General features: G+C 47.5%; 1 protein-coding gene across 1 annotated transcript; it reads right to left on the bottom strand.

Moving 5' to 3' along the window:
* Positions 1 to 41,845: 41,845 nt before the first annotated feature.
* On the bottom strand, positions 41,846 to 127,423 carry RANBP9 (RAN binding protein 9). Its single transcript, XM_075314737.1, has 14 exons — positions 127,157 to 127,423; positions 71,942 to 72,053; positions 60,450 to 60,502; positions 59,456 to 59,623; positions 59,038 to 59,060; positions 56,286 to 56,461; positions 54,054 to 54,166; positions 53,115 to 53,223; positions 52,813 to 52,904; positions 50,767 to 50,914; positions 48,515 to 48,636; positions 47,789 to 47,940; positions 45,998 to 46,109; positions 41,846 to 43,105 (listed from the first exon to the last, which is right to left on the bottom strand). The coding sequence occupies exons 1-14, from the start codon at positions 127,302 to 127,304 to the stop codon at positions 42,975 to 42,977; spliced, it is 1,659 nt and encodes a 552-aa protein (XP_075170852.1). The 5' UTR covers positions 127,305 to 127,423; the 3' UTR covers positions 41,846 to 42,974.
* Positions 127,424 to 134,106: the final 6,683 nt, after the last annotated feature.

Genomic DNA, 134,106 nt, shown 5'->3' with positions numbered 1-134,106 from the left:
CATCCATGAGTGGTTGTAACAGTACTACATTCATATTAGCATTTTCTCTTCCAAGACTTTTCTGGTGAAAAGTTTTTATTCAATGGGGGTCATAATAGCCCCCGAGAATGACCTGAATGCTTTCCATAATTCCATGCATTTTTTGGGTGTTCAGCTTTGTCCATTGAGAATACGCCAGGGCTTATCTTTTTTTGGCATCAAAGAGGATCACAGCCGCCAAACTTCCACCACTAGCTGCTTGTAATATAAGGGGATTTGTGAATAAACCATTAGTGTGCAAATAGCAGAGTTGTGTGGTTGGAAACACAGAATTAAAGATCCTGTACGAAATTGAGCCCAGTAGACTTCCATTGCAACTAATGTGGTTGTGCGCATGATAACAAAGGCCACTTTTACATGGCTCCATTTAGCATTAGTTTTTGAAAGTCCAAATAAGAAGTGGGTCCAAATCTTTATATTATGTTTTAGGCAATGTGCACACGTAGAGTATTTGGTGAGGTTTTTTTTTTTTGTTTTTTTTTTTTTTTAAAGCTCCATATATGTAAGCTACAACCAGGAGTGGAACAATCAAAGGAAAAGTATAGAAACACAGCACCACTTCTTGCAATTTGTACCAACTTTGGGTTTTGGCTCACAAATGCTGAAGTAAAAAAAAACTTGCCAAATACTCAGTGTTCCTGTGGCTTTAAGGTTCTAGTATTGGCTTCCATATTAACTACACTATTTGCATGGGAAAATTTATATAGCAGATAATCTAGATTAGAGATGAGCAAATTTAGATGCAGGCTCCTAGTCCAATGGCTAAGTCAGTCAACTGGCTTTAGGCCCTGTGCGCACACTGCGTTTTTACCCGCAGTTTTGCTGCAGAAATTTCTTGAGAAATGTTTAGAATCTTTCTGCAGACATTTCCCAGCAAAACCTATGGGGAAAAAAAATAGATGTGCGCACACTGCGTTTTTTTCTCAAGAAAATTCTTTCTGCAGAATTTCTTGAGAGAATTTCTTGAGAAAATGTGCATGTCACTACTTTTCCGTAGGTACCTGCGGTATCTCACTCCATTCACTGTAATGTAATCGCGAAATACTGCGGGTATACCGCAGGTAGCAAATGATGTGCGGTATACCCTCGGTATAGCTGCGATTTACCTGCGGTAATGTTCATCACTGCCCTGCGTTTTGCAGGGAAGTAATGTCATTATGACAGGAAGAGGAAGCGGAGCAGAGAGTAAACGCACACATCACAGACACAGAATACACACACATCACACTCACATACAAATCAAACGGACATATAAAAAAAAACCGTGGGCTCCGCTGAATTTTTACCGTCCAGCCGAGGTAAACACACAGCGGCGGCCCGGTATTCTCAGGCTGAGGAGGGCAAGGGCCAGGGTTAAAGCGCCCCCCCCCCCCCTCCCGCAGCTGAGAATATCAGCCCGCAGCTGCCCCGGGACTGTCGCATCCATCATGCGGCAGTCCCGGAGTGTCCCCGGCTCTTCCTGTTGCTGTGATGTGGTGGCAATCAGGGTAATAATGAGTTAGTGGCGGTGATGCTCTGCCATTAAGTCCAGGCTTTAATCATGGCAGCGTCTATGAGACGGCTTTCATGATTAACCTGTAAGTAAGGTGAATAAACACACACACCGGAAAATCCTTTTATTTTAAATAAAAGACAAAAAAAACCCTCTTTCACCCCTTTATTAACACCCCCCCCAACACACAGCTCCGGCGTAATCCACAGAGGTCCTACGACGCTTGCATCAAGCCGCGACTGACACTGTACTGAATGCAGCCTCGTAGCAAGCCTGCAGAGGTAACTACAGGTCATTTCCCACGGTCGGTAATGTGAACACTACCGCTCATGAGAAATGCTCACAGGGACTCTATTGATTGATCTGTCCTATCTAGCTATCTATCCATCAATTATCTATTTATCTATCTATCCCTCTATCTACAGTATTTATCCTATATATCTATCCATTATCTATCTATTGCTCTATCTATATCAGAAGGAAATTACCTTTTTTTTTTTTTTTTTTTTCTTTTTCAACATGCTTCATTTATAAAAAAAAAAAAAAACCTGCGTTTTTCCCACAGTTTTGGTGTGGTTTTTTTACCACAGATGCGGTAATCTTCAACTCCCAGAAGTTTCTCAAGAAATTTTCTTGAGAAAAATCACTTTTCTAGTCCGCACATAGCCTTAATTCTATCTTTCTAATGTGAACAGGTGCAAACTAAATATGAAACCTAGTAACAAAAAGGAGACAGTTGCACTCTGCAGTGCTAGGTTATGTGGTACAGTGATTATGGGAATATAGACATGCATTACTGCTATGGAAAAAAACATGTAAAAATTGAGATATTTAGCACACAAAATTGGCCAGATTTTGTGAGCCCAACGGCAAGGCGATCTCATTTTTGTTGGGTTCCTATCATGCCTCTGTTTTGGGTTAAAAAAAAAAAAAAACACAAACCCTACAATTTTATGGGTAGACAAAAACCTGCAAATGGAGAATTAAAATTGCCTGAGGCTGAAGACCAGGAGCGCTAAATCAGAAGGCATGACCCTGTAATCTAAGAAAAAGACTGATGGCACATCCTATCTTTCTAATGTGAACAGGTACAAACTGAATGATTTTTTTTTTTTTACCCAGAGGCATTTGTTTGATAGGAACCCAACTAAAATGAGGTTGCCTTGCTGCTGGCTGTTGGCCTCACATAAAATCTGGCCAATTTTGTGTCTCAACTTTTACATACTTTTTTCATACTAATGCATGTCTATATTTCCATATTTCTTTGTCGCTCCTTATTGGGAGACCCAGACAATTGACAATTGGGTGTATAGCTATGCCTCCGGAGGCCACACAAAGTATTACACTAAAAGTGTAAAGCCCCTCCCCTTCAGCCTATACACCCCCCGTGCTGCTACGGGCTCACCAGTTTTTATGCTTTGTGCGAAGGAGGTCAGACATGCACGCATAGCTCCACAGCTTAGTCAGCAGCAGCTGCTGACTATGTCGGATGGAAGAAAAGAGGGCCCATAACAGGGCCCCCAGCATGCTCCCTTCTCACCCCACTCTTGTCGGCGGTGTTGTTAAGGTTGAGGTATCCATTGCGGGTACGGAGGCTGGAGCCCACATGCTGTTTTCCTCCCCCATCCCCCTTAGGGCTCTGGGTGAAGTGGGATCCTATCGGTCTCCAGGCACAGGAGACCGTGCTCCATCCACAGCTCCTGAGGACCCTGCTGGATAGGAGCCGAGTATCGTTCAGGGACATGGCCCTGCTACTTTGAGGTACTCTGTGTCCCCGTGGGGACCGCGCACAGCAACACTCCAGCATTGCTGGGTGTGCTAGTGCACCGGGGACCGCAGCGCTGACTGCGTTTGTGCCATTACACACTTCAGCGTCGCTGAGTGTGTTCGTGTAGGGGGACTGCCGCGCTGACCGCCGCTGCCAGGGTTATCACTGCGGCGCGGCTGGGACTGTTAGTGCGCCGGGGACTTCCGCGCCGACCGCGCTTATACGGCGGCCGCGCTTATAACTCGAGTCCCCGGCTTTTGCGACCTAGTCTCATTCTTTTCCCGCCCCCAGGCCTGCCAGTCAGGGGAAGGGCGGGACGCTGTACAGCACGGCAGCACTGAGGGCTGGAGCATGCTTTGCATACTCCACCCCCCTCACTCTGCACAGTGGGGCACCAGTTCCCGCACTTTTCTGGGTCACGCCCACGGCTCCCTCCTCTCCTCAGGACGCCGGCAGCCATTCCTCTCAGCTCTGCTAACGCTGGAGAGGACAGACAAGCTCAGGGCCACCCAGGCAGGAATTCTGGTGCCCACACAACCGCTTTGCGCAGGCGGTAATCAGCACCTGTGGTGCTGGCCCCACTAGTGCAGAAGTGTACTTATAGATTATATGATTATAGACTATACTTTACACTGTTGATTTTTGGCTATATACCCTCCTGTATTGCTCAGAGGAGACAACAGCATGTCGTCCACAAATAGCAAGGGTGCCAAAACACAGACTTACTATGCTGCCTCTGCAGCATGTACGGCTATACTGCCGGCAGGTTCCACTGACCCTCATTGTGTGCAATGCCCGGCCCCTGTGGCACTTTCTCAGCCGGAGCCTCTGCTAAGGGTGGCCCAGGGAGAACCACCAGTTAACACTGTCCAGGTGACAGGGACGGAGTTCGCAGTTTTTACTGAAAGACTTTCTGAGACTATGGCTAAGATATTAGAAGCCTTGCAGTCCAGGCCGGCATCTCAAGCCATGGGCACTGTGCAATCATTGCACCCTGGTCCCCCTCAGTTGGAACAGCAATGTCCTCCCGGGGTGTCTCATGGATCCCAGGGTGAGGTCTCTGACGCGGACCGCAGCCCCAGACCGACTAAGCGAGCTCGCTATGAAATCCCCTCGACATCATAACAATGTTCAGGGTCTCAGCGAGAGGACTCTCTGTATGATAAAGCGGAGGTAGCTGATCAGGATTCTGATCCTGAAGCCGCTCTCAACCTTGATACTCCTGATGGGGACGCCATAGGGAATGATCTTATTGCGTCCATCAATGAAATGTTGGATATTTCTCCCTCAGCTCCTCCAGTGGAGGAGTCAGCTTCTCAGCAGGAGAAATTCCGTTTCAGGTTTCCCAAGCGTACAAAGAGTATGTTTCTGGACCACTCTGACTTCAGAGAGGCAGTCCAGAAACACCGATCTTGTCCAGATAAGCGTTTTTCCAAGCGCCTTAAGGATACACGTTACCTTTCCCCCCGTGGTCAAGGGCTGGACTCAGTGTCCCAAGGTGGATCCTCCAATCTCCAGACTGGCGGCTAGATCCATAGTTGCAGTGGAAGATGGAGCTTCACTCAAGGATGCCACTGACAGACAGATGGAGCTCTGGTTGAAATCCATCTATGAAGCTATCGGCGCGTCTTTTGCTCCAGCATTCGCAGCCGTATGGGCACTCCAAGCTATCTCAGCTGGTCAGGCGCAAATTGACGCACTCACACGTACGTCTGCGCCGCAGGTGGCGTCCATAACCTCTCAAACGTCGGCATTTGCGTCCTACGCTATTAATGCTGTCCTGGACTCTGCGAGCCGTACGGCGGTTGCTGCCGCCAATTCGGTGGCAATACGCAGGGCCTTGTGGCTGCGGGAATGGAAGGCAGATTCGGCTTCCAAAAAAGTGCTTAACTGGATTGCCATTTTCTGGCGACCGTTTGTTTGGTGAGAGATTGGATGAAATCATCAAACAATCCAAGGGAAAGGAAACATCCTTACCCCAGGCCAAACCAAAAACACCCCAACAGAGGAGGGGACAGTCGAGGTTTCGGTCCTTTCGGGGTGCGGGCAGGTCCCAATTCTCCTCGTCCAAAAGGCCTCAGAAGGATCAGAGGAACTCCGACGCATGGCGGTCTAAATCACGCCCTAAAAAGAACGCCGGAGGTGCCGCTACCAAGGCGGCTTCCTCAGGACTTACGGCCTCCTCACACCGCATCCTCGGTCGGTGGCAGGCTCTCCCGCTTTTGCGACACCGGGCTGCCACAAGTAAAAGACCGTTGGGTGAGAGACATTTTGTCTCACGGTTACAGGATAGAGTTCAGCTCTCGTCCTCCGACTCGATTCTTCAGAACATCTCCGCCTCCCGAGCGAGCCGAGGCTCTTCTGCAGGCGGTGGGCAGTCTGAAGGCAGAAGGAGTGGTGGTCCCGGTTCCTCTTCAGCAACAGGGTCACGGTTTCTACTCCAACCTGTTTGTGGTTCCAAAGAAGGACGGGTCCTTCCGTCCTGTTTTGGACCTAAAACTGCTCAACAAACACGTAAGGACCAGGCGGTTCCGGATGGAATCCCTCCGCTCCGTCATCGCCTCAATGTCCCAAGGAGATTTCCTAGCATCGATCGATATCAAGGATGCTTATCTCCACGTACCGATTGCTCCAGAGCATCAGCGCTTCTTGCGCTTCGCCATAGGAGACGAACATCTTCAGTTCGCGGCACTGCCGTTCGGCCTGGCGACAGCCCCAAGGGTTTTCACCAAGGTCATGGCTACAGTAGTTGCGGTCCTCCACTCTCAGGGTCACTCAGTGATACCGTACTTAGACGATCTGCTGGTCAAGGCACCCTCTCAAGAGGCATGCCAACACAGCCTCAACGTTACTCTGGAGATTCTCCAGAGTTTTGGGTGGATCATCAATTTTCCAAAGTCAAATCTGACACCGGTCCAATCGCTGACATATCTTGGCATGGAGTTTCATACTCTTCCAGCGATAGTGAAGCTTCCGCTGGACAAACAGCGTTCACTACAGACAGGGGTGCAATCTCTCCTTCAAGGTCGGTCACACCCCTTGAGGCGCCTCATGCACTTCCTGGGGAAGATGGTGGCAGCAATGGAAGCAGTCCCTTTCGCGCAGTTTCACCTGCGTCCTCTTCAATGGGACATCCTACGCAAGTGGGACAGGATGCCGACGTCCCTAGACAGGAACGTCTCCCTCTCTCAGGCAACCAAAGCTTCCCTTCGGTGGTGGCTTCTTCCCACCTCATTATCGAAGGGGAAATCCTTCCTACCCCCATCTGGGGCGGTGGTCACGAAGGACGCGAGTCTGTCAGGGTGGGGAGCAGTTTTTCTCCACCACAGGGCTCAGGGTACGTGGACTCAGCAAGAGTCCTCAATTCAGATCAATGTTCTGGAGATCAGGGCAGTGTATCTTGCCCTAAAAGCGTTCCAGCAGTGGCTGGAAGGCAAGCAGATCCGAATTCAGTCGGACAACTCCACAGCGGTGGCTTACATCAACCACCAAGGTGGGACACGCAGTCGGCAAGCCTTCCCGGAAGTCCGGCGGATTCTGCTGTGGGTGGAAGCCACAGCATCCACCATATCCGCAGTTCACATCCCGGGCGTAGAATACTGGGAAGCAGACTTTCTCAGTCGCCAGAGCATGGACGCAGGGGAATGGTCCCTTTACCCGGATCTGTGGCATCTCACGGTCGGCCAACCGTGGGCACTGCCAGACCGACCAGATTTGCTGTCTCAAGGGCCGTTTTTCCATCTGAATTCTGCGGCCCTCAACATGACTGTGTGGCCATTGAGTCCTGGATCCTAGCGTCTTCAGGATTATCTCAAGAGGTCATTGCCACTATGAGACAGGCTAGGAAACCAACGTCCGCCAAGATCTACCACAAGACGTGGAAAATATTCGTGTCGTGGTGCTCTGCTCAGGGGTTTTCTCCCTGGCCATTTGCCTTGCCCACTTTTCTGTCCTTTCTTCAATCCGGATTGGGAAAGGGTTTGTCGCTAGGCTCCCTTAAGGGACAAGTCTCTGCGCTCTCTGTGTTTTTTCAGAAGCGCCTGGCCAGACTCCCACAGGTACGCACGTTCCTGCAAGGGGTTTGTCACATCGTCCCTCCTTACAAGCGTCCGTTAGAACCCTGGGATCTGAACAGGGTGCTGATGGTTCTTCAGAATCCACCGTTCGAGCCAATGAGGGATATTTCGCTCGCACGCCTTTCGCAGAAAGTGGTTTTTCTAGTAGCAGTCACCTCACTTCGGAGAGTGTCTGAGTTGGCAGCATTATCATGCAAAGCTCCTTTCCTGGTGTTTCACCAGGACAAGGTGGTTCTGCGTCCGGTTCCGGAATTCCTCCCTAAGGTGGTATCACTTTTTCATCTCAATCAGGACATCTCCTTACCCTCGTTTTGTCCTCATCCAGTTCACCAATGTGAAAAGGATTTGCACTTGTTAGATCTGGTGAGAGCACTCAGACTCTACATTTCTCGTACGGCGCCCCTGCGCCGCTCGGATGCACTCTTTGTCCTTGTCATTGGCCAGCGAAAAGGGACACAAGCTTCCAAATCCACCCTGGCTCGGTGGATCAAGGAACCAATTCTCGAAGCTTACCGTTCCTCGGGGCTTCCGGTTCCCTCAGGACTGAAGGCCCATTCTACCAGGGCCGTGGGAGCGTCCTGGGCCTTGCGACACCAGGCTACGGCTCAGCAGGTGTGTCAGGCAGCTACCTGGTCGAGCCTGCACACTTTCACGAAACACTATCAGGTGCATACCTATGCTTCGGCAGATGCCAGCCTAGGTAGGCAAGTCCTTCAGGCGGCGGTTGCCCACCTGTAGGACGGAGCCGTTACGGCTCTATTATGAGGTATTATTTACCCACCCAGGGACTGCTTTTGGACGTCCCAATTGTCTGGGTCTCCCAATAAGGAACGACAAAGAAGAAGGGAATTTTGTTTACTTACCGTAAATTCCTTTTCTTCTAGCTCCAATTGGGAGACCCAGCACCCGCCCCTTTTTTTGTATACACATGTTGTTCATGTTAAATGGTTTCAGTTCTCCGATATTCCTTCGGATTGAATTTACTTTAAACCAGTTTATAATTTTTTCCTCCTTCTGGCTTTTGTACCAAAACTGATGAGCCCGTAGCAGCACGGGGGGTGTATAGGCTGAAGGGGAGGGGCTTTACACTTTTAGTGTAATACTTTGTGTGGCCTCCGGAGGCATAGCTATACACCCAATTGTCAATTGTCTGGGTCTCCCAATTGGAGCTAGAAGAAAAGGAATTTACGGTAAGTAAACAAAATTCCCTTCTTTATTGTTTAACATATCTTAGCACTGCAGTGTGCAACTGTCTACTTTTTGTTACTGTGGCTTTAAAACTAGAGTCCTGTGAACGATCTCCTACCTGCTGTCATCTGCAGCTCCATTTTTTCATAGCCATCCTGCATACACAAACAATGTTGCGCCAGGCCCGCTATTTAAAAGAGGAGCCAGGAATGCGGACATATAGGAGGGGGTTCTCGTCCAGCACCCACAGATTACTCATTGCCCAGATCTGGATCTGTCAATTTTTCTTTGCCTTAGATAATATATGTACCCAACAAATGATTAGCTGCCAGAGAAAAGTAGGAATACAAGATATCCTTTTATTGAGAATAATATTAAGCCAAACAAGGCACAGTGCTTAAAAAAAGGGCAGATAAGACATTGCTGACCTGGAACGTGTGGGTTCATAGATATAGTATAATGGCTATATCAGTACAAAATATACATGGTGTGATTATATAACAATTTCTAATTTTGTTCAGTTATTTCAGAGATTTATACCCTAGGAAGGAGATGCCACACGTTGTAGACAATAAATCAATCAAAATGTAAGGTACAATTGTAAAACCGAAGAATGGAAGGAGAATGGCCAAGGCTTTTTAGGTTCCTTTTTTCTGATTGGTTCTCATGTATTTAAGTACCTATTCTGACCACTTATTCCATGCCTCGAATGAAGCCTCTTCCAAAGTAAAATGTGCGTCTGGTATGTTGATCTTAGTTTTCACATAGCTATACTTTATGACATTTTTTTAATGGCATAATGTTCTGATATTTATTATGACGGTGTCTTTTTTTTTTTTTTTCTTTTTCTTTTTCCGATAGCTGCTGAGTTATCCTCTGCTTATGGGCTATACCTTTTTTTTTTTTTTTTTTTTTATATATATATATATGTTCATTATTAACCTTCCATACCTACTTAGAGTTTTACTATTTTGCATTACATTTCACTTGCTATATTGTATGCCTTAGGCTGGCCACAGTAAGGGTAAGAACGCATTTTGCGTTTCCACCTGCGTTTTCAGCTGCCTTTTTAGGTCCATTTTGAGAAGCACCTTTTTCATGCCAAAATGCATGCATTTTGATTTTCCAGCAATGTCAATGGAAAATGGTGATTTTCAGACCGCACTTTGCGTTTCTAAATGCTGCGTTTAATTTGCATATTATGTGGCAAAAACCATGTGTTCAAAGAAGGAGCATGTCAATTGTTTTTGCCATTTTCGGTGCGTTTTGCTAACATTGGAGTCAATGAGAAATGGCAAAAACCCAAGAATCCTTCAAATTCCTGCGTTTTACCTGCTTTTTATGTGCAGAAAACATGCGGTTTAGACATTAAAATAATGATTTCATATGTCCCTTTACACACCCACACACAAAGTCCGACAATTAAATTTATGAAAATTACTAATATTTTTGCAATAAATGGTATATTACCGCTATATTTTATTAAATATTTCTTTCTTTGTCGCTCCATTGGGAGACCCAGACAATTGGGTGTATAGCTTCTGCCTCCGGAGGCCACACAAAGTACTACACTTTAAAAAGTGTAACCCCTCCCCTCTGCCTATACACCCTCCCGTGCATCACGGGCTCCTCAGTTTTATGCTTTGTGTGGAAGGAGGCATACATCCACTCATGCATCCCATTTTAGTCAGCAGCAGCAGCTGCTGATTTTATCGGTTGGAAGAAAAGAGGGCCCCCACAGGGCCCCCGGCATGCTACCTTCTCACCCCACTAAGTCGGCGGTGCTGTTAAGGTTGAGGTACCCATTGCGGGTACAGAGGCTGGAGCCACATGCCGTTTTCCTTCACCATCCCTTAGAGGCTCTGGGAGAAGTGGGATCCTAACCGGTCATCCATTCACTGGGACCGGGCTCCTCCCTCCGCAGCCCCTGTGGGAATCTGCCGGACAGGAGTCTATGTATCCTCAGGGACAGGGCCCTGCATCTAAAGGTACTCTGTGTCCCCATGGGGACGGTGCATGGAGCGCTTGTTTCACAGACGCTGCAGCAGCTGCTGGTTTGTGAAGACCGGGACTTCCGCGCCGACCGCGCCTGTTTGTCGGCCGTGGTATTAAATTTAGTCCCCGGCTTCATTGCGGCCTAGTACCATAACTCCCGCCCCCGGGCCTGCCAGTCAGGGGTAAGGGCGGGACGGTCGACCTGACGTCGGCAGTGAGGGCTGGAGCATACTTTAGGTTTCCTCCCCCCCTCCCTCACTGATCACTGTGGGGCCCCAGATTCCCGCACTTTACTAGTCGCCGCCCACGGCTCCCTCCTCCCCTGGGAGCTCCGGCAGCCATTTTTACACACATTCTGCCGGTGGAGGATTTCAGGAACGAGCTCTGCAGCTCTGGGAGACCTAAGGCAGGGAATCTGGTGGACACACACCGCTTTGGGCGGTCGGTAAGCCACACCGGTCACCCGGTGCTGGTCCCCCTAGGGTGCCGGAGTGTGTATATATATATATATATATATATATATATATATATATATATATATATATATATATATATATATATATATATATATAATATTTTCTCTGTTCGGCCGGGTTGTTTTGCTTTTGGCTATATACCCTCAGTGATCACTCTCCTAGGAGACAACAGCATGTCGTCCACAAGGAGCAAGGGCGCTAAGGCAAAGGGTTTTTCTTTGTCGCTCCATTGGGAGACCCAGACAATTGGGTGTATAGCTTCTGCCTCCGGAGGCCACACAAAGTATTACACTTTAAAAAGTGTAACCCCTCCCCTCTGCCTATACACCCTCCCGTGCATCACGGGCCCATCAGTTTTATGCTTTGTGTTGAAGGAGGCACACATTCACGCAAACTCCACATTTTAGTCAGCAGCAGCTGCTGATTGTATCGGATGGAAGAAAAGAGGGCCCCCACGGGGCCCCCGGCATGCTCCCTTCTCACCCCACTAAGTCGGCGGTGCTGTCAAGGTTGAGGTACCCATTGCGGGTACAAAGGCTGGAGCCACATGCCGTTTTCCTTCCCCATCCCTTAGAGGCTCTGGGAGAAGTGGGATCCTAACCGGTCACCTTTCACTAGGACCGGGCTCCCTCCGCAGCCCCTGGGGGAATCTGACGGACAGGAGACTGGGTATCATCAGGGACAGGCCCTGCATCTAAAAGGTACTCTGTGTCCCCTTGGGGACGGCGCATGGAGCGCCTGTGTTACAGACGCTGCAGCGGCTGCTGTTTTTCTGTGACGACCGGGACTACCGCGCCGACCGCGCCTGTTCGTCGGCCGCGTTATTAAATTTAGTCCCCGGCTTCTGCGGCCTAGTACCATAACTCCCGCCCCCGGGCCTGCCAGTCAGGGGTAAGGGCGGGACGGTCGACTGGACGTCGGCAGTGAGGGCGGGAGCATACTTAGGTGTTCTCCTCCCCCCTCACTGAGCACTGTGGGGCACCAGATTCCCGCACTTTATTAGTCACCGCCCACGGCTCCCTCCTCCCCTGAGAACTCTGGCAGCCATTGTTACAATCACTTCTGCCGGTGGAGGATTTCAGAACGAGCTCCACAGCTCTGGGAGGCCCAGGCGGGGAATCTGGTGGACACGCAACCGCTTTGGGCGGTCGGTAAGCCACACCGGTTACCAGGTGCTGGCCCCCCTAGGGTGCCGAAGTGTGTATATATATATATATATATATATATATATATATATATATATATATATATATAATATTGTATACTGTATACATTTTCTCTGTTCGGCCGCATTATTTTGCTTTTGGCTATATACCCTCACTGATCACTCTCAGAGGAGACAACAGCATGTCGTCCGCAAAGAGCAAGGGTGCCAAGGCACAGGCTTATTTTGCAACCTGTACCTCTTGTGCGGCTATGTTACCTGCAGGTTCCACCTACCCTCACTGTGTGCAATGCTCGGCCCCTGTGGCACTCACTCAGCCGGAGCCTCGGGCACTGGTGGGACCCTCGGCTCAGGTAGAACCGCCGGCTTCCACTGTCCAGGTGGCAGGGACAGAGTTTGCAGTTTTGGCTGAGAAACTCTGAGTCGCTTTCACAGTCCATGGCTCAGTCTATGGACAAATGGTCTGCTAAGATACTAGAAGCCTTGCAGTCCAGATCGGTAACACAGGCCCAGGGCACTGTGAGTTCATCGCCTCCAGGCCCCTCTCGGTCGGCGCAGCAAAGTGCTCCTGGGGTGACACCTAGGTCCCACGGTGAGGACTCCGACACGGACCGCAGTCCCAGACCGGCTAAGCGGGCTCGCTGGGAACCTTCCCCGACTTCATCACGCTGTTTGGGGTCTCAGCATGAGGACTCTCTGGAGGATGAAGCGGAGGTCGCAGCTCAGGGCTCTGATCCTGACGTTGCTCTCAATCTAGATACACCTGAAGGGGACGCCATAGTAAATGACCTTATAGCGTCCATCAACCAGGTGCTAGATCTTTCTCCCCCAACTCCACCTATAGAGGAGTCGACTTCGCAGCAGGAGAAGCACCAGTTTAGGTTTCCCAAACGTACACGGAGTGCGTTTTTCGATCACTCTAACTTCAGAGATGCTGTCCAGAAGCACAGAGCATTTCCGGACAAGCGCTTTACTAAGCGCCTTAATGACACACGTTACCCCTTCCCCCCTGACGTAGTTAAGGGTTGGGCTCAGTGTCCCAAGGTGGATCCTCCAGTCTCTAGACTGGCGGCTAGATCCGTAGTATCAGTGGCAGATGGTTCATCGCTCAAGGATGCCACTGACAGGCAAATAGAGCTCCTGATGAAATCCATCTATGAAGCCATAGGAGCGTCTTTTGCTCCGGCCTTTGCAGCCGTGTGGGCACTCCAAGCTATCTCAGCTTGTCTGTCTGAGATTAATGCGGTCACACGTACCTCTGCTCCGCAAGTTGTGTCTTTGACTTCTCAGGCGTCGGCCTTTTCGTCCTACGCCATGAACGCCGTCCTGGACTCTGCGAGCCGTACAGCGGTAGCATCCGCCAATTCGGTGGCAGTCCGCAGGGCCATGTGGCTACGCGAATGGAAGGCAGACTCTGCTTCCAAGAAGTTCTTAACCGGTTTGCCATTTTCTGGCGACCGTTTGTTTGGCGAGCAATTGGACGAAATTATTAAACAATCCAAGGGAAAGGACTCGTCCTTACCCCAGTCCAAACCAAACAGACCTCAGCAACGAAAAATACAACCGAGGTTTCGGTCCTTTCGGCCCTCAGCCAGGTCCCATTCCTCCACGTCCAACAGGTCAGAGAAGGGCCAGAGGAACTCTTCTGCATGGCGGTCTAAGTCACGTCCTACAAAGACCGCCGGAGGAACCGCCTCCAAGGCGGCCTCCTCATGACTTTCGGCCTCCCCAAACCGCATCCTCGGTCGGTGGCAGGCTCTCCCGCTTTTGCGACGCCTGGTGGCCACATGTCCAAGACCGATGGGTGAGAGACATTCTGTCTCACGGTTACAGGATAGAGCTCAGTTCTCGTCCTCCGACTCGTTTCTTCAGAACATCTCCGCCCCCCGAGCGAGCCGATGCACTTTTTCAGGCGGTGAACACTCTGAAGGCAGAAGGAGTTGTGATCCCTGTTCCCCTTCAAGAACGTGGTCGCGGTTTTTACTCCAACTTGTTCGTGGTGCTAAAAAAGGACGGATCATTCCGTCCCGTTCTGGACCTCAAACTGCTCAACAGACACGTGAGAACCAGACTGTTCCGGATGGAATCTCTCCGCTCTGTCATCGCCTCGATGTCCCAAGGAGACTTCCTAGCATCAATCGACATCAGGGATGCTTATCTCCATGTGCCGATTGCACCAGAGCATCAACGCTTCCTGCGTTTCGCCATCGGGGTCGAACACCTTCAGTTCGTGGCACTGCCTTTCGGCCTGGCGACAGCCCCACGGGTCTTCACCAAGGTCATGGCAGCAGTGGTGGCGGTCCTACACTCTCAGGGCCACTCGGTGATCCCTTACTTAGACGATCTTCTAGTCAAGGCACCCTCCCGGGTGGCATGTCAACACAGCCTGACCATTGCTCTGGAGACTCTCCAGAGGTTCGGGTGGATCATCAATTTCCCAAAGTCAAAATTGACACCGACCCAATCACTGACTTACCTCGGGATGGAGTTTCATACTCTCTCAGCGATAGTGAAGCTTCCGCTGGACAAACAGCGTTCACTGCAGACAGGGGTGCAATCTCTCCTTCGGGCCCAGTCACACCCCTTGAGGCGCCTCATGCACTTCCTAGGGAAGATGGTGGCAGCAATGGAGGCAGTTCCCTTTGCGCAGTTTCATCTGCGTCCACTTCAATGGGACATTCTCCGCAAATGGGACAGGAGGTCGACGTCCCTAGACAGGAACGTCTCTTTCACTGGCAGCCAAAACCTCTCTTCAGTGGTGGCTTCTTCCCACTTCTTTGTCGAAGGGAAAATCCTTCCTGCCCCCATCCTGGGCTGTGGTCACGACGGACGCGAGTCTGTCAGGGTGGGGAGCGGTCTTCCTCCACCACAGGGCTCAGGGAACCTGGACTCCGACAGAGTCCTCCCTTCAGATCAATGTTCTGGAGATAAGGGCAGTGTATCTAGCCCTAAAGGCGTTCCAGCGGTGGCTGGAGGGCAGGCAGATCCGAATACAGTCGGACAACGCCACGGCGGTCGCGTACATCAACCACCAGGGCGGCACACGCAGTTGTCAAGCCTTCCAAGAAGTTCGGCGGATTCTGCTGTGGGCGGAAGCCACAGCCTCCACCATCTCCGCAGTTCACATCCCGGGCGTAGAAAACTGGGAAGCAGACTTTCTCAGTCGCCAGGGCATGGACGCAGGGGAATGGTCTCTTCACCCGGACGTGTTTCAAGAGATCTGTTGCCGCTGGGGAACGCCGGACGTCGACCTCATGGCGTCTCGGCACAACAACAAAGTCCCGGCACGGTCTCAAGATCACAGAGCTCTGGCGGCGGACGCATTAGTTCAGGATTGGTCGCAGTTTCGACTGCCTTATGTATTTCCTCCTCTGGCACTGCTGCCCAGAGTGTTACGCAAGATCAGGTCCGACTGCCGCCGCGCCATCCTCGTCGCTCCAGACTGGCCGAGGAGGTCGTGGTACCCGGATCTGTGGCACCTCACGGTGGGTCAACCGTGGGCACTCCCAGACCGTCCAGACTTGCTGTCTCAAGGGCCATTTTTCCATCTGAATTCTGCGGCCCTCAACCTGACTGTGTGGCCATTGAGTCCTAGCGTCCTCAGGGTTATCTCAAGATGTCATTGCCACCGTGAGACAGGCCAGGAAACCAACGTCCGCCAAGATCTATCACAGGGCTTGGAGGATCTTCTTATCCTGGTGCGCTGATCAGGGTTTTACCCCCTGGCCATTTGCCTTACCCACTTTTCTTTCTTTCCTTCAATCCGGAATGGACAAGGGTTTGTCTCTCGGCTCTCTCAAGGGACAAGTATCGGCGCTTTCCGTGTTTTTTCAAAAGTGTCTAGCCAGGCTTCCGCAGGTCCGCACGTTCCTGCAGGGAGTTTGCCACATAGTCCCACCTTACAAGCGTCCGCTGGAACCCTGGGATCTTAACAGGGTGCTAACGGCTCTTCAGAAACCACCTTTCGAGCCGATGCGAGATGTCTCTCTATCACACCTTTCGCAGAAGGTGGCCTTCCTAGTGGCAGTCACATCACTTCGGAGAGTGTCTGAGCTAGCAGCGCTGTCATGCAAAGCCCCCTTCCTGGTGTTTCACCAGGATAAGGTGGTTCTGCGTCCGGTCCCGGAATTTCTCCCTAAGGTGGTATCCCCTTTTCATCTCAATCAGGATATCTCCTTACCTTCTTTTTGCCCTCATCCAGTTCACCAATGTGAAAAGGATTTGCACTTGTTAGATCTGGTGAGAGCACTCCGGCTCTACATTTCTCGCACGGCGCCCCTGCGCCGTTCGGATGCGCTCTTTGTCCTTGTCACTGGCCAGCGTAAGGGGTCGCAGGCTTCCAAGTCAACCTTGGCTCGGTGGATCAAGGAACCGATTCTTGAAGCCTACCGTTCTTCTGGGCTTCCGATTCCTTCAGGGCTGAAAGCCCATTCTACCAGAGCCGTAGGTGCATCCTGGGCATTGCGGCACCAGGCTACGGCTCAGCAGGTGTCAGGCGGCTACCTGGTCGAGTCTGCACACTTTCACGAAACACTATCAGGTGCATGCCTATGCTTCGGCAGATGCCAGCCTAGGTAGGCGAGTCCTTCAGGCGGCGGTTGCCCACCTGTAAGAGGGGGCCGTTTTCGGCTCTTTTTATCGAGGTATTCTTTTACCCACCCAGGGACTGCTTTTGGACGTCCCAATTGTCTGGGTCTCCCAATGGAGCGACAAAGAAGGGAATTTTGTTTACTTACCGTAAATTCCTTTTCTTCTAGCTCCTATTGGGAGACCCAGCACCCGCCCCTGTTCCCTTCGGGCTGTTGTTCTTTTGTGTACACATGTTGTTCATGTTGAATTGTTCTTTTGGTTCATGGTTTCAGTTCTCCGAACATCCTTCGGATTGAATTTACCTTAGACCAATTTATAAGTTTCCTCCTTCCTGCTTTGGCACCAAAACTGATGGGCCCGTGATGCACGGGAGGGTGTATAGGCAGAGGAGAGGGGTTACACTTTTTAAAGTGTAATACTTTGTGTGGCCTCCGGAGGCAGAAGCTATACACCCAATTGTCTGGGTCTCCCAATAGGAGCTAGAAGAAAAGGAATTTACGGTAAGTAAACAAAATTCCCTTCTTTTGCAACCTGTACCTCTTGTGGGGCTATGTTACCTGCGGGTTCCACCTACCCTCACTGTGAGCAATGCTCGACCCCTGTTGCACTTGCTCAGCCGGAGCCTCGGTCACTAGTGGGCCCCTCGGCTCAGGCAGACCCTCCTGCTTCCCTTGTCCAGGAGGCAGGGACAGAGTTTACAGTTTTTGCTGAGAAACTCTCTGAGTCGCTTTCACAATCCATGGCTCAGTCTATGGACAAATGGTCTGCCAAACTACTAGAAGCCTTGCAGTCCAGACCGGTCCTTACACAGGCCCCGGGCACTGTTGAATCATCGCCTCCAGGCCCCTCTCGGTCTGCGCCGCAGCGTGCTCCCGGGGTGGCCCCTAGGTCTCACGTGGAGGACTCCGGCACGGACCACAGTCCCAGACCGGCTAAGCGGGCTCGCTGGGAATCTTCCCCAACTTCCTCACTCTGCTTGGGGTCTCAGCTTGAGGACTCTCTGGAGGATGAGGCGGACGTCGCAGCTCAGGGCTCTGACCCTGACGTTGCTCTCAATCTTGATACACCTGAAGGGGACGCCATAGTAAATGACCTTATAGCGTCCATCAACCAGGTGCTAGATCTTTCTCCCCCAACTCCACCTATAGAGGAGTCGGCTTCGCAGCAGGAGAAACACCAGTTTAGGTTTCCCAAACGTACACGGAGTGCGTTTTTCGATCACTCTAACTTCAGAGATGCTGTCCAGAAGCACAGAGCGTTTCCGGACAAGCGCTTTACTAAGCGCCTTAATGACACACGTTACCCCTTCCCCTCTGACGTAGTTAAGGGTTGGGCTCAATGTCCCAAGGTGGATCCTCCAGTCTCTAGACTGGCGGCTAGATCTGTAGTATCAGTTGCAGATGGCTCATCGCTCAAGGATGCCACTGACAGGCAGATAGAGCTCCTGGTGAAATCCATCTATGAAGCCACAGGCGCGTCTTTTGCCCCGGCCTTTGCAGCCGTGTGGGCACTCCAAGCTATCTCAGCTTGTCTGTCTGAGATTAATGCGGTCACACGTACCTCTGCTCCGCAAGTTGCGTCTTTGACTTCTCAGGCGTCGGCTTTTTCGTCCTACGCCATGAACGCCGTCCTGGACTCTGCTAGCCGTACAGCGGTAGCATCCGCTAATTCGGTGGCAGTCCGCAGGGCCATGTGGCTACGCGAATGGAAGGCAGACTCTGCTTCCAAGAAGTTCTTAACCGGTTTGCCGTTTTCTGGCGACCGGTTTTTTGGCGAACGATTGGATGAAATTATTAAGGAATCCAAGGGAAAGGACTCGTCCTTACCCCAGTCCAAACCGAAGAGACCTCAGCAACGGAAAATACAACCGAGGTTTCGGTCCTTTCGGCCCTCAGCCAAGTCCCAATCCTCCTCGTCCAACAGGCCAGAGAAGGGCCAGAGGAACTCTTATGCGTGGCGGTCTAAGTCACGCCCCCAAAAAAACCGCCGGAGGCACTGCCTCCAAGGCGGCATCCTCATGACTTTCGGCCTCCCCGACCTGCATCCTCGGTCGGTGGCAGGCTCTCCCGCTTTTGCGACGCCTGGTGGCCACATGTCCAAGACCGATGGGTGAGAGACATTCTGTCTCACGGTTACAGGATAGAGTTCAGCTCTCGTCCTCCGACTCGTTTCTTCAGAACATCTCCGCCCCCATCTCGGGCCGGAGCACTTTTTCAGGCTGTGGGCGTTCTGAAGTCAGAAGGAGTGGTGATTCCCGTTCCCCCTCAGGAACATGGTCACGGCTTCTACTCCAACTTGTTCGTGGTGCCAAAGAATGACGGATCATTCCGTCCCGTTCTGGACCTCGAACTGCTCAACAGGCATGTGAGCACCAGAAGGTTTCGGATGGAATCTCTCCACTCGGTCATCGCTTCGATGTCACAAGGAGACTTCCTAGCATCGATCGACATCAAGGATGCTTATCTCCATGTGCCGATCACACCCGAGCATCAACGCTTCCTGCGTTTCGCCATCGGGGACGAACACCTTCAGTTCGTGGCATTGCCTTTCGGCCTGGCGACAGCCCCAAGGGTGTTCACCAAGGTCATAGCATCTGTTGTGGCGGTCCTGCATTCTCAGGGCCACTCGGTGATTCCCTACTTAGATGATCTTCTGGTCAGGGCACCCTCTCAGATGGCGTGTCAAAACAGCCTTTCCGTCGCTCTGGCGACTCTCCAGCAGTTCGGGTGGATCATCAACTTCCCAAAATCCAATCCTGACGTACCTTGGGATGGAGTTTCATACTCAGTCAGCAGTAGTCATGCTACCGCTGGACAAACAGCTTTCGCTGCAGGTAGGGGTGCAATCTCTTCTTCGGGGTCAGTCACACCCCTTGAGGCGCCTCATGCACTTCCTGGGGAAGATGGTGGCAGCGTTGGAGGCAGTGCCCTTCGCGCAATTCCATCTGCGGCCACTCCAGTGGGACATTCTCCGCAAATGGGACAGGAGGTCGACTTCCCTCGACAGGAACGTCTCTCTTCTTTGTCGCTCCATTGGGAGACCCAGACAATTGGGTGTATAGCTTCTGCCTCCGGAGGCCACACAAAGTATTACACTTAAAAGTGTAAAGCCCCTCCCCTTCTGCCTATACACCCCCCCGTGTATCACGGGCTCCTCAGTTTTTATGCTTTGTGCGAAGGAGGCACACATGCACGCATAGCTCCACAATTTAGTCAGTAGCAGCTGCTGACTATTTCGGATGGAAGAAAAGTGGGCCCATATAGGGCCCCCAGCATGCTCCCTCCTCACCCCACTCTGGTCGGCGGTGCGGTTAAGGTTGAGGTACCCATTGCGGGTACATAGGCAGGAGCCAACATGCTGTTTTCCTTCCCCATCCCCTAGGGGCTCTGGGTGAAGTGGGATCCTAATCGGTCTCCAGACACTGGGACCGTGCTCCCTCCGCAGCCCCTGGGGAATCTGCTGGACAGGAGCTGGGTATCGTCAGGGACAAGGCCCTGCTACTGTGAGGTACTCTGTGTCCCCTTGGGGACAGCGCATGGAGCGCTTGTGTCATACACGCTGCAGCACTGCTGGGTGTGTTAGTGCGCCGGGACTACCGCGCTGACCGCACTTGTTTGCCGGCCGCGCTTATAACTTTAGTCCCCGGCTTTTGCGGCCTAGTACCGCATATTCCCGCCCCCGGGCCTGTCAGTCAGGGGAAGGGAGGGACGCTGCACTGGACGTCAGCGCTGAGGGCTGGAGCATACTTTGTATCCTCCTCCCCCCTCACTGAGCACAGTGGGACACCAGATTCCCGCACTTTCTTGGGCACACCCACGGCCCCCTCCTCCTCACAGAACGCTGGCAGCCATTCCTGTCAGCACTTCTGAAGCTAGAGAGGAGAGACAAACGGCTCTGGGAGATCCAGGCAGGGAATCTGGTGGTCACACAACCGCTTTGGGCGGTCGGTAAGCCGCACCTGTTTCTAGGTGCTGGCCCCCCTGGGTGCCGAAGTGTATATATATAGGTTTATATGCTATACATTTACTCTGTACGGTCGCACTGGTTTTTGGCTATATACCCTCCCAGATTGTACTCAGAGGAGACAACAGCATGTCGTCTGCAAATAGCAAGGGTGCCAAAGCACAGGCTTACTTTGCAACCTGTACCTCATGTGCGGCTATGCTACCTGCAGGTTCCACCTACCCTCATTGTGTGCAATGCTCGGCACCTATGGTACTTACTCAGCCGGAGCCTCAGCCACTAGTGGGACCCTCGGCCCAGGTAGAAACACCGGCTGCCACTGTCCAGGTGACAGGGACGGAGTTTGCAGTATTCGCTGACAAACTTTCTGAGACTATGGATAAATGGTCTGCTAAGATACTAGAAGCTTTGCAGTCCAGACCTGTAACACAGGCCCCGGGCACTGTTGAATCATTGACCCCAGGCCCCCCTCGGTTGGCGCAGCAAAGTGCTCCTGGGGTGACTCATAGGTCTCAAGGTGAGGTCTCTGACATGAGTATGTTCCTGGATCACTCCGATTTCAGAGAGGCAGTCCAGAAACACCGAGCCTGTCCAGATAAGCGCTTTTCTAAGCGCCTTAAGGACACACGTTATCCCTTTCCCCCTGACGTTGTCAAGGGTTGGGCTCAGTGTCCCAAGGTGGATCCTCCAGTCTCCAGACTGGCGGCTAGATCCATAGTTGCAGTGGAAGATGGGGCTTCACTCAAAGATGCCACTGACAGACAGATGGAGCTCTGGTTGAAATCCATCTATGAGGCTATCGGCGCGTCCTTTGCTCCGGCATTCGCAGCCGTATGGGCGCTCCAAGCTATCTCAGCTTGTCACTCGCAGATTAATGCAGTCACACGTGCCTCTGCTCCGCAGGTGGTGTCATTAACCTCTCAGGCGTCGGCGTTTGCGTCCTACGCCATTAATGCTGTCCTGGACTCTACGAGCCGTACGGCGGTAGCATCCGCCAATTCGGTGGCAGTCCGCAGGGCCATGTGGCTACGTGAATGGAAGGCAGACTCTGCTTCCAAAAAGTTCTTAACCGGGTTGCCATTTTCTGGCGACCGCCTGTTTGGTGAGCGATTGGATGAAATCATTAAACAATCCAAGGGAAAGGACTCATCCTTACCCCAGTCCAAACCAAAAAGACCTCAACAACGGAAGGTACAATCGAGGTTTCGCGGGCAGGTCTCAATTCTCCTCGTCCAACAGGCCACAGAAGGGTCAGACGAACTCCGATTCATGGCGGTCTAAGTCACGTCCTAAAAAGACCGCCGGAGGAACCGCTCCCAAAGCGGCCTCCTCATGACTTTCGGCCTCTTCACGCCGCATCCTCGGTCGGTGGCAGGCTCTCCCGCTTTTGCGACGCCTGGTGGCCACAGGTACAAGACCGTTGGGTGAGAGACATTCTGTCTCACGGTTACAGGATAGAGCTCAGCTCTCGTCCTCCGACTCGTTTCTTCAGAACATCTCCGCCCCCCGAGCGAGCCGATGCTCTTCTTCAGGCGGTGTGCACTCTGAAGGCAGAAGGAGTGGTGATCCCTGTTCCTCTTCAGCAACAGGGTCACGGTTTTTACTCCAACTTGTTTGTGGTGCCAAAAAAGGACGGATCTTTCCGTCCTGTTCTGGACCTAAAACTGCTCAACAAACACGTGAAAACCAGGCGGTTCCGGATGGAATCGCTCCGCTCCGTCATCGCCTCAATGTCCCAAGGAGATTTTCTAGCATCAATCGACATCAAAGATGCTTATCTCCACGTACCGATTGCACCAGAGCATCAGCGCTTCCTGCGTTTCGCCATAGGGGACGAACACCTTCAGTTCGTGGCACTGCCTTTCGGCCTGGTGACAGCACCACGGGTCTTCACCAAGGTCATGGCAGCAGTTGTAGCAGTCCTACACTCTCAGGGACACTCGGTGATCCCTTACTTAGACGATCTGCTTGTCAAGGCACCCTCCCGAGTGGCATGCCAACACAGCCTGGACATTGCTCTGGAGACTCTTCAGAGATTCGGGTGGATCATCAATTTCACAAAGTCAAATCTGACACCGGCCCAATCACTGACATATCTTGGCATGGAGTTTCATACTCTTCCAGCGATAGTGAAGCTTCCGCTGGACAAACAGCGTTCACTACAGACAGGGGTGCAATCTCTCCTTCAAGGCCAGTCACACCCCTTGAGGCGCCTCATGCACTTCCTAGGGAAGATGGTGGCAGCAATGGAGGCAGTTCCTTTTGCGCAGTTTCATCTGCGTCCACTTCAATGGGACATTCTCCGCAAGTGGGACAGGAAGTCGACGTCCCTCGACAGGAACGTCTCCCTTTCTCAGGCAGCCAAAGCCTCTCTTCGGTGGTGGCTTCTTCCCACTTCATTGTCGAAGGGGAAATCCTTCCTACCACCATCCTGGGCGGTGGTCACGACGGACGCGAGCCTGTCAGGGTGGGGAGCGGTCTTTCTCCACCACAGGGCCCAGGGTACCTGGACTCAGCCAGAGTCCTCCCTGCAGATCAATGTTCTGGAGATAAGGGCAGTGTATCTTGCCCTAAAAGCGTTCCAGCCGTGGCTGGAAGGCAAACAGATCCGAATTCAGTCGGACAACTCCACAGCGGTGGCATACATCAACCACCAAGGCGGCACACGCAGTCGGCAAGCCTTCCAGGAAGTCCGGCGGATTCTGCTGTGGGCGGAAGCCACAGCATCCGCCATATCCGCAGTTCACATCCCGGGCGTAGAAAACTGGGAAGCAGACTTTCTCAGTCGCCAGGGCATGGACGCAGGGGAATGGTCCCTTCACCCGGACGTATTTCAAGAGATCTGTTGCCGCTGGGGGATGCCGGACGTCGACCTAATGGCGTCCCGGCACAACAACAAGGTCCCGGCATTCATGGCACGGTCTCAAGATCACAGAGCTCTGGCGGCAGACGCATTAGTTCAGGATTGGTCGCAGTTTCAACTGCCTTATGTGTTTCCTCCTCTGGCACTGTTGCCCAGAGTGTTACGCAAGATCAGGTCAGACTGCCACCGCGCCATCCTCGTCGCTCCAGACTGGCCGAGGAGGTCGTGGTACCCGGATCTGTGGCATCTCACGGTGGGTCAACCGTGGGCACTACCAGACCGACCAGACTTGCTGTCTCAAGGGCCGTTTTTCCATCTGAATTCTGCGGCCCTCAACCTGACTGTGTGGCCATTGAGTCCTGGATCCTAGCATCTTCAGGGTTATCTCAAGAGGTCATTGCCACTATGAGACAGGCCAGGAAACCAACGTCCGCCAAGATCTACCACAGGACGTGGAGAATATTCTTATCCTGGTGCGCTGATCGGGGTTTTACTCCCTGGCCATTTGCCTTGCCCACTTTTCTTTCCTTCCTTCAATCCGGATTGGAAAAGGGTTTGTCGCTCGGTTCTCTTAAGGGACAAGTCTCAGCGCTCTCTGTGTTTTTCCAGAAGCGCCTAGCCAGACTTCCAAAGGTGCGCACCTTCCTGCAGGGGGTTTGTCACATAGTTCCTCCTTACAAGCGTCCGTTAGAACCCTGGGATCTGAACAGGGTGCTGATGGCTCTTCAGAAACCACCTTTTGAGCCAATGAAGGATATTTCTCTTTCACGCCTTTCGCAGAAAGTGGTCTTCCTAGTAGCAGTCACATCACTTCGGAGAGTGTCTGAGCTAGCAGCGCTGTCATGCAAGGCTCCTTTCCTGGTGTTTCACCAGGACAAGGTGGTTCTGCGTCCGGTTCCGGAATTTCTCCCTAAGGTGGTATCCCCCTTTCATCTCAATCAGGATATCTCCTTACCTTCTCTTTGTCCACATCCAGTTCACCAATGTGAAAAGGATTTGCACTTGTTGGATCTGGTGAGAGCACTCAGACTCTACATTTCTCGTACGGCGCCCCTGCGCCGCTCGGATGCACTCTTTGTCCTTGTCGCTGGCCAGCGTAAAGGGTCACAGGCTTCCAAATCAACCCTGGCTCGGTGGATCAAGGAACCAATTCTCGAAGCCTACCGTTCCTCTGGGCTTCCGGTTCCCTCAGGGCTGAAGGCCCATTCTACCGTGGGTGCGTCCTGGGCTTTGCGGCACCAGGCTACGGCTCAGCAGGTGTGTCAGGCGGCTACCTGGTCGAGTCTGCACACTTTCACGAAACACTATCAGGTGCATACCTATGCTTCGGCAGATGCCAGCCTAGGTGGGCGAGTCCTTCAGGCGGCGGTTGCCCACCTGTAGGAAGGGGCCGTTTTACGGCTCTATTACGAGGTATTATTTTACCCACCCAGGGACTGCTTTTGGACGTCCCAATTGTCTGGGTCTCCCAATGGAGCGACAAAGAAGAAGGGAATTTTGTTTACTTACCGTAAATTCCTTTTCTTCTAGCTCCAATTGGGAGACCCAGCACCCGCCCCTGTTCACTTCGGGCTGTTGTTCTTTGTGTACACATGTTGTTCATGTTGAATGGTTTTCAGTTTTCCGAACTTCCTTCAGATTGAATTACTTTAGACCAAATTATAAGTTTCCTCCTTCCTGCTTTTGCACCAAAACTGAGGAGCCCGTGATACACGGGGGGGGGTGTATAGGCAGAAGGGGAGGGGCTTTACACTTTTAAGTGTAATACTTTGTGTGGCCTCCGGAGGCAGAAGCTATACACCCAATTGTCTGGGTCTCCCAATTGGAGCTAGAAGAAAAGGAATTTACGGTAAGTAAACAAAATTCCCTTCTTTCCCTTGCAACCAAGACGTCACTTCAGTGGTGGCTCCTTCCCAACTCTCTGTCGCAGGGAAAATCCTTCCTACCCCCCACCTGGGCTGTGGTCACCACGGACGCGAGCCTGTCAGGGTGGGGGGCGGTTTTTCTTCACCACAGGGCTCAGGGAACCTGGACTCCGATAGAGTCATCCCTTCAGATCAATATTCTGGAGATAAGGGCAGTGTATCTAGCCCTATTGGCCTTTCATCGGTGGCTGGAGGGCAGGCAGATACGGATCCAGTCGGACAACGCCACTGCCGTCGCATACATCAACCACCAAGGCGGCACTCGCAGTCGTCAAGCCTTCCAGGAAGTCCAACGGATTCTGCAGTGGGTGGAAGCCACAGCTTCCACCATCTCCGCAGTTCACTTCCCAGGCGTAGAAAACTGGGAAGCAGATTTTCTCAGTCGACAGGGCATGGACGCGGGGGAATGGTCTCTTCACCCAGACGTGTTTCGAGAGATCTGTCGCCACTGGGGAACGCCGGACGTCGATCTCATGGCGTCACGGCACAACAACAAAGTCCCGGCATTCATGGCCCGGTCTCAAGATCAGAGCTCTGGCGGCGGACGCATTAGTTCAGGATTGGTCGCAGTTTCGACTGCCCTATGTATTTCCTCCTCTGGCGATGCTGCCCAGAGTGCTGCGCAAAATCAGGTCCGACTGTCGTCGCGCCATTCTCGTCGCCCCAGATTGGCCGAGGCGGTCGTGGTACCCGGATCTGTGGCATCTCACGGTGGGTCAACCGTGGGCGCTCCCAGACCGCCCAGACTTGCTGTCACAAGGGCCGTTTTTCCATCTGAATTCTGCGGCCCTCAACCTGACTGTGTGGCTATTGAGTCCTGGCTCCTAGCGTCCTCAGGGTTATCTCAAGATGTCATTGCCACTATGAGACAGGCCAGGAAACCAACGTCCGCCAAGATCTATCACAGGTCTTGGAGGATCTTCTTATCCTGGTGCTCTGATAATGGTTTTACTCCCTGGCCCTTTGCCTTACCCACTTTTCTTTCATTCCTTCAATCCGGAATGGACAAGGGTTTGTCTCTAGGCTCTCTCAAGGGTCAAGTATCGGCGCTATCCGTATTTTTTCAAAAGCGTCTAGCCAGGCTTCCGCAGGTCCGCACGTTCCTGCAGGGAGTTTGCCACATAGTCCCACCTTACAAGCGTCCGCTGGAACCCTGGGACCTTAACAGGGTGCTAATGGCTCTTCAGAAACCACCTTTCGAGCCGCTGCGGGGTGTCTCTTTATCACGTCTTTCGCAGAAGGTGGCATTTCTAGTGGCAGTTACATCGCTCCGTAGAGTGTCGGAGCTGGCAGCGCTGTCATGCAAAGCCCCCTTCCTGGTTTTTCACCGGGATAAGGTGGTTCTGCGTCCGGTCCCGGAATTTCTCCCTAAGGTGGTATCCCCTTTTCATCTCAATCAGGATATCTCCTTACCTTCATTTTGCCCTCATCCAATTCACCAATGTGAAAAGGATTTGCACTCATTAGATCTGGTGAGAGCACTCCGGCTCTACGTGTCTCGCACGGTGCCCTTGCGCCGTTCAGATGCCCTCTTTGTCCTTGTCGCTGGCCAGCGTAAGGGTTCGCAGGCTTCCAAGTCAACCTTGGCTCGGTGGATCAAGGAACCGATTCTTGAAGCCTACCGTTCTTCTGGGCTTCCGCTTCCTTTGGGGCTGAAAGCCCATTCTACCAGAGCCGTGGGTGCGTCCTGGGCATTGCGGCACCGGGCTACGGCTCAGCAGGTGTGTCAGGCAGCTACCTGGTCTAGTCTGCACACTTTCACGAAACACTATCAGGTGCACACCTATGCTTCGGCAGACGCCAGTCTAGGTAGGCTAGTCCTTCAGGCGGCGGTTGCCCACCTGTAAGAGGGGGTCGTTTTCGGCTCTTTTTTATCGAGGTATTCTTTTACCCGCCCAGGGACTGCTTTTGGACGTCCCAATTGTCTGGGTCTCCCAATGGAGCGACAAAAAAGAAGGGAATTTTGTTTACTTACCGTAAATTCCTTTTCTTCTAGCTCCTATTGGGAGACCCAGCACCCGCCCCTGTTCCCTTCGGGCTGTTTGTTCTTTTGTGTACACATGTTGTTCATGTTCAATTGTTCTTTTGGTTCATGGTTTCAGTTCTCCGAACATCCTTCGGATTGAATTTACCTTAGACCAATTTATAAGTTTCCTCCTTCCTGCTTTTGCACCAAAACTGAGGAGCCCGTGATGCACGGGAGGGTGTATAGGCAGAGGGGAGGGGTTACACTTTTTAAAGTGTAGTACTTTGTGTGGCCTCCGGAGGCAGAAGCTATACACCCAATTGTCTGGGTCTCCCAATAGGAGCTAGAAGAAAAGGAATTTACGGTAAGTAAACAAAATTCCCTTCTTAAATTATTACTAAAATTCTGTGTTCCTTTTTTTCACTTTTTTTTTATTCTGTTTGACTGTTTAATCTTTATTTAGCAGTGTCTTGATGTTCAAAACGTATCTGTCAAAACGCAGGTGAAAAAGCATGTAAAAAGCGCTGAAAACGCAGTAAATACGTATGTTTTCAGCGCTAAAGTTCAGAAAAAGGCAACTTTGGTCAAATCAATTAAGCCAAAAACGTGCGTTTAGTACTGCAAGTAGGTGAACGCAAAGTGCGTTCTTACCCTAAAAGGCCTTTCCTAAAATGAGCAGTTTTATCACATAGCACAATGCCACCGATGTCGCAAGCTCCGAGGCAGCATACAATTAGTATGCTGACTGCAGGAATGTCCACCCGAGCTCTTGCCTATGAATTGAATGGTCAGTTCTCTGCCATAAGCTGTTTCAGAGAATTTGACAGTACATCCAACTGGCCTCACAACCACAAACCATGTGTAACGACACTATCTGATTACCTCAATATCCAGCATCTTCACCTCCAAGTTGATCTGAGACCAGCCACCAGGACAGCTGCTGCAATAATCGGTTTACATAACCAAGGAATTTCTGTACAAACTGTCAGAAACCGTCTCAGGGAAGCTCATCTTCATACTGGTCTTCCTCATCGGGGGTCTCTCCCTGACTGCAGTTCATCATAACTGACGTGAGTGGGCAAATGCTGACATTTGATGGTGTCTGGCACGTTATAGAAGTATTCTCTTCATGGATGAATGACGGTTTTCACTGTATAGTGCAGATGGCTATGTGTGTGGTGTAGTGTGGGTGAGGGGCTTGCTGATGTCAACGTTGTGAATCAAGTGGCCTATGGTGGAGGTGGGGTTATGGACAATGAATATAGATGCTTTTTATTAATGTCATTTTGAATGCACAGAGATACCGTGATGAGATCTTGAGGCCCAATGTTCTGCCAGTCATCCACAACCATCCCCTCATGATGCAGCATGATAATGCACAGTCCTGTTTTAAGACTCTGAACACAATTCCTGGAAGCTGAAACCATTCCAATTCTTGCATGGCCAGCATACTCCCCGGACAGGTCACCCATTGAGCATGTTTGGGATGGTCTGGATCTACGTTTATGACGTGTTCAAGTTCCTGCCAAAATCAGGAACTTCACACAGTCATTAAAGAGGAGTGGACCAACATTGCACTGGCCACAATCAACAACCTAATCAACCCTATGCGAAGGAGATGTGTGCAATGTGTGAGGCAAATGGTGGTCACACCAGATACTGACTGGTTTTCTGACACCCCTCTGGACCCTCCCAATACTGTAAAACTGCACATTGTAGAGTGGCCTTTTATTGTGGCCAGCCTAAGGTACCCCTGTGCAAAAATCATGCTGTCTGATCAGCATATCTTCATATGCCTCACGTGTGAGGTGGATGGATTATCTCGGTAAAGAACTGCTCACTAACAGATTTAGACAAAGTTATGAACAATATGTGCGAGAAAAAGTGTTAGAACCTTTAGTTTAGCTGATTAAAAATAGCAAAAAAAGTGTTTATTTTTATTCAGTGTCTTTTGTATTGTTAGAGCCATATTTTATGAATGTGCAGATATTCCATGTCAGCTATGTCTCAATTTTTTTTAAGCATTGCCTTATTTTTTTTTTTTTTATGTCAATAAAGGATATTTCTTTATCGTTCCTATGGGAGACCCAGACATTGGGTGTATAGCTTCTGCCTCCGGAGGACACACAAAGTACTACACTCAAAAGTGTAGCTCCTCCCTCTGAGCTTATACACCCCCTGGAGAACCAGATCTAGCCAGTTTATCGCTTTGTGTTCAGGAGGCATACATCCACACATGCATTCTCATCTGATTTTTCATTTTTGGAAAGAGTTTGAAGAAAAGCGGGTCCAAGCCTGGACCCCCGGCATGTCCCTTCTCACCCCACTTGGAGCCTTACATGCCGTGCTCCTTCACCATCCCTTTGGGCTCTGGCTTGAAGTGGGAGCCAGCACAGTTCTCCATGCTTGGCAGTAGACCGGTCTCCATCCGCAGCCCTTCAGGATCCTGCTGGACCGGAGCACTCGCCCCCAGGGACTTGGAACCCTGCGTCTCAGCAAGCGAAGTACCTGAGACGTTTAAATATGGGGGTCCCTTGTACTTTATTGTTGTGGGAGAGTGTGCTGAGTGATTTTTGTGACATTTCCGGCGGGTTCTCTGGCTGTCGCCTGAGAACCGCGCCGATGATGCCTGCACGTCGGCCGCACCGCTCAAATTTGGGCCCCGGCTTCGCCGGAGGCCTACTTTCGGCTTCACTGCCCTCGCATGTCATTCATGCAGAGGAACAGTGCGGCTCCACCCAGCGGCCGTTCTGCACAGGGCAGGGACACTCCTCACTGAGTATCTGTCTCCTCCCCTGTAGGTCTCTATGGCCCTCCAGATCCCGCTCTCAGAGTGAGTCCCGCCCCCTCTCTTCGCTCCGGCGCCATTTTCTCAGCGTTCTTCCCTGTGATCAGCGCTGGCTGCAGCATCTCTGCTGGGGTGTTTGGGGGTCCGGGCTTTGGGATCTGGAGGGCACACAAACCGCTCCAGCGGTCAGGTAAGCCACAACCTTCGGTTGTGGACCTTCTGTATATACTCTCTGGGGGTCATTCTGGCAGAGCCCCCACTTCAGCAGCATGTCTCACATGAGGAGCAAGGCCCCAAAGCTTTATGCTGTATGCGCTGCATGTAAGCTCCTGCTGCCTGAACCGAGCACGTATCCACATTGTGACGCCTGCTCTAACCTGACGATGCCTCAGCCTGGAATTGCCCCCCCAGTGGTCTCTCGGCTGCTCCGGTCCCTGTGGCTGAACCCCCGGCTTGGGTAGAATCCTTTTCTAGGTCTATCTCCCAGTCTTTTGCCGATTCCATGGGACAGCTGTCCAGGACTTTGCACACAGGGTGCCTCTGCTTCTAGGGCTCTCTCAGCGGAGCTCAGAGGATTCATCATCTGGTCCCAGACCCCGTCCTCCTAAAAGGAGACGCAGGGCTCCCTCTCCTTCCTCGTCCCGCGGCTCTGTTTCAGACGCTGACTCGCGGGACGAGGAGGATGCCTTTACAGGGGGCTTGGAGGCTAACTCCATGTGCCCCATTGATCTGTCCGTAAGTGACTCAGATGTTAGTGATTTGATTGCGTCCATTAATTCTGTACTGGATCTCAATCCGCCAGTATCAGAGGAGCAACCCTCTCTGGCAGAAAAGCACCAGTTTACCTTGCCTAAGAGGACAAAGAGTGTGTTTTTTAACCACTCCAGTTTTCAGGCCGCTGTGTCCAAGCCTAGGGCCTGTCCTGACAAACGCTTCCCAAAGCGTGGTTCTGATGATCGGTTTCCATTTCCACCTGAGGTGGTCAAGGAGTGGGCTCATTCACCAAAGGTAGATCCTCCGGTGTCTAGGCTATCAGCCCGGACCGTTGTGTCAGTGGCTGATGGCACCTCTCTTAGGGATTCCACTGACCGCCAGGTCGACCTTCTGGCCAAATCTGTATATGAGGCGGCAGGGGCCTCGTTCTCCCCAACTTTTGCAGCAGTCTGGGCTCTCAAAGCCATCTCTGCTTCTCTAGAGGAGATGCATTCCCTCGCCAGGGAATCTCTGCCTGAAATGGTTTCCTTAACTTCCCAAGCTTTAGCTTTTTCATCCTATGCCATGTCTGCCATGCTGGAAGCTTCTCACCGCACTGCGGTGGCTTCGGCTAATTTCCTCGCTATCCGCAGGATCCTGTGGCTTCGAGAGTGGAAGGCAGATGCTTCCTCGAAGAAGTTCCTTGCTGGACTCCCTTTTGCTGGGTCCAGCTGGATGAAATTATTAAGGAAGCTACTGGCGGGAAGAGTACTTCCATGCCACAAACCAAACCCAGGAAACCTGTCCAGGGTAGGAATCAGTCGAGGTTTCGTACCTTTCGTTCCTCCAACTGGTCGTCCTCTAAACCCTCGGCCTCGTCCACTAACTCAGCCAAGGACCAAAAATCCAGCTGGCGCACAAAAGCGCGTCCACAGAAGACCGCAGGAGCTGCTGCCACTAAGGCAGCCTCCTCTTGACTATCTGTCCGCGCCAGCAACGTCCTTAGTCGGTGGCAGGCTCTCCCACTTTGCCTACGTGTGGTTTCAACACGTCTCCGATCAGTGGGTGCGGGATATCATCTCCCACGGCTACAGGATAGAATTCTCTTCCAGCCCGCCAAACAGATTTTTTCTGTCAACTCCCCCCTGCTCCAAGGCCGCCGCCTTCTCACAGGCCGTGGCATCCTTGCAAGCCAACGGAGTAATTGTACCGGTTCCCGCCCGGGAACGGTTCAGAGGTTTCTACTCAAATCTCTTCCTAGTCCCCAAAAAGGACGGTTCCTTCCGGCTCATCCTGGATCTCAAGCTTCTCAACAAGCATGTTCAGGTGCGGCATTTTCGCATGGAGTCTCTGCGGTCAGTCATTGCCTCAATGACCCAAGGGGATTTCCTGGCATCCATCGACATCAGAGATGCCTATCTACATGTGCCAATTGCAGTTTCACACCAGCGTTGGCTACGTTTTGCAATCGGAGAGGAACATTTCCAATTCGTGGCTCTCCCCTTCGGGTTAGCCACGGCCCCTCGGGTATTCACCAAGGTCATGGCAGCAGTGGTTGCGGTTCTGCACCTCCAGGGGTTGGCAGTGATTCCTTACCTGGACGACCTTCTAGTCAAGGCTTCATCCATCGCAGACTGTCAGCGGAGTGTCTCGCTCACTCTTGCCACTCTAGCCCAATTCGGGTGGCTTGTCAATCTGCCCAAATCCACTCTGACTCCGACCCAGAGGCTCACGTACCTAGGGATGCAGTTCGAAACTCTGCCGGCACTTGTGAAGCTGCCCTTAGTCAAACAGCAGTCCCTCCAACTGGCGGTGCGCTCTCTGCTGAGGCCCCACCGTTTTTCCATCAGGCACCTGATGCAGGTGCTGGGTCAGATGGTGGCGTCAATGGAGGCTGTTCCCTTTGCCCAGTTCCATCTGCGTCCTCTGCAGCTGGACATTCTCCGCTGTTGGGACAAGCGGCCTTCCTCCTTGCACAGGCTAGTGGCTCTGTCGCCACAGACCAGGAGCTCTCTTCAGTGGTGGCTTCGGCCCCTCTCTCTGTCTCAGGGGCGCTCCTTCCTGGCCCCGTCCTGGGTGATCCTCACCACGGATGCCAGTCTATCCGGCTGGGGAGCGATATGTCTCCACCACCGACTCCGTCCGAGTCAGCCCTTTCAATCAATGTGCTGGAAACCAGAGCCGTGCTTCTAGCTCTCCTAGCCTTTCACCACCTGTTGGCGGGCAAGCACATCCGAGTCCAGTCAGACAACGCGACAGCGGTTGCCTACATCAATCACCAAGGCGGGACACGCAGCCGCCTGCCAATGTTGGAGGTTCAACGCATCCTTCAATAGACGGAAGACTCGAAGTCCACCATATCCGCAGTCCACATCCCAGGCGTGGAAAACTGGGAAGCAGATTATCTCAGCCGTCAAACCGTGGACAGCGGCGAGTGGTCCCTGCATCCGGCAGTGTTTTAGTCAATCTGCCGCAAGTGGGGCACTCCGGAAGTGGACCTAATGGCATCCCGTCACAACAACAAGGTTCCGGTTTACATGGCTCGCTCCCACGATCCTCAGGCCTTTGCAGCAGACTCTGGTTCAAAACTGGTCCCAGTTTCGTCTGTCCTACGTGTTTCCCCCTCTAGCTCTCTTGCCCAGAGTCCTGCGCAAGATCAGAATGGAGGGCCGTCGAGTCATCCTCATTGCCCCGGACTGGCCCAGGCGAGCTTGGTATCCAGACCTGCTCCATCTGTCCGTAGAGGTGCCGTGGCATCTTCCGGACCGTCCAGACCTTCTCTCACAAGGTCCGTTTTTCCGCCAGAATTCTGCGGCTCTCAGATTGACGGCGTGGCTCTTGAGTCCTGGATCTTGACGACTTCTGGCATTCCTCCTGAAGTCATCTCCACTATGACTCGGGCCCGTAAGTCTTCCTCTGCCAAGATCTATCACAGGACTTGGAAGATTTTCCTGTCCTGGTGTCGCTCTTCCGGGCATTCTCCTTGGCCTTTTTCCTTGCCGACCCTTCTGCCTTTTCTACAGTCCGGTCTGCAACTTGGACTGTCCCTCAACTCTCTCAAGGGACAAGTCTCAGCTTTGTCAGTTCTGTTCCAGCGGCGTATCGCCCGGCTGGCTCAGGTCCGCACCTTCATGCAAGGTGCGTCTCACATCATCCCGCCTTACCAGCGGCCCTTGGATCCCTGGGACCTCAATTTGGTTCTCACGGTTTTGCAGAAACCCCCCTTTGAGCCTCTTAGGGAGGTTTCTTTGTTTAGTCTTTCACAGAAAGTGGTCTTTCTAGTGGCCATAACTTCCCTCAGGAGAGTCTCGGATTTAGCTGCGCTCTCTTCGGAGTCACCTTTTTTTGGTTTTTCATCAAGATAAGGTGGTTCTCCGTCCGACTCCGGACTTTCTCCCTAAGGTGGTTTCTCCTTTCCACCTTAACCAGGACATTACCTTACCTTCCTTTTGTCCGGCTCCTGTTCATCGCTTTGAAAAAGCGTTGCATACTCTGGATCTGGTGCGGGCGCTCCGGATCTATGTGTCTCGCACCGCTGCTCTTAGGCGGTGCACCTCTCTTTTTGTGCTAACCACAGGTCGGCGTAAGGGCCTCTCTGCTTCTAAGCCGACCTTAGCCCGTTGGATTAGGTCAACCATTTCGGATGCCTACCAGTGTTCCCAAGTGCCTCTCCCGCCGGGGATCAAGGCACACTCGACCAGAGCTGTCGGTGCCTCTTGGGCTTTCAGGCACAAGGCTACGGCTCAGCAAGTCTGTCAGGCTGCCACTTGGACTAGCCTGCATACCTTTTCAAAGCACTACCAAGTGCATGCTCATGCTTCGGCAGATGCGAGCTTGGGCAGACTCATCCTTCAGGCGGCTGTCGCCCACTTGTGAAGTTAGGCTCCGCCTACTTCTCAGTTTTTCTGTTTATTCCCACCCATGGACTGCTTTGAGACGTCCCAATGTCTGGGTCTCCCATAGGAACGATAAAGAAAAAGAGAATTTTGTTTACTTAACGTAAATTCTTTTTCTTATAGTTCCGTATTGGGAGACCCAGCACCCTCCCTGTTGCCTGTTGGCAGTTTCTTGTTCCGCGTGTTATCACCGGCTGTTGTCGTAGACAGAAGCTCCGGTTGTTCCGGTTCTTGCTCTGTTTTTACTTGTGGGTGGCTATTCTCCTTCAGCTTTTGCACTAAACTGGCTAGATTTGGTTCTCCAGGGGGTGTATAAGCTCAGAGGGAGGAGCTACACTTTTGAGTGTAGTACTTTGTGTGTCATCCGGAGGCAGAAGCTATACACCCAATGTCTGGGTCTCCCAATACGGAACTATAAGAAAAAGAATTTACGGTAAGTAAACAAAATTCTCTTTATTTTACTATTTTTGTCTGGCATCTTTTTTCTTTTCTTTATGGGGGATATTTAGTTTATGCCACTAGACACACTACCTGCCTGGTTACTGTAGGATTATTAGATATGTGGCAGAAAATAAAGAATTAAGCTTTGCCAGTTTACGGCTTCCAGCTTATTACCTCTATTTCACTCTTGTCTCCCGCTATTTGGTATAAATGATAGGTCTTCCCGTGTAGTAATGTCACTTCTAGGGTTACTGTTGGTAGGTGTACTGATACCTGAGTATCCTGGTTCTGGAAGGTCAAGCTAGTGCTTTATGGATCAGATCTCTGAGCATGTGCCATTCGCTTCCTTCATTATATATTAAAGATGTCACCTCCATCTCCCCCCCCCCCACCCCCTCCCTCCTTACTCCTTGTGTAAAAGTATCCAGAATGTAGTTAGTAGTAATAACCACCTAGCATAACGTCCCTGATGAGAGAAGCAACACTGGGGATAGTTGTAACCTGTTTGTGTGCATTTTTAGTATTTCTGCAGTGTAAAGGCACTAAAAAAATAATTTTTTCTTGTTCTTTACCTGCAAATATTCAGCATCTAATGCAAGGATATGGAGAAAATCTGCATCTAAAACTGTGCATGTGCAAGAAAAATTTGACATGTTGCAGATTTCAACATGTTGCTGAATGGTCGGGAAATTTCTATAAATCCCATTCACTTTGCTGGTCAGAGATGCTGCATTTTTTTTTGTGCATTGACAATGCATGGAGTCAAAAACTCATAATGGGAACTTAAAGGGAAACACGAGCAGTTCTGGGGGCACATTGCTAATCCCTACCTATAATAGCATACATAAAGAAATGTTTGGAAAAAGTATTTTTAAAGCTCCTCTGATATGCTAATGAGTACAGGGACTAGTCACAAGGGTTCCCCCTCTTAGCATGTTAGTACGCCCACAGGGGCTTACTAACATGTTATTCAATGCCAATTGCCTAGCGTCATTGGCATAGCCACATGTACCTGTGTCTGTTGACTCAAAAGAAACTTGTTTAATTAGTCAGCGTACGGGTAAATTGAGCTATATTTACAATTTGCCTAATACTCTTTAGTTTAGGGACTTGCCTTAGGCAAATTGTAAATATACCTGTGTCCGTTGTCACTGCTTTAGACGCTGGGCAGTGCTCATGATCAGCAGTACCGACACTTCCGATCATGCGCACTAGACTGCTCTAAAGCCCGGGACGTGTACACTTTGCTTCATAGTGCACATGACCGGAAGTGCCAGGAGTTTGCATCGGATGTCGGGCAGGGCGCATTATCAGATGACAACAGACACAGGTACCTGCGTCACCACTGATGACGCTAGGCAATGGGCATGGAATAGCATGTTTGCACACCCCTGGAGGGCATGCGAACATGGCAAAATGAGCGCAGGAACTAACGCCTTTTTTCCAAAGCTCTCTCACTATGCTACTATAGCCTGGGACAGTTAGGCAGGGATTAGAAATATACACCCAGAACTGCTCGTGGTTGTCGGTGCACATTGCACCTGACAGGTTCCCTTTAACCTAATAAACTGTTCCATAGCGGGTTTTTTTTTACTGTGTTGCAAAACTGCAGCAATTCATGGTTTGTCACAAATGCTGCTCATATGGCAATAGAGTACATATGGGCCGTGATTTGTGTCCACCTCTGAAATGACCGATTTGTGGCATCTATGTACCAGGTCAGGTAAAACAATGAGTTGGAGCCTTGTTAATGTTGGCTGGATTTCACAGGCGGCTGTTGTGATGATTCACTTGCTTTTGTAGAAACAGCTGCTGGCGCAGGGCAGGCAGGTTTCGTGACAGGAGTCAATAACAAGTTGTCAGCTATTGAGATCCTGCAAAGTAACCCAGCCATGTGAGTCACAGTGACTGTTTGTTATATGTAAGATATAGTGAGCGTAGGCGGTGAATGCAAACATGAGCGCTTTACTATCAACACTACACATCTTATGTTGTGGCTGGAGTGTGCTCTATAATAACCAAGGTGCCATGATCTAATATTACCTTTTGCAACATAAAATGATTAGTAGCATTCCCATAGATTACAACTAAAACAAACATTAGATATTATGGGATAAGTAAAACTTGAGAACCTGTCAGGTCCCCTGTTCCCTCCAACACAGCAGCATTCATACCTGTACTGCAAAATTCCCTCCCTGACCAGCCCCATATTGTGCTATTCACGAATATGAATGTAAAAAAAAAAAATAATACATATAACCCTCACTTCACCTAGTCTAAGCCCTCATGAGAATAGGGAAAGGGGCATTAGTTCCCCTGACTATTCGGCCTTCTTTCCATGTCATCATGCTCCTTTGGGCATGATAACGTGATTTCCACGATCCGGCGTCACCACCAACTCCTGGATAACTCGCGCATGAGCACGGCTCATCTTGGCAGCATCAGTGTGCCTCAGAAGCCAGGCATACGTGTCCCAGTTTCAGAGAGGGGCGCTGCGTATGACTTAGAGTTCAGATGACCTGTTCGTGAGCTGTCTTCTGAGCGTCCAGTCATGCGCAGTGCACCTAATTTAACCTGGAAGCATCCACCCTGCTCCTGCGGCACACTGGTGCAGGCAAATGGAGCTGCGCGCATGCACGAGATTTCCAGGAGCTGGCAGTGAGAGCGGCTTCTTCAAATCAAGTTATCGTACCCACAGGGGCGTGATAAGCGGGCCAACTAGTCTGAGGAAACAAGTGCCCCTTCAACTAATCAAGGCCCTAATTAGCATAGAGGAAGCGACTGTTATAAACATTTTTCTAAACATTAATATTTGTGAAAGGTATTATACAGGTATCAATGCTGCTGGGTTGGAGGGCATGGGGGACCTGACAGGTTCATTTTAAGAAAGCATATTTAACCCTTTGTATTTGCAGATATATCTTAAACAGGTCATTTTAGTCAATCACATCACTGTATCCTCAGAAACCCATTACACCTCACTCGTTTGGCTGCCATGCAAGGATCAATGCACAGCTGGAAAGATGAAACAATTTCCTGTGCTACAATCTGGTTTCAGTAATCATTTTTTTCAGGCCTTTCAGAAAAGTACATATGTAATGGTGAATGCTATACCCTGCAAACCAGAGAGCGGTGTTTGGCTCCCTCCTTGCATATAGATACAGATGGGATGACTGCCGTTTACACCATTCTCTTAATTACTGTGTTAAATACACACAACAGTGGCAAATAATCATCCAGATGTGTAGCTGGCACAAACTTTTTTTGGTGGCAAAGAATATGATCCAATGGTTTTATGTATATTACAGCACAACTCCAGCAGGTTTCTTTTTCAACATTGGAGTGGTGCTTTAAACTCAAGTCCCCTGGCCCCAGGTCTTATCCTCACCCTCCAGGATTTTCACCTTTTTGCAGAGTCGCTCCAGTTCCGCGGCGCCATCTTTTGACTAACTTCAGTCAGAAGTTACATCACAAGCTCTCCCTGCAAATCTATGAGAGTCAGACCAAGGCGCTCAGAGTTGTATTGAATTGCAACCTCCAGTATGCTCCATGAAATACTGGAGCTTCCAGCTGGAGACCAGCGTCTTCCTCTGTTTTCAGTGTCGCTCCGGTCGGACGGTGAGTATAGGACAAAGGGCAAGGAATTTATTTTTATTTCACTGCTGGAGTGGTGCTTTAAAGCCAACGCTGGAGTCATGATTTAATAAAAGTGACTTGTAAAGTGGCAATAAACGATTTATTAAACAAAATCTGTACAGCGAGAATGTTCAGTTTTCCTAAATGTAATATTAAAGAGGTTGTTCGGTACTTTGGTATTGAAGGCTTATCCTCAGGATTACTCATCAATACCAGATTGGTGCCGGTCAGCTATTCCCGTTGGCAATTGGATGTGCTCAGTTCCACAGTGGAACAGCTCCCTCAGCTATAAAGTGGCCACAGCTGGGTACTGCACATCCATCCTCTACTAGAATCAATATGGATGGATCTGTAGGACCGAGCTGCAGTCACTTTGCAATTTGAACACAATCCTGGCCCCGGAAAAAGCACCCATCCACCCTTTATGTTCAGCTAGTTCACCTCGTCTTCAGCAATTTTCATTTAGATGACAAACTGCGCCCCCATAACTCATAAGCCAGGTATTTTCATTTTAGGCATGGGGGGGTGGATAAAGGATTCGGAATCCGAAATCTTTGATATAATGACATTTTAAGAAAAATGTTAAAGAAATTCTCCCTACACAAATTTATTTAAATGAAAACATACTGAGGCTGATTTATGCTGTCTAAAATGTAGATACCTTTAGTAAAACAGCTTTTAAGGGTTATTCCCCTGTTATAATATTGCTTATTTTCATGCTGTCTAAATATACCAAGTTTGCAAATGACTTGCTTTTTCTATCTGATGTGGATCTCCTACTATGAGAGGTTTTGTCATGTTTACGGCTCGTTGCCAAGAAGACCATCCCCAAGTGCCGGCCTGAGACCGGTGTCACACTTGCAAGTGACTCGCACAAGTCTCGCATTGCATCACGCGGTGCGGCCGCACACACTCCTCACAGGAGCAGGTCGGCTGCATGTATTTCTATGCAGCAGAGATGCTCCTGTCCGGAGAGTGTGCGGTTGCACCAGGTGGTGCAATGAGAGACTCGCAAGTGTGACACCGGTCTAAGAAACATAATAGATATAATCCAGGTTGAGGAGTTAACTCCTGAGATCCCAGGCACCTTTCTATAGCCCATTAATTTCTATGCAGCAGTTACACAACTTCACAATCTGCGCCTGAACCAGTCCTGCAAAATTACTAGTCTCTGGCCCCAACCTATCACTGCTTTCAGAGCCGTTCCAATATCAGGTTTTTTTTATAGACTTTGTTTTTTTTTTCGATTTGCAAATAGTGAAAAGAGTGTAGCTTTAAGAACAAGCACAGGATGATGCAAAACCAGAACTGTCACTCAAAAGGAGGGTCGCCCTTGGACCTTCCCTACTCAAAGCTACAATCTGTTGTTGGACAGCTGTGGGCTCCTGAAGACATATGTCGAGAATAACCCTTTATATGTGCCAGTATCAGTGGTTCTTGCAGTTTGATAAATTTGGTGCATCTTTAGACTTATGTTTACACAAACTATGGATCTTCGGGTTGTCTTCTACGTTACACCAAGTTGTAAAGTAATTTTAGAGTGCAAGACCAATATGTAGTCCACACCCATCTTTACCCACTTTCCAATAGGCCACTTCCTCTTTGCTAAACGGTCTGGAATTTATCTAAAATACATAATAAATGCGAAGCAATGCATGAAATATCCTGAGAATGTCAAAACTTCAAACAACGAAAAGAGGTCAGAAGAGGTTGTTCTGATAAAAAGAGAGGGTCAACGGCCAAGGAAATTAAATATACAACAGTGGTTCCTAAATTAACATGTCTAGATACACAATTCATTGTTTCTATAAACAGTATGTGATGTCTAAAGGCCCGTCACACACAGAGATAAATCTTTGGCAGATCTGTGGTTGCAGTGAAATGATTGACATATTGTTCCATTTGTACACAGCCACAATCCTGGCACTGATTGTCCACAATTTCACTGCAACCACAGATCTGCCGCAGATTTATCTCTGTGTGTGACAGGGCCTTAAGGGAAACAGAAAAGCAAGATTGCCAAAACGTGAACATTGACTTTTAGTAAGACATTGTTCGGTCATATGAACCCAGATTTCTGTTGCAACGTGCTGGTAGATGGGTCAGAATTGGAACAACGAACTTGAATTTATGAACCCTCCTTGTCAGATATCAATGGTTTAGGTTGGGTATGTGGAGTAATGGTGCGGGGAATATTTTATTGGCACACGATACCGGAGGCTTGGACAGTAGGTCTTACTTAAGCATTGATTAAGTTCATCCCTTCTTGACAAGCTGCTATCATCAGCCATAGTTTCAGTAGAACAACGCATCCTGCCACAAGGGTCGTATAGATCATGACAGCAAGTTTGCTTACTTCTCAGTCCTCAGATTTTAAGCCAACAGAGAATATCTCTGCGATGTTCTGAGCACTTCCTTACCTCCATCTAAGGGCCGTTTCACATAGCCGTCTGTTCGCCAGATTGGCGGATCCGGCGCACTCCAGTACAGTGTAATACAGTATAAAGGCAGCGCGGAAACTTCTAGGTCACATGCTCCGGTCACATGATAGCATGTGACCGGAGCTTGTCACGCTGCCATTGTACTGTATACACTGTACTGGAGTGGCCAGATCCGCCAATCCAGCGAAAAGACGGCTGTGTGAAACTAGCTTAAGACTCTACAAATAATAAGCCTTTCTTCATGGACCATTATTCCTGCACAATATTGAATCTATGCCATTACAAATACGGATGTTCTGAAAAGTAGGTTCGGAGCTATTCTAGATAGACCTCTCCAATAAAGTGACCATTCAGTGTATTTTGTAACCTAATCGATGACCACTACATTTATTAACTTACCAACAAATAATCGCATTTGATGTCAAGTCAATGAAACACACCCGATTTGTTTCCGAATTAAATTTTTATTGGCAGATTAATTTAAGTACAGTAACATTTTTATTCAATATTTTAGCACTTAAAAATTAAAGTGTACAAAGGTGAAATTAAGATACCTAGAAGAAGACTAAATATTTGGTTCTTTTCTATAAATAAATGATTAAAGACACACCAATCCCTATCTAATATAGTGTGAAGAAGCTGTCCTGTTGTTACAGAAGGAGTAAAGAATTCTTCACGTCACACGCTGTGCTGACATGTTACAATAAAGAGATTATCACACAACAGGAAAAACAATGACACAGCCCATAGCAAGTACAAATGTCGAAGCTGGCCATATCAACGTGTCCTGGGACTAAAGTTGAGGTGCAGATTAAAAAAAAAAAAAAAAAAAAAAAGACAAATGAAAAAAAAATAAACACTTTTTTGGGGCATTTCAAGTTTTATGACACGGATAGAAACTCTGCAGTCTACACTGTATGTCATTACCTTTAACGGCGCCCTCTATGGGAAAACAAAAGCAGATTGATGTCTACACATGAGACGTGCCATACACATCCTGTACACTGGCAGTCTTAGATAAGTATTACACATGTCCTGTGATTTCATTCACAGTGCGTGCAGTTTCAAGATACACAGCTTGGCCAGCGAGGATCCGGAAGCCATAAACTGTGCGAATAAGAAGAAAGGAAAAGGGAAAAAAAAACGGCACAGCCTGCAATCACAAGGATCCTTGCAGCACAGCATATAAGTGTCTATAATGCATCCCAAAATAATACTAAAAAAAATAAACAAAAACACAGGACTGCTTAAAGCAGGTTGCTTGTGTGTAAGCCTCGCCCTGTGATTCGCTATTCTCCACTGTACCTCACGTATTGTAAGAGGATTAACATAGATTAATATAGTCAAATCAAATTATTGCTGGTATGGCAAACCAGAATTACATAGCAACATCCTCTTAAAACTGAAAGAAATAATAAAATAAAATTAAAAAAAAAAGGCTGTTTAAAGTCAAAATGATAGGGACGTGCTTGTTACAAACGTAATAAATGAGTTCCAAGTAACTAGAGCTGGTCTATGTGTCTTACAGTATTTCCATACTGCACGTAGTCTGTTGACTTCTTCTACTGCATAGCTAATGTAAGTAATCACTCAACCTGGCAAAAGCACAGGATCCGATGCCGGAGTGGGCCATCATCTCTAGACACTGCGCAGCTTGCTCTAAAGCCAGGGACAGGGGCGGCTGCTTTGGCAGGTTGTGAATATCTACAGAATTAAAGAGAATATGGTTAGGAACTCACCAGACCAATGATAAGAAGATCCAACTCTAACCGGCAAGATATGGACACCAATTATTTTGGGATTGGAGATTACTTAAAACACTTATTCCAAAAAGTGAATGGAAAAACACTGGAAGTCTAACAGCATGTGTACAAGTAGAGAACCTCATTGTTAATACTCTGGAAAATACTCTTCAGTGCAAAGTCCAAAATAACGAATTGTTCAGTAGTGGACATAAGCGCTGTACAGCTACGGTCATATTATAGCACACACAAGCCTTCCTATCATGCATCTAACTCACATATGGCATGCCCAATGGAAGGGTCCATGCTCAGGGACAACAGGATAACTACTAGATACCCTTACTTTAAAAGGGAACCTGTCCGATGATTCCTTCTGCCGAAACCCACAGGCAGGATGGATCACAGCCTGGCTGTACGATTGCAGCCAGGTATGTCTTTCTTTTAATTTCAGAGAAAACAGTTTAATGATCTCCTTTACACTCCAGGTGATTGAATGGTCTCATGTACACACAAGAGAAAGACCTGTCAATCAGCTAAATCGGAGCTGGTAGAATCTTGGTGGGGGTTCGTGCCAAACTAGTGTCATCTATAACTATGGTCGTCATCTAAATGACAAAGCATTTCAGATAAAAACATACCTGTCTGAAATCTAGGTTTGTGCAGGATGAAGCAACTAACAGGTTCACTTTAAATATACGGCTGCAACTGCCACAAATGTTGGCAGCTGGGTGTAGTCTACAACAACCCTGATTATATATCTTTTCTCTTTAAGTTTGTTCAGAGTAAGAAGGGCTGTGTCAGAAAGAAGGTGCATGATGGGGTCTAGTTCAGTTGCTTAAATCAGGCTCAGACAAAAGCGGGCTTTACACACAGCGACATCGCTAGCGATGTCGCTGGTGAAAGCACCCGCCCCCGTCTGTTATGCGTCACGGGCAAATCGGTGCCCGTGGTGCACAACATCGTTAGGACCCGTCACACATACATACCTGCCTAGTGACGTCGCTGTGGCCGGCGAACCACCTCCTTTCTAAGGGAATGGTTCGTTTGGCGTCACAGCGGCGTCACTAAGCGGCCGCCCAATAGAAGCGGAGGGGTGGAGATGAGCGGGCCGAACATCCCGCCCACCTCCTCCTTTCCTCATTGCGGGCGGCCGCAGGTACGGTGATGTTCCTCGTTCCTGCGGTGTCACACATAGCGATGTGTGCTGCTGCAGGAACGACGAACAACCTGCGTCCTGCAACAGCAACGATATTTGGGATTAGAATGACGTGTCAACGATTAGGTGAGTAATTTTGATTATCAGTTGTTCGTGCGTTTCACATGCAACAATGTCGCTAACGAGGCCGGATGTGCGTCACGAATTCCGTGACCCCAACAACATCTCGTTAGCGATGTCGTTGCGTGTAAAGCCCGCTTAACACTTGCTAGGACTTTGTGTGAGAGATGGCAACTTTGCCTACTGTTCACACACACACACACACACACACGATACTTTGTAACAGAAGGGTATCAGAGGGCAACATAGCCTGTACGCAGTCCTACAAAGGCTGGGGGGCCTATACGCAGTCCTACAAAGGCTGGGGGGCCTGTACGCAGTCCCACAAAGGCTGGGGCGCCTGTACGCAGTCCTACAAAGGCTGGGCGGCCTGTACGCAGTCCTACAAAGGCTGGGGGGCCTGTACGCAGTCCTACAAAGGCTGGGGGGCCTGTACGCAGTCCCACAAAGGCTGGGGGGCCTGAACGCAGTCCCACAAAGGCTGGGGGGCCTGAACGCAGTCCCACAAAGGCTGGGGGGCCTGAACGCAGTCCCACAAAGGCTGGGGGGCCTGAACGCAGTCCCACAAAGGCTGGGGGGCCTGAACGCAGTCCCACAAAGGCTGGGGGGCCTGAACGCAGTCCCACAAAGGCTGGGGGCGCCTGTACGCAGTCCCACAAAGGCTGGGGGCGCCTGTACGCAGTCCCACAAAGGCTGGGGCGCCTGTACGCAGTCCCACAAAGCCTGGGGCGCCTGTACGCAGTCCCACAAAGCCTGGGGCGCCTGTACGCAGTCCCACAAAGGCTGGGGCGCCTGTACGCAGTCCCACAAAGGCTGGGGCGCCTGTACGCAGTCCCACAAAGGCTGGGGCGCCTGTACGCAGTCCTACAAAGACTGGGGCGCCTGTACGCAGTCCTACAAAAGGCTAGGGCGCCTGTACGCAGTCCTACAAAAGGCTAGGGCGCCTGTACGCAGTCCTACAAAGGCTAGGGCGCCTGTACGCAGTCCTACAAAGGCTAGGATGCCTGTACGCAGTCCTACAAAGGCTAGGGAGCCTGTACACAGTCCTACAAAAGGCTGGGGGCCTGTAATGTAGTCCTACAAAGACTGGGGGCCTGTAATGTAGTGTGGTGTAATGTAGTCCTACAAAGACTGGGGGTCTGTAGGTAGTACTACAAAGACTTGGAGCCTGTACACGTCAGCAGACATCCCCCTCACGGCTCAGATCTCACATACACTAACAATGCTGCATTGGATTTGGCAGAATTCCCAGACTGTTTCTATGGTAACCATAGCGGGACATGACAAACTACTGTATAAAATATCAGTCTTTGTGTTTAGAATGGGTGCAGTGTGTGCTGGGTGATGGCAAGAGCTAATGTGAGAGCAGGCAAGAGATGGGACTGAAGATAGGACAGCACGTAACAACTTTTCTTTTAAAACTAATAAGGGAAAAAGTTCCCCATTAGTTTCCCCTCCTCTCCCTTGCTGGACCTGATGGCATTTTCAGCCATATGAGTAATGTGACTGTGCATTACTGTTGTACGAGCAAAATGTAATGTACGGTGTCTGTAATGTTGTGTCGGGCGCACCACTTACCTAGTATTGCACTATTAAGGGATGAGCACACGTGTTCCCTCTGTATAGGATCAAGCTGGTAGCCAACTGGGCTGTTCCAGGGGTCGGAGTATGCAAGTAAACTAAATGCGTCCTGGTTAAAGAAAGCACAAATTCAATATCTAAAATAAAGCTGAATTCATTGTAGATTACTTCAGAATAATACAATATAACATCTATCTCTCCTCTAGGAGGCTGCAGGGTATACAATACAACGTAAATCAAAACAGGGGACAGGCTTGTAGAGATCCATACTCCCACCACATGCCATAAGCAGTTTATGCCGGTATATAGTCTCTATACAATATTAGTGGAGATCATATTCTCCGAGCTGACATATGAGCGGAGTACAGATTCACGCTGTAACGCCTGCTGAATAATACATCATGGACGAGGTCATGGTGACCCAATATCTGTCTAGAGTTCTCCAGTGTACCTATCCACAAGACGGTGCACAACACCGCAAATAAATAGAATATGGTTATTAATTTGTATAGATTTATGATTATAAAAAAAGCAAAATGTACGATCACAAATAACGTATGATGTGACGGTAATTTGTAAAAAATTCTATAAATAAATAGAACAGGGATCAATGTGGAGATCACCTATTGCTTTGCTGAGGGAACTCACATTGGGGTCTCTGCACATTGTACACAAGGGTATGGATCTCATCCTTATTCCTTTTTTACAAGGATACTGCGTCATTTATTTATTCTATGGATCAGCATCTACTTGACATTGCAATTTGCACTTTATATTATTATTTTCTTGCCAATATTGCATTATACCATGTGGATTGTTTATATGCAGGCTGCACTTTATATGCCACTATGTGAACTTGTAACAACCCCTGTTCTATTTATTAATACATTTTCTTTCACAAAGTTACATAGCAACACATAATATGAGGGTATTTGTGAGGTTTTCCCTTTTTATCTGTAATTTAATAATCTTCTGTACAAAGGAATTACAAATATTTTATATATTTGATGTGTTGTGTACCCTCTTCTTGTGTGTAGTTTTTTCATTATTATTTTAGATATAGTATATTACTTGATATATACTCTTGAATATTAGTGACTAGGTTCACAGGTTCAAAAGGAAGCAAGCCTTAAAAAAGGTCATATTTACCACTGGACTCCACTCCCCATTTCGACAGTCTCTGCAAGAAAGGAAATGATGATGTCCTGACCACCAGGCACCTGCGGCTAATCAATGGTCTCAGTCGACAGATCATGGGTGGTCATGAAGTCATCACTTCCCAACCAGCCATGCTGGAGAGGGTTCTGGTGATAAGGTCAGCCTTTTTTCTTTCTCCATGTGGAGTTTCCTTTATGAAATTTATAGGGACTGTCAGCACAAAATGACAGATCAAAACAAGTACAGGTGCTCGGTGCACACTTAGTGTGGGCAGACAGTTCATTGCACCGTCCCTTTAACTTGTTTTGCATCTTCCCTGTCTTCTTTAAATTGATTGATAGCTCCGGCTTTACAAGAAACTAAGTGGGGAGAGCTAGATGGAAATAGAGTAGATGAGAGAGTGCACTGTAGTGTTTGGGCACACTGAGGGTGCATCGACCACCAATGCTTGGTTTGAACAGTCACTTTGTGCCGACAGCCCTAATAATATACTAAAGAACCTCTTAAACTGTGTATCAGCTGAAAAAGAGCCCGGTATGTCTCTTGGAATGGAGAGGAACAGAAAAGTAAGGATTTGAGTCATGAATGGAAGGACATAGAGAAGCCATCTTGGTTTAGGCAGTGATTTACCTTCAGCATATTTTTGTTAGTGGCATTTTTTCCACGTTCTCTCCTTAGTTGCTCGCTCATGGCTTGTAGTTCTCTCCCGAAACATATCATCCTCTCAACAGCAGCCTGGCTTCCTCCACACAGTTGACGTCTCACCTGAGTTGAATCAACCTCTGCCAAAAAAGAAAAGATGGCACGTTATATTGCACCATTACCTTGGTGATCCTTCAAAGTGGCTGTGTGCAGTTGTCTGGGGCATTGACATCCCAAGGCTGCTGCAGCCACTGACTAGTCTCAGAGGTCACGTGCTGGATATAGTAGCATCTCTGCAGAAGGCGGTCATTGACATGATTCCACTTTTATTTCAGTTCTAAAAAACTAACATCAGAATTCCCAAAGCAGGTGTGAACACCGCCTAACGCAGGTTATAGGAATATAACACAGCATAACTCCTAGTGAGAGCTGACAACCACGCGTGAATTTGGTTGTGTAAAAGCCCATTTTCTAACATGGTGGTGCATTCATTGCAGACTTAGTGTGGAAGCCATGACCATGCCTTGTTTAAAGTTGCTGCTAACATCCCTCGATTCTTCCATCCAAGGAGAACTTGCTCACTTGATGCTGCACTCCGTGGTCATGTAATTTCCATACAAGAAAGCTCAAATCGTTAAAAGGCTGAAGTCTCTAATAAAATGGCCATCTGGTGTATAAATGATCTGCAATAAGGCAATAAACATAAGCACCAACCCATTTCAGTGTCACATTCTTCCAGTTCATTGTCATGCTTGGTACTGCCATTAAGAAATCCATTAGATGAAGCAGCAGCAAAACCGTTTGAATAGTGATCAGTCTCCATTTCTACATCATTGCTGGAAAAAAAAAAAAAAAAAAAAAGGTCTTCGCATCTTTTTTTATTTTTATATATACCATAAAATGAGCAGATCGATTCTTAGGACACTGGTCCAGCACCCGGGTCAGTGTTACGTAGCCGCTGGATGGAGCCCTGCAAACTGTCTCCAACCTGAAGGCATCTGTGGCTCTGCGATTGATTAGCTGGTCTTTGCGGTATGATGGACACATGAGGTCATGCTAGGCAGTTTAATCAAAAAAGGAGCTACAGATGGCGTCAGGTAGGAGGCAGTTCACAGGGATCCTGTCCAAAGGCCACAGAATATGGACCTGACTGCTGGTTCCAGCGCTCATTTCATTATACCATATATTATATGCAATTAGATATGAAATGTGATTAACACAAAGATCTGAAAAGAGATGATAGTTTGCATCGGAGTTTGCATCTGTGATTGATCTGTTCAATGAACGCTAAAGTAAATCTTACTTATTAGAATTTTGATCATCCTTTTCATGACTGGGGTGGGGTTATTTAAAAAAAAAAAAAAAAAAGAAGACTTTAATCACACTGTGGTCTATGGTCTGATTTAACACTTTGGGTTGAGCAGATTAATAAAAATCTAAATTGCGGCATGAAAACAGACACATTGATTCAGAGAATATAAAAATGCGGCATATGGCCTGCTTAGTATGGCATAACATTCAAAAACGACTGCTGGAACACCATTGTAAATGTGAACAGGGTGCTAGCCAAAAAAATACACAATCTATATGAAGTGAAAGCTGCAAACCAAATTCAGAGAAATATGGACAAGCATAACTGCTTTATAATGCATAAGGAATGAAGAATACAATTAGCCATATGAAAAATAGAAAAAAATTGAAAAATGTGACATTGCATAACTGCTGAGGATTATTTGAAAAAAAGAGAGATATTTAGCTAATGTATTGATCAATTAATTACTGCCCCATAACAACTTCACGGTAATCTCTTATTCATGGGGTCTCCATACACGTTAGGTGCCCATGCACGTTAGGTGCCATGCACACAAGCAGGTTTTAACCGCATATAGAGGCAACATTTGGTTAGGGACCCCATAAATAAGAGATTACCGTAAAGTGGTATGGGGCAGTAATGAATTGATCAATACATTAGCTAAATATTTTTTTTTTTTTTTTTTCAAATAATCCTCAGCAGTTATGCAATGTCACATTTTCAATTTTTTCATATGGCTAATTGTATTATGCCATATTAAGCAATCTATATGACGTGAACGCTGCACACCAAATTCAGAGAAATATGGAAAAGCATAACTGCTTTATAATACATAAGGAATGAAGAATACAATTAGCCATATGAAAAATTGAAAAAAATGAAAATGTGACATTGCATAACTGCTGAGGATTATTTGAAGAAAAAAAAAAAAAAAATGATATTTAGCTAATGTATTGATCAATTCATTACTGCCCCATAACCACTTTACGGTAATCTCTTATTTATGGGGTCCCTAACCAAATGTTGCCTCTATATGCGGTTAAAACCAGCTTGTGTGCATGGGCACCTAAGGTGCATGGGGACCCCATAAATAAGAGATTACCGTGAAGTTGGTTATGGGGCAGTAATTAATTGATCAATACATTAGCTACATATCTTTTTTTTTAAATAATCCTCAGCAGTTATGCAATGTCACATTTTCAATTTTTTTCAATTTTTCATATGGCTAGTTGTATTTTTCATTCCTTATGTATTATAAAGCAGTTATGCTTGTCCATATTTCTCTGAATTTGGTGTGCAGCTTTCACTTCATATAGATTGCTTAATATGGCAGGCAGTCACCAATATCACTATGAGCAGCGATAACAGAATTCACCAAAGTGAAAATCTCAAAGACATATCTGGGAGGTTGTAATAGACAGGTGTATTACACCAATATCGGTATTCTGACCGAGGGCTGTCATCTCCGTGTGCAAACTCAGACAGAGCCGCTTCACCGTCATCACTATGTTTTCCATGTGAGCGTCTCCTTGCCGCATTGAGGGACGAGTCACAAGGCATGCTGCTCTGGAGGCCGTGCACAAATTCAAGCTGACAGATTTCGGGCACGGCTTAATATCAGATAGACTGCTTACTCTCAGCATGAGCCGCGTACCTGGTGTAGTTGTTAATTTGCTGTGACATAGTCATGTTTATACTGTTCAGTTCTGTTACATTTAGGCTGGAAGGCTGGTGTTTACTACGATTGTGGGACTGGTGAGTTTTGTTGGATATTACACCATTGCTGCAATTGCTATCCGAACCTGGGGAGAGAAAGGGAAAGTTATCAGTACAATATAGAGAGTCAGTAGAATAAAATAGAGACATAAAACATACATTAGAGTGCATAGACAGCCTTACAGGCTTGTGACTCCAGCCTGCACTCTTCCAATGTGCAAAGTAAAGAAATCATCATTGTTTTCAGGAATTCAATAGTTGCACAAACCAATATAACATCGGAGCACTATCCCGGGTGCTGGAAATGGTCGCGCAGAGGGGTACGTCATTACCACACAATAAAAGAATTACATGTAGCTGTCATTATGCCCCAGATTCTTGATAGTCGGTAGCCGAATGATGGCAGACGACCAGTCAGCTGACCGCGATCCCTCCCGACTGATCCATACACAGTTCCCCTTACAAACTGGACATGCCAGATCCTTCTCTCCAGTGACATCATGATCCCCTCCATACACATTGGACCGTCAGTCGAGCCTGCCAACATCGGTCTAGGTGTATGAGAGATTTAGACCCATGACTGTAATCACAATAAAACAGCAAGGGCCTTGTTTCCCGGGGCGGCAAGTCCCCAAACAATTCACAATTACTACCCAGTCTAACCATCCCTAACGATCGAATGATGTAGTTGATCACATTTTTGATAAAAACTATCAATTGAAATAGCACATTCCTATGGAGAAAATAAGCAGTTTCCAGTCACAAATAACTGCACAGGGTGTGGAGAATAACCAACTGTCCAGAAGAAAACCTTGAAATTATCAGAACATAGAAAATGGAGTATATGAGCACCGACTGACTTGAAATATATCAATCACTGGGACATTATATCTAAGGTTAGCTCCACATAAGTGAAGAAATCCTAAAAGGTGACCATACACCGTGATAAACATTACTAAAATACTAACACAAATAGAAAAGAAAAATTACAGAGGACCTGTCACCAGGTCAAAAGTGGACAGTTTTAGCTCTTAATAAATTCCCTTTGCTCCGTTGAGTAATTTTTTTTTTTTTATAAAGCAATCATGCGGATCTAGAGATTTGGGCCTTTTCATTTAGAGCGATTTTTTATGGTTGTTACCAAGGGGGCATGGCTCCCAGGATTCTCTGGGGACATATATTTAGGCTGCTCTGCATAATGACCCTGTGAGCCACCCCCTTGTTAACAACCATAATAAACAGCACTAAAAACCCACATTTCTGTAAAGAGACAACGAAACCTATACTCACCTCCGGTCCCAGCTCACGTTCCCAGGGCTCACGTGACATGGTTATGGCACACGAACCCAGCGACCAATCAGCACCAGCTTCCTTCTCCCTAAGAGCTGTGGCCGCCACTCACTTCCTATTAATTACTTAACCATACAAAGGCGGGAGGAAAGAAGCTGGCGCCGATTGGTTGCAGGGCTCATGTGGCATAATGTCATGTAAGCCCCGGGAACGTGAGTTCCGACATCGCTGGAACCAGAGGTTGTTGGAGAAAACACTGTGCAAAATGTTAACACGGCCTTATTGTTTTGTTTTAGTGAATGAGGATGTGTTATCATTCTTGGTGGTGGGACCACAGTTGCAGAGGGAGAACTTGGAAAAAAGACGCAAAGCTTACCCAACACTAGGACCATTTTATTCTGAGTATTGTTGGGTTATTGACAGTCAGAGATCTGACATGAAAATATATTATAGAGACAGGTCATCATTCCTTGTTGTCGAAAAACCACCATAGTGATTAAGATTATTATGAATATGTTGCCAACACATTTGGTGTTACTCAATGAATTCTAGATACCCACACAACCTAATAGGGATATTCAGGATAAGAAGAACATGGCTGCTTTTTTCCCCACAAATAGTGGCACCTGCAGTCTCAGCTCTTTGTGGGGTCGAAGCCGGTAGATAGACTGGCTCACATTGTGCAATGGCTTACCTGAATAACTGTCTTGTGACTTAGGACTGCGACCTCCCAGACATCTCACTTCACTGTCTGTCCCATTCACCATCTCTATGAATTGCCTAACTCTGAGAAGAAAAGGATTTAGTTACAGAGAAAAAAATATGTACAGTGGCAGAACTTTATACATCTGTATCAGTTGTTAAGTTTTAGATTTATGTCCATATTGTTGTAGTCATGAGAGTAAAACATGGCTGACTGCATACAATGTATATCAATACAAACTACATCGCTCTCCATGGATGTCAGATGCAGATCACAAAACACTGGACACTCACTTTAAGGTAAAGAAAAGATTAGGATTCCTTTCTAGCAGGTTGGGGTATAGCTGCTGTGTGGTCTCGATAGCCTCTCCCATTCTTCCTGCCAACACCAATTTCTGAATCCCTATTAAATAAAAAGACAATCAATCAGTATACAGATGATTTGATGGTACAACAGAAGTATAACATATGTAGCAGTATACACCATGACCTTTACTTTATTAGCACTACAATCAAAGCTCACATAAGTTTAAAGGGGTGGTCCAGTCTTCGGATGAGCGACAGAGTGACTTCAGACTTCTAAATCCTTACAGTATGCACACCACACGCTATCAGGATTCTCTGATGTCACCGGCGAGAGTGAGTGGTCACATGACCACAAATATGTGATCTGCATACTTCTGCCCATATTCCGACTAGACATGCTCAGCCTATGTCAATTTACTTGTATTAAGAGAGGTAGAGCACGTCTAGTTGGCATGTGACTGCATAAAATCGCATACTTGTGGTCATGTGACTGTCTGCGCTTTCCAAGAACAGTTGTGCAAGCACCATAAGGAATCAGAAATCTGCAATCACAGAGAGTGACTGCACCCTCTCATCACCAGACCAGACAAACCAAGACACCTATATGTCAAAATGTATAGATAAGTCCATCTAAAAGACTCAGTACCCCCCAGTAACTAGGCAAAAATTGCTCAAAATGTATGTGTAGTGATAAGAGTTTTACACAGAACCCAACCTACTAACTATCAGACTTCTGTCTATTGTATGAAGTCATTCATCCACATCACATAATATTATGGCTGATTGTGCAAGTAAAATGCTGACAGTCCAATCATATGTGCACAGAAGAATATGGTGCGCAGACCTGTTACACATTACAGTATAGTGTAAAAGATACTACCACTAAGAGAAAGCCTGGTCTTCCTACACAGACATGTACAGACTCACTCTGTCTATTTTTAATGGAGGCCAGTTCTTCCTGAACAGTCTGATCTGTGGACTTGGCGAAAGCCTCTGCAGTGGAACAGTAGCCATGATGTACAAGATAAGAAGACACCATCCTAAACAACAGGAAAATATAATCAGTTAGTGCATCGATACAGAGAAAACGCCAATGTGCAACTGTGATTCCTCAGTAGTTCAGCGTTTTGTTTTTCTTTTTGCAACCGAGACTTAAAAAAAAAATGTAATTACACAAAACAAAAAAATAAAACCCACAATTAACAGCAATAACAATGCTAGTAATAGTATAGGCCAATCAATGCAAGAACAAATTCTCAATGAATAAAGTAAATAGTGTAATAAAAAATGGAGGGTGCGGGTTTTAAACATTCCGATTGCTGCATGTAAGGCCCGGTTCACACCCCTTTTTCTATGTCAGCTTAGTGCATGCCCCACCATTGGGTAAGTGAGAGCAGCGAAGCCACTCGTATGTCAGAGAGAAGGTCGCAGAACAGAATTTCACTTCTTCGGTCTGTTAGCAGATAAATCACTGGAAGACGTAGGTGATGGCAAGGGAAAAATCAAACCAAAGGGATGGTGTATGTGTGTTCATTGGTTTCATCTGCAGAGATTGGACCAATGGGTCGTGAATGCGTTTCTGGGAATATCCCTTTAAACAGTGATCCATCTTAGCACAGAGAAGCATTAGGACAGAAACAAGCACACACCTGTCAATATTCATATGTGTATAATGTAAGCTATCAGGGACTCCATCTTTATTCTAGCTGATCTGACCGCTATGGGGCAATGACCCCTGATTCCAGTCCAGCCACTTACTGGGCTCCTGCTGTAGTTTGGCTAAATTACTGGGATCTGCTGCACATCTACTAGTCCTCTCCGTCATGACTGCCTGCTAAATGGTCCTAGACATTCATGAGCTTCAGCTACACATGCTACCGCTCCATTCATTAACAGCTTTATCCCTACACCGTGCACAGGCAAAAAGCTGAAAAATCAATCAACACTGGGGGAGCGGGCCGGGTCTGATGAGTATAAGGAATGATATGGATACTCCATTTCTGTGTGATTCTTTGGGTTCTCGGTACCGGAGTTCATTTGTCTTAGTATAATAGATCATTATAAAAATATAGCACATCGACTGCTTTAACCCCTTAACGACCGCAGGCAGTAAAATTACGTTCCAGCAGTCATAGTGTTAATGCCACCCGGTTGCTGCAGGCAGCCAGGGGGATCCGAGCACATATCAGCTGATTGTACAGCTGACAATTGTGCCTACAAGGCACGAGCAGATCCGAGATCTGCCTGTTCCTGATAACCCCTTAAATGGCGCGGTCAAGATGAGACAGCGTCATAATAGCGGTCGCGGATAAACTTTACTTACCATCAGACACCGGAAGTCATGTGATGACTGCTGTAGCTCACATGACTCACTTCCTGTTTTACATGGCCGAGAGCTGTGTGAGACAGGAGATGAGCATATCTGGCGTTCACAGCTGTGTAGCTGTGATCAGCACATATGGAAGAGCGATCAGACTGCTGATCCTTATAGTACCCTAGGGGTACTAGTGAAATAAAACATAAAAAAAAATTAAAAAAAAAAAAAAGTTTTGAAAAATTACAAAAAAAAAAAACAAAACAAAAAAGCTAAAGTTCAAATCACCTGCCTTTAGCCCCACTGAAAATTAAAGGGTAAAAAAACCCAAAAAAACACATTTGGCAACGCTGGGTCCAGAAATGCCCGCTCAAAATATAAAATCAATTAATCTGATCAAAAAAAACGGTGTAGCGGCAAAAAAATCCCAAACGCCAAAATTACGTTTCTTGATCTTGGCAAATTTTGCGCAAAATGCAATAACAGGAGATCAAAACGTAGCATCTACGCAAAAATGGTACCGTTAAAAATGTCAGCTGGAGACAAAAAAAAAAAAAAATGAACATCACTGAGCCATAGATTCCGAAAAATGAGAACGCTACAGGACGCGGAAAATGGCACTAAATGTGTGCCCTTTTTTTGGACAAACATATGATTTTTTTTTTTAACCCCTTAGATAAAAGTAACCCTATACATGTTTGGTGTCTACGAACTCGCACCGACCTGACTCATCACACCTACACATCAGTTTTACCACATAGTGAACACAATGAATAAAATATCTATATATACACCCAACACACCATTACTAAGGAGTCAAGAGGAGATTGTGAAAGTCTCCTTACCTCTGTATTATAGACTGCCAATCTCCAGCAACAGGAAACCTCTCAATCTGTGCTTGAATTTTAGTTCTCCACTCTCTAATATAGTCTTCTATGTCAAAGACAAAAGGACTCTGTCCGAAATTTGCATCCACCACTTCTCCTGGGGTCTGAAGTCCGACCGTTGGGTACAAATTAGGCTGAACACAAAAGACAAAATTCTTTTAGATCTGGGAAACATATTTCACTCTTCAAACTATAACTTTCGACATACTGAAGGAGACACCGGGAAACTAGGCCATTTGGCCACTGATAAGAAAGACATGTCTGGACAATGCCAAATTTAAAAGGCGAGGGGGTGATGTTAATATGGCACTGGCTACAATAGGGATAAGACATTCTGATTTTTCATCAAACTTTTCATGTTGAACTGGACACACCATGTAATTAAGAGGAATACATTTTCTTCACTTCACCTCTCCGTTCAGGAGATATTGGCAATCAAATATATAAACACCCCCATATTTTTCTTTTATAAAAGGCACACATGAAAGCCTATGATTTTCTCAGAAATCGAAAGAGAGCCTTATAGTCCGGTGCGCCTTATATATGAATAAGGGACATGCTTACTCACCTAAACCGGTCGCACCGGTGCTGGTTGACAAGATGGGCGGCGCTGTTCTCCGGGACTGGAGCCTCCTCTTTCGGACATTTTGCTCCTCTGTCTTCTGAAGCCTGTGTGCATGATGCGCCCACGTCATACACACTCGCCGACACTGAGGTCCTGCGCAGGCGCACTTTGATCTGCCCTGCTCAGGGAGATCAAAGTACGGTATTGTAGTGCGCCTGCGCAGGACCTCAGTGCCGACGAGTGTGAATGACGTGGGCGCGTCATGCACACAGGCTTCAGAAGACAGAGGAGCAAAATGGCCGAAAGAGGAGGCTCCAGTCCCGGAGAACAGCGCCGCCCATCTGGTTAACCAGCACCGGTGCGACCGGTTTATGTGAGTAAAGTGTTTTTTATGTTCTACAGCGCGGCCTGCGCTCTTATATACAGCAGGTTAGAATGCTGTACATAAGAGCAGCGTCGGACTGGCTACCAGAAAAATCTCCAGTAATACCAGTCCTGGCCGCGGTTACCTGCATTGCACGCCGGACTCCCACCTGAGCTCGGGCGTGCAGACTAGACTGTACCGCGAGCGCCAAGTGATTGATTCCCCGGCGATTGCGGTTCAGTTCATGACAGCTGCAGACAGGCCGGGGTGATCTCTGGTGCTCTCACCTGAACTCCAGATTGCAGCCCGGCCTATTCGCAGCTGTCATGAACTTAATGCGCTGCGGCTTATAATCCGGTGCGCCTTATATATCAACCTAGGCGCCTTAGCAGGCTCTCATTGCTAACGCGCCTTATAATCCAGTGTGCCTTATGGTCCAGAAAATACGGTAATTCTTGAACTTTATAGTTAAAGGATTAGTCCTATCTCCATAATCCTATCCCAATATGTAGGTGTAATAATATTATATGACTAGATGTAGTACCCGGGCGTTGCCCATGTTAGTAACTATCTCTCTTCGAGTCTCTGTCTGTCTCTGTCTGTATCAGTTTCTCTGTCTGTCTCTGTATCAGTCTCTCTCTCTCTGTGTGTCTCTCTCGTTCTCGGTGTGTCTGTCTCCTTCCAGGGCTGTCTCCTTCCAGGGCTGTCTCAGTCTGTGTCACTGTCTGTCCTTTTCTGTCTCTCTCTATCCGTCTCTACACCGACAGCATATTACCTCACACATCGGCTTCTTATACTTAGTTTATTTTGTTCCTATAGCAACCACTGACAGTTGCTATTAATAGCCCGTATCTCCCAGCTCCATTCAGATTAATGGAGGCAGGATTTTGGAGACTAACTGTAAAGCGCGGGGTTACATTTTCCCGTCCAAACATAGTCTATGACGTTCCCTGAGTCACATAAAGCATCTGTACAAAATTTCGTGATTGTAAATGCGACGGTGCGGATTCCTTTAGCGAACACACACACACAGCTTTATATATTAGATTATTAATTATTATTATATTATTAATAATAATAATAATAATAATAATAATAATAAATACCTCTAATTAGAAATGTAGCATAATTCTCCTGATATAGCCATGTCTCTTACCTCATGTGCAGGGAATTGCAGCTTAAGTATCCATAGTTATGTCCACTCATATATAGTGACAGTTAGCTGCTCGTGGTCATAACCATGGATATCTAAGCTGCAATGCCCTACACATGAGGTAAGAGACATTGCTAATTAGGAGAACTATACTACATTTCTAATTGAAGGTATTTGCTAATATTATTATACCTACTAAATATTGGAATAGGATCTTGGAGATGGGAATAACCCTTTAAGTCCCAGTGTTTGTTATTAAATGGCTTTCACTGGGGGCGTGTACTTCTGCTTCCTGTATGACGATGGTCAATCAAACAGGCAGCAACTTAGAGGTGCAGAAGAACCTGTGACAATGTCATCAGTGTAACATGACCACAGTCTACAGGTCCTGCACAGCCTAAATAAGCACTGTTTATTACACAGCACAGACGTGTGGAGCTATTCTAAATTCTGCATCACTAGATTTTTGCTTAAAAAGCAATAAAACTACTACACATAAATTACAACGATACTTTATAACAAAAGGGAAATCTATTTGTACTATCCTCCATCCTACACAAAAATCCCAAATATTTCTAATGATAAACAGAAGGAATAGTAAAAATACCCCGCTGGTGTGAGAACTTACCGGAAGATCTGTGAATGCAATTCCTGTTTAGGGGTAGAAAAAAGTAAAAATAAATTAAATTAGTGAGAAATAATTTTTATAGGACATACCAACAATGACTGTCACAGAAATCTTTTGCAAACCTGCAAAAAAATAATAAAATGAATCCTTCTTTGTGCCTCCTCCAAAATCTAAATACCACCACCCTCTAAGCAACCAATGGTCGGAGCAGTTCGTCAGGAGTGTAGAAATGTCTGCTGAATGCACACACATTATTATTATTCATAGAATAAGTGATTGGGTGGTGAAATAATGAGAGTATTCTCCCTCTAAGACTGCCATTAGCAATCACTGAATGGACTCCATTCACAAGCCTCCTCACTACTGCACTACATATAGAAACCCCCGCCCCACAGCACAGGAATATCTGCTCATTTACCTAGGCTGTGGCCATTTTTAGTATAGAAGCAAGTATTATCGATTAGATTAACACAGCAACCAATGACGTCGCCAGTTGTAAAAGTTGGCCCATAAGGTTGGCCGGTTCCAGAAGAGCAAAACGAATGTCCGTCATCTCCATGATAGCCATAAGAATGCTTATCCCAACCTTTATGCAAAAGGAAACAAAATAGGAAAATATTACTAAACAGGGTCAAATAATAATAATAATAATAATAATAATAATAATAATAATAATAATAATAAAACCAGTGGATGCTGATGATGATTATTGGTTATTTTGTTACATTTCTAGTTTTTAAAGACTTTAAAAAAGGCCATCCAATGTTTCCAAAAGAGGTATTCGGACTTACATAAAAAGTTATTATCATAATATTCTGTTATAAATGTGTGTATCCCACCCCTGATCTCCTGAAGGACTTGTGTCCGCTTTTCTTCCCAGGTCCTCGCCTAGCTGCAGGAGCTTCTGCTTGCTCATGAGCAGTGCTGCTCCATTCAGATCCACCATCTTACAGGGAAGAACCAACCATAGACAAGAAATGGCAGCTCACTGTGTTTATATAAGTCCAGTGTGCCCGGAACTATGTTCTGACCAGACATGAGAACATATACAAAAAAAATAAATAAATAAAAAAAAAGGGTGATATTTCAGCTCCTGGATAAGAAACTCCACTTTACCAAATATACATTCAATATATGCACAACAGACAAACAAAAGTGACGCGTTTCAATAAAGTGGGATTTATTTACTTTTTATTTAGGAACGGGGACATCACCTTTTCTAATTTTTTTTTTCTGGCATATAATCATTGAAGAACCAGGAAGAATGGTGGACACCGTGCTGTCACTTAATGAAGGTCCAAATTTTATAGTAGACGAGTTAAGCTGTGAATTCATCATTTTAACCTTTTAAGTCAGCTCTATCCATCGCAACATATACATATGTACTATACTGATTAAATGTGGCAATGTACCTGGGAGTCTGTTCAGATTGACGCCCTGTGTGGATAGCCCAATGCCCATATAGCTGGAAGAATAAAAAAAAATAAGGATGATTAATATTAGTACAAATATTCCAGGTCATTAAACAGTAATCAGGACAGATCTTTAAAACCCTCACAATGACAAATAAATAGTGTATTGCCTCAAAAGAGTTGTCCAATATGGGGGGAGGGGGGGGGATATAGGGCATAGGTCACCTAGAAATAAAAAAAATAAAAAATAAATATAATTTCCCATATCCCTTGGATACAGTACACTGCTGCAGGCCACTCCATAGATCTCTGCCATCTATGGGACTGATGCCTGCTCTCTTCGCGGGACTGTGATTGGCTGCAGTGGTCTCGAGGAGCTCATCAGCGTATGTTTCTCTGAATGTGGCGTGAATACTAATAGTAGACATGGCTTTCAGAGCCAACACAGACCTCCAGAGCGGCCTACACTACAACCATGGGAGCTCTGGAGGGCGAGCATTATTTATTTTAAGCCCATCATTGCTTGAAAACATTTTTTAACACAAAAAGGACATCAATATAACATTCTGGTAATCATGGGCTTTTGAGTTAGGGATGTTTACCATTAAAGGGGTTTGCAATATTAATTTTAAGAACTACCCACAGCCACTAATATTGATGAAATACCATCCATTTGATCCCCGCCATTATACTACATCCTGGGTCCTCCCAGCTTCAGCCGCGATATCCTGCATACACCATGTGACCGCTGCAAGCAATCACTCACCTCACCTGTCACGTCCCATGTACCTACTATGCGGTGGCCGAGCCTTTTAATTACAAAGCTGAGAATCTGAGAGAAGTTTTGGAACAGGACTAATGAACAATATACATCAAAAGGTATCACCTGTGAATTACAGTCAGACTATTAACATTTAGTGTTTACACATTTATTGATCTATTAATTGATACTTCTGTCACTGTAATTTGTAAAACTGAACATTTACACAGAATGAACACTGTCAGGCCCAGTGTATAGACTTATCTAGGGCGATGCAGCACGGTCACACTATCAGAGTGACGGTGCAGTTCTGCTGCTGCCTCCTAGTGATAGGCGTACAGTGCATCGCCTTCATCACCTGGAGCGCCTCCAGACTGAAGACTACGTGCTGAAGAATGCAGAATACAACCATACACCAATCATTTCTACTGGCTTCATTAACCAGATTCACAACACAGAACAATATTATACAGTATATCACAAAAGTGACTACACCCCTCACATTTTAGTAAATATTTTTTATACTTTTCGTGGGACAACACTGAAGATACAACGTAAAGTGGTCAGTGTCCAGGTTGTATAAGGGTGCAATCCCACGATCAATGTTAGCAGCGTTTTGGATGTAGCATGTTTCAGCTGCGTCCAAAACGCTGCATTGTATAGTGCAAGTGTCGCGGGCGGGGAGGACGCCGTCGATGCTGCGCTCTCGCTAACGCTCGAGTCCGGCGCTGCTGCGATGGCTGCTCGGTGGCTCGAGCGATGGACCGGATCCGGCGACTCGAGCGGCGCTCCTCGCCCGTGAGTGAAAGGGGGTGGTTGGTTTGGGGAATTTAGTCCGTGACGCCACCCACGGGTCGTGGTGAAGATAGGCACCACCGCTGCTGATGACGGGGATCCCGGGAGCGATGGTAAGGAGCAGCTGGGATGTTGTTTTCCCCCTCCGTGGGTAGGGGTCGGTGGTCCCGGGGCCCGATGATGTGACGGGGAGGCAGGGATGGTGAGGTGCGGGGTTGCAGGGACAGCGCGGCGCGGTGCCGGATGGCACGGGTGTACTCACTCAGCAAGAAAGGTACAAAGTCCTCGGTAAACCAAACGGCTGGATGGACGGGTCCCGCAGCCGGCTGCAGTGTCTCTCCCCGGACAGGTGATGGTGGCTGTCTTTCCCTGCACCTTGATGTTCTCCTTCTGACTACTATGGATTCCCAACGGTAGTCCGCTCCCCGGTGTATGGGTACCGGAGGAGCCCGTTTGCCCGCAGGCGCTGGCCCTTGGGTCTCTAGCCTTAGGCGGTAGCTGTATACCCTCACGGTGTGGGCGGTTGCCTTCAAATCGGGACTTTTGCTGTTGTGAAACCCCTGGGGTTCCAGTCACATTCGGATTTGACTATTGTCGGCGGCTCCAAGCCTGGTCGGGGTCCGATGGCCCTGCCTGTGTGTGCTGGCTTCACTTCGCTCCCCGGTCGGTACCGGCGGGCCGTCGCCCGACCTCGGTCCTACGGTTCCACGTTGCTCCACCACTCCTGCAGACGGCCACCACCATCTGCCAACCTTGCTGTCAGTGCCTGGGCCACAAACCCAGATGCCCAAGTGCTTACTCCTCAAACTCCAACACTCAACTGTCACTTTTCCCGCCTCCAGGCCTGTGAACTCCTCGGTGGGTGGGGCCAACCACTTGGCTCCGCCCCACCTGGTGTGGACATCAGACACTGGAGGGAGGCAACAAGGGTTTTTGTTTGGCTGGTGTCCCTGTCTAATGGGGATGGCGGGGGTGTTTGTATGTTAACTGTGACGACCTGGCTAGGCCAGGGCGCCACACAAGCATAGCGGATGGGATTTCTAGATATCCCATGCCTACTGAGTGTATGGTGCGCAATGAAAACTGACCTTTCTGAGTCGCAAGCATGTCAATTCTTTGCTGCAGAGTTGCAAGTGTGCTCTATAGGGAGAACATAGCGATAGAGCGCAGCGCCCCAAACCCAGATTGTGGGCACGTGTAGCTGTGGTCTCCTGCGGAGACTCGCAGCCCCGCAGGTCAGGACCTGCCGTGTCCAGGATGCAGTGGGTCCTGATTGTGGGCACATACCCCAACGGTGTAAATATAGTGTGCCCTCTAAATTACTCAACACAGCCATTAATGTCTAAACTGCTGGCAACAAAAGTGAGCGAGTACATCCCTAAGTGAAAATGGTCACATTGTGCCCAATTAACCATTTTCCCAACCCGCTGTCATGTGAATCATTTGTGTTACAAGTTCTCAGGTGTGAACGGGGAGCACATGTGTTAAATTTGGTGTTATCGCTCACACACTCTTTTACTGATCACTGCAAATTCAGTTTGGCACCCCATGGCAAAAAAATTCTGTATTGTTGCTCTGTATAAAGATGGCCAAGGGTAAAAGAAGACAGCGAGCATCCTGAAACTGAGCTGCAGCATGGTGGCCAAACCCATACTGCTGTTTAACAAGACAGATTCCACTTAGAACAGGCCTTACCATGGTCAACCAAAGAAGCTTAATGCACATGCTCAGCGTCATATCCAGAAGTTGTCTTTTCAAAATAGATGCATCAGTGCTGCAAGCATTGCTGCAGAGATTAAACTGATGTGGGGTCAGCCTGTCAGTGTGCAGACCAATAAGGCCGCACACTGCATCAAATAGTTCTGCATTGCTGTCATCGCAGAAGGAAACCTCTTCAAGAAAGCCTGCACACCGTTTGCTGAAGAGTAAGGGCATGGATTACTGAAATCATGTTCTGTGGTCTGATGAGAAAAAAAACCCAATAAAAAAAAACTTATATGGTTCAGATGATGGCAAGCATCTGTAGCAACAACCAGGGGAGGAGAAAAGACAAGTGTGTCATGCCTACACTCAAGCATGGCGGTGAGAGTATCATTGTTTTGGGCTGCATGAGTGCTGCTGGCTGTGGTAAGCTACAGTTCAATGATTGAACCATGAATACCAACATGTTCTGTGACATACTGAAGAAGAGCATGATCATCTCCCTTCAGAAATTGGGCCACAAGGCAGTATTCCATTATAAGCACCCAAAACACACCTTCAAGACGACCACTGCCTTGCTAAAGAAACGGAAGGTAAAAGGTCCTGGACTGGCCAAGCATCAATTCAAACCTAAACCATATTGAGCATCTGTGAGGCATCCTCAAAAGGAAGATGAAGGAGCTCAAGGTGTCTAACATCCACCAGCTCGGTGAAGTCATCATGGAGAAGTGGAAGAGGACTTCAGTGGCTCCTGTGAAGCTCTAGTGAACTCCAAGCACAAGAGTTAAGGCAGTGCATTAAAATAATGGTGGCCACACAAAATATTGACACTTTGGGAACAATATAGCTATTTTCATTTGCTGGTGTTCTCACTTTTGTTGCCAGCAATTTAGACATTAATGGCTGCGTGTTGAGTTATTTAGAAGGTACACCAAATTTACAAAAAAAGAAAATAAAAGTATTTACAAGTTTAATCAATTAAAATCCAAATTTAGTTTGACTGCTCTTTGTCTTCAAAATAGTATCAAAGCATCAATTCTTCTATATTTACTTGCACACCATTGGAAATCAGGAAGATTGTTCCAAACATCTTTGATAATTAACCACCGATATTCTGTGGATGTAGGCTTGTGGACATCCCACACAGGCTTTGTGGACACCATATCTTCCCTTCTTGTTCTTCTTTACACTGAAGATTGTTCTTTTTGGGGTCATTGTCCTTTTACAGAATAAATTTGGAGCCAGATGCCTTCCTAATGGATTAATATTTGTCTGTACTTCACAGCATTGAGTACACAAAGAAATGGGCAACATTGTGTACTGTGGGTACAGTGGTAAGCCAAGGAAACTTGTGGCAGCCATCACTTCTTGTTGATTAACTCATATGTGCGAAGGTAGGGAGAGAGAAGCAGACAGTGATTGGGCGGAGGCCTCAGCTGATGTTTACATCCAAGACACCGCTGTAATGGGGCCAAACACGGGGAGTGAGAAGGAATGTCCTAGTAGTAGACAACCCCTTTAAAAGACAAAATTTGAAATATTTGGCTGTAAACTGAAGGCAGTTTGTCCACGCAAGTGCTGAGAGAAGTACAATAATGAGTGTCTGCTCCTTGCAAGTTTTGGGCTGCATTTCAGCTACTGGAGATTTGGTCTAGATTAATAGTGTCCTTAATGCTGAGAAATACAAGAAGATACCGTATTTTTCGGACTATTAGATGCACTGGACCATAAGACGCACCCTGGTTTTATAGCAGGAAAATAGAAAAATAAAATTTTAAGCAAAAAATGGAGTCATGACACATTGTTATGGGGCGAGGATCTGCTGCTGACACGGTTATGGGGGTAATGTCCCTAAATTCTCTACTAAGATACCCCATCCTGGGAATGATCCTCCTGCCTTGTATATACAGTATATACCCCCATCCTGCTCATAATATACCCCCATTCTACTCATAATATACCCCCATCCTGCTATACACCCACATCCTGCTATACACCCACATCCTGCTATACACCCCCATGCTGGTATACGGCCCGCATCCTGTGGTACATAAAAAAAATAAACGTTCATACTCACCTTACCTCACCTCACTCCCTGCAGCATCGCTCCTCCTCCTGTCTGTGTGAGCGGCAGCGCCGCTGAGTGGAGCCGTCCCAGTTCCCCTGCAGCACCGCGATGTCCTCCTGGCTGCCGCTGAGTGGAGCCGTCCCAGTTCCCCTGCAGCACCGCGATGTCCTCCTGGCTGCCGCTGAGTGGAGCCGTCCCAGTTCCCCTGCATCACCGCGATGTCCTCCTGGCTGCCGCTGAGTGGAGCCGTCCCAGTTCCCCTGCATCACCGCGATGTCCTCCTGACTGCCGCTGAGTGGAGCCGTCCCCGTTCCCCTGCAGCACCGCGATGTCCTCCTGGCTGCCGGCGGCTGCGTGTGGAAACGTGCGCATAGCGATGACGTCATCGCTGTGCGCACCGCTAGTCTCCACTCGGAACGGGGACGGCTCCACTCAGCGGCCGCCGGCAGCCAGGAGGAGATTGCGGTACTGCAGGGGAACGGTGACAAGTGAGTGTACTGATTCACTGCACTCCGCGCTGATGATGATGCACGGGGGGCAGTGAATACAGCCGCACATGATCACTCCAGGCTGTAGTTGCCAGGGGTGATCATGTGGGCTGGCTATTTATCCCTCGCCCATCATCCCGCCCACCTGTCAGCGCTGAGAGATGATGGGTGGGAGGATGGGCGTGAATATTAAATGAGCGGGTCCACGTGGTCACGGCAGCCTGCTCATGCCCCCGATGACCCGCTCCACCGCAGCATCCACATTCCACGCAGCCCTACATTCAGGCCATAAGACGCACCCCCTACTTTCCCCCAATATTTGGGGAGAAAAAAGTGCGTCTTATGGTCCGAAAATTACGGTACTTATCTATCATGTAATATCATCAGGGAGGCATCTGATTGGGATCGTTGGAACCAATCAGAATTTTGAGGATAAATTTGGAACTAAACATACAGCTAATGTCATTAAGAACCATCTCCAACATAAAGCAAAACAAGAAGTCCCAAAATAAATAATATGGCCCTCACAAAACGGTGAACTATGCATTAAGTCTGTGTGGGAATACATGAAGAAACAGAAGGATTTGTACAAGCCTACAACCACAGAAGATCTGTGGTTAATTCTCCAAAATGGTTGGAACAATTTCCATGCCAAACTCTTTAAAAAACCGGGTGGACGTGTACCTAGAAGATTCAATGCTATTTTAAAAGGGAACCCATTAGGTGCCCTATGCCCTCCAACCCAGCAGCATTCATATCAGTTATGTCAAATTCTCTGCCTAACCAGCTCAGTATGATGGTATTCACTAAAATCAATGTAAAAAAAAAAAAAAAGAAGGACTTGTGCTATTTAGGGCCTTGACCAGTCGATGGGGCGTTACCTCCCCAGATTAATTGGCCCTCTTTCCATGTTATCATGCCCCTGTGGGTGTGATTATATGATTTCCACAAGCCGGTGTCACTGGCATATGTACGTGGCTTTGTTCACTCACATTGAGCCTCTTTCCGAAGCCAGGTGTAGACGTTCTAGCTTCAGAGAGGTGAACTGCGCATGATCGGAAGAACAGCATCTGCACATCCAATCAACTGATCACAGCTTTCTTGTCCCAGTTAAAGAGGTTGTCCACTGGTTACACATTAATAGCCTATTGATTTGAGAAGGAGGCGGATGTGCTGTTCCCAGCAGATATCAGAAAACAGGGGACCGGAAATGAGGATTTCTGGCCACCTGGTGCTGGCCGAAAACAGCTGATCGGTGGGGGTGCCGGGTGTCGGATCCAGTCTGATCAGACACTGAATGGCTACAATTTCATGCAATTCATCTGATCACTCTTCATATCAATCTAGAGTTAATGCAACTTGCCGCTATAAAAACAGCAGAAGTGGAACACTTTGTGAAAACCAAAATTTAGGTCTCAAAAACTTTTGGCTCAAACTATTTTTATTAATTTTACCTAGCTATATAGCACCATAATATTTCACAGAAATTTACTATTCACTTTGCTGCTCTCAGGGCACAACTCAGTTCAGTTTCACCCAAAGACATAGATATAAACACAAACACACACACACACTAAAAATATAATTTCACACCAAAAAAAACCAAAACTCTAAAAGTGAGCTGGAAACATTGTTGCCATCTTTCCAAAAGTTGAGGCACTTAAATTTGTTTCAAGCATTTTATGCTAGTACAAACTCACCTGTGGCAAGTAACAGATGTGGGCAATATGAAAATCACATCCAAGACCAGATAAAAAGGAAAGACATTGACACAATCTCTGCATTGTGTATCTGTGTGTCACACTAAGCATGGAGAATATAAAGAGGAAAAAGAGAACTGTCTGAGAACCAAAATTGTTGAAAAATATCAACAATCGCATGGTTACAAGTTCATCTCCAGAGATCTTGATTTTTGTTTGTCCACAATGTGCAAAAAAAAATTTATGAAATGTCGCAACGCTGGATAGGATAAGCAATCCCAATCAAGTTCTAAATAAACTTAAGCTGTCCTGAAGGCTCAGGGTGAGGCAGTGGCTGCGTGAACTATTCGTCGACATTTGAATGAAATTAAACACTATGGCAGGAGACCCAGGAGGACACACTGCTGACACAGACGTAGAAAAGCTAGACTGCATTATGCCAAAATGTCAGTGAGTAAGCCAAAATCCTTTTGGAAAAAAAGTGTCCAGGTGGACAGATGAGACCAAGATGGAGCTTTTTAGCAAAGCAAAATTATGGTACGGTTTACCGAAAATGGAATGAGGCCTAAAAAGAAAAGAACACAGTACCTAGAGTCAAATATGTTGGAGGTTCAAAGATGTTTTGCTGTCTCTGACACTGGGTGCCTTGACTGTGGCAAAGCATCATGCAATCTGAAGATTTTGGATCACAATATAGTATCCAGTGTTAAAAAGCCGGGTTTGCGTCCTCAGTCAAGGGCCTTCTAGCAGGACAATGACCCCAAACATACTTCAAGAAGCAGCCAGATATACCATATTTTTCGTTTTATAAGACGCACCGGATTACGAGACGCGCCCCAAATGCAGAGCAAAAAAAAAAGGTGAAGAAAGAAAAAAAAAAAAAAAAAAGGGGTCAGTCTTGTAATCCGTTGGTGTCTTACCGAATGGGGAAGTAGCTGTGGTGGAGGAGTCACAGGAGGCAGGGGCGGTAGGTGTCCCAGAAACTGTAGGCTGTGCTGGGGCTGCAGCAAAGGCTGGGCCACGGCGGAGGCTGCTTCTGTGGCGGCGGCTGTGCGCGGTGAGGGCTTCAAAGAAACGGTGACTGGAGTCAGCGCAGATTGAGCTCTAGACTCAATGACAAGCCGAGATCTCATATGCGCAAGGAAATCAATGGGCCGGAGGCGGCGCCTGCGCAGATGAGAGCTTGAACCGAGAACTCCATCTGCGCATACGTCGACTCCGGGTGGCACTATTTGAAGTCACCGCTAGACCCGTAGCGCCAGTCCAGCCACCAGAGACCCCACGCAGATACCGCAAAGCCTCAGGAGACTCGACACAGCCGCTGCAGACACCGCACAGCCACTGCAGACGTCGCACAGCCACTGCATTCAGATTATAAGACGCACCCCTCACTTTCCTTCCAAATTTTTGGGAGGAAAAGTGCGTCTTATAATTCGAAAAATATGGTACATGGAAACAAAGCGCTGGAGAGTTCAGAAGTGGCAGCAATGAGTCCGGATCTAAATTCCATTGAACACCTTTGGGGAGATTTTAAAATTGCTGTTGGGAGAAGGCACCCTTCAAGTATGACAGACCTGGAGCAGTTTATAAAAAAGATCGGTCCAAACGTACAGTTGAGAGGTGTAAGAAACTTGGTGATGATTATATGAAGCAATCGGTTGCAGTCATTTATTCCACAAGATGTGCAACCAAAATATTACGTTGAGGGTGCAAACAATTTTTTCTGGCTCGTTTTTGGGGATGGTTTGTGAAATTATGTCCAATTTGCCTTTTTTTCCCCTCAGTTTTTTTGTGTTGTTCCAATACACACAAAGGAAATAAACATGTGTATGAAAAACATGTAATTGCAATAACTTTCTGGGAGAAATGCTTCATTTTTTGGAACAATTTCAAGGGTGCCAACACTTTTGGCCATGACAGTATATATATATCACACACACACACACACACACACACTCTATCATGTTGTAACAGTTCTTCCCTATCGGCTGGATATAGTCACTCTGATGGAGCCATATTCCTTTCCATTCTCTTCTTACTCTTTTGTTTCTTCGGTCACATAACCTTGGCTTATTCGATGTCAAATTTGGAATATCTTTCCTTGTAGGTCTGTGTGTGGAAACCCCCGGAGCTTTGCTTCATATCCTTTTGTTCTACACTGACCTTAGTCATGGGAGTCTGTTATGTTTCCAGTAGCCATGACTGTCGGCTATGCCTGTACTTTTCTATTGTGCTATCCTGATTGTGTACTGGTCGTATACCGTTTATTTATTTTACCTTTTCTCCTTGAACACGTTATCTTTTTTTCCCCCCTTGTATACTTACTTTAATGCAATAAATATATACTTTATCAGGTACTATTTTTGGATCCTCCACACCTCTACCATGCTTTCCAACCACAACATTACTAGATATGCAATTTCAGTTACCAGTATCAAAAACTCAACTATCTATAGCTTGTCATAATAATAATTTGGAAAATGACGAAGTAGTAAAAGGTGGGAGCATTAAAACTCACAAAAAGCACACAACCCCATTCCCAACGGTAGGCCGCAAAAAAGCGGAGGGACTATAATATAACGTGTGATGTCAGTAAGCAAGACTCTGTAATGCCATTGATTGAAAGAGATAACCGGATGGTTTCATGGCACTTATCTGAAGAAGACATGGGAATGGGGAGATGATCCCGTTCAACCAATGAGCTGAACATGCCATACAGGAAACACTAATTTAATACCAAATCGCAAAAAAAAAAAATGTTTTATTAATAATCAACGTATCCTGACACATACCGTATTTTCGTTTTATAAGACGCACCGGATTATAAGATGCACCCAAAATTTAGAGATAAAAAAAAAAAAAAATATGGGGGTCCGTTTTATAATTGCGCACGTCTATCAAAAGATGTGGTGCATTTCTGTAACTTTGATTAAAGCTATTTCTGCAATCAAGCATCGGCTCTTTCAACAAAAGGTATGCCTGGCTACAGTATCCGAGTGCCAGTATGGCACTGCCTTCACTTTATATAGCAAACTCCTGGTGGTTGGTTCCCTTTAATTGGCTATCTGCTACTGCACAATGCACCCAGAGTGCTGCGCAGCCTATTAAAGTCAGTGGGCAATGCAAATGGTCAACGCTCAAAAAGTAGGAAAGTAGTCTGTCCAGGAAGAACAGATACTGGTCCATCTGTCATTTGCTAGAATTGCCAGATGGGCACTTGTCACATACATGTCGGAGTAGGGGGTTCCCCCATTGACAGCTAGTGACCAAGAGTTGCTCCTATTCCATTGGATTCAAACCATTCATGCTCTTCATGTGAATGGCTACTATATACCACCACATGTGTCAAAGAAAAATCATCCAATTGCTTTGGCAGCGTCAGTATGAAATGGGTTGTAATACAATAGTTGCCATTAGTGATGAGCAAGAACTATGTTCGGGTGCTTGGTACGCGTAATGTGCAGTTGGATGCTCAGATGGGCGTGACTCGAGCAGCCGAGTATAATAGAAATCAATGGGGAAACTCAAGCATTTTTCCCCAGGAAATCCTTGTATTCTCAACCGACTTATATAATAATAATAATAATAAGTCATTTATATAGCGCTATTAATTGAATAGCTATTTACATACATAGGCAACACTGTCCCCATTGGGCCTCACAATCTAAATTGCCTATCAGTATGTTTTTGGAGTGTGGGAGGAAACCGGATTACCCGGAGGAAACCCACGCAAACACAGGGAGAACATATAAACTCCTTGCAGATGTGGTCCTTAGTGTGACTAGAACCCAGGACCCCAGCGCTGCAAGGCTGTAGTGCTAACCACTGAGTCACTGTGCCGCCCGTGACTTCCATTATACTTGGTACTGGAGTCGTGCCCATCCAAGCGGTCAACTGGTCATTACGAGTACCGAGCACTTGAGCATGATAGTGCTCGCTCATCACTAGTTGCTATAGATAATAAAAAATGTACAACTTACCCATCTCTCCCTTTACTTATAATCTTCACTTCAAAATAGTATATCCCACATGCTGCTGGAATAGGATGTGTAGCCCGCACAGATGCAGCATCTCTAGAGGTTTTTCCATGTCCTGCGCAGGAATAAAAAAGAAAATATATAAAATAACTCTATTTTATTATTTCATATTTAAAATTATATTGCACGTAGAGAGGAGCAATAAGCTTTTTGGGACCCTGGAGCAGCGGCACGTCGGCATTCCATGGCCGCTGGACCAGAGCAGCATGCTCTGCAATGTCATGCGCCAGTCCGAAGAACCGCCTGAGATGACGCAAGTCGGAGGCTCGCAGGGCTCCGGGTCCTGCAATACGTTTTGCTTGTCTTTAGTTGCAGGCCTTTCCTACAGTGACAAGGGTACACTATTTCTTTCATTTAGAACAATGTAATTACGGTATTTCTCGATCACTTAGATAAATGTGTGTATGGACAGTAAACCCCCCCACCCAAAAAAAAAAAACCAAATTATAGATATATTGGCATCAGACTAAGCCCCTTTTCTCTATAAAATAGTTTAATAATATAGTCCAGAAAGAAAAAAAAAAAATCAAGAGAATATCACCAAGGGGCATTATCGTCAGCGTAGCCCCACTTTAATCTTCTACTCCGCGCAGAGATAGTGGATGCACACTAGTATATCAGTCCTACAGCTAGTAATCCAAGTGTCCTTTATTTAGATTATGGGGTACATGGTCAAATCTCCTAGAGAACTACAATCTTAGTGACATAATGGTAACAACTACTACAGTAGTAAAAGTTTGACGATTTGGATAGATAGTGCCCATCCGTCCATACACCTTATGTAACTGTCGATAAGTGTTCATGCCAAGTGTTCCCAACTCCCCCATACACGCGCACCTTCGGTCCAGACGAGCTTGTATGTGCTCTCAGAGAAAAGAGTAAAGGCCCTGTCACACACAGAGATAAATCTGCGGCAGATCTGTGGTTGCAGTGAAATTGTGGACAATCAGTGCCAGGTTTGTGGCTGTGTACAAATGGAACAATATGTCTATGGCGGGCTTTGCACGTTGCGACATCGCAAGCCGATGCTGCGATGTCGCACGCGATAGTCCCCGCCCCCGTCGCAGGTACGATATCTTATGATAGCTGGTGTAGCGAAAATTATCGCTACGCCAGCTTCACATGCACTCACCTGCTCTGCGACCGTCGCTCTGGCCGGCGACCCACCTCCTTCCTAAGGGGGCGGGTCGTGCGGCGTCATAGCGACGTCACACGGCAGGCGGCCAATAGCGGCGGAGATGAGCAGTATGTAAACATCCCGCCCACCTCCTTCCTTCCGTAGAGCCGCCGGCAGCAGGTAAGGTGAAGTTCCTCACTCCTGTGGCGTAACACACAGCGATGTGTGCTGCCGCAGGAACGAGGAACAGCATCGTACCATCGCTGCAGCAAAATTATAGAAAAATCGGAGCTTGCAACGATGATACGATAACGACGCTTTTGCGCTCGTTTATCGTATCATCTAGAATTTACACACAACGATGTCGAAAGTGACGCCGGATGTGCGTCACTTTCGATTTGACCACACCGACATCGCACGTGCGATGTTGCAATGTGCAAAGCCGCCCTAAGATTTCACTGCAACCACAGATCTGCCAAAGATTTATCTCTGTGTGTGACGGGGCCCTTTAGGGTCCATTTACACTCTGATCTGTGTCACTAAGTGACTGGTAAAGGCTTACTGAGTTTTGTTTTTTTTTGTTTTTTTTTTACACAATCGGAGGTCATTTAATAGCCCATTTTCTCAAGCAGACCACAATAAAGGCCACGTCACACAGAGATAAATCTTTGGCAGATCTGTGGTTGCAGTGAAATCATAGACATATTATTCCATTTGTACACAGCCACAAACCTGGCACTGATTGTCCACAATTTCACTGCAACCACAGATCTGCCGCAGATTTATTTCTGTGTGTGACAGGGCCTTAAGGGTCAACGCTGATCAGTAAACCTTTACCAATTGTGTAAACAGGCTATGAAAGATCAGAATAGGACTTGCCTGGATTCAACGGAATTGATACAAATATACTTAATAAAACAAACAAAAAAATTATTAAAAAGTCTATAGGTTCATGTTTTTACAGAAATTATACTTTCTGATGAACTGAGCCTAACCAGGAACATACGACCATTTCGTAGAACCGTAGTGATGTGAAAATAGCTAAATCAAGCCTGGAACTCCTCAGATTACGTGGGACTGCAGGCTGTCAGGGGCAGTGTACCAGGAATCGGTCACTCCCAGCTCAGGGTTGTGCAATAGTCAATCCCAGCAGAAACATTTCACCTTGTGTTACCAGACTCCAACAAAAGTACAAAGTGTCAATTTACCATGTAGAAGGAGGAACAGATGTTGGCAGCAACTTGTTTCTATGTATCAGTGAGGCAAATAATTCAGTCAGTCCCATGCTTTACAGTTACCGACTACAGAATCAACAGAGCTCGGGCTAACTCCAAGAGACATGGCTTCTAACTCCAAGAGACATGGCTTCTAACTCCAAGAGACATGGCTTCTAACTCCAAGAGACATGGCTTCTAACTCCAAGAGACATGGCTTCTAACTCCAAGAGACATGGCTTCTAACTCCAAGAGACATGGCTTCTAACTCCAAGAGACATGGCTTCTAACTCCAAGAGACATGGCTTCTAACTCCAAGAGACATGGCTTCTAACTCCAAGAGACATGGCTTCTAACTCCATGAGACATGGCTTCTAACTCCATGAGACATGGCTTCTAACTCCATGAGACATGGCTTCTAACTCCATGAGACATGGCTTCTAACTCCATGAGACATGGCTTCTAACTCCATGAGACATGGCTTCTAACTCCATGAGACATGGCTTCTAACTCCATGAGACATGGCTTCTAACTCCATGAGACATGGCTTCTAACTCCATGAGACATGGCTTCTAACCCCATGAGACATGGCTTCTAACCCCATGAGACATGGCTTCTAACTCCATGAGACATGGCTTCTAACTCCATGAGACATGGCTTCTAACTCCATGAGACATGGCTTCTAACTCCATGAGACATGGCTTCTAACTCCATGAGACATGGCTTCTAACTCCATGAGACATGGCTTCTAACTCCATGAGACATGGCTTCTAACTCCATGAGACATGGCTTCTAACTCCATGAGACATGGCTTCTAACTCCATGAGACATGGCTTCTAACTCCATGAGACATGGCTTCTAACTCCATGAGACATGGCTTCTAACTCCATGAGACATGGCTTCTAACTCCATGAGACATGGCTTCTAACTCCATGAGACATGGCTTCTAACTCCATGAGACATGGCTTCTAACTCCATGAGACATGGCTTCTAACTCCATGAGACATGGCTTCTAACTCCATGAGACATGGCTTCTAACTCCATGAGACATGGCTGAAGGCTACGGTGAGGTAAATAATTCTGTCAGTCCCATGCTTTATACCAAGTACCGAATCCACAGAGCTCAGGCTTCTAGCTCCATGAGACATGGCTGAAGGCTATGGTGAGGTAAATAATTCAGTCAGTCCCATGCTTTACACCTAATACAGAATCCACAGATCGAGCTTCTGGCTCCATGAGACACGGCTGAAGGCTACAATGAGGTAAATAATACAGTCAGGCCCATGCTATATACAGAATCAACAGAGCTTGGGCTTGTAGCTCCATGAGACATGGCTGAAGGCTATGGTGAGGTAAATAATTCAGTCAGTCCCATGCTTTATACCCACTACAGACTCCACAGAGCTCATGCTTTAACTTCATGAAACACGGCTGAAGGCTACTAGAGTAGCAGCCATTTTGGATGGCTCACAACAGGGAAGTTGACTGACCTGAAAGGCAACACAACGCAATACCACATTTATTATGCAGCAACTGGCCACGGTGGCCCTTACCAAATGCAGCCATTTGCTGCTGCATACTGACAGAAGTTGCCCCCTGTGACCCCTTCAAGGGGTTTTAGAACACTGAAAATAGTGAAAAGTGCAGATACCTTTTTACAAGCTCCACAAAGGTTTTTGCCGCAGTGGATTTTGGTCCTCTTTAGAATGGCCCTGTCAGCTATAGACTCCAGGGACTTCCAATGGTTGGCGTTGGTCACGGATGTCCTATACCACTTCTTGTTGTCACAGGACTCTCGCATTTACTGGCCACAAAGGCGACATATAAAATCGGTGTGAATAGACTCACGAGAGGCCTGAAAACTGGCTCTTATCTACTGGAATCTACAGCTCTTCATTTGATTATCCGGCCTGGCATGACACACGTTACAGTACACCACTAGGTAAACTAATCAAAGGGAGATCTTAGGGCCCCCATCAGCGATCACAGATTACTGATGTGGCGGATGGACGCAGTCCTGGGAATCAATTTTCACAAATTCTAGTGGCAGTCCCTCTATAATAAATAGTGCAGAATCTTTACATGGTACACTCTGGAGCTCAGTTTTCAGAATATGAAGGCAGGGTTATACTTTGAAAATCTTGTCGATGCTTCCTTGTAAAAACACTGCATGGAAAGATATGCTGTCTAGTGAAATGATTACTAATTGCTCTGGATTTTAGCAGCGGATGGGGCCGGGCAGAAGACTTCCACAGGCAGGAGAAGGCACAGCTGTTACCCACCAAAGAGCACATTGTATGGCTACAATAACAAACTGTGAGAACACCACACCTTCCGCACAACCAGTGCACAGACTGTACGCAGGAAACCATTTTGTGAAAGCTGACTAAAAATAGCATTGCCACACTGCAAAGTATAGTTTTCTACACTGGAAAGGACTGGTTCCACTTACAACTGGTGACCTGGAGGAAATGTAACAGAAGCCGTGTGCAATGTGAGGACCCAGCTACTGCCTGATACACAGGATGGGTGGCAATATACCCACATACAGTGCAATGCCATAGTGAACGACAGATCATTACAGACCCCATTAACTGTAATCATACGTACACAAACATGGATACACTGCTCTCTGGGGTTCACCTCCTCTTTACATTGTGGATTCCAGCGCTCCACAGGTATGCAGGGAACGACATGAGCAGACATGAAAGTGACTGACTGCTCCAACACACATCATCATCATCAGTTACTATAAATGGGTGAGCAGCAGCTCCGACCTCTTTATAATCTGTATATCTGCTATTATTGCCTGCATGCTCTGCACATACAACACGGTGGCTCAGTGGTTAGCACTATTGCTTTGCAGCACTGGGGTCCTGGGTTCAGGCAGCTCAGTGGTTAGCACTGTTGCTTTGCCGCACTGGGGTCCTGAGTTCGGGCAGCACGGTGGCTCAGTGGTTAGCACTGATTCTTTGCAGCGCTGGGGTTCTCGGTTGAAATCTCACCAAGCACAATATCTATAGGGAGTTTGTATACTCTCTCCTTGTTTGTGTGAGTTTCCTCCGGGTTCTTCAGTTTCCTCCCACACTCCAAAGACATACTAAGGCTACTTTCACACATCAGTTTTTTGCCATCAGGTTCAATCCGGAAAAAAACGGGTAAAACGGATCCGGTACCGCATCCGTTTTTTCCCCATAGACTTGCATTGTTACCGGATTGTACCGGATGGCTTTGCGTTGCATCCGTTTTTTTCCGGATGCGGCAAAATTAGTTAAAGCGGCGGCCGGAGGCAACGTAGCTTGCAACGTTTTTTTGTCCGGCAAAAAAACCGCATCGCGCCGGATCCGGCGCGATACGGCGTGTTTTACAATAGAAGCCTATGGACGCCGGATCCGGCGTAATGCGGTAAAAAACGGATGCGGCCGCCGGATCCGTTTTTCTAAACTGAGCATGCTCCAATGTAATTAACAAAACGGATCCAGCCAAAAAACGGACGAAAAGGATGCAAAAACGGATGCAAACCGTATCCACCGTATCCGTTTTTTAACGGATCCGGCATAACGGATCCGTTAAAAAACGGATCCGGTGGATACGGTTTTCACTTTTTTTTCAGGATCCGTTGGATCAGGAAAAAAAAGGACTGTGCCTGAATACAGAAAACTGATGTGTGAAAGTAGCCTAATACTGAATTTAGATTGTGAGCCCCAATGGGGACAGTGACTATCACATTTGTAAAGAGTTGACAAATTAATAAGGCTATATAAGGGAGTAAAACAAATGCCGCATTTCATTCAGACTTTACTACCGGCACTGGTCAGGCGTCAGCACTTGGCGGAGCTCACTGCTCTCTATGGGGTCCACCGACACCTGACTAGTGGACCACCTCGTTCTAGTATATATTTTGCATATTGCAGAGATTTTCACAAAACACTGTTGTTTTCCAAATCTAGATATACTGTTCAGAAATTTGGCATATGGCTCCAATTTTCAGGGAAAAGAAAAACTAGAAGTGCATTGCCTTTGGCCAAAACTCTAGTATTTCAACTTACAACAAAACATATCAAAAACTAACTATCCTGGCATAAAATCCGGCATCTTTTTATTAAAACTAAGGCTACTTTCACACTTGCGTTGGACGGCTTCCGTAGCATTGCATTGTGTGACGGATGCAACGGATGCGTTGCGCATATAGTGGCACAACGGATCGTACAAAAACGGAAAGCTTTTTATTTTTTTATTTTTTTTTTTCTTCTTTACAGTTTTACCGGCAGCAGACTATTGTGAACGATCAGCCGGCGGCTGGTCGCTCAGCTGAGCGCTGTCACTTGCAGGCGGCCGGGCATGCCGGCGGACGGTCGCTCAGCTGAGCACTCTCACTTGCAGGCGGCCGGGCATGCCGGCGGGCAGGCGCTCAGCTGAGCACTCTCACTTGCAGGCGGCCAGGCATGTCAGCGGACGGGCGCTCAGCTGAGCGCTGTTACATGCCGGCTGGAGGGCGCTCAGCTGAGCGCTCTCACTTGCCGGCGGCCGGGCATGTTGGCGGGCGGGCGCTCAGCTGAGCGCTGCCACATGCCGGCGGGCACTCAGCTGAGCGCCCTCACTTGGCGGCGGCCAGGCATGTCAGCGGGCGGGCGCTCGGCTGAACGCTGTCACATGCCGGCGGGCGCTCAGCTGAGCGCTCTCACTTGCCAGCGGCCGGGCATGTCAGCGGGCGGGTGCTCAGCTGAGCGCTCTCACTTGCCGGCGGATTGCGCTGCTCAAAAAAAGTTACATGCTGCGTTTCTTCCGCCCGACGCAGCGTCAAAATAACGACGCTGCGTCGTCCAGCGGATGCAACGCAGACACTTGCGTTACAGTGCGTCGTCCATACAAGTCTATGGAGAATAGCACAGTGCGTTAACGGACTGCGCTATTCTCCATAGTGACGGACTCCGCTGAACGCAAGTGTGAAAGTACCCTAACCAATGCTTTACCAGCAGAGGAGGAGCCGGTCCTAACAGGCCCCCCATGAATTAGCCAATTTATGCGCTAAGTACCTTCTTTTTAATTAGTAGATTTCATATAGCAGTAACGCAGTTCAGGTGTATGTTCACATATCTTGGTGCTGCTTTAGGCTACTTTCACACATCCGGCTGTAGCAGTGCAGCACAATCCGGCGCTCTGCTGAAAAAATGAAGCCGATTTTTTTTTGCCGCCAGTTTCGTTTTTTCCAGCATTGACTTGCATTGGCGCCGCATGGGCTTGCGTTCCGTCCGGTTTTTGCCGCATGCGGCAGATTTAGCCGATGCGGCGGCCGGATGGAACGTTCCCTTGCACCTTTTTTTGCTCCAGCAAAAAAACGCATCGCGCCGCCACATGCGGTTTCTTCCACTGCGCATGCTCAGTAGCGTGCCGCAACCGGAAAAAAACGGACAGGCCACATGTAAAAACTTATGCAAAGGATGCGGTGTTTTCGCCGCATCGGTTGCATAGGTTTCACAGCCGGATTGAGCCGCAGTGCTGAAACCAGATGTGTGAAAGTAGCCTTACTCTGGTTTGCACAGTACTTGCTGAACCAGAGCCCACCATTTAGCCACTCACACTTTCTACCAGGTCAGCCTTGCCAGTCTGCCACAGCGGACCCACCAGGTAGCCACTGGACTGCTGTTCAACCATTGTCACTGCTCAGGCCCCTGCACTTATCTTGAGTTCAGGGCCATGACACTGGGCATGGAGGGCTAGATGCGCCTTCACTCTATTCAGGTTGGCCCTAACATAAACCCACCTAAGCTAGTCCTTTAGAGGTCTTGACTGCAACACAGATGCCAACGTGCTGATCAGTGGGTGTCCCACCAGCAAGACCCACACTAAGGCCTAAGCCACACGGCGAGAAAAACAGTGCGAGTGGAGTGCTATAAAACATCGCATTCCACTCGGACCAATTCTAGCCTGTGCGTCAGCGCACATGAGCGATTATTTTCTCAGCCCTAATCGGACTGAGAAAACAATCGCAGCATGCTGCGACTGTAAGCTGAGACTCTTTCTCTCGCTCCCATTCAAGTGAATGGGGCGAGAGAAGAATCGCACTGCACTCGCGGTACACCGGTGTACCGCTAGTGCAGTGCGAGAATGGCAATAGCCGGCTATGCAGGAGAGCGGGAGATAAATCCCTCCCTCCCCTCCTGAGTGCCAGCCCGCCCCCCGCAGCTGAGGTCTGCTCGCACGAACGGACCTCAGTTGCAAGGACACACGCATGACACTCGGCTCTGCTGTACTGCCAGCACGAGCCGAGTGTCATGCAACGGGATCGCAGTAGTCCCCGTGTGGCCCCAGCCTAATCATCATACTGGAGAACTTTTATCCCAGGTACAAAATGGTATGGCAGGTAAGAAGCCCTGACTGTTGCTACATTAATTTACTATGCGGCAGCGGGAAATAGCCAAAATGCTTGGCGGCCCCCTTGAGAAGGCATGAAGTAATGGTTGAGCATGTGCACTGCTGCTCAATACTAATAGGGATTAAAAGTTATCCAATCTGTCGATCGGTGAGACTTGCACCCCCATCGATCAACAAGTTATCATTAGTGATGAGCAAGCACTACCATACTCAGGTGCTCAGTACTCGTAACATGCAGTTGGGTGCTCAAATACCAGAGTGTAATGGAAGCCAATGAGGAACTCAAGCATTTTTCCAGAAGCATTCCCAGAAAAATGCTGGAGTTCCCCATTGACTTCCATTATACAGTGGAACTTTGGTTTAGGAGAACAATCTGTTCTGGGAGTGTGCTTGTAAACCAAGTTACTCGTTTAGCAAAGCAAAATTTCCCATAGGAAATAATGCAAACTCAGACAATTCGTTCCGCAACTTGTTCAATGTCCCATCCTGGTCCCCTATTGTGCCATTCCACACCCGTACTAACACACACACACATATTATGCTCACCTTACATTCCGTTACATTGCCGGCATCCCGGTTCTTTTAGTCCGCAGGTACAGGATGTGTATCGGGTAACCATCGCTACCGATGCCGGAGCTTCTGCTGCCAGAACACTGACGTCAAAAGGCATGAGCCGCTTGCCTCTGATTGGTCAGCGAGCTGCCTTCCTTTGAGAAGCGGCTGACAGCGAAAGTTCCTCCATTGTCGCGATGGTTACCGGATACAAATCCTGTACCTGCGGACAACAAGAACCAGGAGGCCGGCGATGGAACGGAAAGGTAAGATGAGCATAATATATGTGTGTGTGTGTGTGTGTGTGTGTAAGGAACCGGAAGGGTGTGTGGTGAGTATTTGCTCGTACAGCTAAGCTTGCTCGGAAACTGAGTTACAAATTTACAGCAAGCTTTACTCGTATAGCGAATTACTCGCACACCAAGTTACTCGTAAACCGAGGTTCCACTGTACTTTGTTACATGAGTTGAGCTCATCTGAGCATCAAACTGCTCATTACAAGTATCGAGCACCCGAATGTGGTAGTACTCCCTCATCACTAGGGATCATCTATCCCACCAATAAGCAATAAAAGGGGTTGTCCAGTAAAAACCAGATGAGAACACTTTATTGTTCCTGATGTAAGCCCTTATGACCCAAGACCAAACCCCCTTATGCCTTTTTGTATCAAAATTTGCCCTAGTTGCTAATCATAATCACATGACAAAGGTCCTGGACTCCGATACTTAAAAGGGGGACAATTAGAGGACGCTGCTGGTCCAGTGGTGGAGGCTAACGAAGAGACCAAAAAATAAAGAGCAATCCGTGAGAGCGCGGGAACAGTCAAGAGTCTATTCTGTCAGAAGTGCTCCTTAAAAGAACTTAATGGGCCAGTGACATTCATTTGATTCACAAGATCGTCTGGCCAAGGGTTTACACAGACCAAAAACCAGATCCAATCCTGGCTAATGAAAATAATGAGGCTATGACAGTCTACTTTATGGTAGAATTATGATTTTGCATCGATGGGGCAAGACTTTTGGACTTTCAGTGGAAATCCACCCAATAACACTGGTCCATGTGCAGTAGGGAAACAAAATGATGCTTGTCTGAATTGTACCTAGCAGATTCTAGTGGTGTAACCTGAATTATAACTGGGGCTTAGTTGTATTTAGCTGCTGTACCTCCTCTTTTTACACCATGGAGAATACAGGTAAAACCCACAATAGCACCCTTTGTAATATCCACAAGCCCAAGCCATTTTGTTGTATGAGGATTATCATAGGAAGCCAGAGTATTGTGACGGGTCTTTCATGCCTCCAAACAATGCACAGGACGGCTTCAGGGAAGATTAAAGTATTACAGGGAACACATGGCCATCAATGAAAATGAATATAATAGCTAGGATGGAGAAAATATAATGTCAACTTTAAGAGCGAGTTAGACCAGACCCAGAATCAATTGACAGATGCAAAATTGATTGTAATAATGAATACTGCAAAGTAAAAGAAGGAATTAGCCAAATAATAACATTAACGCCAGGGCTGCATGGCGAGTATGGTACATCTGCAGCATTATATAAAGAAAGAAAAAAAAAATGTAGAGTCCCCCATTACGGTATTCCAATGAATTAAGGGAAAAACAACTCTTCACCCCTTTGCAGTCGATGGGCTTTTTCTTGGATACTTTAGGAGCAATGCACTAGCCATGTATGTGATGGAGACTGTATACTAAAAATAAGATAATCATTGCTAAAAAGGGGGAGAGAAAAAAAAAATATTAATGCTCAGGAACAAAAAACATTAAAAACTTCGACACGTCAAAGACACAACAGTGATAAGTGTATGAGGAAAAAAATGTGCACTGGACATAGGAGGAGGTATAAAAGCTCAGCCTAATTGTCCTGTTCTGCAAATCCAGGTCACAGAATCTTCAAAGGAAAATAGTGATCAGCTTTTAAAAGGGGCTCTCCACTGAAAAGAACTCATCACTTATTTTTATGCTTTTCTTGTATAGTACTGTCATAATCTGCAGCGCATTATAGACGTCGTCGTCCCTATAGCAGTATTGTGCCTAGTAGTATTAGAGCAGTAGTGCACCAAGCCGTATTAGACCAGTACTGCACCAGGCTATATTAGAGCTGTTTGCACCAGTCAGTGTAAGAGCTGATTAAAGCAGCCAGTATTGCTCTAATACAGCCTCGTGCACCACTACTCTAATACAACCTGGTGCAAACAGCTCACATATAGCCTGGTGTACTACTGCTCTAATACCGCCTGGTGCACTACTACTCTAATACGACCTAGTGCAAACAGCTCACATATAGTACGGTACACTACTGCTCTAATACCGCCTGGTGCAATACTGGTCTAAAACACCCTAGTGCCCTACTGCTCTAATACGGCCAGGTGCAATACTATACAAATACTGCCTGGTGCAAACAGCTCGAATATAGTCTGCTGCAGTACTGTGCTAATACGACCTGGTATCTCACAATCTATACTCCCCATCAGTATGTACCTGGAATATGGGAAGAAACCAGAGTACCTGAGAAAACCCACTTGAACACGGGGAGAACATACAAACCCCTTGCAGGTGTTGTCCTTGGTGGGATTTGAACCCAGGACCCCAGCGCTGCAACGCTGCAGTGCTAACCACTGAGCCACCAGATCGCAGGATAGGCAATACCCACTGATCCAAAAGTTATCCCACTGTTGGGACCTGCGCCGATTGGCAGACAAAACTATCTTTGTCGGGGAACTGTTATCCTAGTTACACAATGGATAGTCAAGTCAGATACCAGCTCCAATAATTCTCTATGAGGCTGGTGGAAAAAGCCAAGCAGTGTTTGGAAGCCCAAAATGAAATGAGTGGCATTGCAGTAGAGCATGTGCACAGCCGCTCCATTCTAAAGTGGCTAAAAGCTCCCCACGGCCTTTGGTGCAGGTCACAGTGGCCGGTCCCCCATCAACCAACAAGTTATCGACTATCCTGTGGAAAAGTGTTCACTTGTTCTCACCAGAAAACCCCTTTACTGTCTCATGTACCCTGCAGGTACAAGGAGCTATAAAACTACACCTCAGATCTACGTGTGGATACAATTTCATAGGAAGGCCTCTTCTGTATGATCCGATTTGAATTGGACAGACAAAATCATGGTACGCTGTAGAGAGCAGGGGAAATCTTTGCACCACTCATAAGACAAACCTTTACAGAAAAATAGTAATAAGTGAAAAAAAAATTATAAAATGCTTTATTTTACCATGTCTTTCAGTCTGTTCTATAAATCATTTTTTGTGCTAAACACACCCTAAAACATATTAGATAGAGAAAACCAATACTTCCCTTCACCAGTTCTCAATTGATCCAATGACCCCCAATTGAATATTTTTTTGTCTTTTGCGGTTATTTATGAATTTGATACTCTTTACCCTTTTACTATATTTGCAATGTATTTTTTAAGCTAATTGTCAGATCAGCTTTACAATGTCTCACATTGGCCTTTAACTCAGCAAAAAGGAAAAGACATTTTTTTTTTTAAATATTATACTACTCCACATAAAAAAAAAAAACAGAAAAAAACTTTTCAGATACTGAAAAATTGAATTAGCTGAAAACATCAGGATAAGGACAACCATGCCAACATTGTAGCACAAACAATCCTTAAAAATGATAAGGGATTAAAAAAAAGCGTAAAAATATTTCAAAGGCCATAATGAATATGGCACAAACATAAAAAAGGCTAAAATACAATACAATACAATCTTACTGGAAAATATAGGAACACCCATAAAATCAGGCCTGTGGTTTTACAAATGTGGCCTCCATTTTTTTTAGAGTTCTCTATTTACTGCATATTTATCAAGTAATCTCAGGACAGTGTGTCTTCACTGAACTTGTACTGATCCGATTATTTCCACTGAGGATTTGTGAGCATACACAGTCATGGCCAAAAGTGTCCGCATCCTTGAAATTGTTCCAGAAAATAAAGCATTTCTCTCAGAAAATTATAGCAATTCCACATAAACATTTACTTCCTTTGTGTACTGGAACAACAACAAAAAATAAGGCCATTTGGACATAATTTTACACAAAACCACAAACATTGTTGGCACCTTTCTGAAACTGTGGGTAAACAACTTTGTTTCTAACATGTGATACTCCTTCAAACTCACCTGTGCCCAGTAACCAGTATGGGCAATATGAAAAGAACAACTGAAACCAGATGAAAAAGGGGGAGAAGTTGACTAAATCTTTGCATGGTTTGTGTATGCTACACTAAGCATGTTGAACAGAAAGTAGAGAAAACAGAACTGTCTGAGGACTTGAGAACAAAACAATTGTTGAAAAATAACAATTGTAAGGTTACTAGTCTATCTCCAGAGATCTTGATGTTTCTTTGTCCATGGTGTACAACATAATCAAGAAGTTCACAACCCATGGCACTGTAGATATTCTCCCTTGACGTGGATGTCAGAGAAAAATTGATAAAAGGTTGCAACACAGGATACTCTGGATGGTGGATAAGCAGTCCCACTCAAGTTCCAAAGAAATTCAAGCTGTCCTGCAGGCTCAGGGGGCATCAGTGGCTGCGTGAACTATCCATTTGACATTTGAATGAAATGAAACACTATGGCAGGAGACCCAGGAGGACCCCACTGTTGACAGAGACATAAACGCTAAACTTCAGTCTACCAAAATGTATGCAAGTAAGGCAAAATCCCTCTGGGAAAGCGTTTTTGGACAGAGGAGACCAAGATAGAGCTTTTTTTGGTAAAGCACATGATTCTACTATTTCTCAAAATCCGAATTAGACCTACATAAAAGAACACAGTCAAATATGGTGGAGGTTCAAAGATGTTTTGGGGTTATTTTGTTTCCTATGGCACTGAGTGACTTGACTGTGTACAAGGTATCATGAAATCTGAAGATTTTGGGTGGCATTGTAGTACCCAGTGCCAGAAAGCTGGGTTTGTGTTCTAGCTCATGAGTCTTCCAGCAGGACAATGACCCCAAACAAAAACTTCAATTAGCCCCCCAGTAATGGATGGAAACAAAGCGCTGGAAAGTTATGAAATTGCCAACAATGAGTCCGGATCTAAACTGAATACCTGTGGAGCGATCTTAAAATTGCTGTTGGGAGAAGGCGCCCTTCAAAACATAAGAGACCTGGAGCAGTTTGCAAAAGAAGAGAGGTCCAAAATTCCGGGTGACAGGTGTAAGAAGCTTGTTAATTGTTATAGGAAGTGATTGATTGCAGTTATTTATTCCAGAAGGGTGTGCAATCAAATAAGTAAGTTGAGGGTGCCAACAATTTTGTCCTGCCCATTTTTGGAATGGTGTGTGAAATTATGTGCAATTTGCCGTTTTTCCTCTCTTCTTTTTGTATTGTTCCAATGCATACAAAGGAAATAAACGTGTATAACAAAACGTGTCACTGCATTAATTTTTTGGAGAGAAATACTTCATTTTCTTGAACAATTTCAAGGGTGCCAAAACTTTCGACCAGGATTATACATAAAAATTTATTTATATATTTATTTATTTTAAGCATCTTGTGAATGGAGATTCTCTAAAGCCACATCCACTGTGCTTTGTGGATTTTCACTGTAGGCCATATGTAAACTTGGTCTCACGTAAAAAGCTGTATTTTGATTGACATTTTCTGCTAGCCTAACAGGTCAGTACGAGAAAAAAAATAATCAACGTCTAAAAGGAGTACACATTACGTACTCAAGAGGAGCTTGGTGTCTGAATCATGAACCGGCCCTGCTGGATTTTCAGCAGCTAGAAATACACTACTATTTATAGCCAAGTAGGTCTGATTTGAGGGAGGCTGCAGGTTTTAATGGACCTAATGAGGATTTGTCATTCCTGTGTGCATCTTGTTATTGTGTAGAAGGCGGGTAGCTTGATACTGTAATGCTCGAAAGTTTGTGAGTCCTTCAGAATTTTCCATACATCTGCCTAAAATTTGACTCTAAAGTATATCTGATTTACACACAAGCCCTAAATGTATAATGAAGAGAACGAAATAAAAAACAAACCACTCAAAAAGAATATAGTCATTTTTTTTAAATAAGGAAAATAACCCAATATTACATGTTTGAGTGGCAAAAGTATGTGAACCCTTGCTTTCAGTATCTGGTGTGACCCCCTTGTGCACATTGGCTTGGAGGAATATTAGTTCATTCCTCCTTACAAAACAACTTCAGCTCTGTAATGGTGGGTTTTCTCCTACGAGTTGTTCGGTTTTGGTCCTTCCACAACATTTCTATACATTAACAAAGGTGAGGACTTTTGACTCTGCCATTCAAAAACTTTTCCTATAATCTTTTTTTTACCCTTCTTTTGTAGCACAACTTATAGACTTTTTGTTATTGTCTTTCTGCTTGAGCTGTGTTCTTTTGAGATTCAGCTCATGGACTGATTTTCTGATATTTTCTTTTAGAATTTGCTGGTATAATTCAGAAAATACTGTTTCACCAACGATGGCAAGCTATCCTGGCCCACATACAGCAAAACAGGCCCGGACCATGATACTACCACCACGTTTCACAGATAAATGGTGTTCTTATCTGGCAATTCAGCGCTTTTTTCACTTTCTTCAGACATAATGCTCATCATTTACACCAAAAAGCTCTATTTTGGTCTCATCCATCCATAAAACATTGTTCCAATGGCCTTCTGGCTTGTCCAGGTTGTCTTTAGCAAACCACAGACAGGCAGCAATGGCTTTGTCCTTTCAATCCTGACATTCACACCGCTGCCACCAATATGTCACAAACCACCGGGGGGGTCACTCAGAAATCCCCCGCGCTGGCTACCAGTACGTCACAATCGGGGGGTAACAAGTGGGGGTCACCCCTACTTTATACCTCCCGACCGACAGACAGAGCACGTGACGCGCTCTCTAGCGCCCCTCTTATAGTCAGGCCAATTATGGAATTGCCCAACAATAAGCAAGGAGGCCGCTATACTACTTATGCCGATTATTGAAGGGTCCCCGGTGAGAGTAGGGTATATATTCCCCCGACCTCCGCGGGCGGAATATATAATATCTTCCCGAATCTCACTGGCCTCCCCACAATAATCCTTGGCACAACTCGCTGCCACCAACCGCTTCACGGTAACTATTAGCCGAACACACAGACGTGGGATTCAAGATCGAGATAACAGAACAGCCCAAGATTAATTATATAATTTAATCGCCTAAAGCACACTAGAAACTACAATATATACAATAGGGAATCTACAGAATATACAGTTATGTCAGAGTACAGTTACAATCAAAGCATGGGTTACAAACAGGCATACACAGTTCCAGCAGTTACCTTGTTGTGTCTGGCCACAGGGGGGCGCTGTACCCAGGTTTCTAGGATCCTTCCCACAGATGTTTCCTACACGTGCCCCCAGCGAGAAGAACACTGGAAAATGGCCGAAGTAGGGTTATCAACCTGGGCAAATCCAGGTCCCCTCCTACCTTAGTGACCTCACAGGGAGCACTGCTCCACCCCTGGCTGGAGTTATGGACAAATTCACAACATGGAATATGGGCCATAACTTTGCCTGGGAGCGTCGTAGGCGGACGCCAATGCTCTCATTGTGACAGTTATGAATTTAGCTACAGAACGAGGGGACTCATGACCTGTCTACGAGTTCCCATATGGCTGATATCACGCCTGGGGTATTTCCCAAGCTCCCCCTTCCATAAAAAAGGTGTGCCAGCATCGTCCGCCTGCGCAAACACCATTTTTATGGTTGCCATATTTATCGGAGATATGGCTTGCGAGATATGAACCATTTTTTACTGGAGTCGTTCTGTCTGGCTACTTCCAAGCCTTGCTAATGAGATACAACTCTGGTTACAGGGTGACGGCAGGGAGTCATCCTGGGTCCATTGTCCTCACATCATCTCATCTCCATATCAGAGGAGATGGCTGTTGGAGGTGTAAGTGGGATGTGACACCTTCACAGATGCTGGACATTTGAGCACAAGAAGGGAGGGGGGCACTGCCAGGGAGTGATGAGAGCAATTATGACTTCTAGTCATAATTCCTCTTCATATCCCAGGATTTACCTCACACCTCCCCCCTTTTGAGGGCGCTAGGGGGCAGCACACTCCGGTGTTCCCCCGTGCGCCCGTCCGCGACCTCTCCTTGTCGGGACAGGTAAATCCGGAGATATGACGATAAATCATGATATTCAAGTTATGTCAGGAAGCCCTCTCCTGGTGTCACCCCCCCCCTTTCCTTCACACAACTTGTTTAGCAACCCATTCCATGGCCATGTCCTGTGATATGGAAATGAGGTGGTGGGGGAACAATGGACACAGGATGACTCCCTGCCGTCACCCTGTAGTAGGAGCTGCTAGCTCATTAGCAAGGCTATGGAACTAGCTAGACAGAACGACTCCAGTAAGAAATGGTTCATATCTCGCAAGCCATATTTCCGATAAATATGGCAACCATAAAAATGGTGTCTCCGCATGTGGACGATGCCGGCACCCCCTTTTTATGGGAGCAGGACATTGGGAAATGCCCCAGGCGTGATATCAGCCAAGGGGGAACTGGCAGACAGGTCATGAGTCCCCTCGTTCTGTAGCTAAATTCATAACTGTCACAATGAGAGCATTGGCGTCCGCCTACGACGCTCCCAGGCAAAGTTATGGCCAATATCCCCTTTGCTGGATAATTCTGATCCATGCAGGGGGAGTGGCAGTGCTTCCCTGTGAGGTCACTAAGGTAGGAGGGGACCTGGATTTGCCCAGGTTGATAACCCTACTTCGGCCATTTTCCAGTGTTCTTCTGCTCGGGGGCCTGGTTGGGAAAGACCTGTGAGGGAGTTCCTGGAAACCTGGTCTACAGCGCCCCCCTGTGGCCAGACGCAACAAGGTAACTGCTGGAACTGTGTATGCCTGTTTGTAACCCATGCTTTGATTGTAACTGTACTCTGACATAACTGTATATTCTGTAGATTCCCTATTGTATATATTGTAGTTTCTAGTGTGCTTTAGGCGATTAAATTATATAATTAATCTTGGGCTGTTCTGTTATCTCGATCTTGAATCCCACGTCTGTGTGTTCGGCTAATAGTTACCGTGAAGCGGTTGGTGGCAGCGAGTTGTGCCAAGGATTATTGTGGGGAGGCCAGTGAGATCCGGGAAGATATTATATATTCCGCCCGCGGAGGTCGGGGGAATATATACCCTACTCTCACCGGGGACCCTTCAATAATCGGCATAAGTAGTATAGCGGCCTCCTTGCTTATTGTCGGGCAATTCCATAATTGGCCTGACTATAAGAGGGGCGCTAGAGAGCGCGTCACGTGCTCTGTCTGTCGGTCGGGAGGTATAAAGGAGGGTTGACTCCTGCTTGTTACCCCCCGATTGTGACGTACTGGTAGCCAGCGCGGGGGATTTCTGAGTGACCCCCCCGGTGGTTTGTGACATATTGGTGGCATAGCGGTGGGATCGAGATAATAGTGTGTGTGAGTGTGAGACCCATACTCCCAGACACTAAAGACTGCCTGCAGCAGCTGTGGCTGCTGGGGTCTTCAGACCAGCTCAACACTAGAGTGTCAGAGTGCAGATACTGTAAGGTGTGTGGAGGCATCAGGTGTCAGTTCTGTGTCAGTGACCAAAGTCTGCAACAATGGCTGATAGCACCAGGAGCAAAGCCAAAGGAATGGCCGATGCTCAGGCCAGAGACGATGAGGAGGTTGCCCACGAGTCCTCCAGGAGCTCGACGCCTGAAAACCGTTCTGCAGAGGACAGCGCACAAGCTGGCAATTATGGACAAGATGAGGAGGAGCTCGCCCAAGGTTCCTCAACGAGCCAGATGCCAGCCCTCCGCTCTGCAATGGACAGTGAAGCACCAGGCTCCGCAGCGGGCCGCAGATCACCACGTGCCATTCCACCGAGCCTGGGAGGCTCGGATAGCCTTCTTCAAATGGCTATGGCCCTACTCCAGGCTGGAGACCGGGAGGGCTACCAGGCACTCCTGGCAGAGCGCAGGGCAGCGTGTGAGGCTGAGGCTGCGGAGCGGCAGGCAGAGCGGCAAGCAGCGCGTGAGGCTGAGGCTGCGGAGCGGCAGGCAGCGCGTGAAGAGCGCCAGGCAGAGCGTGACTACCAGCTGCAGCTAGCTCAGCTCCGGCCCTCATCAGCCGCACGTGACCTTCAAGACACCAAACTTCCAAAGGTCCGTGTTGAGGACTTCCCAGTGCTGGAGAAGGATGGAGACTTGGACTCTTTCTTGACTGCTTTTGAACGGACTTGCTTGCAGCACCATCTGAACAAGGACCAGTGGGCCAAATACCTGACCCCCCGTTTAAGGGGTAAGGCCCTGGATATCCTTGGGGACTTGCCTGCTGAGGCAGATCAGGGCTACGACACCATCAAGCGGGCCCTGATCCAACAGTACAACCTCACTCCAGAGTCCTACCGCAAGAAGTTCCGGAGCCTACAGAAGGGACCAAAGGACTCCTGGGCTGACCACCGGCGGGCACTTGCCCGAGCTGCCGACCACTGGACCCAAGGCCTGCAGCTTTCCACCGGACCGGAGATCCTGGACTTGTTCATCACGGAGCAACTCTTGTGGAACTGCCCTGAGGATCTCCGCCAGTTCATCCGAGACCAGAAGCCAAAGGGGTCCACGGCTACAGCTGCCCTTGCCGATGACTACACCAACAACCGGGCCCCTGAGGCCAGGAGAGCGGCCACCAGCAGCACCTGGAGAGGGGGTAAGATGAATTCTGCGACTGCCCCACCTGCCCCTAGACTGCAGGGGGTGTCCCCCTCAACTCCCCTCTCCAGGCCCGTGGCGGAACCAAGACGGTGCCACCAGTGCAACCTACCTGGACACTTCAAGGCCATGTGCCCTCAGCGTCCCAAGGCCCCGGCTCCGTCCCCGTCCCAAGGGCCGCCCAAGGTGTATTGTGTGGGTGGGGGTGGTGGTAGGTCCCTGGACAGCTTCCAACCTGTCACCGTCGGCCGGTCTGTGACCATAGGACTGCGAGACAGCGCCTCGGAGGTGACTCTGGTGCGGCCTGAGATGGTGTCCCCCCAAGACTTGATCCCTGGAAAAACCCTCGCTGTCTCCGGGATTGGAGGCATTGACCCGGCGCTGCCTGTTGCTGACATTTATGTGGACTGGGGCGCAGGGCGAGGGGTGAGGGAGGTGGGGGTAACTGATCGGATCCCTGCAAACGTGCTACTTGGGACAGATTTGGGGCAGATAACCTCCCAGTTTGGGCCCCAACCAAGGGCTGAACCTTCAGCCCGTACTGACATGACTCCTAACAATGTTAATGTGTTATCTATGAATGATGTAAGGGAGGAGGGAGTGAACTCTGATATTTCTGCTTGCATAGACACCATAGACACACACTCAGCTGCAGCTGTGACAGGGGAGGGGGTCAGAGAAAGGTGTGACAATGCCTCTACAAGTAACCAGCCTGTGAGCTGGGATCTGCTGCCCTCTGCAGGGATAAGCAGAGAGCAGGGTGCTGCAGGGGGAGGACCAGTGTGTGGGGTGGGGGCTACCACAGCAAATGTGGGGTCCCCAGAGATTTCACAGCGGGGTTCTGTTGCTGCAGGAGGGGAACAGGCAGGTGAGATTGGGGCCAGTCCAGGAGCGGAAGTGCTCCCAGGTAAGATCTCGGTGCATGGTTCCCCCACAACCGGGGTGTCAGGAAGCCAGGTAGGTCTGCCTGAACCGGCGACTTGGTCAGGAACGGAGGAGGAGCAGGCACGACCCACGGTCGCAGCGGCTGTGGCCGCTGTCACCCGCAGTGGGAGTGCTGGAAGCCAAGGGGCCTCCCGGAGGTCCGATAGCTCTTCCCCTTCTGACCAAGTGGCAGCCGAGTCAGGTGGAGGCCAGGACACAGGTCCCGGGGTACTGACTGAAGATGTGACAGTCTCGTCGATTCTGGCCACATCTAGTCAGGAGTTTCAGGCAGCGTTAGAAGCTGACGACAGCCTGAAAGCTCTTAAGGAGCAGGCGGCCCAGCCTCCCTCGGACTCGGACCCGGAGCGAGTGGTCTGGGACCAAGGACGGCTGTACCGGGCCACGGTCCAGCAGGGTTCACCGGAGGCGTGGCCCAGGGACCGACAGTTGGTGGTACCCTATCCGTTCCGGACGGAGTTGTTGCGGATCGCACATGAGATTCCGATGGCCGGACACCTAGGGATCGCTAAGACCAAGGCCAGGTTAAACCAGCATTTCTACTGGCCAAAAATGGGGGCCGATGTGGCTGCCTACTGCCGTTCGTGTGAAACCTGTCAGAGAGTGGGGAAGGCGGGGCCACGCCCCAAAGCCCCACTGGTATCTCTGCCCATCATCGATGAGCCTTTCAGGAGGGTGGCTGTGGATCTGGTCGGCCCGCTGGCCATCCCCAGCAGCTCCGGGAAACGCTTCATACTGACGGTAGTGGACTATGCCACCCGGTACCCAGAAGCAGTGGCCTTGTCGTCCATTCGGGCTGACAAGGTGGCCACCGCATTGCTGGAGATTTTCTCCCGAGTGGGTTTTCCCCAGGAAATGCTCACTGACCGGGGGACCCAATTCATGTCCCAGCTGATGGAGGCCCTCTGTAAGCAAGTCCAGGTGCGACATCTGGTGGCCAGCCCGTACCATCCACAGACTAATGGCCTGTGCGAGCGGTTCAATGGCACCTTAAAGCAGATGCTTAAGATGTTGGTCGACTCCCATGGGCGTGACTGGGAGCGGTATCTCCCACACCTGTTATTTGCTTACCGGGAGGTTCCACAGGCCTCAACAGGATTCTCACCGTTTGAGCTCCTGTACGGGCGACGTGTGCGGGGCCCCCTGGCTCTGGTGAAAGAGGCTTGGGAAGGGGATTTGGCCACCCCTGGAGTGTCGGTCATCGAGTATGTCATGCGCTTCCGGGACAAAATGCAGGCCTTGACGCAACTGGTACACGACAATATGGCTCAAGCCCAGGCCGATCAGAAGCGTTGGTACGACCAGAACGCTTGTGAGAGGACCTACCAAGTGGGTCAAGAGGTGTGGGTACTGGTCCCCGTACCACAGGACAAGCTTCAGGCAGCCTGGGAAGGCCCATACCTCGTGTACCAGCAGCTCAACCCTGTGACGTACCTGGTCACCCTGGACCCTGCCCGTGGAAGGCGGAAGCCCTTCCATGTGAACATGATGAAGGCACATCATGAGCGGGAGGCATGTGCGCTCCCCGTGTGCAACCTGCCCGAGGAGGGAGAAGCGGAAACCCTCTTGGATATGCTAGCCCAGGTTAGGGCAGGCGGATCCATTGAGGATGTGGAGGTTGGCCACCAGCTCTTGGAGGACCAACGGTCCCAGCTGTGGGCCACCCTACACCCCTTCCGGGGGTTGTTTACCAACCAGCCCGGAAGGACTGACTTGGCTGTCCATCACGTGGACACTGGGGATCATCCCCCGATCCGGCGTTCAGCATATCGGGTCTCCCTGGAGGTGCAGCAACACATGCGCCAGGAGATTGACGAGATGCTGAAGCTGGGGGTGATCCAGGCATCCAACAGCGCTTGGGCCTCGCCTGTAGTCCTCGTCCCTAAGAAGGACCGAACCACTCGGTTCTGCGTGGACTACAGGGGGCTCAATGCGGTCACGGTCGCCGATGCGTACCCAATGCCACGCATCGATGACCTGCTCGATCAGTTGGCCGGGGCTCAGTACCTGACCATCATGGATCTGAGCCGGGGATATTGGCAGATCCCCCTGACTCGCAAGGCCAGGGAACGCTCTGCCTTTATTACCCCATTTGGACTGTACGAGTCCACGGTGATGCCATTCGGGATGAGGAATGCCCCTGCCACTTTCCAGCGGATGGTCAACACCCTGCTCAAGGGACTTGAAGGGTACGCGGCCGCGTACCTGGATGACATTGCCGTCTTCAGTCCCACCTGGGAGGACCACCTAGAGCATCTAGCACAGGTGCTCAGGCGGATCCACCGGGCAGGTTTGACCATCAAGCCGGGAAAGTGTCAGCTGGCCATGAGCGAGGTCCAGTACCTCGGTCACCGGGTAGGTGGGAGAACACTGAAGCCCGAGCCTGAGAAAGTGGAGGCCATCGCATCCTGGCCCACCCCCAGGACCAAGAAGCAGGTGATGTCCTTCTTGGGGACCGCCGGGTACTATAGGAGGTTTGTTCCACGCTATAGTAGCCTGGCAAAGCCCTTGACGGACCTCACCAAGAAGAAGCTGCCCTCTGCAGTCGATTGGACAATGGACTGCGAGACAGCCTTCCGGGCCCTAAAGGACGCCCTGTCCAGCCCGCCCGTGCTACAGGCAGCCGACTTCACGCGGCCGTTTGTAGTACAGACCGACGCCAGTGACTTCGGCCTCGGTGCGGTGCTCAGCCAGGTGGACTCTGCGAGCCAAGAGCACCCAGTCTTGTACCTGAGCAGGAAGCTGTTACCAAGGGAAGTTGCCTATTCCACGATGGAGAAGGAGTGCCTGGCCATAGTGTGGGCCCTGCAGCGTCTGCAACCCTATCTATACGGGCGCCACTTCATCGTGGAGACGGACCACAATCCCCTCAGCTGGTTGCACACCGTCTCTGGGACGAATGGGCGACTGTTGCGATGGAGCCTTGCGCTCCAGCAATACAACTTCACCATTCGACACAAAAGGGGCCGTGACCACGGTAACGCAGACGGGCTGTCCCGACAAGGAGAGGTCGCGGACGGGCGCACGGGGGAACACCGGAGTGTGCTGCCCCCTAGCGCCCTCAAAAGGGGGGAGGTGTGAGGTAAATCCGGAGATATGACGATAAATCATGATATTCAAGTTATGTCAGGAAGCCCTCTCCTGGTGTCACCCCCCCCCTTTCCTTCACACAACTTGTTTAGCAACCCATTCCATGGCCATGTCCTGTGATATGGAAATGAGGTGGTGGGGGAACAATGGACACAGGATGACTCCCTGCCGTCACCCTGTAGTAGGAGCTGCTAGCTCATTAGCAAGGCTATGGAACTAGCTAGACAGAACGACTCCAGTAAGAAATGGTTCATATCTCGCAAGCCATATTTCCGATAAATATGGCAACCATAAAAATGGTGTCTCCGCATGTGGACGATGCCGGCACCCCCTTTTTATGGGAGCAGGACATTGGGAAATGCCCCAGGCGTGATATCAGCCAAGGGGGAACTGGCAGACAGGTCATGAGTCCCCTCGTTCTGTAGCTAAATTCATAACTGTCACAATGAGAGCATTGGCGTCCGCCTACGACGCTCCCAGGCAAAGTTATGGCCAATATCCCCTTTGCTGGATAATTCTGATCCATGCAGGGGGAGTGGCAGTGCTTCCCTGTGAGGTCACTAAGGTAGGAGGGGACCTGGATTTGCCCAGGTTGATAACCCTACTTCGGCCATTTTCCAGTGTTCTTCTGCTCGGGGGCCTGGTTGGGAAAGACCTGTGAGGGAGTTCCTGGAAACCTGGTCTACAGCGCCCCCCTGTGGCCAGACGCAACAAGGTAACTGCTGGAACTGTGTATGCCTGTTTGTAACCCATGCTTTGATTGTAACTGTACTCTGACATAACTGTATATTCTGTAGATTCCCTATTGTATATATTGTAGTTTCTAGTGTGCTTTAGGCGATTAAATTATATAATTAATCTTGGGCTGTTCTGTTATCTCGATCTTGAATCCCACGTCTGTGTGTTCGGCTAATAGTTACCGTGAAGCGGTTGGTGGCAGCGAGTTGTGCCAAGGATTATTGTGGGGAGGCCAGTGAGATCCGGGAAGATATTATATATTCCGCCCGCGGAGGTCGGGGGAATATATACCCTACTCTCACCGGGGACCCTTCAATAATCGGCATAAGTAGTATAGCGGCCTCCTTGCTTATTGTCGGGCAATTCCATAATTGGCCTGACTATAAGAGGGGCGCTAGAGAGCGCGTCACGTGCTCTGTCTGTCGGTCGGGAGGTATAAAGGAGGGTTGACTCCTGCTTGTTACCCCCCGATTGTGACGTACTGGTAGCCAGCGCGGGGGATTTCTGAGTGACCCCCCCGGTGGTTTGTGACACACTACTATTTATAGCCAAGTAGGTCTGATTTGAGGGAGGCTGCAGGTTTTAATGGACCTAATGAGGATTTGTCATTCCTGTGTGCATCTTGTTATTGTGTAGAAGGCGGGTAGCTTGATACTGTAATGCTCGAAAGTTTGTGAGTCCTTCAGAATTTTCCATACATCTGCCTAAAATTTGACTCTAAAGTATATCTGATTTACACACAAGCCCTAAATGTATAATGAAGAGAACGAAATAAAAAACAAACCACTCAAAAAGAATATAGTCATTTTTTTTAAATAAGGAAAATAACCCAATATTACATGTTTGAGTGGCAAAAGTATGTGAACCCTTGCTTTCAGTATCTGGTGTGACCCCCTTGTGCACATTGGCTTGGAGGAATATTAGTTCATTCCTCCTTACAAAACAACTTCAGCTCTGTAATGGTGGGTTTTCTCCTACGAGTTGTTCGGTTTTGGTCCTTCCACAACATTTCTATACATTAACAAAGGTGAGGACTTTTGACTCTGCCATTCAAAAACTTTTCCTATAATCTTTTTTTTACCCTTCTTTTGTAGCACAACTTATAGACTTTTTGTTATTGTCTTTCTGCTTGAGCTGTGTTCTTTTGAGATTCAGCTCATGGACTGATTTTCTGATATTTTCTTTTAGAATTTGCTGGTATAATTCAGAAAATACTGTTTCACCAACGATGGCAAGCTATCCTGGCCCACATACAGCAAAACAGGCCCGGACCATGATACTACCACCACGTTTCACAGATAAATGGTGTTCTTATCTGGCAATTCAGCGCTTTTTTCACTTTCTTCAGACATAATGCTCATCATTTACACCAAAAAGCTCTATTTTGGTCTCATCCATCCATAAAACATTGTTCCAATGGCCTTCTGGCTTGTCCAGGTTGTCTTTAGCAAACCACAGACAGGCAGCAATGGCTTTGTCCTTTCAATCCTGACATTCACACGGCATTGTTGTTGATAACAGTGAACTCGTGAACATTAATATTAAATAACATGAAAGAGGCCTTTAGTTGCTTAGAAGCTACCTTGGGCTCCTTTGTGACCTCGTGGACCATTATATGCCTTGCCTTTGGAGTAATTTATGTTGGTTGACCACTCCTGGTTTTGAATTTTTTCCATTTGAACATTACTATCCACAGTCTGACAGGTTAAGAGTTCAAACTCTTTAGAGATAATTTTGAAATGTTTTTCAGACTGATTAACATCAATAAATCTTCTGGAGTCCTAAGAACATACTCTTTGCTTACATAGCGCCATCACATTACACAGCGCTTTACAGACAATATTAGAAACAACATAAAGTTAGGAGTCTAAAAAAAAAAAAAGCCATACTAGTCAGTGTGAAAATGCTAAATTTCTATTTTTAATACAAAAAAAAAAAAAAAAATATATATATATATATATATATATATATATATATATATAAAAAAGCTTTTAAAAACACAAAATCCCATTTACACCAGATTTTTATCCTATTGTATTAATTGAACAAACAAGACTAATTTCACCTTAAAATTATCTGCTAACCGAAAAAAGGTTCACATACTTTTATCACGAACATGATTTTGCTTAATTGTCCTTGTTTAAGAAAAAGGTCAAAGTGTAATATTTTTGACTTCTTTGTTGGATTTAGTTCTCTATATCTATTTTCAGCACTAGTGTGCAAATCTGATGTAGTTTGAGGTTAAATTAATGTAGATATAAGGAAAATTTTGAAGGTTCACAAGCTTTCCAGCACTACTGTATCTAGTTTGAGAGATATAAGAAATGTAGATGGCGGTGACTGATGCGAGTCATGACAAATCTCTGTACATCGCTGCAGATTATGTCAACACTATGGAAGCAAAGCTCTAGGTAACTTTTTTTTGTGGTAAGCGATTCCCCATAGACTGCAATTATTTTTTTCTTGGCTCAATAAGATATGAATCAAAAGGAGAAGACTCAATCAATGACTGCCAGTCTTTCCTATGTTAGGCCTGTTTCACACGTCAGTGATTCTGGGACGTTTGTGCTTTTTTTTTAAACGTACCAGAATCACTGACATACGCAGACCCATTATAATGAATGGGTCTGCTCACACGTCAGTGATTTTTCACTGCACGCGTCTCCGTGCGGCGTACCCGCGTGTCCGTGATTGCCGCACAGAGACATGTCCATTTTTTTCTGGCTTCACTGATGTCCCACGGACCACACAGTGGTGTGATCCGTGAGACACGTGCCAGAAAAAAAACGTGCTTTTAAAATAAAAATCATTTTTACTCACCCGGCTCCAGCGATGTCCTCTGCAGCCCGTGCAGCCTGCTGCTTCTGAGCCGGCTCATTACTGTCGCGCATATTCATGATGCACGACACAGCCAAACCCGGAAGCAGCTGCTGCGGGGGTCACCGCCGGCCGGATGCTGCACCGCGGGAGCGATCAGCACCATGGAGAGCGGGAGCGCGCACAGGTGAGTTAATCTCTAAGTGCAATCACGGGCCACGGAGAACGGAGCCCGGATTGCACTTAGACAACCCACGTGTGCCGTGATTCACGGCACATGGAGGGACATGTGCGTGTTTTACACGCCAGTGAAAAACGTCAGTGTTTTTCACTGACGTGTGTAACGGGCCTTAGTGTGGAAAAAAAATGGCAATTATTGTAGCGGCGAAACGCCAGACTTCAAATCAGGCCAGTTTCACCCATCTGTGTTCCATAGTCCGAGTACAGGCTGCGATGCCTTCACTTGCCATGCGTCATTTCACCTGAACTCAACAGTCACATTTATGCCCATGAGGCAATGAAGTTCGGGTCAGAAGACCCAAGACTGATGTATGCAGTGTGGTCCATATTGTGACAGCGAAAGATGAGACCAGAGATTTACAAGCGTTGCCCCACAACAAATTACCAGGCTCTTCCTACATGTCCATTCCTTTCTCGACAGATTGGCTGTGTTATCTCCCAGGAAGACATGTGGCCCTTCACTCTAGGTGACCGTTGGAATTTTCGGGGTTTGGACACATATTTGTTTTACTTTTATGACCCATGACACACAAGCTGTACTAAATCTTTTCCTAACATACTATATACCACCAGGTGCCCTATTTTCTGCCGCTAGGCTCAAAGTAAACAAGTATAGAAGTAGACTGGATACTTTCAATAATTGCGCAAAAAAGGTAGACTTTCATTGGTTGCTATACATTAACATGTATGCAAAGCTCATTGTGTACCAATTCTTATTACTGAGGGTATATTGGAAGAGTGGGTTTATGCTCACACATTCACCCAGTGGAGGTAAAAAGATACGATTTTGGCTATGAACAGGCTGGCACGCATGGGCTCTTTTATTTTATTTTAACTTAAGTATCGAATAAGCCATTTTATTATATATAACTCCTTCTCAGAATGGTACTAGGTCAGCCATCTGGATCACACGTCGCTTTAAAGTGTGTGAGGGGGGGGGGGGGGGGCACGCAAGTTCAGGAACTCAGTAGGCATAGGCAGCGACAACGAAGATCAATGTACACGCAGAGCTGGGAAACACATGAGATCACAGACTATGGAAGTGCTGGTGCCAAATAACACAGTAGGTGCCACGAGTTCAATAGACAATATTTTAACAAAGGCAGCAGAATCGAGCATCGACTAATGACCACTTATACAGTCTTGCCCACTAGTGTCAGAGGACCCTCCAGTGGGCCGAGGCTCTGAAGGTCCAGAAGAAGGCGTCACTTGGAGCCTATCACATTCCATTAGGTGAGAGGACCAGTTGTCTCACAGAACTGTCCTAATGCAGGAGGACTAAAACTGCACCAAACTCTGATATGTATTTATCTACAAGATCACAGTACTCGCACCTCCCAATCATATGGCAAAGTAGGTCTACAAGTCTAGTGACTTACTACCCAGATTAGCTAGCATTTAGAAATGTGCCACCACTAACTGTAGCTTTCTGTTCATCCCTCAGAACACAGATGGGGCCTGCGATGTGCTATAAATAGGGATTAGTGATCACAAGAAGTAAATGTACCTTCTCTAACCTCGGAGTAGCAGCACTGCGGAATCTCCAGACACAGAAATAATTTCAACATTGGAATTCATATGATGAATGATATTTTTAGAAGAAAAAAAAAAAAGCTTGAGTGACCCCCAAAATACAAAGGAAAAATACAAGTGACAAATCTGCAAGGTTTCCTAGATTTTCCTTCCAGATACAGTATCTCTCAAAAGTGAGTACACCATTCATTTTTTTCCATGGGGCAACACTGAAGATATGACACTTTGATACAATGGAAAGTAGTCAGTGTACAGCTTGTATAACAGTGTAAATCTGGTGTCCTCTCAATAACTCAACACACAGTCATGAATGTCTACACCGCTGGCAACAAAGGTGAGTACATCACTAAGTGAAAAGGGCCAAATTGTGCCCAGAGTGTGACTATTTTGTGTGGCCACCATTATTTTCAACCACTGCCTTAACTCTCTTGTGCATACAGTTTACTAGAACTTCACAGGAGCCACTGGAATCCTCTTCCACGATGACATCCCGGAGCTGGTGGATGTTGGAGACCTTGTGCTCAGTCACTTTCCATTTGAGGATGCTTCATAGATGCTCTATAGGGTTTAGGTCTGGAGACATGCTTGGCCAGTCCAGCATCTTTACCTTCAGCTTCTGGGACGACAGTCCCAGAATAATGTAGACAGGTGTTAAGTGAAACAAGTCTAGTTTATTTTTGCAGTATGACTTGTGCCCTATTAACTAGATAAAACATATAAAAGTCACAATCTAAAAGTAATAAATGCTTTCTTGGTTTAGAGGGGTAATTGCACCTCCATAAGCTAGTGGTATTTCTCCAGTGCCAGTCTGTGCCACATTTCAGTTCTGAAAATCCATTTGACCAGTTTTGGCCGTTACTGGGAGCAGACGCTGGCAGCTCCCTACAACTTACAGTACAGTGGTGACAAGTGAAAATTTGTTGCGTATGTACTGAAATATACGAAATAGAGATAACTCAACTAGGATAACAAAAGACGAGTTTTCCCTATTTTTACCAGAAACATGCTTGCACAGGCATACATATTTGTTTATTTCAAGGGTTGGGGGGGGGGGGGACCCAAAAACATTAAGGCCGATTTGCACTGAAAGACAACTGTTTCACGATAATTTGACAGTGTAAACAAGCTACCGATCATAAAATGAACGAGGAAACCGCTCATTTGTTGGGTGAAATGATTTTAACGCTTGCTTAAAAATCAACACTCAACAGCGCATCGTCCTGTGTACAGATGTCCTGCAAAGAACAATGGCATCCAATGTGCGCTGGACGATCTAGTAAAGATTTTCAGTGCAAAGCGCTAATCCCGGCCTGCTGTGTACACAGGCTTTTAAACGACCGCTGATCGGACCACGTAAAACGGACCTTACAGCATGTTGCAAGATTTCATTGTACCATGACAGCTTCAAAAATTGGTGGTGGTCCTTCACCTTTTATCTCTCATGGTTGACCAGTTTAAAAGGCCATTTGATCTAAATGACAGCATATCGCTACTATATACAGTTAACTTGAAGGTAATCGGTCAGCAGATTTTTGCTATATAATCTAAGAGTGGCATAGCAAAGGACAAGAAAGCCAGATTCCCAGGATGTATCACTTACTGATGTAGCTTTCATAGATTATCTGTTTTGTCTGATGTAGATGTAGCAGAGCGAAGACTTCTGTGTATAACTTTGCCCACACCGCTGACTGTCAGCTTCCTGTACACATTGTACATGGTCAGGAAGCTGCCAATCAGTGGTGGGACGGGGTTACACAGATTAGGCTGACCACTGCATGTGAGATATAGTCAGGCACTGATAATCTCCTGCTGATAAAATTCTATTTGTATTGAAGCTAGACACACAGCCTAATAACAGACACATCCCTGTAATCAGGGTCTCCTGTCCTAAATTATGCTGCTCTTAAATTAAATAACAAAAATCTGCTGACTGATTCCCTTTAATAAACAATGGTATTTCAAACTTCTGGATGTCAATTGAAAATGAGAAAGATTCTGAGTTTTTCTCTGCACGCAACTGCCGATGAGGAGGACTCAGGATAGCCCCATCCCAGAAGTAGTTCTCCGATAAGACAGGTGACCAGGCATGCCGCTGTGCATGAAGATGCAATTGGGGGCGGGGGGGGTCCCATTACTAAATATTGAAAACTAAAATGTATTTGTTTATTTTTTTTAAAAAAAAGTTTAGGGTCATGTCAGTTATACAGAACTCAGTGATTTTCTGCAGCACTGTCGATGTGACGTCACCGCGCCAGACACAGGAAGCACAGTCAGATAACTGGCCCACAACCCAGAGAGGGTAACTAAGTAGTCAGTAGTCAGCATATAGCATAACATTTTGGAAAAGAGGACAATTCCTTTAACTATTTTAACTAAGAATGAGATCACAAGAGAGGTATGACCTTCCCATGGTCAATAGATGCACAATTTGGAAACAAAATTATGTTACCATTGGCCACCACTGTTGGCCAAAGACATGGCCACATGCAGACAGCTGCCCTGTATGGTCTCACTCTCACAAAGTAATCATTATTTATCAATTTGAAAAAACTACAAGGGACTAGTCGCAATATGTCAATCAGCTGACTCAGGCAAATGATGCTAGAAATGCAAGAGTATACAAAGAAGCTCCGCAGTGTAATATATGTGCTAAGAAAGCAAAAACACAAGGATAAGCATAATATATAACAGGCTGGACCTAAAGGAGGAAACTGTAGAAGACATGAGAAGTAACTGAACTACTCCGAACAGATATAGAGCTGCCTGGGCTGCATTGGGCTCTCAGAAGGTTTATAAATAGTGATGGGCGAAACATCCGTGCACGGACGCCAAACACGGATTTCTCAGGGATGTCAGTTTTGCTGTTCAGCTTGGTCACCCGGATAGAGAAAAAAAAAAAAAAAAAAAAGTTAAAAGGAAGCAAAATAGAGATTAAAAACAGGAGAATTATATTTACCAAGTCTCCATGCGACTGTCTCACTGCTTCTGGGTCCGCTCATTAGGTCTCATGCATATTCACTGCTTCCCCTGCCCACACTCTGACAGCATCTGTGATTGGTTGCAGTCAGACTGCCGGTGTGCTGGCGTCAGTGATTGGTTGTGGAGTGAAAAATAAATAATTGAAAAACAAAAATGGTGTAGGGTTCCCTTATATTGATACCCAGTGCAGCTGTGCATTTTTTTTTTGTTAAAATTAGTTCAAAAATGACAAAAAAAAAACAAACTGAATTTTTGAAAACCAGCTAAGATAAAGCTGACAGCTGGAGACTGGTGTTCTCAGGATGGGGAGGCTCGTGGTTATTGGGCCCTCTTCAGCCATTGCCGATGCTTTACCTGGCTCAACTCGATTGCCCTGGTGCAGTGGTAATCAAGGTAATATAACGGGTTAATAACAGGCCCAAGGTTAGTAACGGGGAGGGATCTATGAGACCCCTCCACTACTAACCCTGTAAGTAAAAATGAATAAACACAAAAACAGAGAACAATCCTGACTGACTGAGCGCAGCTGTGGCGTCAGTTTCACCAGACATCACAGCTGGGGCTCCCATGGTACCCCAGCTGTGATCTCAGCTGAACTGACCTATGGTGAACTCAGTCACCTCATCTCAGGTGAAGTCATTGAACTCAGTGCTGAATTAGGCAATGTGCGCACATTAAGTATTTGGGTGCCAACATTTCTGCATCTCCTGGCAAAAAAAAATGCATCAAAACCATAAGCGTTTTGATGCGGTTTCTGTGTGTCCTTTTGCCAGGAGATGCAGATTTGGTGTAGAAAGGTCTGCACCCAAATACTCAATGTGCACACATTGCCTACTCCGGTAGTCTGGCATTGAATTCAATCACTTCACCTGAGGTGAGGTCACAGAGTTCACCTTAGGTCACAGCTGGAACCTCCAGCTGTGACCTCAGGTGAACTCAAGTGATGTCACCATACACAGCTATGGCTCAGTCAGTGTGCTCTGCAGTTCGCGGTCTCATTTTCTAACGTGACCGCACACTGAAACCTCAGATGAAGAGGAGCTGGGATCGTCGTGGAACCTCATGTGGATTACAAACAGACCTGCAGGGTGTTTTGAGGGTTAATAAATTGGAGAAAGAGGGTGTTTATTTTTCTTTTTAAATAAAAAGGGTTCTCTGTGAGTTATTTATTTTTACTTACAGGAATAGTAATAAGGGGGGGAAGGGGGGAGTTTCACGAACCTCTCCCCATTACTAACCTCAGGCTTGATGACAGCTGTGATTGCCACAGCACCAGGGCAATCTTGATTAGTTGGGTAAAGCGCAGGCATTGGCGCATCCGAGGTGGCTGCATGCTGCTATTTTTAGGCTGGGAGGGCTGCAGCATGTAGCTGTCTGCTTTATATGTGCTGGGCATCAATATACAGTGGACCCCACATCATTTTTTCCCCAGTTATTTATATTTACACTCCCCAATAAATCACAGACGCCAGCAGGCTGACTGTAACCAATCACCGACGCTGTCACAGAGGGTGGGAGGGGGAAGTGAAAATGCATGAGAGGTAATAAGCAGACCCAGAAGTAGTGTGACAGTGTATCATCACAAAAACATCTAAAACGCTCTAGTACCTGACCACTGCAGCCAGTCACTGGCTTCAGTGTTCCTGTGACAGCTGGATGGAGCAATCAGATTATCTGAAATCAGCACAATCCTCCAGAGCAAGCTGCTCTGGACCAAAAGGGTAGGACAAGAGTTGGCAGTATCAAAGGAACAAAATACTGTAGAGCAGGAGCCTCCAATTCTTGTCATTTGCATGATATGCAAGTATAAAACAAAAGGTGCGAGACTGGCGGCTTGTGGATGTTTTAGTCTCCTGGTAAACTGTAGATACTCTAGGTTTCTGTGATTGCTTAGAGGGCAACAGAATTTGTGGCCCCTTCCAGCAGATGTAGTTTTTCTGATAAAGCAGGCTTCATAGCTAAACATTTCCAATCTCCAATGGAATAGATCTGTTTAGCTGTTGAAAATACTTTGGAGAAAATGGCATTTGGGGAGCATTACCAGTTTGATCATTTTTGACGACTAATACACCTACTTAGATTTAAAGACAAAAAAAAGGGACCCACCCCCCGAAAAAAGATAACTATACAAGAGCGAGAGAACCAGAACAGGCAGAAAGGGATGAGCTACAGAGCAAGATTACATTAGGCAGCGTTAAGAGAAGCCGCCAGAAAAGAAAACTGCAAATGGTAATTAGCAGATCCCAGATATCTGTAGCACAAGGCCATTAAAGAATGTCAGAAACTTGCTCTGGATCTACCTTTGCTTGATGAAAAAGAATTTTTTTATCAGCTATATGCATAAAATAGCCTTCCAATAAACTTGACTTTTAGGGGGCTCTTGGGGGGCTATAGCAGTTGCTGTGGAGCCCTCTACTTTTGCTTTCGTGAGCATTCATTTTTTTTTAATATATACGTCACCTGTATAGGACTTCATAGCCTCCCATACAGTCAGTACTGTTCATGACGCAAGAAAATGGTCCGACTTTATTTTCCCCGTTCAGTCCAAGTTAAGCCAATGGTGAATGACATACACTTCAGGCAGATTATGTATCTTACTGATGTGCAATGGCATAGCATAGACCCCAAGCTAGGGGATCTATGACCGGGAATGGTGGAATTAGAATAACAGGAATATTGACTAGACAGTGGATTTCTGTCCTTAGATCAGACATGCCAACCTATGAGTAGAGGGCCATGCAGTTGAGTTGCTCATATTTTGCCAAAACTAATCTTTTCCATAAATGATGACAGATTATTGTAATTGGCCACCATTAAGGCCCTGTGCGCACTGGAATATGGAATTTTCTCAAGAGAAAATTCCGCAGGTATTCAAAGATTACCGCACCCGCGGTAAAAAACCGCGGCAAACCGCACCCGAAAACCGCATGCGGTTTGCTGCGGTTTTACCGCGGTATTGTTCGCGGTATTGCCGCGTGTGGGTTGGTATGTGCTTTATTGCATTCAATGCAATAAAGCACATTGGAAAAAAAAAAGTCATTTCATTCTGAGATAGAGAAATAGACAGAAGAATAGATAGAAGACAGACAGAGGGATAGATAGAAGGATGATAGATAGAGTCCCTGTGAGCACACTCTGCATTTCCCACGGTCGGCAGTGAGTTCACATTACCGGCCGTGGGAAATGCCCTGGAGTTACCTCTGCTGTCTCGCTGCGAGGCTGCATTCAGCGCTGTGTGTCAGTCGCGGCTGGATGCAAGCATCGCAGGACGCCGGAGCGGTGGATTACGTCAGAGCTTTGTTTCGGGAGGGGTTAATAAAAGGGTGAACGAGGCTTATTTGTGTTTTATTTAAAATAAAGGATTTTTCGGTGTGTGTTTTTTCACTTTACTTACGGGTTGATCATGTCAGCTGTCTCATAGACGCTGCCATGATCAAGCCTGGACTTAGTGGCGGCGATCCGCCACCATTAACTCCTTGTATTACCTTGACTGCCACTGCTACACGGCAGCAGGAAGAGCTGGGGACACTCCGGTACTGCCGCATAATGCATGCGACAGTGCCGGGGCAGCTGCGGCTGATATTCTCAGCTGCGGGAGGGGGAGTGAGGCGGGGGACATTAACCCTGTCCCTCACCCTCCCCAGCCTGAGAATACCGGGCCGCCGCTGTGTGCTTACCTCGGCTGGACGGTAAATATACAGCGGAGCCCACGTGTTTTGTTTTCTATATTTCCGTTTGATTTCTATGTGTATTCTATGTGTCTGTGTTCTATGTCTGTGATGTGTGTGTGTTTACGCTCTGCTCTGCTTCCTCTTCCTGTAATGACATCACTTCCCTGCAAAACCGCAGGCAAGCGATGTACATTACCGGAGGTAAACCGCGAAATACAGCAGAAAATAACAGTGAACCGCACAGAATTTGCTGCCTGCGTTATTCCCTGCGGGACTTCACGATTACATTGGAGTCAATGGAGTGAAATCCCGCAGCGATGTGTGGAAAAGAAGTGACATGCAATTGTTTTTGCTGCGGGAATCCCGCAGCAAAACATGCAGCTGTCAAAATCCGCCTAGTGCGCACAGGATTTTTTTTTCCCATAGGTTTTGCTGGTGATTTACTGCAGAGATGTTATGAACATTTTCTGCAGCGAAACATGCAGCAAATCCGCGGCAAAATCCGGTAAGTGCGCACAGGGCCTAAGACAGGAGCTCTAGGGAAGCCAACATGAAAGCCATCACTAGTTTAATTATATACAAGAATACAGTGGCAGAATGTACAACCGGAATTCCAAAAAGTTGGGATGTTGGTAAAATACAAAGACAAGAATGCAATCATTTGGAGATCTCTCAATTTCTTTGCAACAAAACAGTTTGCGGATCAGAAGTTGAACTTTCAACATGTTTCCATTTCATTTGAAGAACTTAACATGATGGGAGCAACATAACTCAAGAGTTAGGCCCGTGTCAAGTGTACCATTCGCTCTTCTTTCTATAACAGTCTGTAAAGTCAAAGTGAGGAGACCAATTGCTGGAGTTTTGGGAGAGGAACGTTGTCCCATTCTTGTCTGCATAAAATTCTAGCTGCTCAACAGCTTTGGGTCGCCTTTGCCAGATTCATCATTTTATAATGTTCCAAATGTTTTCTATTGCTGAAAGGTTTGGACTGCAGGCGCCACTTTATCACCCAAACTCTTCTGCTGTGAAGCCATGCTGTTGTAATGTTTGCCATTCTAAAACCAGCAAACAGTGGATTCATCTAAAAATCTTGAGTGAAGATGGTGTGCCCAAGCGAAGGAATTTTAAGACTCAAAGCAAAATTTCTATAGTTTTCCATAAAGAAAAGACTTTGAAGAAGACTAGAATGTTCCTGAAGTACACCAAGATGCTGTGGGGGAGAAGGACATTAACACCAGGGATCCCCATATGGGAGTTTGTCCTTAACTGGTTGGATTCCCAGTTTATGATCCTCAGAGCAGTCACTGCTCAGCAGTGGGATGAGATGTCAGAACTGGAGTATAATCAGATGGAGCTGTGGGTTAGAAGTGACAATACAGTGCCTTGCAAAAGTATTCGGCCCCCTTGAATTTTTCAACCTTTACCCACATTTCAGGCTTCAAACATAAAGATAAAAAAATTAAATTTTATGGTGAAGAATCCACAAGTGGGACACAATTGTGAAGGTGAACGAAATTTATTGCTTATTTTAAACTTTTGTAAAAAAGAATAAGCTAAAAATTGGGGCGTTCAATATTATTCATCCCCTTTACTTTCAGTGCAGCAAACTCACTCCAGAAGTTCATTGAGGATCTCTGAATGATCCAATGTTGTCCTAAATGACTGATGATGATAGATATAATCCACCTGTGTGTAATGAGGTCTCCGTATAAATGCACTTGCTCTGTGATAGTCTCAGTGTTCTGTTTAAAGCACAGAGAGCATCGTGAAGACCAAGGAACACAACAGGCAGGTCCGTGATACTGTTGTGGAAAAGTTTAAAGCCGGATTTGGTTACAAAAAGATTTCCAAAACTTTAAACATCCCAAGGAGCACTGTGCAAGGGATCATGTTGAAATGACCCATGCATCCCCCATACTCTGGAACGCTCTACCTCAGCACATCAGACTCTCCCCTACCGTGGAAAGCTTCAAGAGGAACCTCAAGACCCACCTCTTCCAACAAGCCTACAACCTACAACAGCCCTCAGTCCAGTAGACCACTGCGCAACCAGCTCTGTCCTCACCTATTGTACCATCACCCATTCCCTGTAGACTGTAAGCCCTCGCGGGCAGGGTCCTCTCTCCTCCTGTACCAGTCTGTTATGTACTGTTAATGATTGTTGTACGTATACCCTTTCACTTGTAAAGCGCCATGGAATAAATGGCGCTATAATAATAAATAATAATAATAATAATAATGAAAGGAGTATCATACCACTGCAAATCTACCAAGACCCGGCCGTCCATCCAAACTTTCATCTCAAACAAGGAGAAGACTGATCAGAGATGCAGCCAAGAGGCCCATGATCACTCTGGATGTACTGCAGAGATCTACAGCTGAGGTGGGAGAGTCTGTCCATAGGACAACAATCAGTCGTACACTGCACAAATCTGGCCTTTATGGAAGAGAGGCAAGAAGAAAGCCATTTCTCAAAGATATCCATAAAAAGTGCTGTTTAAATTTTGCCACAAGCGACATGGGAGACACACCAAACATGTGGAAGAAGGTGCTCTGGTCAGATGAAACCAATATCGAACTTTTTGGGCACAATGCCAAGTGATATAGGTTTGGCGTAAAAGCAACACAGCTCATCACCCTGAACACACCATCCCCACTGTCAAACATGGTAGTGGCAGCATCATGGTTTGGGCCTGCATTTCTTCAGCAGGGACAGGGAAGATGGTTAAAATTGATGAGAAGAGGGATGGAGCCAAATACTGTTGGGAGTCTGCAAAAGACCTGAGATTGGGACGGAGATTTGTCTTTCAACAAGACAATGATTGAAAACAAAAGCAAAATCTACAATTGAATGGTTCACAAATAAAACGTATCCAGGTGTTAGAATGGCCAAGTCAAAGTCCAGACCTGAATCCAATCGAGAATCTGTGGAAAGAGCTGAAAACTGCTGTTCACAAATGCTGTCCATCCAACCTCACTCAGCTCGAGCTGTTTGCAAAGGAAGAATGGCCAAGAATTTCAGTCTCTCGATGTGCAAAACTGATAGAGACATACCCCAAGTGACTTGCAGCTGTAATCACAGCAAAAGGTGGGGCTACAAAGTATTAACTTAAAAGGGGACTAATAATATTGAATGCCCCAATTTTCAGTTTTTTATTTTTTACAAAAATTTAAAATAAGCAATAAATATTGTTCAACTTCACAATTGTGTCCCACTTGTTATTGATTCTTCACCATAAAATTAAAAAAAAAAATTATCTTTATGTTTGAAACCTGAAATGTGGAAAAAGGTTGAAAAATTCAAGGGGGCCAAATACTTTTGCAAGGCACTGTACAGAAAGACCAAACAAACAATGTCAAGAAACACAGAAGAGTGAGAATACTAAGACAAGGAACAGGCCTAAGAAAAAAAGAAAAAAAAACAAAAAAAAACCAGCAATAGGAGCAGTACATACCTTATACAAGGTATAAGGCAGTAACTGGAACAGGACTGCTACAAGTTTAATGAGGTCATCACAGAAAGCAACGACTGCGAGATGTGCAAAGGCAAGAAAGGTGTGGAACACAATGCTATGAAAGCAAAAGACTTTGTGGAAATGTAAAAGACACCTACCGTGTTTCCCCGAAAATAAGACCTCCCAGGAGTTTTCAGGGAAGCTTTAATATAAGACATCCCTTGAAAATATGACCTAGCCGCGGTCAATAATGACGTGTCATGCAGCGGTGAAAAAGTTAAAGACACTGCAGGACACTTCATCATAGAAAGCGGGCACCCCCAGAAGAGAGAAGACAGAAGAAAGAAGACCCCCGATCATACTTACCAGACGCCGACTGGGAGCAGGTGAGCGCATCAAGGTCCTGCGGCGGAACGCACGCGCACGCACACACACTACAGATCGCATCCACACGCTCACAACAGCCAGCGATATCGTTTGCTTCTCGGTGGCGATACTGTGCGTGCAGTGATCTTCCAGGACCTGCCGAGGATCACATGGCTGGAAGCATGTGGTAACTCCAGATGTTCTGAACGCGTGTGTGCGATATCGTGAGTGTGTGTGTGTGTAAGAATGTATGCGATCGGATCTGTGATTATTGGCAGGAGGCAGAGGAGGACGGCGTGCTGCACAGCTGCTGGGACCGCCCACAGGAGGGCACAAGGAGAAGTGGTGTGTGTGTGTGTGTTTGCTGTCTGATGTGTGACTGTTCTGATGTGTGAGTGTCGGCCAGACGCAGGGGAGCACAGCTGCATGGAGATCACAGGGAGAAATGATGTGAAATGTGATGTATGTGTGTGTGTGTGTGTGTGTGAGATCTGATGTCAGCCAGACGCAGGGGAGGCGTGCAGCGTACCTGCTGAGTGATTACAGGAGGATCTGGGAGCCATACGGCTGGTAAGTATGACGATCCTGGGAAGGGGGGGGTAAACTTACCCCCAACCATGTCTCCTCGAGAATAAGACACCCCCTGAAAATAAGACCTAGCGCTTTTTTCAGGGCAAAAAAAAAATTTAAGACAGTGTCTTATTTTCGGGGAAACCGGGTAGTGCCAATAACTCCCTGAATGAAAGCAGGTCACTGGGGAAAAGAGCTAATATGGAGGCCGGGTTTTACATGGTTGTGTCTAACAGAGTTGCTCATTGCTAATACAGCAAACTGAGAGGGCTACACCTTTCTGTTAATGGTCCAATTTTGCCCCCTGATCCATCAATTATTTTCTAGGACACATACAGTATGACAATAAGCAGCACTAAGTATTAGATTTCTAGTATACTGGAATTTCCAAACGAGTCTTCCTTCTTGTAGAAGAGACCAGCACTGGACCCATGATAGTGGTGAAGCAGAAGATCCTGGTCAATTAGGTCCATGACAGTCAGTGATTTAGAGTGAAGCAGTGGATCCTGGTCAATTAGATCCACTACAGTCGGTCATTTGGAGTGAAGCAGTGGATCCTCGTCAATTAAGTCCATGACAGTCAACAGTCAGTGATTTGGAGTATGCATTAAGATAAAGTGATTGTCCGGTGAGTTAACCCCTTCAGCCCCCAGCCTGTTTTCACCTTAAAGACCCGGCCATTTTTTGCAATTTTGACCAGTGTCACTTTGACAGGTTATAACTCTGGAACACTTCAACGGATCCTGGCGATTCTGACATTGTTTTTTTGTGACATATTGTACTTCATGTCAGTGGTAAATTTAGGCCGATATGTTTTGCGTTTATTTATTTGTGAAAATTTCGGAAATTTGGCGAAAATTTTGAAAATTTTGCAATTTTCAAAATTTGAAATTTTATGCCCATAAATCTGAGAGATATGTCACACAAAATAGTTACTAAATAACATTTCCCACTTGTCTGCTTTACACCAGCGCAATTTTTGAAAAAAAAAAAAAATTCCGTTAGGAAGTTAGAAGGGTTCATCAGCAATTTCTCATTTTTCCAACAAAATTTACAAAAAAATTTTTTTAGGTACCACATCACATTTGGAGTGATTTGAGAAACCTAGGCAACAGAAAATACCCAAAAGTGACCCCATTCTAAAATCTGCACCCCTCACTCTGCTCAAAACCACATCCAAGAAGTTTATTAACCCTTTAGGAGCTTCACAGCAACCAAAGCAATGTAGAAGAAAAAAAATGAAAATTTTACTTTTTTAAACACAAAAATGTTACTTTAGCCATAAAAATTAGTATTTTCACAAGGGTATCAGGAAAAATGCATCATAAAATGTATCGTGCATTTTCTCCTGAGTACGCAGATACCCCATATGTGGTGGAAATCAAATGTTTGGGCACACAGCAAGACTCGGAAGGCAAGGAGCGCCATTTGAATTTTTGAGTGCAAAATTAGCTGCACTCATTAGCGGACGCCATGTCGGGTTTGAAGACTCCCTGAGGTGCCTAAACAATGGAGCTCCCCCATAAGTGACCCCATTTTGGAAACTAGAGCCCTCAACTATTTTTTCTAGATGTTTGATGTGCACTTTGAACCCCTGGGGGTTTCACAGAAGTTTATAACGTTGAGCCGTGAAAAGAAAAAAAATTTTTTTACCACAAAACTGTTGCTTCAACCAGGTAGCTTTTTTTATCACAAGGGTATCAGGAAAAAATGCACCATAAAATGTATTGTGCATTTTCTCCTGAGTACGCAGATACCTCATATGTGGTGGAAATCAAATGTTTGGGCACACAGCAGGACTTGGAAGGCAAGGAGCGCCATTTCACAGCGAAATTGGTTGGAATTATTAGCGGACGCCATGTTGCGTTTGGAGACCCCCCCTGAAGTGCCTAAACAATGGAGCTCCCCCACAATTGACCCCATTTTGGAAACTAGACCCCTCATGGAATTTATCAAGTTGTTTAGTGAGCACTTTGAACCCCTGGAGGCTTCACAAACGTTTGTAATGTTCAGCCGTGAAAATATTTTATTCTTTTTTTTACCACAAAATTGTTTTTTCAAACAGGTAGCTTTTTTTCACAAGGGTATCAGGAAAAAATGCACCATAAAATGTATTGTGCAATTTCTACTGAGTACACAGGTACCTCATATGTGGTGGAAATCAATTGTTTGGGCGTACAGCGGGGCTCAGAAGAGAAGGAGCGCCACTTCACAGTAAAATTGATTGGAATTATTAGCAGACGCCATGTTGCACTTGGAGACCCCCTGAGGTGCCTTAACAATGGAGCTCCCCCACATGTGATCCCATTTTGGAAACTAGACCCCCCCCCCCCCCCCAATACAAAAAAAATTAGTTTGGCGAAATAAAAAATACAGACATCAGTAAAAAAAAAAAAAATATATATATATATGAGCGCCTGCCACTAAGACCAGTGCCAAACGTGAGAGCAATGCACGAGTCTCGCATCGCATCATCCACTGCAGTCTGGAAGCGAGCAACTGCGCTGGATAATGCGATGCGAGAGGGCGGGGCGGCAGATGAGAAAGGGCGCAGCGGATGGAAGATGGTAAAGGGCGCAGAGGGTGGAGGAGCGGCAGAGAATGGGAAAGGGCGCAGCGGATGGATGATGGGAAATGGCGCAGCGGATGGAGGAGCGGCAGAGGATGTGAAAGGGCGCAGTGGATGGATGATGGGAAATGGCGCCGCGGATGGAGGAGCAGCAGAGGATGGGAAAGGGCGCAGTGGATGGATGATGGGAAATGGCGCAGCGGATGGAGGAGCGGCGGAGGATGGGGGGGAGGGAGGTGAGATGGGGATACCTACCTTACAGGATGGATCTAGGCAGCAGGATCACAGCAGACAGAAGAGGCAGCAGATGAAGGAGGCAACAGATTGAGGAGGGTGAGAGGGGGCAGTAGATGAAGAGGATGGGAGAGAGCAGGCAGCAGATCGGGGAGGGGGGCAGAGTCTGATGGGAGAGAGAGATGACACATGGAGGAGGGAGGGTGGGAGGGAGGGTGGCTTGCAGCACATGTGGGGGGAGGGTGGCTTGCAGCACATGTGGGGGGAGGGTGGCTTGCAGCACATGGAGGGATAGGAGGTGTAGTGGCGATGGAGAAGGGGCAGCCGATGAAGGAGGCGGCGGCGGCCGCCGATCGGGAACAGTGGGGGCCGATTCGGGGGCAGCAGCGGCTGAAAAAAGGTGAGTGCGACGGCGGCGGGGACAGTGGCGAGAGTGGTGGGGGGGGGACAGTGGCAAGCGTGGCGGCGGGGACAGTGGCGAGCGTGGCGGCGGGGACAGTGGCGAGCGTGGCGGCGGGGACAGTGGCGAGCGTGGCGGCGGGGACAGCGGTGGATCGGGAGCAGCGGCGGGGCAATCGGAGACAGCGGCGGGGCTGGTGGTGGCGATCAGACCCGCGGAGGGGCTGGCGGTGGCTGCGATCGGAGACAGCGGCAGTGGCGGGCGGGGCGATCGGAGACAGCGGCGGGGCTGGCGGTGGCGGGCGGGGCGATCGGAGACAGCGGCGGGGCTGGCAGGGCGATCGGGGACAGGGGCGGGTGGCGGGGGCAGCAACTTACCGATGGGCACCCGCAGAGACCGCTCTCCTCGGCTTCCAGGGACGGTCACAGGCCCCAGATCCACATTGATTGGAGAAATCGGTCACAAGACCGGTCTCTCCAATCAGAGCTGGGGGCGGGGTGAAGCACCGATCACCCAGCTCCAGCCAATGGCCAGTGCTACAGCAGTACTGATCAGGGCTGGATTTAAATGTTCCAGCCATTTTCAATGGCTGGAACATTATAGTGACTGTAATTGGCTGAGCGGCGTTTGTCAGCCAATCACAGCCTCTGTAGGTTCGGGGAGGAGGCACCACCCCTCCTGAGGTCAGGCAGAGGTCCCCTCCATCCCGAATCTACCGTTTAATCAAAGAAATTGGACTCCCCGGGCTCCGGGACCGCGATTTCGCCATGACGTACTGGGTACGTCATGGGTCGTTTAGCACCATGTCACCATGACGTACCCAGTACGTCAAAGGTCGTTAAGGGGTTAAGGCCACGTCTCACTAAGCAACATCGCTAGCAACATCGCTGCTGAGGCACGACTTTTGTGACGCAACAGCGATGTTGCTGTGTGTGACATCCAGCAACAACCTGGCCCCTGCTGTGAGGTCGCTGGTTATTGCTGAATGTCCTGGACCATTTTTTAGTTGTTGCTCTTCCGCTGTGAAGCACAGATCGCTGTGTGTGACAGCGACAGAGCAACAACTGAATGTGCAGGCAGCAGGAGCCGGCTTCTGCGGACGCTGGTAACCAAGGTAAATATTGGGTAACAAAGAAGCCCTTTCCTTGGTTACCCGATATTTACCTTCGTTACCAGCGTCCGCCGCTCTCACGCTGTCAGTGCTGGCTCCCTGCTCCCTGCACACATAGCCAGACTACACATCGGGTAATTAACCCGATGTGTACTCTGGCTAGAAGTGCAGGGAGCCAGCGCTAAGCGGTGTGCGCTGGTAACCAAGGTAAATATCGGGTTGGTAACCTGATATTTACCTTAGTTACCAAGCGCAGCATCGCTTCCACTTGTCGCTGCTGGCTGGGGGCTGGTCACTGGTGAAATCTGCCTGTTTGACAGCTCACCAGCAACCCGTTGTTACGGTTGCTGTGGCACTGGAGACTATGTTCGGATTTCTTGCTACTGCACATGTGCGAGCACTGGAGACTAAGTCCTATCTTGGAGCCATTGCACATGTGCGGGTGACATCATCGCTGACACGAGGTCACATGTCTCTGACACCTTCTAAGCTGATTGGCCGCTGGTCATGTGCTAGTGACGCTTTGCTCGGTGATAGGCCAGCGTGACATCATTGCTGTCATTCTGGCAGCGGATTGGCTCTGGTGTCCTCCATCTTGGATGAGGCACAGAGTCTATATAAGACCCTGACGCCCGGCGCCCAGTCCTCTTGGTTCCTGCATAGGAGTAGACGCTCTGTGCATGTCCCTTGCGGCACCTATTCTATCTAGGTGAGCGTTATCGGTAGGGTAACGCTCTTGTACCTTGCAGCTTATGCTGTGGTCCGTATCCTCGCACCTTAGTGGAGCGGACATAGGCAGGTGCTTGCTGCACATGGTCTGACTGGGCCTTGTGGTTCTACTCTGAGGTGAGCGCTATCGGTAGGGTAGCGCTCCTGTACCTTTCAGCTGTACTGTTGTCCATGTCCTCGCACCTTAGTGGAGCGGACATAGGTAGGTTAGGTGGTCGTTGCCTTCTAGGGTAACGCTCCACTACGCTGCCTCCTGCAGCAGTCCGTATCCTCGCACACTAGGGAAGCGGTCATAGGCAGGAGTTTCAAGCTAGCAGCTTTGCTGCTGTCCGTATCCTTGCACCACAAGTGGAGCGGACATAGATAGGTGCCATATTGCACACATTACACCTAGTCTCTGTGACTGTTAACTGAGACAGGTGCTTTCACGCTCACAGACTGAGACTTTTATGCACTTTTATGTTGTATTCCTCACTCTTTTGCATTTCCACTCCTATGTTATTCTAATAAGGTAGTCGCTGTGACTTAAACAGTATACGCCGCTATTGGTCTTGGTGACACTGTGACGCAACAGTGTCAGTACCGCTTTGGTGGTACAGGTTTCCCCCTATCCTCTGCCATACTCTGCAGCAGAGCTCTGCACGGTGGACCCTGACTGTCGGATAGCCTTCCATTCCCTTATTATCTGACAGCCCCCGTAACACCAGTGTAGCGATGATACCTTTAGTCATTGTAGGTATATATACCATTAGCTGAGCACTCCGTTCTGGTATCCATTCTTCACTAGCATTATGCTAGTAGATGATGGTTGCTACCATAAACCTGGTGGCTGGTAGCCAAATTGATGGAGCGGTATAATTGGGGGAAATGGCAACCTAGGGGTATGTGGACATGACATCTTTATCAGGCTGGTGCGCTCCATAACCTGCATGAAAAACTGCTAAATAACTATTAAAAAGAAGGACTATATGCATTTCTACATAAAATTGACTTTGTGTTTATGCTCGGTCTTTTGAGATTCTTTGAAAGTTTCAGGTCTCCAAAGCCGTGAAAAGGTTAAAAAAAAAAATAAGAAAGTAAAGTGCCTTGACCATTCCGCCAGGCGGCTTTTGCTTGGAAGACATTCATTGGTTAATTAAATGCAGTGACCGTGGGAAAACAGGTAAACATTATTACCATATATATAAAAAAAAAACAAAAAAAAAACACAAACTGCATGGGATGAACAATGGCTGTCTTAGAGATCGGATATCTATTTCATGCTCCCTCGTCACTATTCCGATCCTCATGAGATCAGGTAAAGACTGCAAGAATCTCCTGCGTGCAAGACGTTATTACCAAAAAGCAGCAGTGGAGAGCCTTATCCTTCGTGGTGCGGAATATTCCGGGTATAAGGCTAGGGGAAACGTCCTGTTCTTACTGACAGGCTTCGCTTGCTCTAATAATCTAAACACTAATGCCATTAAACAAGTATTGCTAGGCTGAAGATGGCAGATTAACACATAAATATCCCTCCTCGCCTTAGATCTGCTGCTCCACTGACCTCCTTATGATGGGACATTATTAGGAAGGTTACAGAGGAAGAACCAGAAATACGGCTCAGACGTGGACTCTGAGCAGAGCATCTGAATCTACATATAGAGTGATTGTTCGTCAACGGAGACGTGACGTGCTCAATATTAATCTGCTGCAATGCCTTAGCCTGATATTTAGAGGGGTTGTAGCCATTTTCAGAAACTCTACTGGAGAAAATCGAAGCTAAAAGGAATTATCCAGGAAAATCAATAAAAACAAAATGCAGGAGTGGCCACCTTCTTAGCAATTTGGGAGCGAGGCCCCGGCAGGGCTCCTGGGCTTGGTTTACAAGCAGCTGACACATGACCAATGCAGTCAATCAGTAGCCCTAATGGTCACATGTTGCATGGATGGGAGCTAGCACTATGGCAGTCACACGTCAGCAGCGTCATCCCAGGTGGAAGACAATCTGTGACATGAAATCCTTCTAATAAATAAGGATCGTTTGGGAACAACTCAAGAAAATGGCCATAAAAAAAATGGAAGCAATTCCATAGTCACATCCATCTGTAAAGCCTCCATTTCTGCAGTTGTGCTTTGTGCTACATGTATTGTCCTGCAGAAAAGACCCCCCTAAAAACAAACAATAAAAACTAGGGAAAATGTAAATGGTCTCACTTGCAAAGCCATGGGTCATACAATTTAATATGCTCTGGCACAGCGTGGCTACTACACCTCACAAACCAGTACAAGAATAGCGTCAACTGGTATGATCCACTTGGTTGCTAGTAAATGGCTGCGAATATATGATGATTTTGGACATGCGGCGTCACCGGTACATGGTGGCACAAGTGAATGGGGTCACATTGCAGCCTCGAAGGTCCTTAGACCGTGACAAGAAAGTTGGGAAAAACTGGATGCAGTTGGACTTCTTGTTCGTCATAGTACATCAGGGTCACCATGTAACTCCTTGTATTACGCTGTGATGTAGAAGTGACAAACTGTGGCCACATGGTTGGTGTCACCTCCAGAGTCACAGTGTAGACCGAGCCTTATGCACAGCTAATTTATGGCCCAGATCTATACATGTCAGCCCTGCTTGAACATCCCCTTGGTTTTCTTCAGTCTAGGTCACAGTTTTCTCCTTTTATGGATGCCAAAACAACAATATCCAGATACTTGATGGTCAATATGGAAGGAACTTTTTGGGTTTCTGACCCCCATGGCATTGACACAGCTTTATAGGTGAAAATGCGTCCACAGCGCAGTCACTCAGGAAGACTGGGGCCAGCCTCGGTGATGTCTGGTCAACTGGAAGTTGACCTGACATCACCGGATCCTAGAGGTCACGGAGCCCCCGGCTGTTACTTTATGGGGACAAGCGGGCTGCAATAGATAGAATGTGCTACACAAGGTATTTGACAAAAGTCTTTCCTATGAGTTTTACTCCGATGTGGCCACTAATGGTGAGTATTGACAGGCGAACACACACCACATACACTTAAGCGAAAAAAGCTTTAATGGAAAGATAAATATGGCACCAAAGAAGAAAAAAAAAAAAAAAAAAGGGAGGTGCAAAACTTTAAAATCTCAACAAAAACAAGGACCGATACAATAATGAATGATGCTCTCTGTCTTTCTTCCCAGAGATCTCATTGCCCGTGTGGCCTATGTTGTAGTTTTTAAAGGGAACCTGTCACCAGATTTTTCCCTATTAAACTAAAAGAATCACCTTCTGCAGCTCCCGGGCTGCATTCTATGAAGGTGCACCTTGGCCCCGACTCCCCTTCCAGACCTCAAGAATAACTTTATAAAACTTGGCCCTTAGGTATGCTAATTACCTTGGTTGGCCAAATGGGCGGGCTCATTTTCTGCTCCTTTATCCCCCTCCTGCCGCCGATCGCTGTCCTCCTACCTTGATTGACGGCATGACGCCCTCCGTCATCCTCCTCGTCGCATTTTCAAATCTCGCGCCTGTGCAGTTAGGTCTGCTTGCGCCCAGAGCAGAAAACATAGCTGCCCTAGCTCGCGCCGGTCAGCTAAATGCTCAGGCGCGAGATTATGGGCGGGTCCGAGCATGGTGCTGGTGAGGTCGGCGCTGTCCATACCTGAACTTAAAATTATGAGCAAAACCCAAGGCCATATCCCATGTAGCATCAATACTACATTTTTTTCCCCACAGTATTTTTCCGCTGACTGCACAGAATACTATCCAAGCAAAGTGGACATGATCATATGAAAATTCAATGACCAGTGAGTGTTGAACCAGGTCATTTTCTTCATAGGCTTCTATGAGGAAAAAACACTGCACCAAAAATAGAGGGGAAAATGCAGTAAAGACTCAATATTGAAAGAAGATTATTATTGTATAATATGGTGCGGACCCCGCAGAAAACATGCAGTACACAACCCCTCCACCCTCCCCCCGCAAAATGTATGCCATGTATGCACACGGCCAAATTGTGCAATCCAGGGGGGTGTCAGCCAGGCCGTCCTGTTCAGTGTGAGGCGAGGGGCCCAAGGAGATGCCCAATGTCCTTCACCAATTTGGTTTCTAGTAGAATATACCTTTTTTTTTTTACCCCCCTCCTTTGACAGCAGATGTCGGGGTACAATTTGGCTACCCCATATACACACGATTATCAGCGAGATGACTGGTTTATGGAGGTATTTCCCATTACAGATATGTGTCGTAACTCCACTGAATGTGCCGGTCTATATGTTCCGCCTGTCTGAGGGATGGCTCACGGTCTCCTACAGTTTGTGTAACTCACGATTCCCTGTAGTGGCCTTTGGGAAATTTCAGAAGAGGCGTAGCATTCCTCAAGCTCTTGAAGGAGATATTAAAGGGAATCTGTCAGGTGCAATATGCACCTAGAACCACGAGCAGTTCTGGGTGTATATTGCTGATCCCTGCCTAACTGTCCCTGTATACACTAGCATAGATAAAGAGACCTTTAGAAAAGGTATTGCTAAAGATCTTTTATCTTAGGCCCGTTTCACACATCCGGCATTTCGCCGGATTGCTGGACCCGGCACACTCCAGTACAGTGTAGATGCCATTGTACTGTATTACACTGTACTGGAGTGTGCCGGATCCGGCGAAATGCCTGATGTGTGAAACGGGCCTTACGCTAATGAGACCAGGGACTAGTCCCCTGGGCGTTAGTTCCATAGCCAGTCGCCCCTATTAGCATGTTAGTACACCCCTGTGGGCATGCTAACATGCTAATGAATGTGCAGCGTCACAGGATGATATCACTCACCTCTCCGCCGCCCAACACTGGATTTCAGGTCAGTGCGCATGACCATGGAGTTTTGGTCATGCGCACTTTGAAGTCGGGTGTACGCGTCCTGGCTTCATACTGAAGCAGTGCACGACTGAAACTCTGGTGTCATGCGCACTGAGCCGAAGTCCAGTGTCGGACGCGATGGCGGCGGAGAGGTGAGGGAGATCATCCTGTGACGCTGCGTATTCATTAGCAGGTTAGCACGCCCCTGTGGATGTACTAACAATGCTAATGGGGGCGACTAACCAGGGGAACTAACGCCCAGGGGACTAGTCCCCTCACTCATTAACATAGGGTAAAAGATCTTTAGAAATAGTTTTTCTAAAGATCTCTTTATGTATGCTACTAGATACAGGGACGGTTAGGCAGGGATTAGCAATATGCACCCAGAACTGCTTGTGGTTCTGGGTGCATATTGTACTGGACCTGATAGGTTCCCTTTAAACATTTATGGCACATCCATAAGGACACATCATAGGTCGGGATAATCCTTGTTTCTTTTTCCAATCTTCCAAACCTAGATAACTGGACAATATTTTTATCAAAAATTACTTGGTGTGGGGGGTATATTAGGGTGGGTTCACAAAGTTCCATCTCCAACTAGTCCAAATTCTAATTAAAACGTATTAGTGCACAGAGGGTTAACATGAATTTATAATGGAAACAATTCCTTTATAACATTGATCGGTTTTTGACAAAGGGTTCTCCAGTCATTTGTGTAGATCTAAGTCTGCTCACTGCAAGTTCTCAGACAGCAGAGGCCGATTGTCAGAATCCACCAGGGGTAGCTATGTAATCATGTTGTTAATCGACCTCCAAAAGCCCCTCTTGACCTCTCGTCACCCTACAGAGGGTCATTATTCAGCAGCCACATTTTAATGGTCTGGTTGTCTCCAAGCTCCCAACAGAACGTCCTACTAAATCCTTTCCTGATCCTAAACCCAGGCCTCCAGCTCCTGCAATGTTTAGAATTCATAATGAAATCCGTGACATCACACCCGGCAGGGCCTGATTAGAAATCCCTTGTGTAAGACGAAATCCATGACATCACACCCAGAAAGGCCTGATCAGAAGAGGGCCCCCCCACCATATATGACGAAATCCGTGACATAACACCCGGCAGGGCCTGATTAGAAAAACCTTGTGTAAGACAAAATCCATGACATCACACCCAGAAAGGCCTGATCAGAAGAGGGCCCCCCCCCCCATATATGACGAAATCCGTGACATCACACTTGGCAGGGCCTGATCAGAAGAGCCCTGTGTAAGACGAAATCCATGACATCACTCCCAGCAGGGCCTGAGCAGAAAAGAACCCCCCCCATATATGACAAAATCCGTGACATCACACTTGGCAGGGCCTGATCAGAAGAGCCCCCCCATGTATGACAAAATCCGTGACATCACAACAAGCAGAGCCTGATCAGAAGAGCCCCCCCATGTATGACGAAATCCGTGACATCACAACAAGCAGGGCCTGATCAGAAGAGCCCCCCGTGTATGACGAAATCCATGACATCACACCCGGCAGGGCCTGATCAGAAGAGCCCCCCGTGTATGACGAAATCCGTGACATCACACCCGGCAGGGCCTAATCAGAAGAGCCCTTGTGTATGATGAAATCCGTGACATCACACCCGGCAGGGCCTGATCAGAAGAGGGCCCCCCGTGTATGATGAAATCTGTGACATCACACCCGGCAGGGCCTGATCAGAAGAGCCCTTGTGTATGATGAAATCCGTGACATCACACCCGGCAGGGGCCTGATCAGAAGAGGGCCCCCCGTGTATGATGAAATCCGTGACATCACACCCGGCAGGGCCTGATCAGAAGAGCCCTTGTGTATGACGAAATCCGTGATATCACACCCGGCAGGGCCTGATCAGAAGAGCCCCCCGTGTATGACGAAATCCGTGACATCACACCCGGCAGGGCCTGATCAGAAGAGGGCCCCCCGTGTATGACGAAATCCGTGACATCACACCCGGCAGGGCCTGATCAGAAGAGGGCCCCCCCGTGTATGACGAAATCCGTGACATCACACCCGGCAGGGCCTGATCAGAAGAGGGCCCCCCGTGTATGATGAAATCTGTGACATCACACCCGGCAGGGCCTAATCAGAAGAGCCCTTGTGTATGATGAAATCCGTGACATCACACCCGGCAGGGCCTGATCAGAAGAGGGCCCCCCGTGTATGATGAAATCCGTGACATCACACCCGGCAGGGCCTGATCAGAAGAGCCCTTGTGTATGACGAAATCCGTGACATCACACCCGGCAGGGCCTGATCAGAAGAGCCCTTGTGTATGACGAAATCCGTGATATCACACCCGGCAGGGCCTGATCAGAAGAGCCCCCCGTGTATGACGAAATCCGTGACATCACACCCGGCAGGGCCTGATCAGAAGAGCCCCCCCCGTGTATGACGAAATCCGTGACATCACACCCGGCAGGGCCTGATCAGAAGAGGGCCCCCCGTGTATGACGAAATCCGTGACATCACACCCGGCAGGGCCTGATCAGAAGAGGGCCCCCCGTGTATGACGAAATCCGTGACATCACACCCGGCAGGGCCTGATCAGAAGAGGGCCCCCCGTGTATGATGAAATCCGTGACATCACACCCGGCAGGGCCTGATCAGAAGAGGGCCCCCCGTGTATGATGAAATCCGTGACATCACACCCGGCAGGGCCTGATCAGAAGAGGGCCCCCCGTGTATGATGAAATCTGTGACATCACACCCGGCAGGGCCTGATCAGAAGAGCCCTTGTGTATGACGAAATCCGTGATATCACACCCGGCAGGGTCTGATCAGAAGAGGGCCCCCCGTGTATGATGAAATCCGTGACATCACACCCGGCAGGGCCTGATCAGAAGAGCCCTTGTGTATGACGAAATCCGTGATATCACACCCGGCAGGGCCTGATCAGAAGAGCCCCCCGTGTATGACGAAATCCGTGATATCACACCCGGCAGGGCCTGATCAGAAGAGCCCCCCGTGTATGACGAAATCCGTGACATCACACCCGGCAGGGCCTGATCAGAAGAGGGCCCCCCGTGTATGACGAAATCCGTGACATCACACCCGGCAGGGCCTGATCAGAAGAGGGCCCCCCGTGTATGACGAAATCCGTGACATCACACCCGGCAGGGCCTGATCAGAAGAGGGCCCCCCGTGTATGATGAAATCTGTGACATCACACCCGGCAGGGCCTAATCAGAAGAGCCCTTGTGTATGATGAAATCCGTGACATCACACCCGGCAGGGCCTGATCAGAAGAGGGCCCCCCGTGTATGATGAAATCCGTGACATCACACCCGGCAGGGCCTGATCAGAAGAGCCCTTGTGTATGACGAAATCCGTGACATCACACCCGGCAGGGCCTGATCAGAAGAGCCCTTGTGTATGACGAAATCCGTGATATCACACCCGGCAGGGCCTGATCAGAAGAGCCCCCCGTGTATGACGAAATCCGTGACATCACACCCGGCAGGGCCTGATCAGAAGAGCCCCCCCCGTGTATGACGAAATCCGTGACATCACACCCGGCAGGGCCTGATCAGAAGAGGGCCCCCCGTGTATGACGAAATCCGTGACATCACACCCGGCAGGGCCTGATCAGAAGAGGGCCCCCCGTGTATGACGAAATCCGTGACATCACACCCGGCAGGGCCTGATCAGAAGAGGGCCCCCCGTGTATGATGAAATCCGTGACATCACACCCGGCAGGGCCTGATCAGAAGAGGGCCCCCCGTGTATGATGAAATCCGTGACATCACACCCGGCAGGGCCTGATCAGAAGAGGGCCCCCCGTGTATGATGAAATCTGTGACATCACACCCGGCAGGGCCTGATCAGAAGAGCCCTTGTGTATGACGAAATCCGTGATATCACACCCGGCAGGGTCTGATCAGAAGAGGGCCCCCCGTGTATGATGAAATCCGTGACATCACACCCGGCAGGGCCTGATCAGAAGAGCCCTTGTGTATGACGAAATCCGTGATATCACACCCGGCAGGGTCTGATCAGAAGAGCCCCCCCTTGTATGACGGAATCTGTGACATCATACCCGGCAGGGCCTGATCAGAAGAGGCCCCCCCCCATGTCCAGATGGGGGTCTGATCACATATTCCTGAATCCAGACAGAAATAACATATCTATCTGCTTACATGGAATTAAAGGCCCAGCCTGAGAGAAGCGAATCAGACATATGTGACCGCAATGTATGATGACAGATGACAGGCAGAGGGGGGACGGAGCTCGGAAAATAAACAGGTTTTGTGGATTGTCTGTAGTTCTGGGTAGTGACACAGCAGATCTGCAGCACAGCACCAGGCAGGGCATGTGATTGTGTAATGTGCAGATCAGAGCTGGGCGCTCTCCAGAACCGAGGGATCACACAATGAAAATGGGGTTTACTGCAAATCCCCCCTCTACAACAAAGCCTGTGTGTGAATGAGGCCTGAAAACTTCTCACTGGGGGAGGGGCGTCCCATAATAGTGTACGGTCAATCATCAGATCCGCAGGACAAGTGACAGATACACATCAGCTGGGATCAGGATGATGGGGGTCGTAGTGACCCGGGGAGGTTAGCACTGCAGGAGTTATGGGCTGTCAGCCGGAATAACACCCCTCCCCCTCTCTGCAGGCCGGGCTCCCTAAGACCCGTCTGCTCAGTGCGGAGCCTCCATTGTTATGTATACGTCTGTATATAGGTGTCAGCTAGTAAACACAAGCCCCTTTATACCAATCCAGCACCGCACTCCTCCTCCGGCCCCATCCTCCTCCCCGCAGTGTTTATTAAATCCATACAGCCCCCCAAATCACCGCCAGGACCCCCAATAATCACCATGTCCCCCCAAAAGCACGGAATCCCTCGGATCGCCCCCCCTCCCAACTGCCATCCACTTTCCCGGTGCCGTACTGACCTTTGTAGTGGACCCGCAGGTTACCGTGGGACAGGCCCAGGTAGCTGCACTTGTCCCGGGGGCTCCAGGCTCGGGGTGGCGGGTCCCGGGGGAGGAGAAGACCCGGGGATCCCCCGACTACAGGGGCGAGCAGAGGAGGAGACGACATGAGACACAACAACACAACAAGACACCAGCACACGGGGGCCGAGCAGAGCACATAACACGGCACAGGAAGCGGGAGGAGCCGCCCACAGCACGGCCGTGTGACACATCCAGGGATGGCGGCTGAGGGAGAGCCTGCACTGTCACTGGCCATCCGAGAGTGCACGGTATATAGGGCGAGGGCTGAGGGAGATGGCACTCATTGTGGCACAACTTCGAAAGAAAACTGTGTTTAGTGACAGCGACTTCGAAAAAACAGTGCGATTAGCGACAGCGTGGCGGTTAGGTGACGGCGACTTTGAAAGAAAACTGTGTTTAGCGACAGCGTGGCGGTTAGGTGATGGCGACTTCGAAAAAACAGTGCGATTAGCGACAGCGTGGTGGTTAGGTGATGGCGACTTTGAAAAAAAACGGTGCGATTAGCGACAGCGTGGCAGTTAGGTGATGGCGACTTTGAAAGAAAACGGTGCGATTAGCGACAGCGTGGCAGTTAGGTGATGGCGACTTTGAAAGTAAACTACGATTAGCGACAGCGTGGCGGTTAGGTGATGGCAACTTTGAAAGAAAACGGTGCGATTAGCGACAGCGTGGCGGTTAGGTGATGGCGACTTCGAAAAAACGGTGTTATTTGCGACAGCGTGGCGGTTAGGCGACGGCAACTTTGAAAAAACGGTGCGATTAGTGACAGCGTGGCGGTTAGATGACAGCAACTTCGAAAGAAAACTGCGATTAGCGACAGCGTGGCTGTTAGGTGACGGTGACTTAGAAAGAAAACAGTGCGATTAGCGACAGCGTGGCGGTTAGGTGATGGCGACTTAAAAAAATGGTGCTATTAGCGACAGCGTGGCGGTTAGGTGATGGCGACTTCGAAAAAACGGTGTTATTAGCGACAGCGTGGCAGTTAGGCGACGGCAACTTTAAAAAAACGGTGCGATTAGTGACAGCGTGGCGGTTAGATGACAGCAACTTCGAAAGAAAACTGCGATTAGCGACAGCGTGGCTGTTAGGTGACGGTGACTTCGAAAGAAAACAGTGCGATTAGCGACAGCGTGGCGGTTAGGTGATGGCGACTTAAAAAAATGGTGCTATTAGCGACAGCGTGGCGGTTAGGTGATGGCGACTTCGAAAAAACGGTGTTATTAGCGACAGCGTGGCGGTTAGGCGACGGCAACTTTAAAAAAACGGTGCGATTAGTGACAGCGTGGCGGTTAGATGACAGCAACTTCGAAAGAAAACTGCGATTAGCGACAGCGTGGCTGTTAGGCGACGGTGACTTCGAAAGAAAACAGTGCGATTAGCGACAGCGTGGCGGTTAGGTGATGGCGACTTAAAAAAATGGTGCTATTAGCGACAGCGTGGCGGTTAGGTGATGGCGACTTCGAAAAAACGGTGTTATTAGCAACAGCGTGGCGGTTAGGTGACGGCAACTTAAAAAAATGGTGCGATTAGTGACAGCGGTTCAATTAGGTGACAGCGACTTCAAAAGAAAACTGTGCAATTAGCGACGGCTTTACAGTTACGATGTGGCGGTTAGGTGATGGCGACTTGAAAGAAAATGATGCGATTTGCGACGGTGTAACAATTATGATGTGGCGGTTTGGTGACGGCAACATAGAAATAAAAGGGTTTGATTAATCACTGTGTTACAGTTACGATGTGGTGGCTAGGTGACGGTAACTTCGAAAGAAAATGGTGCGATTAGCGACAACATTACAGTTATGATGTGGCGGCTAGGTGACGGCAACTTTAAAAGAAAATGGTGCGATTAGCAACACAGTTACGATGTGGCGGTTAGGTGACCGTGCCTTCGAAAGAAAACTACAATTAACGACAGCGTTACAGCTACTATGTGGCGGTTAGGTGACGGCTACACGACGACTTCCTAAGAAAATGGTTAGATTAGCGACGGCATTACAGTTACAATGTGGTGGTTAGGTGACGGTAACCCCAAAAGAAAACCGTGCAATTAGCGACAGCGTTACAGTAATGATATGGCGGTTAGGTGATGGCTGCACGGCGACTTAGAAAGAAAGCTGCGATTAGCAACAGCGTTACAGTTACGATGTGGCAGTTAGGTGACGGTAACTTCTAAAGAAAACGGTGTGATTAGTGATGGCGTTACAGTTATGGTGTGGTGGTTAGGTGATGGCTAGACAGCGACTTCCAAAGAAACGGTGTGATTAGCGATGGCGTTACAGTTACGATGTGGAGGTTAGGTGACGGTAACTTCTAAAGAAAACGGTGTGATTAGCGATGGCGTTACAGTTATGGTGTGGTGGTTAGGTGACGGCTAGACAGCGACTTCCAAAGAAACGGTGTGATTAGCGATGGCGTTACAGTTATGGTGTGGTGGTTAGGTGACGGCTAGACAGCGACTTCCAAAGAAACGGTGTGATTAGCAACGGCGTTACAGTTACGATGTGGTGGTTAGGTGACGGGGACTTTTGTTGCACATTACAAAGTTGCACTGACTGCTTCCAAAAACGGTTGAAGTTACACCTCTGGAAACCTCTGAACATAGCCTGATAGACTTCAACGGCAAGTTGTCAATAATCACAACCTGTTGGAGTTATGGCTACCAGGTCTGTGATGCCACATTGCCATGATGCACAATGTAAGTCACATGCGACTCTGACTTGCATCCTTTCTGCAATTTCGCTGCGTTTTTACAGCAAATTACAACATTAATATGCATGCAAATTGCAGACATATTATACAAATTTTTAGGTTTCCACATTTGTTCACGATTTCATGCCGTGTATCCAGTGTCGTTAAGTAGCCCTAGTCTCAAATAACAACTAAATTTCAGACACACAAGTGAATTTCATGATTGAAAAGTCGTGCCCAACCTGTGACCAGGAATTCATTTGAGTGTCACACAGAGTTTTGAACAAACTTTGTCTGTCATGGTGGCGACCTCCGTTCAGATTGCAGATTCTGACATTCGCCCAGTAGTTTCTCTGGTGTCTGGGATCCATACAGGCAGGCTCGAGCATCGACCTTGTGTGTAGTGATTCATAGGCTAGCAAGAGTTAATCTCTGCTCGTCTGCTTGCTCCTTTGATCACATGTTGTGGGGAGGCCTATCACATCTGCTCCCCTCCTATTTATGCTTGCTGAATCCTGGCACCCACGCCAGCTATAGTTCGTTTCATGTCGGTCTGTAAGGTATGGTGTGCCAGACTGCCTGGTGAAAGTTGTGCTTGTTTCCTTGATGTGGTTGTGGAGTTTACCTCTGTTGTTTTGTAGCCTCCTTCCTGCTCTTCTTTTCCTCCTGAATATCTTATTGTCTTATCGTGTGTGTGTGTGTGTGTGTGTGTGTGTGTGTGTGTGTGTGTGTGTGTGTGTGTGTGCTGTTTGACAGAGTTTTGATTTTTTTCTTTATCTGTGGATTTCACCACACTCCTGTCCTGATCCTCACTGGGGGAAGGGGGTTGGGGAAATCAGGTCAGGAGCAGGGCCAGGAGCGAAACTCAGGTATCTCCACCGTCAGGAGTATCCATGAGAATAGGGATAACATAAGGCCCCCCTTGCTTGAGGGACATATTAGGATCTCTGGTTCCCTGCAATCCCATAGTCATCATGACATTAAGTTTGACTTTTCGTAAAAGTAATTTCATGGTCATTTTATGACACAACACAACCACATTGACAATCCTAAGATGCAATATCACAATGCAACAATGTTGCCAAGTAACTCTGGCCTAATATCTGGTAATACTGCTACATGGGTACAGTAAGGGGCCAATAAAGCATTGTTTGTGGAAACCTACAACTTCAAACAGTTTTTCTTCTAGGAGAATAGAATATTCCCCCAGCCTTTGAGGATAAATGCTGCCTCCCAGTCCTAGAAAATAAATAATTACGTTGGCTGTGGCCAGCCAGAGGCATCTGCTATCACATGTGCCAGTCTCGTGAGAAAGGCCTAATTCTTCTCATGCCTACTTCCAAGTGAATGATCTCTTGTTATGTATCCATCAACTCAGAAGGACTACCACAGTCTTCGCACAAGTTAGCCTTTCCCTCATGCAGAGATGGGGATTCACTGAAGAGGTCCCTGGGTTGTGTCTGCTGAGTAGCTGCTGAGTGGAGTGAGTTCAGTAAATGGGGTGAATAATAAGTTTTTGACATGCGGCCCGTCCGGTTTTTGCCGCTTGCGGTACGCTACTGAGCATGCGCAGTGGAAAAAAAACACATGCGGTGGGCAGATGCGGTGTTTGCCGCAGGACACCGCATGTGGCGTCCATAGGCATGCATTGCAAATCGCGCCGCATCAGCTGGATGCGGCGCGATGCGTTTTTTTTTTGCCGGACAAAAAAACATGCCAGGCAACGTTCCATCCGGCCGCCGCATCGGCTAAATCTGCCGCATGCGGCAAAAACCGGACCGAACGCAAGGCCATGCGGCACAATCCGGCACTAATGAAAGTCTATGCAAAAAACCCGCAACCGGCGGCAAAAAAAAAAACGGTTGTGGTTTTTCTGCAAAGCGCCGGATTGTGCCGCACAGGAAAAACTGGATGTGTGAAAGCAGCCTAAGTTCTTTCTTTTTGAATGACCTGACCATAGGAGGAGACAACCATCACTGACCTGAAGGCTATAGAATTTAAAAAAACTCTCTATTAAGACTATCTTTCTGCTTTGAGGAAAATCGGAAAGGAAACACCTCTAGCCACAGCACAAGATGCAGTGTTTCCAATGGAGTGCATTAAAAAGGTTGCAATATCAAAACCATCTCCCTTTATTCACCCTTCTAGTGTCTTAGCTAAGTCCTTCCTGTGAAACATATTTGGGATAAATATTTCAACAGTCTCCGAAAGAAAGTTGTTTTCTGTGAGGCTAGGAGTTAAAACGGGGCACAACTGCTAAGAGCTGTAGGGCCTTAAGTAGGTATGTAGGCTTAGTTAAATGAGTAATCAAATCAATAGTGTGTTTGACAACCCTGGAAGTGAGCGCTGCCAACCTTAATTGGTGGATCCTGGTAATTGTACATCAAAATCATCCGATCTACTTGATCTGCGTTAGCAGGGAAGAGGAAAAAAGCAGGGATCTATCTTTCACTCTTTGAAAAAGGTCAACTGCCACCCCGTTCAGGTGGCCTCGAATTAACTGGACTTCCAATTTTTGGTTGCTATCCAATGTCCCTTGCCGTAAATCGAACGTTTTTTCTGGAGAGGCTACTGGAATTGGTATACCCTAACTTGTAGATATAGGGCACTGCCAACCTGCTTTCCATCTGAGTAATCACTGCATGGTAAGGTGGCAAAAGGGTAACAAATTCAGAGTTAAACATATATGGCTGAAATCAAGCAGCCAGTGTCTGGTCTGATACATTCTGCCTCGTCCACAGGCAAGTCCTGACTGTCAAGTTCCCTTAACAAAAAAGTTAAAAACCACCAAAACTGCTACATCACTCTCTGTGCAAATCATGCTGGAAAGTGGCCATCTATGGCTGTCACGTATGTGGGATTTTTCGTCTGCATAAAAAAAAATTAGATTTTAGAAAATTTTATTTTGCAAGAAGAGTTTGAAGAACCAGAGTATGCTGAAATACAGAACAAATTACTAGTTTATTGAACCATCAACCTTTCTAAGAAATCTGAGTATGAAATCTTGTTATTCGGAGGGAGTAATGACAACAAATCCTTTCTAGATGACCTATAAAGTGGAGTCCACTGCTTTGGGCATATGAGCCAGAAAGGAAGTCACTCAGTATTTGCATAGCTGCCATGTGATACATTTCCACTGCAGCAATGGATGCAGGGGAAATTTCTGGATGGAGAAAGCTAAACGTAGCTGTTCGCTGGAAGCTGGATAAGCACCCACACAAGTGTCTATGGTCCTCTCAACCACATCCATAGCTATTTTTTTATTTCTGGAAGATGGAGGGTGTTCGTCCTCATGCAATAGTTGTAATATAGCTCTGTACAAAGCCATAATAAGGTAACCATAGCAGTTTATGGGTCCATACAGTATTAGTAACAATAAGTACAATTTCCCAGGGGCAAAATGTCTACAATCACAATAAATGTATAGCAGAATGTATGCGTAAATGATGCAGTATCAGAATCAGTGGGAAAGGTTTATCAAGCTAGTGGAACGTGGAATAGTTGCCCAGAGCTTCCAATTCCATTTTAGATTTTAAGGATCTAATTAATCAAAGCTTTTACACCACAATTCGGACATAGAAAGCATTGAAAAGTCTCCAAATTTTGATGTGACTAGAGGCAGCACTAAAATTTGTTGGCATGCCATAGTCAAAAAGGTTTGACAAAGTTTGTGGAGCTGCGATGAGACATGTACGTTCCAACCTATGCTCGTTAAATTCACCATTCCTTAGTCCACAGATCTTACTCCACCAAGATTTCTGGCAAGGTGAAAACGGATGTGCATGCCACTTGGCACCTAATCTGATTCATTAAGAGGCATGCACCTATTACTGAATCAGGAGCTTTGCATTCCAGTACCCCCCTCATCAAGATAGGTGTGAACTTTGCCAGTCTTGATGAATCAGGATCGTCTTGTCTCTAAAGTGGGCTTTACATGCAACGATATCGCTAACGATATGTTGTTGGGGTCACGGAATTCGTGACGCACATCCGCCGTCGTTAGCGACGTCGTTGCGTGTGAAACCTATGAGCGAGTGTTAACGATTAGAAATACTCACCTAATCGTTGATCGTTGACACGTCGTTCAAATCCCAAATATCGTTGCTGGTGCTGGACGCAGGTTGTTCGTCGTTCCTGAGGCAGTACATATCGCTAGGTGTGACACGCCGGGAACGACGAACAACAACATACCTGTGTCC

This window comes from Anomaloglossus baeobatrachus, chromosome 6 (genome assembly GCF_048569485.1).
Source record: "Anomaloglossus baeobatrachus isolate aAnoBae1 chromosome 6, aAnoBae1.hap1, whole genome shotgun sequence".
NCBI classification, from domain to species: domain Eukaryota; kingdom Metazoa; phylum Chordata; class Amphibia; order Anura; family Aromobatidae; genus Anomaloglossus; species Anomaloglossus baeobatrachus.
The sequence above is the reverse complement of the archived record's forward strand: the minus strand, read 5'-3'. Positions and strand labels throughout refer to the sequence as shown.

Excerpts from the sequence above, each read along its gene's own strand:
- RANBP9 (XM_075314737.1), bottom strand. The coding sequence starts at position 127,304 with ATGTCGTCTCCTCCTCTGCTCGCCCCTGTAGTCGGGGGATCCCCGGGT. Across the intron at positions 56,462-59,037 it reads TTGCATTCACAGATCTTCCG|CCTAATTTGTACCCAACGGT; the intron begins GTAAGTTCTCAC and ends TTTTGTGTTCAG. Across the intron at positions 54,167-56,285 it reads TGGCAGTCTATAATACAGAG|GATGGTGTCTTCTTATCTTG; the intron begins GTAAGGAGACTT and ends CCTGTTGTTTAG.